General features: G+C 34.9%; 7 protein-coding genes, 1 long non-coding RNA gene and 1 pseudogene across 9 annotated transcripts; 5 read left to right on the top strand and 4 right to left on the bottom strand.

The window, feature by feature from the left end:
• Nucleotides 1-29,015: 29,015 nt before the first annotated feature.
• Nucleotides 29,016-33,212, top strand: LOC127098108 (uncharacterized). Its single transcript, XM_051036612.1, has 10 exons — nucleotides 29,016-29,424; nucleotides 29,506-29,571; nucleotides 29,818-29,998; nucleotides 30,118-30,314; nucleotides 31,298-31,348; nucleotides 31,450-31,541; nucleotides 31,988-32,124; nucleotides 32,400-32,482; nucleotides 32,648-32,752; nucleotides 32,904-33,212. Exons 1-10 carry the CDS (start codon nucleotides 29,116-29,118, stop codon nucleotides 33,039-33,041), a joined length of 1,359 nt encoding a protein of 452 aa, XP_050892569.1. The 5' UTR covers nucleotides 29,016-29,115; the 3' UTR covers nucleotides 33,042-33,212.
• Nucleotides 33,192-33,967, bottom strand: LOC127098112 (dirigent protein 24). Its single transcript, XM_051036615.1, has one exon. The coding sequence runs from the start codon at nucleotides 33,940-33,942 to the stop codon at nucleotides 33,280-33,282; it is 663 nt and encodes a 220-aa protein (XP_050892572.1). The 5' UTR covers nucleotides 33,943-33,967; the 3' UTR covers nucleotides 33,192-33,279.
• Nucleotides 33,968-39,033: 5,066 nt separating this feature from the next.
• On the top strand, nucleotides 39,034-39,982 carry LOC127098114 (uncharacterized). Its single transcript, XR_007793298.1, has 2 exons — nucleotides 39,034-39,354; nucleotides 39,468-39,982. It is a non-coding gene; the product is annotated as an uncharacterized LOC127098114 (long non-coding RNA).
• A 3,348-nt stretch (nucleotides 39,983-43,330) lies between these two features.
• LOC127096484 (uncharacterized) lies at nucleotides 43,331-45,186 on the bottom strand. Its single transcript, XM_051035048.1, has 4 exons — nucleotides 44,996-45,186; nucleotides 44,510-44,894; nucleotides 44,036-44,425; nucleotides 43,331-43,993 (listed from the first exon to the last, which is right to left on the bottom strand). The coding sequence occupies exons 1-4, from the start codon at nucleotides 45,184-45,186 to the stop codon at nucleotides 43,331-43,333; spliced, it is 1,629 nt and encodes a 542-aa protein (XP_050891005.1).
• A 7,545-nt stretch (nucleotides 45,187-52,731) lies between these two features.
• LOC127098107 (spliceosome-associated protein 130 A) lies at nucleotides 52,732-57,513 on the top strand. Its single transcript, XM_051036611.1, has 4 exons — nucleotides 52,732-55,918; nucleotides 56,284-56,775; nucleotides 56,971-57,126; nucleotides 57,268-57,513. Exons 1-3 carry the CDS (start codon nucleotides 52,904-52,906, stop codon nucleotides 57,106-57,108), a joined length of 3,645 nt encoding a protein of 1,214 aa, XP_050892568.1. The 5' UTR covers nucleotides 52,732-52,903; the 3' UTR covers nucleotides 57,109-57,126; nucleotides 57,268-57,513.
• A 1,410-nt stretch (nucleotides 57,514-58,923) lies between these two features.
• Nucleotides 58,924-62,199, bottom strand: LOC127098110 (caffeoylshikimate esterase). Its single transcript, XM_051036613.1, has 6 exons — nucleotides 61,898-62,199; nucleotides 61,659-61,815; nucleotides 61,409-61,555; nucleotides 61,072-61,202; nucleotides 59,445-59,582; nucleotides 58,924-59,352 (listed from the first exon to the last, which is right to left on the bottom strand). Exons 1-6 carry the CDS (start codon nucleotides 61,898-61,900, stop codon nucleotides 58,966-58,968), a joined length of 963 nt encoding a protein of 320 aa, XP_050892570.1. The 5' UTR covers nucleotides 61,901-62,199; the 3' UTR covers nucleotides 58,924-58,965.
• A 2,362-nt stretch (nucleotides 62,200-64,561) lies between these two features.
• Nucleotides 64,562-70,323, top strand: LOC127096486 (uncharacterized; annotated as a pseudogene).
• Nucleotides 70,324-115,216: 44,893 nt separating this feature from the next.
• LOC127098115 (60S ribosomal protein L35) lies at nucleotides 115,217-116,805 on the top strand. Its single transcript, XM_051036620.1, has 4 exons — nucleotides 115,217-115,329; nucleotides 115,416-115,551; nucleotides 115,655-115,811; nucleotides 116,570-116,805. The coding sequence occupies exons 1-4, from the start codon at nucleotides 115,326-115,328 to the stop codon at nucleotides 116,642-116,644; spliced, it is 372 nt and encodes a 123-aa protein (XP_050892577.1). The 5' UTR covers nucleotides 115,217-115,325; the 3' UTR covers nucleotides 116,645-116,805.
• Nucleotides 116,806-118,336: 1,531 nt separating this feature from the next.
• On the bottom strand, nucleotides 118,337-121,388 carry LOC127098116 (probable pectate lyase 4). Of its 2 annotated transcripts, none has more exons than XM_051036621.1 (5): nucleotides 120,927-121,388; nucleotides 119,847-120,198; nucleotides 119,542-119,752; nucleotides 119,358-119,426; nucleotides 118,337-118,682 (listed from the first exon to the last, which is right to left on the bottom strand). In XM_051036621.1, the coding sequence occupies exons 1-5, from the start codon at nucleotides 121,060-121,062 to the stop codon at nucleotides 118,452-118,454; spliced, it is 999 nt and encodes a 332-aa protein (XP_050892578.1). In that variant the 5' UTR covers nucleotides 121,063-121,388; the 3' UTR covers nucleotides 118,337-118,451. The 2 variants fall into 2 exon arrangements, with proteins under 2 accessions (XP_050892578.1, XP_050892579.1); XM_051036622.1 differs by having other exon boundaries at nucleotides 118,337-118,693.
• Between the last annotated feature and the right edge of the window lie 22,791 nt (nucleotides 121,389-144,179).

The following is a 144,179-nucleotide window of genomic DNA, read 5'->3' on the forward strand; positions in this document are numbered from 1 at the left end:
TTCTTAATTTTAATGTTAGAGTTATTTAATCAGAGCTATTATTTAATCAGAGCTAATTATATCAGAACTATTTCTATAATTGTTGCAGAATGCTTAAGGTTTTAGACATAATTTTCATCAGAGCTATTTAATAATTTCTCCCCCTTTTTGGCATAATCAAAAAGGCATAAAACATAAAAAGAATAATAGAGAGAAAAACACTTCATTAAACAAAAGCACAAAGGCAAGCAGCAGTCAAAACATCAGATTCAAGAGAATATCAGAGCTAAAAAAGAAAAGACAGAAGCAAAAACACTAGGCAACAAAAAATAAATCCTAAGTGCCTAAGGGTTTGGAGGAGGAGGAAGTCTCTGTAGTAGCATAGCAAACATATTCTGGAGGTTTTCATTCAGAGCGTCTTGCTTGTCCATCCTTGCCCGGAGCTCACTCTGATCTTGCTTGATCTCTTTCTGATCTTGCTTGATCTCCTTCAGAGTGTTAAGAATCAGAGGGATCGCAGAGGAAGACTCCCCCTGAATCAGAGCCTGCTGAGCTTCAGCTTCAGCAGCAGCTTGGGCTTCTGCATCTGCCTTAGCCTTGGCTTCAGCTTCCTGAATCCTTAGAAGTTCTGCTTCCTTTGCCAGGCGTTCTTCTTCCAACCTCTTAGCTTCTTCTTCAGCTTCCTTAGCCAACCTTTCTTCCTCTAATCTCTTGGCCTCAGCTTCTCTAGCCAGTCTCTCTTCCTCTAATCTTTTGGCCTCAGCTTCTCTAGCCAGTCTTTCTTGGAGTCTTTCCTCAGAGTCTCTGATGTAGCCATTTCTGACTTGTTCAGAGATACTCTTCAGCCTATAAGACTCAGAGGTCATCCAACTAATAACTCTGTTCCAGTGTGTCCTAACAGATTTAGGATCATCACTGACTTCAGAATTTTTAGCCAGAGACTTGATCTTCTGGACTGAGGATTCTGCAACCTGTATAATGGCCTCCTCAAGGGTAGGTATGATAATTTTAGGTTCAGGTTCAGGTGAATGAGGTGGAGAGTTTTGAGGGCTGAGATTTAGAGGTTGAGGTTCAGTTTGATGAGGTTCAGATTCTGCTTGAAGTTCAGAATCTGCGTCTGGTTGAAGACTAGGGGATGAAGCATATAGTGGATTTAGGTCTAAAGGGTCAGAGTCTGATCCAGGTACAGCGGGAATAAATGGTGGAGTGATATAAGGTTCAGATGGTTGAATCACAGGTGGTTGGGTTTCAGAGGGTGTGGTGGTTGTCTGTTGTGGTGGAAGTGAGGTTTGATTTTCAGAGGAGATAGTGGTTGTTTGTTGTGGAAGAGAAGTTCGGAGGGGAGAGGTTACTTCAGATTGTGTTTGAGTTTGTGGGGCGAAATTTTTAGCATAAATTTCAGCTATTGTTGGGGAGTTTGGGTCAGAGTGTTCTTGGTCAGAGGACTCTTGGTCAGAGGACTCTTGGTCAGAGGAAGGTGAATGGTAAGGGGGTGATTCATAATCAGAGGATGAGGAAGAGCTGTGGTGATATAGTTGATTAGGGTCAGAGGTTGTTGTAAAAGTACGAGCAATTTTTAGAACAGGTGGAGGTTGAGAGGTTCTGGTGATTGAAGGTGGTATTTCTGAGGTTGTAATATGGGAGGTGTTGGGAGAGGAGTAGAAGAAGCCATTACAGGTACAGAAGTAACAGGAGGAATGGACTTACCAGAAGAAGAAGTTTGCAGAGGAGCTGGAGATTTGGTTCCAGAGGTTTCTCCAAGTCTGGCTTTCTTTGCCTTCCTTGCTTCCTCAGCTATCTTCTTCTCAGAAAGGCCTCTTTTGTATCTGACCAGATCTTCTACAGAGTCCAGACAGTCTTCAAGGCGGAAATCAGAAATATCAATACCTTCATCCAGACGATCCTGAAGGTAGATAGCAATGGCATCTCTGGGTTCGTTCTTGAAGAACCTTTCAAGGCCATGAGGCATCTTCCTCTGATCCTTCAGAGCTTCCCAGGTCACATTCATAGTGGGCTTGACTCTGATGTCTTTGATGATTCCCATACTCCTCAGATTTTTGGCATTCAGAGGCTTTCCAACGTCAATTGCCAGATCATCCATACATCTGGTCTTCTCCAGAGCATCTACCAGCCCATGCTCAATGAAGATGTCAGAGAGCAATCTACCCAGAGGAATGTAGGATCTGGGCTTCATATTATTCCTTGTTTCTCTGACTGAATCCCTCAGATATCTGAAGAGGAGAACAGGGAGGTTGATAGGGATACCCTTCTGAATACAGTAGAGGATGCATTTCTGATCAGCATTAATATAATCTGAAGAGTTGGAGGCTGGACGATGATGGATTGTTCCCAGGATAATCTTCAGCCAAACTCGGAGGTTCTGATGAAGCTCCTTGTTCTTAGAGGGGTTTCCTTCAACATTTGCTTTGAAGATTGTAGGGTTAATGACTTCTGTGATGCGCTTGGACCTTGGAGGAATGTTGTAAATCCTTTTACCTCCAGCTTTCTCCATATTCAGCAAAGAAGCAATAGACGCTTCTGTGATAATGATCTTCACTCCCAGAACAAAAGAAACAATGAACTCATCATCAGCATCTGCACATCTCCAGAATTCCTTCACCAGAAGAGGATAGATTGGACCATAAAGCCTGTTGAAGTAGGTTTCCCAACCTTGCTTGCGAAGATCTTCAGTTAAATCAACGCCATTTCTTCTCAAATTCTCAAAATCCACCAGCGATTCACACAGTACATCCAAACCTTCAAAGGGAGTTGAAAGATGAATGTGTTGTTCACGTTCCAAAATGTGAGGTTCTTTGTAAACTGGGGTCGTGGTAACGTCTACAACCATGGGTGTTTGAGTGTTTGAGGTTTGGGGGTTAGAAGCGGCTTCCATTTGTTGGGAGAAGTTAAAAACTTCTTGCTCTTGAGGATTCATGACGAAGATTGATGAAGAAGATGAAGAACTGAGAAGGTTGCAGAGAAAACTTCGAGAGAGGGTTTAGGGTTTAAGAGTGAGTGAGAGTGATAAGTGTGTGAAATGTGAGAAAAGTGTTTATATACTAAGGGTAAAAACACATGCAAAACGACACACATACCAGCGTTAGCACAAAAACCAAAATAGCACGTTTGGGGAAAAATGATTACAGCTCATTAATGAATGTCTAATCCCAACAGTAAGCACACTGCTCAAGGAGATTTCAAGCGTTCTGACCTTTGATTTCTTTTGACAGCTGTCTAGAAGTTCTAGGGTTAGACGCATGTTCCCCACGTGTTGATGTTTCTGATCTTCAGGAATACCAAAGGATTTCTGAAGATTTGTAACTCAGATATCTTCTTAACTTGGTAGAAGTATCAGAGTCAGAGGCAGAAGTGTATTTGTTTTTATCAGAGTCTCATTTTACATGTTCAGAGCCAAATTTTACTCAGGACAATTTTTAATGTTCAGATTTTCTAAGATGAAAAGAAATCTATCTTCAGCTAGAGGCTTAGTAAAGATATCTGCCCATTGATGTTCTGTATCAATGAACTTCAGCGTTACTATCCCTTTCTGAACATAGTCTCTAATAAAATGATGTTTTATTTCTATGTGTTTGGCTCTGGAATGTAGAATGGGATTCTTACTTAAACAAATAGCAGCAGTATTATCACAAAGGATAGGAATGTTACTCTCAAAGATTTGTAGATCTTCTAGCTGATGTTTCATCCAGAGCATCTGAGTTGTGCACAGTGACGCTGAGATATATTCTGCTTCTGCAGTTGATAGAGCAATTGTTGACTGTCTTTTGCTAGCCCAGGAGATTAGATTGTTTCCCAGAAGCTGGCAATTTCCAGATGTGCTTTTTCGTTCTATTCTATCTCCTGCATAATCTGCATCACAATAACCAGAAAGCCTATACTCTGATGTTTTCTCATACATCAGGCCCAGGTTAGGAGTTCCTTTCAGATACTTAAGAATTCTCTTAACAGCTGTTAAATGAGATTCTCTAGGATCTGATTGGAATCTGGCACAGAGACAGACACTAAAGAGAATATCAGGACGAGTAGCAGTCAGATAGAGAAGAGAGCCTATCATACCTCGATAGAGCTTCTGACAAACCTTGTTGCTTACCTCTTCCTTCTCCAGAATGCAAGTTGGATGCATGGGAGTCTTTGCAGAATTGCATTCAGTCATGTCAAACTTCTTCAGAACGTCTTTAATGTACTTGCTTTGATGAATGTACGTGACTTCTGGAGTTTGATTGATTTGAATTCCCAGAAAGAACTTTAGTTCTTGCATTAGACTCATTTCAAATTCTGCCTGCATTAACTTAGAAAATTCTTGGCAAACAGAGATATTAGCAGAACCAAAAATAATGTCATCAACATAAATTTGGCATATCATGAGATCATTTTCATGATTTTTACAGAAGAGTGTAGAATCAACTTTCCCTCTGATAAAATTTTGTTCCAGAAGAAAATTACTTAAGCGTTCATACCAAGCTCTGGGAGCTTGTTTTAGTCCATATAAAGATTTTTTAAGTTTGAAAACATGTTCTGGAAAGTTTGAATTTTCAAAACCAGGAGGTTGATTAACATACACTTCTTCTGAAATATAACCATTAAGAAATGCACTCTTGACATCCATTTGGTATAATTTGATAGAATGATTAATAGCAAAAGATACAAGGAGACGAATAGATTCTAACCTCGCGACTGGAGCAAAGGTTTCATTATAATCAATACCTTCTTGTTGACTATAACCTTGAGCTACCAGTCGTGCTTTGTTTCTGACAACTTCTCCTTTCTCGTTCAGTTTGTTTCTGAAAACCCATCTGGTTCCAATGACATGAGTGCCTCTGGGTTTTGGAACAAGATCCCAGACATCATTCTTGGAGAATTGATCTAACTCTTCTTGCATAGCTGCCACCCAATCATTATCTTGAAGAGCTTCATCACAGGACGTAGGCTCAATCAGAGACACTAGTCCCAGAGGAATATCTTCAGAAGTTCTGAAGGTAGATCTGGTTCTAACAGGTTCATCTTTGTTTCCCAAAATCAAATCTTCAGATACGTTGCTACGACTCTTGACTTTCCTTGGAATTTCTGGAGATTTAATTTCTTCAGAGTCTGGAGTGACAGTTGCTTCTGGAGTTTTCTCAGATTCTACCAGAGTGATCTCTAAATCTGCAAACTTTTCAACTAGCTTTGACTTTTCAGGGTCAAGCTTATCATCAAATCTAACATGAATTGATTCCTCCACAATTTTGGTTTCTGTGTTGTATACTCTATAGCCTTTAGAGCGTTCTGAGTATCCTAACATAATACCTTTCTGTGCTTTGGAATCAAACTTGTTCAGATGTTCTTTAGTATTTAATATAAAGCAAATGCATCCAAAAGGATGAAAATATGAAATGTTGGGTTTTCTTCCCTTACACAGTTCATAGGGAGTCTTATCCAGAATAGGTCTAATAGAGATTCTATTCTGAATGTAACACGCTGTATTTACAGCTTCTGCCCAAAAGTGCTTTGCTACATTTGTTTCATTGATCATGGTTCTGGCCATTTCTTGGAGTGTCCTATTCTTCCTCTCTACAACTCCATTTTGTTGTGGAGTTCTAGGGCAGGAGAAATCATGGGATATTCCATTAGAATCAAATAATTCTTCAAAATCTTTATTTTCAAATTCTCCACCATGATCACTTCTGACTTTAACAATTTTAGAGTCAAATTCTTTTTGCACTTTAGAACAGAAACTGGTGAATACAGAGTGAGACTCACTCTTGTGCCTTAGGAATTTTACCCATGTCCAGCGGCTGTAATCATCAACGATTACAAGTCCATACTTCTTTCCATTGACTGATGCTGTTTTCACAGGACCAAATAAGTCAATGTGAAGAAGCTCCAGAGGCTTGGAGGTAGAAACAACATTTTTCTTTTTAAAAGATGTTTTTGAAAACTTTCCTTTCTGACAAGCTTCACAAAGAGCATCTGAAGAAAACTTCAGTTTAGGTAAGCCTCTGACTAACTCAAGTTTAGTTAGCTGAGAAAGTTTCCTCATGCTAATGTGGCCTAAGCGTCTATGCCATACCCATTGCTCTTCGTGAACTGACATTAAACATTTAACATTTTGATCTTTTAAATCAGAAAGATTTATTTTATAAATGTTGTTTTTCCTCTTGCCTGTGAAAAGGACAAAGCCATCGTTCTGACTAATTGCTTTACACGTTTTTTGATTAAAGATTACATCATAACCGTTATCACTTAATTGACTTATGGATAACAAGTTATGCATTAATCCTTCTACATAAAGAACATCAGATATAGAGGGAAGAGTACCATTACCAATAGTTCCGGAGCCTCTGATCCTTCCTTTCTGATCTCCTCCAAAGCCTACGAAGCCAGCGTCTTTAAGTTCCAGGCTTTGGAACATAGACTTTCTTCCCGTCATATGTCGCGAGCATCCAGAGTCCAGGTACCATGACTGGTGTCTGAACTTTGCTGCATAGGATATCTGCAACATAGATAATCTTATCTTTCGGTACCCAGAATCTCTTGGGTCCTTTTAGATTAGTTTTCCCAGAGTTTCTTACAACTTTGGGTCTTCTAGCATTCTTAAATTTTGTTCTTGTGTGTGTGTGTAATGATATGAAAAAGGAGATTTAAGCTGGTTACTGGTAGAAGTTTTATCAGAATCAGAATCATACCCAATTCCCCTTTTATTATTCTGACTTACTCCATAAATCATGGATGCCATAATACTCCTATCTATTCCACTCTTCAGAAACTTCTGAAAGGCTTCTTCATATTTATAAATAATTTCATTTGAAGTTTGTGGTGCTTGAGACAACGCTTCTTCTAATTTTAAGCTTTTTGTTTTAGCTCCATCTCTTTCTAACGTTAAAGATTTGATTGTATCTTCATGTGCTAGAATTGTTGTCTCAAGTTCACTACATTCTTCAGATTTTGCTTTAAGAAGGCCTTTAATGCTTTTAACTTTTTGTTTTAATTTCTGAAGAGAGGTAAGAGTTTCTGATAAACATGATTCTAAGTCAGATCTAGAAAGTTCAGAAAATACCTCTTCAGATTCTTCATCTGAGCTGCTGGATGTGGTAGCCATAAATGCTACGTTGGCTTGTTCATCAGAGTCAGATTCTGATGATCCTGATTCACTATCGTCCCAGGTGGCCATTAATCCCTTCTTTGATCTGAAGGCATTTTTCTTGAAGCTTTCTTTCTTAGAGTTATCTTTCTTCAGCTTGGGGCATTCATTTCTATAATGACCTGTTTCTTTACATTCAAAACAGGTAATATCTTTATTAGGTTTACCTTTTGAAGTTGACTCTGATCTATCCCCTCTGGGTCTTGATCTTCTGAAGTTGTTGTTGTTCCTTCTTTTCCAGAGTTGCTTAACTCTTCTGGTTAGTAAGGACAGTTCTTCTTCATCATCAGAGTCTTCAGGTTCAGAGTCGTCAGTATCTGCAGTTTCTGCCTGGAGAGCTTTGGTTCTGTCTGACTTCCGTCTTTCAGGTCTGGACTTCAGCGCCACTGACTTGTTCCTTTTCTGAGGCTCATCCTCCTCTAGTTCTATCTCATGGCTTCTGAGAGAACTAACAAGTTCTTCAAGGCTGATATTGTTCAGATCCTTTGATAACTTCAGAGCAGTAACCATTGGTCTCCATTTCTTTGGCAGACTTCTGACTATCTTCTTAACATGATCTGCAGTCGTGTATCCTTTGTCTAGCACTTTAAGACCTGCAATAAGAGTTTGGAATCTGGAAAACATAGCTTCTATAGCTTCGTCATCTTCCATCTTGAAGGCTTCATATTTCTGGATCAACGCCAGAGCCTTCGTCTCCTTGACTTGGGAGTTTCCTTCATGGGTCATCTTCAGAGAGTCAAGTATATCTTTAGCCGTCTCTCTGTTGGTGATCTTTTCGTATTCGTTGTATGATATAGCATTTAGAAGTATTGTTCTGGCCTTGTGATGATTTTTGAACTCACGTTTCTGATCTTCTGACATTTTGCTTCTGGGAACTTCAGCTCCATTTAAGGTTGGAGGTTTGTATCCATCTGTGACAATGTCCCAGAGGTCAGCATCATAACCCAGAAAGAAACTTTCGATTCTATCTTTCCAGTAATCAAACTTTTCTCCATCAAAAACAGGAGGCTTGGCATTGTAAGAATCTTTCTCATTTGAGTGGGCCATTGTTTTTCTCGCACTGGATCTCTCTACACGGTTAAGTGTTTGATTTGAAAATCAATAACAGAGCCGGAGCTCTGATACCAATTGAAGGTGAGAAAAACAAGAAAGGGGGGTTTGAATTGTTTGAAAAAAATAAGCGCTTTTTGCAAAATGAAATCACACAATGATTTTATACTGGTTCGCTTATAACACAAAGCTACTCCAGTCCACCCGGCCAAGGTGATTTCGCCTTCAACAAGGACTTAATCCACTAATCTTGAAAGATTACAAACAACCCCTAAGAGAAAAGAAAATCTCTTAGTCCTCTCAAGTCTACAGACTACAAAGAGTCACTTGAGGAAATCAAATAAAAATAGATACAAGATGTGTAATCTAGAGTGCTTCTAAGAAAGCAAATATTACAAACTTAAGAACAAATTTTTCACTTGATAAGCAAAAGCTTAGTGAAAATCTTTGAAGATCAAAGATGTTTTTCTTGAGCGTGATATGATTTCAGTATAGTTTTGGCTAGTGATTTCTTCGTGTATACTGAATGAGATTTCTTCTCTTATTTATAGGAGTTGAAGTAGAGTTGAAGTGGCGTTGAATCTGTTGGATATTGAGATGTAGTTACGCCATTCCATTAATAGCTTCTGCAGTAGACTTTTTTCACTTAGAAGTGACTACTTACCACAATTAGTATCTTTTCTCTTGGAAGTGGAGATTAACGTCTCTTTCTAATTGAGGAAATCCATTTGCAGAACTTTAACTTGGCTTAAACGTTACTTCATCATGATTAACAATTCTGATTAGAGTCTTCGTGTATCTGGAGAAACTTGCTTCTGATGTTATTTCTTGAATGTTCAGATGGCGCTGATAACTTCAGAGTTTGCAGAAGGCATATGTTCAGAGTCAGAGCTTCTAGACTTTACTTCATATTCAGATGCTTCTGATACTTGCAGTTTTGTCCAGAGTCAGAGCTTCTTAAAACGAGATTTCTCTTTAGATGCTTCTGATACTTGAGATTTTGCATCTGATCTTGTTTTGCATCTGATGACATCATCAGATTTATTTCTTCTTTCTTTAGAACCCTGCACACTTAGAAACTTTTCGTTAGGGTGCCATTTTTGGTTTCATCCTTTGTTATCATCAAAATCATGGAATCTGTTGTAGAACAATTTTTGTTCTTACAGTCCGTTGTACTCAACGGGAACCTTTTAGTTCTAATTTGCATTTCGTGTGTTAATTTATGTTTGTTTGTTATCTTTGGGTTATAATTTATTAATAATGGAAATGGATGAGAACCTCAGAAAGGGAAATGGGAGGTTTTTTATTAGTGTGCTCGCGAAGATACAACAATCTCCTGCCTACGTATCCCTAAATAAGGAAATCAGAGCATTCGTAGTTCGGGGAACTACGGTTGGTTGGTGTTTTTTAACGAACGACTGTGTAGCTCGCGTTCTAAAGGCTAAACGTTGGCTTGTCTACTCTTAATGGAGACTTAAGCATTGGTTTGTGATGCGCATTAGAAAGGATTAACAGTGCTCTTTCTGAAAAGAGTTTTGGTCACACGAGGGTGACAGATTGGATTAATATGTTAGATGTTTTGATTGGTTTCGATCGCACGAGGGCGAGAAAAGATAGATTGGTAGGTTAAGATATTTTTGGTTGGACGAGGATTACTCGGATAGTCGAGTAAGACAACTCGTATCCTAATAGTCGAGAAAGGGAATAGGAGACTCTAGACCACTTTCTTTTCCAACCTTAATTATAGGAAAGATTTAATAATAGTTAAGGTGTTTTGAACGGATGACGAAAACTTGGATAATCGAGTAAGACAACTCGTATCCTAATAATCGAGAAAGGGAATAAAAGACTCTAAACCGCTTTCTGTTTCATCTGAATATTTATGAAAATAAGGTTGTATATGGTTGACGTATTTTAGAATAAACGACAAGTGCTTGAATGGCTGAGTAAGACAACTCATATCCAAGCACTTGAGGAGAGGAATCGAAGACTCAAGACCATCTCCTTTTCGTATAGTTTTGATTGATTTATTAATTTGTGAAAAAATGACAATTGTTCGACTGACCGAGTAAGAGAACTCATATTCAAACAATTGAGGAGAGAAGTTGAAAACTCAAAGTCATCTCCCTTTTCATTTTTTATTATGAAAATGTTTTGATTTAATCGGGGTTTGGAAGTTTGTAGAGGAACGACAATTATTTGACTGACCAAGTAAGAGAACTTGTATTCAAATAATCGAGGAGAAAAATTGAAGACTCAAAGTCATCTCCCTTTTTGTTTTGTTATTATGAAATAGTTTGATTTAATATGGATTTAGAAGTTTGTTAAGAAATGACGAGTGTTTAACTGACCGAGTAAGAAAACTCGTATTCAAACAATCGAGAGGAGGAGTTAAAGGCTTAAAACCATCCCCCATTTCATTTTTATTCATTGTAAGAACGTTTGGTTTAATTTACTTAAGTGGATTAGAAATGACGATTATTCGACTAACCGAGTAAGATAACTTGTATTCAAATAATCGAGAAGAGAAATTGAAGACTCAAAGTCATCTCCCTTTTCATTTCTTATTATAAAATGAATTGATTTGAATTTGTAAAAAAAATGGTGTTGGACCAAAATAATTAGATTATTTTTAGGATAATATGATATAGAATGAATCAATTGCTAACATTACTAAATTGTATAGCATGATAACTAAACATGTTTTATATTTGTTTTACAAATTGTGACAATCCCAACTGCACCTATACTGCACCTATACTCCACCATATATCCGCATATTAACAACAATAGAATGATACTTTTATAAATTAAGCTTATCAACTACAATAGATGCAGCATATTTTACTCTTCAAATTCGAAATCAATTAATAATAAAAATGATATTTATCATCAACTAGAGCGCAAAAAATTGAAGGCTTAGAGATTAATAGTTATTACTTAGCACTTTACTTTGTGGATTCAATAGTTAAAACTTTGAGTCAAACTATATTAACTTCTAAAATTATCATCCCATTAAATCCAAAATATTCCAGCATTGTAATATCAACAAAACTCATTACTCCACAGATACATTTCATTAAAATAAATTTCAAGTAGTGTGGAATAAAATTCAACTTTGAAAAAAACTCATAATAATATGTCAAGAAAAATTCATTCAACTCTAAGTTTTCAAGAGTGTATGGATTTATGAACTTAGATGTTGAAGCATAAAAAAAAATGTCAATAATTTTAAGGCTTGTTTTTGTGATATTCAAACAGCAAAATAATAGTAATAATTTATTCAGAAGATATGGAACTTGAATTGTAAATCTAATGTTAATCTGTCATAGGTTGTATATCCATAAAAATTATAACCACAATGCAGTAGCAGCACGAATCGTTATATATTAACGTTGAAATCAATCCGGCACACCGCATAATAAAAAATCTTTCAGGCAACCCAACCCAAACAGTTAGTACTAAAGAGCATAACATAAACCTGATACAAAACAAATATCATTACAATAGAAGTTGATGTCTACCAAAGCACACCAGGATTAACAAACATTCTACCTGAACAAAACACGAAAAATGAATACGAAATCCCAGAGCACACACAATAAAATATAATTTGTATAGGTTCCTTTTTGTTGTGCTTATTGTATGGCTTATGAGGACGTGAAACTGTTGGCCGTAATCTAATGATCTGAATATTGTGTTTCTTATAATTAAAATTATTGTCTCCTTTATTTTACTACTGTATGGAAGAAGGTATTGGTGCAGGCCTTTTTTAGCTAATGATTAAATTGAAAGAACTAAATGGGAAGTAACAAATATAAAGAAGATTCATAAGAAGTTATATAAAGGAGATTGTTAATTATAGTTCATGCCATACTCATTCGCACTTGCAAAATTTCCAAAAAAACATTCATAAAATCTGGATTTTAAAATTTGGACATGCTTGAAATACACAACAAATTTTGAAAAAAGAATAAAGCAAATGTTAAATCCACAGTGGTAGTAATTACCCAACGCAGAACCGAAAAAATTACGAAATCCAATTTGAAATATTTCAGAAATTAAAACTTCAGCACATAGTTTATAATATATAATCTATTCCAAAGCTAACTTAATCAACACAATCAGTATGAACATGGTTGATGAAGGAAATGTACCCATCGATGCACAAGTGAAATCACAATGAGGTGATTAAGCTGAATGGTCCCATTGCCGCTTCAATGTTGTTATTGTCGGAGGAACTCGGCGCCGAGATGTTTGATGACCAAATTCTGCTCAAACCCGACCTCACTGCAAGTGAGTCGCTTACCAACAGATGAGATGTGTGGGTTATGATGTGTGGGGCGGCGAGGTTGTTGATGATGATTTTTGGGGTTGTGATGGAAATGTGTGGTGGTCGGTGACTAGCGGTGGTTTGGTCGGTTTGGAGAGGTGAACGGTGTGATGTTGGAAGAAGGAAGATTGTTGTGATAGGCGGATTCGCCGACGAAGGATTTTGTAGGAGGAGTTGTGTTGTCCGGTGGATTTGAGGTCGGTTCGTCGGCGGTGTGATGGTTGTGGTTAAATTGTGGTGGTGGATCCGCGACGGAGGTGTTCTAAGGTTAACGGCGGATGGAGGCGGATCTTGGATGGAGTATGCGTGGAAGCGACTGTGTGGACATCATCGAAATGGTTGTAGAGGTGCGGTGGTGTTTGTGTTTAGAAGAAGGAGAGGAAGGGAAAATGAAGAAGAACAATGCAGGTGGAGATTGGTTTTTGCGAAGAAGAAGAGGTTTTTTTTTTGCTTTTTCTTCTTTTTTTGTGAATAACAGGGTGGAAAAGAAGAGATGATGTGCCACCTCCTTTTCAACCTTCTGACCACCCTTTTCTTTTCTTTTATTTTTCTTTTCAATGAATGGAGAGAGCAGGGCTGTTAAAAGCAGAGAGACGTTGGTGATGACTCCTCCCACCGTCCCTTTTTTTTTTTTTATAAATTCGTTGGAGGTAGGGTCCTTGAGTGCTAGTTGGCCTTTTGTCTTTGGAAGACACACATTTTTTTAGCTAATTTATTTAATTTCTACCTTTTGATTGGATGAAGAAGGAAAAACATGGATTGCTTAACATGGACCATTGGTTAATTCGAATTGATGGTCCGGATCGAATCAAAGAAGCACACACTATTTAAATAAATTAAAATGCCTATAATGTTGTTTTTAGATGACTTAATCAATTTCAATCAAATAAAATTCACAACTTTTAAAATAATCATGATAAAATTAAAATGATAACATGGGAAATTCTATTTATTTAATCTGACTATTTTGACGAAAGAACAAAATTAAAACGACTAAAAATGAAAAAAAGTCGGGCGAAAATTTGCTCAAAAAATTAAATCGGATGCACTAAAATGGTCAGCACAAAATATACTTATTGAAAAAATACATCGTTTCTTTAAATTTTGAAACGAATTTTCACCGGTTAACAGGCTTAGGCGGGTCAAAACGCAACTGAAACAGCTTCTGGAAATTACAACAAACACATCAGGTTAAACTAATGAACGGTAGATTAATAATACTAGTGTCTGTAATTTTAATTCTGAAACTTTTTACCCGCTGATTTTACATGTTCTTGAGAAATGATTTAACCAATTTGTCTGTATTTTCAATAAATTTATTCTGACTGATATTTCAGGTATTATTAATGATAAAATGCATGTTATGCTGTACATATGATGCAAATTAAAAATGAAATCGATTTTACAAAAATTTAAATATGCTCTGACAAAATTGGGGTATGACAGTTGGTTCAGGTTGGATCCGTACATAATTGAATTTGATAAAAATAAGAGTTGGGTTGGGTTGGGTGAGTGGGTTCATGGGTTGATCCGTACGCATGAACACCCCTAAAAAAACTCATTTTTCTATTTTGTTTTTTTCTTGTCTAAGAGAAGAACTGATAGTTAGGGGAACCTCTAATTATATTTAGTGGCATCCAACCAACATAAGCTTATCAAAAGCATAAGATCTTAGAAAATTCCTTCCCATATTTTATGAAAACAAAATTTTCTTTTGATTTGATCCTTACGAATGTTCATGGTCAGTGATAGAAGCGGTTACCTCTTGTGGGGATTAATACCTTTGATTTTTTTTTCTTTTCAAAATTAGAGTTTTACAAAAAATAATTGTAAACTTTCTCAACTATAATTTTTGTACGAAAAAATTATAAACCCTATCAACTTTAAATTTTGCACAACAAAACTATAAACCCTTTCAACTATAATTTTTACATGAAAAAATTATAAACCTTATTGTGACACACAATTACACAAAACTCATTATACTCACAAGACTATAGTTGTTGTAACGAAAACTTAAACTAATTATTTATATTTATACTAGTACTCCACTCCTTTTTTCTACACACTACTAAATATGAAACTTGAATGAATTAGTTTTTTTCTTCTCAATACTCAATGTGAGATTTAGATGAATACACTTTTTGACCAAAAAGAAAATTTATATAGTACCTAAGATAATGAATTATGTGTGTATAAGATAACCCAACCTGGATCTTATGTAGTTATTTATTTTTATATTTATTCATCTATGCTTGCAACTTTACACTTATCCTTGATAAAAATCTTTGTATTGAACCTTAGATACAAGTAAACCTTTATTGTATACCCATTTTATTGAACTAAGCATATCATGTTTAACACCCAATGGTGCATTAAGTAATTTCATGGAGAATTTTTTAATGCATCTCATCAGTGCATTTTGATACATATTATTCTATTATTATACTTAAATAACTCTATAGTTTATTCTACTATTTTTACTATTTTAGTGTGTTTTCATAGTTAAGTTTATTTTTTACTTTATTTTAATTTCGTACTTTATTTTCAGCATAAATAGTTATTTGATATCTTGTTATTATGCAGGTCATAACTTGAGCTACGAGAATCAGATTGACGCGTTCTAATAGGTGTTGGAAAGATGAGAGGTTGAGCTAAAAGTTTCATGTTAAATTAAGAAGCTTATTCGGAGTGAAGAAGTGTCTAATGATTCGTTTTAGTTCCAGACTTAAGAAACCACTTAGTTTTTGGGCCGATTTTGTATTTTTTTTCGAGTCAGTTGCTATTAGGCCCGAATTCCATTGCTCTATTTAAACAAATTAGTAGTTTCATGAAATAGAGAATAGGACATACGAATACCATAGAAAGCTAATTCCCAAAAAATTGATCAGCTATATTTGAATTCCACTTTGAGGTTTTTTATTAATTTCAGTTAAATTTTGATTTATTTTCAATTCTTCCTATAATCTCGTTTACTTAATTCGATTACTTTCGTTTGCTTAATTCGATTATTTCTAATAGGATAGAGTTGATTAAATTTGATTATTTGTATGATTCTTAACTATAATCACGTTAGTGTAACTTTTTCGTTATCATGTTTGATTAAGTCGTGTTTGCTTCATTCATGTCTGCTTAAATCCGTCTGCTTAATTCGAAAATTAGGAACATACATCATATAATACCAATTGTATTTGTCAGTGGGTATTGTAATCGAATGAGATCGAATCCGCTAGGGAATTGAAATTATAAGAATCGATGATAAGTCGTAAATCGATACAATAGATTAACTTATTTATCAATTTTTCTTTTACCTTTAATCATCTTTGATTTAAGTTTTGAACCTTAAAAATCCCTTTCTTTTCATTTGTTTGGTTACAACATTCAAGAGTCCTTGTGATACGACATTCGGGTGTCGCTTCCGTTTTACTACACTTTTAAACTCGTTTTTGACTCGTGCGCGACAGGAGATCAAACTAACGTCGTTGCCGGATACTCTTGTAGATTTTAAAAAAATTATAATCATAGGTGTTATGTTTCAGCGTTCTTGCGTTATGGCCTTTTCACGTTTTAGCATAAAAAAATATGTTTTTTTTAAGAAAATCGTCTCAGATTGTTATGATTCTTTGTCGATTTATCCTCATCTGCAAGACCATTAAACCTTGACAACAAGTGCACTAAACTAGATTTCAATTCGAAAGGTACAGCAACAATAGGATATTCAATACACAAAAATTATAATTAACATCAGGGGCAAAAAGTTCTCTGAGGGTTCTTTGGTCAGTCATGTTAAACTCAATAAAAAAGAAGAAAAAATCAACAAATAATGAGAAAACACATAACTAATTCAACAGTGCAGCAATAAATAGGAAAATACCGACAATGTCCAGATTAAGTAAAAACAATTGAAATATGGAAAAAACAATTAAAATAAAATTAAAAAATATAAAAACACAAAAATTAATCTAATAAAGTAAATTAAGAATTTTGAGAATTTTTGCGGAATTTTCTAAAATTACCAAAACAGAAAAAAAAAATCATAAAAAATAGAAAAATAGGGAATTTCAGATTTTTAGGGCGGCTTCCTCTATTTAGAGACTAAATAATGGAAGCCGCCATAAAAATCTGAAATTCTTTATTTTTCTATTTTTTATGATTTTTTTTCCTGTTTTGATAGTTTCAGAAAATTCTGCAAAAATTCTTAATTGACTTTATTAGATTAATTTTCGTGTATTTTTATTTTGTATTTTATTTTAGTCGTTTTTTTTCTGTATTTCATCTGTTTTTACTTAATCGAGACATTGTCGATATTTTCCTATTTGTTGTTGCATTGCTGAATTAGTTATGCGTTTTCTCATTATTTTGCTGATTTTTTTTCTTTTCTATTGATTTTAACATGGTTGACCAAAGAACCCTCAGAGAACTTGTTACCCCTGATGTTAATTATAATATTTTGTGTATTGAATATCCTGTTACGAATTGAAATCTGGTTTAATACACTTGTTGCCAAGGTTTAATGGTCTTGCAAGGGAGGAATCGCATAAACATCTAAAAGAATTTCAGGTTGTGTGTTTTACACCATTGAAGCCTCAAGGAATTACCGAAGATCATGTCAAGCTTAGAGAATTTCCATTCTCACTACAAGGTGCTGCAAAAGATTGGTTATATTATCTTGAGCCAAATTCTATTACAAGTTGGAATAATATGAAGAAAATCTTCCTAAAAAGATTTTTCCCTGCTTCAAAAGCTTCTTCAATCAGAAAATAAATATGTGGTATTAGACAGGTTGACATGGAATCATTGGCCGAATACTGGGAGAGATTCAAGTAGTTAGTGTTGAGTTATCCTCACCACCAGATTTATGAACAATTGCTAATACAATACTTTTATGAGGGATTGCTACCAATAACAATAAACATTATTGATGCTGCTAGTGGTAGAGCACTTGTTGATAAGACTCTAGCTGCTTCCAAATCCTTGATTGAGAACAAGTCACTTAACTCCCAACAGTTCACAATAGAGGATAATTTTATGGTCCAAGCAAAAGGTGTGAATGAGATTCAGGTTTCTTCTTCCAACAAAGCTCTAGAAACTAGAATTGATAAACTTACCTCTTTAGTGAAACAGTTGATGCTACCCCTTCCACCACCACCACCATAAACCCTCCACAAGTAACCACCTCTTCACTTTCTGAACCATCACTAGAGGAACTTGTCAAACAAATGGTTGTAAATAGTTTCCAATTCCAGCAGCGAACAAATTCTAGTATTCAGACTTTGCAAACACAAATTGGTGATAAAGTAAAACTATACCGTTTATTTGACTCGATTCGCACGCATTTTAGTATGATTTTTTGTATGTTTTTATTGTATTATACTGGTGTTGTTGTCCTGTTTCGGGTACTTGTCGATGCAAAACTCACGTGCGAGAAAGAAATAAAGAAAAGGGGAAGAAAAGAAGAAAAAGGCTGAAAATGCAAGTTATGGGTCTGTGACGTTCGTCATGGGCTTATGGCGTTCGCCGCGTCCCCCTGCCACGTCACTTCAAGGTTTTAGTACCATGGCGTTTGCCATGGCCCTGTGGCATTTGCCACAGGCACGCAATGCAGTTTTTCAACAACTGCACAAAACGTGGTCAAGAGCTCCCCTATTTTTTTCTCAACCACTTCCACACGAATTTAGGGAAGTTCAGCTCCTTTTTACAAGTATAAAAAGACAGTTCCAAAGAAAAAAGAGGGTCGAGTTTTTTATCGTGTAATTTTGATTCTTAGTTTTAAGCAGAAATACTTGAAAAGTGATAGTTCTTCCACATCGGGAGGCTATTGCACCTTAGTTCTTAAGTTTACTTGTTGCTTGGGTTAAGCGTGCCGACATCGTTATATTTCCAATTTGTTATCTGAACTCGAAGAATTCTCCAAAGTTTAATCCAATTTTATTATTCATCAAGTTTTTTTAATTGCATATTTCTTTAGTTTCCGCTTTCATTTGGCCTAATTGCATAATACTATTTGTATGCTTATAAATTTTGAATTTTGAATTTTGAATTTTGAATTTTGAATTTTGATCATATTATGTTAGTGTTTAATAATTATAACTGCATGATTAAGTTTCAAACCATGTCTAGCTAAACGTTTTGACATCAGTATGTAAGGACCGTCGTCCCGACGGGATTCGATAATAATTAATGTTAATTTTTATAAGTTAATTTTCTGGCTGTGGTCTCCAATTCTAATTTAAAAAGGTTTTTGCATGAGAGTGAAAAGTCATTAAGGTTATAAATCAACAGAGTGAGAGTTTGAGATTTTAACCGGATAGTGGTTTCTAGGCATTAATACTAAATACATCGAGAGCGTCTTAGGATTAATTATGATTTATCAATTTCCAAAAATTACTTTTAATTCAGGTGGGTGAGCAAGAGCAAAACATTTTGGCTTAAGAATATAGCTCGAGTCAATAACACGAGAGTGTGAGGCAAAGTCTTTTAATTTGATATTTCCTACTAAAAAGTGATTTACCTTATTTCATATTAATTATTTACCAAATCCTCGAAGAATGATGTAATTTACATACCGATGCCTCTTTATTGAATATTTTTAATATATTATTATTTCCCATTTAATCTTATTTCTAGCTTCCCTCAGTCTAAAACAAAGAAAACAATCATTAGCCTTAGCTTTACATAGTAACTTTAGATAACGATAGTTTGATTTTTGGTCCTTTGGGTTCAATATCTTTTTAAAACTACGCGATACGACTGTGCACTTGCAGTTAGCCATTTCGATACATATACTAAGTCGCGATCAATTGGACATCTTGCCACTTCAATGAATGCCATGCAACGGGCTCAAGGATCAAACCAACTACTTGCCAAAACAGTAGTTAATCCAAAAGGTCATAATGTGAGTGCAATTTCCTTGAGATCCGAAAAAGTTATAGAATCAGCCCCAGAAAAAAATAATTTGTTTTTAGTGTAACACTTGAAAATAAACTTGAACCTTCTATTTGTTGTTGAGGCTGAAAAAAAGTATGTATCACCAATCCATTTCCCACAAAGAGTACTAAAAAATAAGAAGATTGACGAGGAAGAGCATTCTGTTTTTCAAACAGAGTTGCTTTATGAAGTTGTTGATGAATCTTATTCTGATTTGTTTTTAGTTGATTTTCCAACTTTTTCTAGTTTTGATGACATTTACTCATGTGATGATTGTATTAGCACTAACCTTTATGTTGTTTATGTTGAGATTAATGCTACCGTGCAGGGTGACAATGTAAACGAAGTTGTATATGTAGCTGAAGCTTTTGACATTCCGGGTGCCCCAAACATAGCGTCCATTGAACAACCACTTTCTTTAGAGCTTAAACCACTTCCTGAAGATTTACATTGTTCATCAAAACTTCAACTTGAGCAGGAACATAAGAAGGGAATTGGATGGACATTGGCTGACACTCGTGATATTAGCCCATCCATATGTATGCATAGGATCTCACTTAAAGATGAAACAAAAGTAGTGAGGTAACCCTGTAATCCTTTGATTCTTGATATTGTGAAAAAAGAGATCACTTTCACATGCCCTTTCAACACTTTTACTTATCGAAAATACTTCTTTGCTCTTGGAATACAAGGTGAAGACATTAATCAAAATTTCAAGGTCAGTGGACATTACCCAAAGCTACTCCATGAGAGCCCGCCTTTGGAAGAAGAGACTGTAGAAGAGCTCTCTTTGGGAAATGCTGCTTATGTGATAACTTATCTTCCTTGACTCGACGAGTGTGTTATTTCCTTTCTCTCACTCTTATTTTATATTTATGTTCTTTCATCGAGGATAATGTATGTTTCAAGTGTGGGGGAGGGAACCATTTACTTTGTTTTATTTCATTCAGTTTCTTTGTTTTTGTTTATTTTCTTACATGAAAAAACTGCATGTTTTTTTCATGTGGTTTTTGAGTTACAATTGTGAGTATTTTCTTTGTTCTCTTGATTAAAGAATTATGGTGTGATATGATTGATTCTTTTTGTGCATTTTTAGTATGATATGTAGGACTAAACTCTAACTTGTACATCATTTGTGATAGATCAATTAACCTTGTGAGATTTTGAGCCTTTTAATGGATAACATTCAAAAATCCATATCTTTCTTTCTTGTGTGATTTCACTCATGTCTGCTAGTCTCTAGAACTTGAATTGACTCTTGTTGAAACTTTTTGTTTACTTATGCACATTTATATGATAAAGACAACTTGTTTTTGTTTTGTTTATTTTTTTAGCCATTAGCCAAAAAGCCAACCCTGAATAATATCATCCCTTGTTTGAAAATCCCCTTGAGTCTATTATCCTATTCTTTGTTTAAACTCATTACAAACCTGAAAATGAAAAACAATATTATCACTCATTCATAAGGTTGAAAGAGTCGTGTTTGGAGTTGTGTGGTGTTGAATAACTATAGTTTTGATATTTCATTCAAAAGTTGACAGAAAAAGATATATATATATATATATATATATATATATATATATATATATATATATATATATATATATATATATATATATATATATATATATATATATATATATATAAAGAAGAAGAGGAAATATTTAAAAAAAGTGGAGAAAGCAAAGAAGGATGTCATTACAATTTTCCTTCTGGAAAAAAAAAAGAGAATAAAAAGATAAAAGAGAAGAAAATTAGAGAGAAAATTGTTGTTTAAAAGTGGATGAATGTAGTTCAACTCCCGCAAGTTCTTTTATGTCTCTTTTCTCCCTTTGAATCTTAACCTAGTACCCCTTATGATTTATCTCACCCATACTCTAGTCAAGTTACAACCGAATAAAAGTCATTTTGATCTTTGTGTGCATGTAATTCAATTGTGGATGTTAGAGTCTTTTCAAGCTTATGGTAGTACTTTCTTTCATGATGTGCTTTGAGTGTAAACAGTCTACTTAAACACTTGAGAGTTGAGTGAATTTTTTTGTGAGGATCTTGTTGCTTTTGATGTACTATTTGGTGATTTGTTTTCGTATTTGCTTTAAATGTCACAAAAAAGTTATCTACTAATGTCATTTTCTTGAAACTTAGACTTATAATTTTGCTTGCACTTTGTATCCTGAGAACCTTTGGAATTGCATTTTTTTTCTGTTTTAAGTTTTGAATTTATAATTTTGCTCGAAGTGCAAAAGTGATAACGTGAAACTATACCATTTGTTTTACTCGATTCACATGCATTTTAGTATGATTTTGTGTATGTTTTATCTTATTATGCCGGTGTTGGTGCCATGTTTCAGGTATTTGTTGATGCAAAACTCATGTGTGAGAAAGAAGTAAAGAAAAGAGAAGAAACGAAGAAAAGAAGAAAATACTGAAAATTACAAGTTTTGGGCTTGTGCCGTTCGCCACGCCCCTTGCCACGTCACTTCAGAGTTTAAGTACCATGGCGTTCGCCATGGGCCTGTGGCGTTCGCCACAGACACGCAATGCTGTTTTTCAGCAACTGCACAGAACATGGTCAATAACCCTTCCTATTTTCCCTCCACCACTTCCACATGAATTTAGGGAAGTTCAATCTCCTTTCACCAATATAAAAAGGCAGAATCAAAAGAAAAAGAAGATCAAAGTCTTTATCGTGTAATTTGATTTTTAGTTTTAAGCAGAAACATTGTAAATAGTGATAGTTCTTCCATATCGGGAGGCTATTGCACCATTGTTTTTACTTTTACAAGTTGCTTGGATCAAGTGTGCCGACATCGTTGTAATTTTCCAGTTATTATTTGTACTTGAAGAATCCTCCGAAGTTTAATTCAATTGCTATTATTCATCAGGTTTCGTTTAATTGTTTAATTCTTTACTTTCCGCTTTAACTTCCAATTCTGAATTTTGATTATGTTTATGCTTAATAATTGTATGTGTGTGATTAAGTTTAAAACCATGTCCAGCTAAACCTTCAGACATCGGTATGTAAGGACAGTCGTTCCGATGGGATTCAGTAATAATTAACGAAAAAATTTATGAGTTATTTTTCTGGCTTTGGTTTCCAATTTTAATTTAAAAAAGGTTTTTGCACGAGCGTGAAAAGTCAATAAGGTTATAAATCAATAGAGCGAGAGTTTGAGATTTTAACTGGATAATGGGTCCTAGGCATTAATCATAAACACAAAGAGAGTCCTTTAGGATTAATTAGGATTTATCAATTTTCAAAAATTATTTTTAATCCAGGTGGGTGACCAAGAGCAAAATGTTTTGGCTTAAGAGTATAGCCCGAGTCAAGACCACGAGAGTGTGAGGCGAAGCCTTTTAAATTGATATTTTCTACTGAAAAGTGATTTACTTATTTTAATGTTAATTGTTTACCGAATCCTTGAAGAATGATTGATTTACATACCGATGCCTCTTAATTGAATACTTTAATTATATTATTATTTTTAGTTAAGTTTTATTTCTCAGTCTCTCTTAATCAATCTAAGTAAAACAAAGTAATCATTAGCCTTAACTTTACATAGTAACTTTAGATAACGATAGTTTGATTTTTGGTCCTTTGGGTTCGATATCTTTTTAAAACTATGCGATACGACTGTGCACTTGCAGTTAGCCTTTTCGATAGACATACTAAGTCATGCAATCAAAAAGTCCAAGTGTGGGGGAATTTGATCAGTGCGTTTTGATGCATATTCTTCTACTATTGTACTTAGGCAGCTCTATAGTTTATTATACTATTTTTACTATTTTAGTGTATTTTTATATTTAAATTTATTTTTGGCTTTATTTTAATTTCGTACTTTATTTTCAGCATAAATAGTTATTTGATACCTTGTCATTATGCAGATCATAACTTGAGTTATGATAATCAGATTGACGCGTTCTAATAGGCGTTAGAAAGCTGAGAGGCCAAGATAAAAGTTCTATGTTGAAGTCAGAAGCTTATTCAGAGTGAAGAAGTGTCTAATAATTCATTTTAGTTCCAGACTTAAGAAACTACTTGGTTTTTGGGCCGATTTTATATTTTTTCGGGTCGGTTGCTATTGGGCTCGAATTCCCTTGCTCTATTTAAACAAATTAGTAGTTTTAGAATTAAATTATTCAGCATTCATGAAATAGAGAATATGGCATACGAATACCATGGAGAGCTAATTCATAAAAAGTTGATCAACTCTATTCGAATTCCACTTTGAGGTTTTTTATTAATATCAGTTTAATTTCGATTTCTTTTCAATTCTTCCTATAAATTCGTTTGGTTAATTCGATTACTTTCGTTTGCTTAATTCGATTGTTTCTTATAGGATATAGTTGATTAAATTTGATTGTTTGTATGATTCTTAACTATAATCACGTTAGTGTAGCTTTTTCGTTATCGTGTTTGATTAAGTCGTGTTTGCTTAATTTGCGTCTGCTTAAATCCGTTTGCTTAATTCGGAAATTAGGAACATACATCATATAATACCAATTATTCTTTTCAGTGGGCATTGTAATCAAATGTGATTGAATCCGCTAGGGAATTGAAATTACAAGAATCGATGATAAGTCGGAAATCGTACAATAGATTAACTTATTTACCAATTTTGCTTTTACCTTTAATCATCTTTGATTTAAGTTCTGAATCTTAAAACCCCGTTTCTTTTCATTCGTTTGGTTACAACATTCAAGAGTCCTTGTGATACGACACTCGAGTGTCGCTTCTGTTTTACTACACTTTTTAACCCGTTTTTGACCCGTGTGCGACAGCGGATCAAATCTTTTATTTTTATTAGTCACTATGTGAAATTATTTAAATGCTCCCAGTTTTAGAGATGCATCTCCGGACGCACCAAATGAACTTTGAAATATTCTGGAGATGCATCTCCATAATAATTTAAAACATATCATACATCACACTCATAAACTATTATACACATGAATTGGACCGGGGGCGCATCTCCGTGTATATTCCGGAGATACATCTCTGTAACGTATCAGAACAGAGTTTTTCATGTTATGATGTGTTTATATGTATTTATATGCATATTTAAACCATACCATACAATCGAAAATAAAAAATAGACGTACATAAAACTAGATGGTCCAAATATGTCATACAACCGAGACCAATAAAGTAGTATGATGTCAAAATAAAATATAGACCATATTATTACTATATACTAATATACTACTGTATATGTCTGACTATCTCTCATCTACCTCCTTTGTCTCCTCTACCTCCTCGACCATCAATCCCCCCTCCCCTGTCCTTTGGCGTTGTCTCCGACACATCAATATCCCCCGTGTCTCCGTCATGATGCCATCTAGGACCTGCCTCATATGAGACCCAACAAGGAAGATATTTGTGTCAATGCATGCCTATGTAATCTCCACAATGCAATGACATCTAGGTAAGACATCTTCAACATGATCTAACTATGTCTGTTCCTCCTCTAGTATCTCCTGATGAGCAGGCCTAGGCGGGTCTGCTGAAGCAGTATGCACCATGTACGGATATGACACTTGGAGAACCATTTGATATACCCTTCGACATAACTCCAATCATTCATGGGTATGATACTTTGTGCCTCCTCCGGTACCTGATGACTCTCAAATTCTGCAAATATGTCATCTATTTGTCTACGTGTCATAGCACGGGGAGCATAGACAACAGGGTGTTTGGGAATGGTTTGACTATAGCCAAATTGCCATATAACGCACTCCGGAAGATGAGGAGCAGGGAGACGCGACCCTGATAACGCGAAAATGTATCGTATTTTTGGCTCTATATGCATTGCTTTTTACTCGATTAACACTTATTATTACACAGTATTTTATGTTTATTGCAGGTATTTATCGACTAAAAGGTTTACCGCAAGAAAAATGGAAAATAGCAAATAGGAAAGGAAAAGGCAAGAAAAGAGAAGAAAATGAGGTTTCCAAAGGGATAATGGGCCACAAAAGCAAATGGGCTTGTGGTGCCTATTATCCAAAGAGTGTGGCGCCCACCACATTGGGCCAAGAGGGAGGTGGCGCCCGCCACCAACCCTTGATAAGTGGAAAATGGTTGCTACAAGAGTGGCGTTCGCCATTCATCATGGAACTAGGGTTGTGGCAATTGCCACAACCTAGTCTTCCTATTTTTCCTCCACTTTTTTAGCCACGATTTCCACTACTTTTGCTACAAATAAGGATTATGGAAAGGATATATAAAAGACCTCTCAGACTCGCACGAGAAGGACTCTTCTTCCAGTTTTCAAGTTCACGATTTATTTTTGTTCAGCATTATTTTTCTTTTAGTTTTCTAGGCAGTTTCTTACCTTGTAAAAGTGATAGTTTCTCCACATTGGGGACTATCACGGTTTATTATTTTTTTACGCATTTGGGATTCAATTGTAAGGATTATTCATTGCCAAAGCCTGCCGAAATTATTTAATCAAAGATTCAAGATTCAGTTCCAGTTCTTAAATTGCAATCCAGGTTTATTATTGATTATTGTTTTTTTTATTTGTTTATGCCTTACTTTATGTTTAATTCCCTAATTGCCATGTCTGTCACCGGATCTATGTCAGACTAAACCCTTAGGTATCAGTATGTAAAGACTGTCGAAACGACGAGATTCAATAAATAATTGGTGTTAGTTTTTATAAAACCTATTTTTCCGGTTTTAGTTTCTTATTTTAATCAAACTGTTTTTCGTACGAGAGTACAAAACAAACTAAGGTTATGGTCAACAAGAACGAGAGTTTGAGATTTTAACCAGATAGCTGAAACTAGGCATTGATCCTAAACACAGCGAGAGCGTTTTAGGATTAATTAGACTTTATCTATATTCAAAAAATACTTTTAAATTCAAAATGAGACTGCGAGAGCCAAGCATTATGGTTTAGGAGTATGGTCAGAGTCAATAAAAACGAGAGTGTGAGACTAAGTCCTTTCTATAAATAATTTCTACTGAAGAATATTTTAACCAATCAGATTACACCAACTATCTATTGAATTCCTGAGGTTTGATGTATTACATATCGATATCCCTTATATCTTATATCTTTATCTTTATTCTATTTTATAGTTATTTCTCTTCATCCTTCCAATCTTAGAACAATCATTCGCCTTAGATTTATATAGTAACATTAGACCACGGTACGTTTGATTATTAGTCCTTGTGGGTTCGATAATTTTTAAAACTACCCGATGGGATTGTGCACTTGCAGTCCTGATTCAATAGACTTACCAAAGTCGCGATCAGACCCACATGCCAACCATCCAGAGTATAACACTATCTCGTCAAATGGTCGCGTATGAAGGTGATCGATATAACTATTGAAATGCATGTCCTTGGTAACCAAATGGTCAAGATACACTCTGAAAGGATCAGTTTCCTGGTTGACTGTAGTATAACCGATCATGCACAAGTTCTTCAGGCTAAATAAGGACATAACTACTTGAAACTAATCCTCATTCGGCTGAGGCAAAATAGTAATCTTCCGCCTGTGGTTAATAAACTTATGCGTATCACGCTCCTGAAAAAAAATCAATGTCAAAAATTTGTCAATTAAAATTAATGTAAATAAAAAATAATGGATCCAATTAATGCTACCTCTCCATCCCAGATATGTCTGGCAATATGGTCTAGGTAGAGAGGCAGAAATGACAAATCAACAGGGCATCTTCCAAATGCCTTTAGCTCAGCATCTGCAACATCCTCACCCTCCGGAGGTGGCACTAGATCAACAATAATAGCAGTAGAAGGTGGCACAGACTTAGAAGCATCTATAGTAGGAGGTGACACTGGTGAATCTCCTACCTCATGCGCATGAATAAGGGAAACCTGACACCTTCGGGAGGATGGATGGATTGATGCGTCAGATGATGAATCTCGTCTCCTATGGGAAGAAGAAGATGAAGTGGTCTGAGGAGAAGTACGAGCCCCCGAAGTAGATGACTCTGCATGACCAGAGGGATCAGGAGCCTTTAGATCCTGCTGACTCTTCTCCCGTCGCAATGATGCGTGCTGAGCAACCATCCCATGCCTCAACCTATCGTGTTTATCAACCATTATGCTTGTAAGTTAAAGTAAAACAGAGTATTAGTGCAGGCAAATAACACCACAGGTAAGAGAAAAATAAACAAATACTGAGAAAATTCTGGAAATGCATCTTCGAAATCTGGGAAACTAAAACGCTGAAATTTTTTGGAGATGCATCTCCGGAATTTCTGCAACTCAGCAGTTATGTCAATGGCGTGAATGTACCCCATGAAATAAAAAAAATTCTTTGATCAACCTTTTCAGTCAACAAACGTACAATACACTATATCTAAACTATCTTAATTACTATTTCTACTCATTTATAACTTTAATAATCGATTTCTACTCATTTTACACAAAAACTCTAAAGTTTATCAAAAACTTACAAGAGATTGATGGTTCTGATGTTGTTTCTGATCTTAGAGATGTTGACTTAAGTTCCCTTGAGCCTTGTTGATTAAGTTTTGACTTGGTGTAGAGAAAATATTTGAGAGAGTTTGAAGTTGAGTTTGAGAAAAATGAGATATGAGGAAGGACAAGGGTCTGACATGATTTAACCTCCAAAATACTCCGGAGATGCATGTCTAGAATATTTTAACTTTAACGGAGCTTTTGATGCGCCCAAAGATGTATCTCCCAAAACAATGGACATTTTTGAATTTTCACGTGGTGCGTAAGAAGCATATAAGATACATTAAGAAATCCTCTTTTCATGTGTATAATAAATTCTCCGATCCTTACATTAGTTGGACTAAACATTTTAGAAGGTCAATTTGAAGAAGAAAACCCAATTCAAACACAGAAAAAGAAAAAGAAAGAAAGAAGCAGCTTATGGCTAATGTAGTGGTGGTAGTGTGAACATCTTCTCCCACCTCGCGCCTACGAATAATCGTCATTTATTCAAAATTAGAAATTAAAAAAAAATTATAAACTTTCTCAATTATATATTTTTTTATAGAAAACTTATAAACCTTCTCAACTGTAATGTTTGCTCAACAAAATTATAAACCCTTTCAACTATAATTTTTACATAAAAAAATTATAACTCTATCAATTATAATTTTTGAAAAAAAAATTATAAGCTCTCTTATGACACACTTGTACACAAAACTCATTATATTCACAAGACTATAGTTGTTGTGAAGAAAACTTAAACCAACTCTTTTTATTTATATCATTACTCCACTACTTAATATAAAACTCGGATGAATTCATTTTTTTCTTCTCACTATTCGATGTGAGATTTTGATGAATATAATACATAAAATAATGAATTATGTGTGTGTGAATATGGTAAACCAATTTGGATCTTATATAGTTATTTACTTATATATTTATTCATCTATTCTTACAACTTTACACTCATCCTTGATAAATTTCTTCGTCTGAACCCTAGAGGCCCATTTTATTGAACCAAGCATATCACTTTAGCACCCAATGGTGTATTAAGTAATTTTCATGTGTATCTTAAATTCTCCCACCCTTACATTAGTTGGACTAAACATTTTTGAAGCCCAATTTGAAGAAGAAAACTCAATCCAAACACAAAAAATTCAAACAAAAAAAAAAGCTTTGTGGCTAGTGTAGTGACCGTAGTGTGAACATCTTCTCCCACCTCGCGCCTACGAACAACCGTCATTTTCTATGGCCTGTTTCACTGAGTTTGCTTCAACTTTACTTGGTGTTGCTTATCGCAAACCCAAAACCTTCAATCTTCTATCCAACAACACAAGAATAAGAAAAACTACTCTTTTACATCGCTCAAATTCATCTTCGGTGTCTAAACTATTATGCAACAACATCCATACCAGACAAGTTCGCCGCTTCGCTGTAGCATCATCATCAACTGCATCACCTCCTCAAACTGATGAAGACGAAGAAGTGTCCACCGTTATTCCACCGGATAATCGTATTCCGGCAACAATTATCACCGGTTTTCTCGGTTCCGGCAAGGTATCTTATCTTATCTTATTTCCTCTCATTTTCATATCCGTTTATGAAATTGAAATTTGATTTTGACTTGGAATTGAACAGACAACGCTGCTGAATCATATTCTGACAGCGGAACATGGAAAGAGAATTGCGGTTATTGAGAATGAGGTATGTTGCGTTGTGGAATCTCTACTATGCGTGTGCTCGTACATGAATTGGAATTTGAATTTGAATATGTATATGATTATGACCTATGTAGTACCGACACATGTCAGACGCCATTGACCGATGTGATTAATTATTATCGGTATTGATGTGTTAGTGGCGGTGTCGTGTTTATGTTGGCTGTGATTCATAATTTATGACTATGACTATTACTATGATTATAATTATGGCTTTTTGTATCAATTTTAGTTCGGTGAAATTGATATAGATGGCTCTTTAGTTGCGGCGAAAACGGCTGGTGCTGAAGATATTATGTTGTTGAACAATGGATGTCTTTGTTGTACTGTGAGGGGTGATCTTGTTAGAATGATTTCCGAATTAGTCACTTCGAAGAAAGGGAAATTTGACCATATTGTTATTGAGACTACGGGTAAGTAAATAAGCAACTTCAAAAATTCTGCATTGATGTAGATTACAATTGTGAAATGGAACTGCTTGTTAGGGTTTTAGTGCCTGATGAGATTTTATTCATTGTTTGTGTTTCTACAGGTTTGGCAAATCCGGCACCGATAATCCAGACCTTTTATGCGGAGGAGAATATTTTCAATGAAGTCAAGTTGGATGGTGTTGTCACTTTGGTTGATGCGAAAAATGCTGCTCGTCATCTTGATGAGGTTAAATCAAAAGGTGTGGTCAATGAGGCAGTGGAACAGATTGCTTATGCTGATAGAATAATTGTGAATAAGGTATTATTGAGTAATTTATTCGTAGTGCTGGATGACTTTTAGTTTTTCGATTATAAAAAACATAGATTGTTGAGAAAATAGTGCATTGATTTAGATTTAGTAAATAGTTAACTAAATAATGTATAGTATGGTTATGGTTATATATCCTTCCATATATCGAATTCGGAATTATTCTAAAAGTTCTACATCGGGTTATGGAAGGAAATGAATACTTTCTTTGTACCATTTGGATAAATTTCTAGCAAAGCACTTCGGTGTTGTTAAATAACGGCTATTACGCCGACACTGTTGCGCTATTGCACAACAAAACTTTAACAGTTTGCTAATGTTCCGCTATTTAGTACAAAGTTTTGTGAGGTAGAGTGATAGAAAAGCCCTAACAATGCTTCGTATATTTCAATTGTAAATTTTTAAAAATACCCAACTTCAAAGCCCCAACATTTAAATCTTAAAGGGATTTTTTGGAACTTTTCATCTCATTATGAGGTGCAACACCATCTTGCCGCGACAATTATTGTCTCGGCGGCTATGGCTTCCACTACACCAAACTGCTCTGCTACTATAGGGTGCTATTGACTACAGTATATTGCAGTATGGTCGACCTGGTCCTTCTATGCATCTAATTCAAAATTATTCTTGAACTGAACTATGTAGTGCGCAATGGAATGAAATGAATACTTTCTTCTTTGTACAATATATATATTCTATGAAACTGTTTGGATAAAATTCTTGAGAAACAATTGTGCAATAAGAAATATAAAAAACTTGCAAGAATTATGAGTTTTTTCAAAAACAACTTCTCAGAGTTTAAATTAGTTAATGCATCTGAAAAATATCTTATTTTACTTCCCCATGAACATCTATAAGCTTTTAAGGACTTTCTTGCAAGGAATAGCCATAAACTTATTTTAACTGGGAATTCTCTCTAAGCTATACTTTAATACAAAGTGGTTCTAATAATACTCTTGTCTTTCGTGCACCAGACTGATCTTGTTGGCGAACCAGACATTGCTTCTTTGGTCCAGCGGATTAGGGTCAGTCTTTCTCTCTATTGTATCTAAGCGTTCAGTTCTAATCTTAATTTTAACTCATATTTTGAAACAGATGACTAATGCTATTGCATTATTTATTTCAGAAAATTAACACCTTGGCCAATTTGAAACGGACGGAGTATGGAAAGGTGAACTTGGATTATGTTCTTGGCATTGGAGGCTTTGATTTGGAAAGGTACATTTTTGTTTTGTTTCATTCTTTTTCAACTGTTTAATAAAAAGGTAAATTTTAATGTAGGTTTACTTGTTCTCTGCACAATTAGTTTTGTTTTAATCATGTAGATCCTACTAGCCTGTTCTTATACTTATTTTCATTTTTTAGTTGACCATATACTGAAATCATTCTCATTTTCCTACCATATAACTTTAAGAACTTTTTGGTGTCTTTCTCTTTATGTATCCAAATGTTTTTTAAATTTTTATAACTCATTCTTCTACCTAAGTTTTAGTTTTTATCTAATGCTTTAAATAGTACTCAAATTTTTCTACCCTTGTCAAATGCATTGATTTTTGCCATGTAACTATGTAAGTCATAACCTTATGTTGGTAGGTATTTAGATATTTCTTCAATTAATATCTTCTGACTATATGATTTGTTCATGTCTTCTTGATCTTTTGAAGGATCGAGAGTGCCGTTAATGATGAAGGATCAAAAGAAGAAGATCATGCCCATGACCACGACCACAACCATAACCATGAACACCATCATCATGATCATGACCACCATCACCATGATGAGTCACATGACCACAAGCATGGTACCTATAAATTTGTCTTGCGTGTTAACTGAATTGATGTCATGTTGTTCTTGTTTTTAACACTTTTCAGGTTGCAACGGTGTATTTTCTTTTAATCGTTGTTCCGTCTAATTTTAGTATTTGCATGGTCTCCATCAGTTTTTACCTATTTGCTTTCCAGTTCAATACTTTCTCGATTCATAAAGACAGTATAATGATACAGCATGTAGAAAACTTTTAATTTTACTGCATAGTTTTGCTATGAAGTAAGTATAATTTTTTTGTTTTATATGCAGATCACCATTCTCACGATCATACTCACGATCCTGGAGTTTCATCTGTGAGCATAGTTTGTGAAGGAAACTTAGATCTTGAGAAGGTTAGTGCTTGCAACTTTTCTGCTTAAAACCAAGTTCATTAATTTCTCTTTTCCATTGGACGCTTAGTGGAATATGTTTGTTTTATATGTTAATCCACAATGTAAAAAATCATTGTTGGCTTTTATGTACCGGAAGTGTAACTAACTAACCTATTTTTTCTTCAGGCTAACATGTGGCTTGGTACCTTATTGATGGAACATAGTGAAGACATTTATAGGATGAAAGGTCTTTTATCTGTTGATGGAATGAATGAAAGATTTGTCTTTCAGGTGATTTTAAATTTACATTTATGCTATTGTTTTTTGTTTTCAATCAAGCGGCTACATTATCTCCATCACTTCTCATCATCCGCTGTTGCCCATACCCGACATACTTTCACTGCTATCATACACGAATTAAGCATGGTTTTTTCTGTAACAGGGAGTTCATGACATATTTCAAGGCTCACCGGAAAGGTTGTGGGGGGCAGATGAACCGAGGACAAACAAAATTGTTTTCATAGGGAAGAACTTGGACACTAAGGAATTGGAAAAGGGTTTCAAGGCATGTTTACTGTGATTTCTACATAATTTTATTACAATGTCCGTAATCTTTATTCTTTTGGATTGTGCGAATTGAATAATTTTGTACAATATAGAATTATGGATCTGCTTACTGTATGAATAGGGAAAATGTTCTCCATTTCTAAAATACCTTCTTTTAATGGAGGTTTTAGCTTCTTCTCTTCAACATTTTTCAGTACTATAGAGAATATCAGAAAACACAATTTGCGACTGTTTTTCAAACACAATAAGTACTAACTAAAATACACATCAAACAGAAGGAATTTAGAACTTATAACTTTTCCTTCTACTTTACTAGACCCTACTTTATCAACAACCTTAACAACAGCATAACCATTAGCACCATAGTATTTTCCAGTTCCTCCAATAACAGCAACATGTGACTCGAAAACATCATTCTTATGAACTCCAAAAAGTCTCAATCCATCTTCGAACTCACCTTTCACAAAACTCACTGTCATAGCCACCATATGACTACTTCCATCTTCTTCACTAGCTACATACACCCCTCGTGCTTTTCCAAGTTTCTTTAGTTCATCTCCATCGCCACCTTCAACTAGTAGCTCCTCGTCGATCGGTGTTACCGATCCGAATTCCAGCTCTTGAAATGCTGCTCTTGTAGGAAAAGAGAAACCAATGGTAGAAAGATCAAGTGTTTGTGTTTGAGTTGATTGTGGAATAGGTATCACTTCATTTGGAGGTGAAAATTCTAGAGGTTTTGGATTTGTGACCTTAGTGGTAGGTTTCTCTGAACTATTATTAGGGTGTGTATCATTTAGCATATGTGGCATTAAAAATGTTATTTTATGATGGCCATGATAGTGATTAGGAGTTGGATTAACAAGAGTTCTAGTTGAGGAAGATATGTTAATGGCACTGATTAACAGAAGTAACATGATAGTTGCTAGAAGAGAAGAGAGATTGGCCATTGTTGCATTGATTCTCTTGGCATTAGTTAGTTAGTTTTTATATAATTATTGTTAGGGTTTTGAATATAAGTGTAGTGGTTAGAAGTTAGAATAAACTACGATCCAACATTAAGTGGTTATAAATATAAAATGACTCATTTGATTAGGTTGTGGATGAATGGAACAAACTCAACCAATACATGATTAAGAAAAAATCAGAATGCTTTTGTTGATTAATCAGTAATCATGATTTATTTTTTGAAGATATATTCTAAAAAGAAATAGTTTTTGAAGATATATTCTAAAAAGAAATAGTTTTTGAAGATATACACAATAAAAACCAAAAATAAATAAAATGAAATCGAGTGTAATTTGTGTAAATGGATTACCTTTATCTACTTACTAAAATGTGTGTGAATTTTCTTATTGCGTTTACCAAAAAATTTGAAAAAAATACCAGAAAATTCGAAAAATATACTGGAATCTTATGAAAGTTATGGTAAAAAGTTAATGATTTTAAGAAAAAATTCAAAGAATTACCTGGAAAAAAATTCAAAAATTTTGAATTTTTTTTATACTATTGAAAATTTTGAAATTTTCGATAAACTACCATACTTTTCAAAATTTTCGATAAATTATTACACTTTTCAAAATTTTTAATAAATTAATGGACTTTTCAAAAAATTCGATAAAAAATTCATGCTGTTAGTTTAAAAATGAATTATCCAAATTTTGAATTAACTATTGAAATTTTTGTTTGCACTTTTGACTTAAATTTGTCCATGGACAATTTAGAAATTATGAAAATATATGGGGTGTCGGATTTAATTGGAGTGATGGCAAGTGAAATGCACTCTGTATTGATATTCTCTTTTTTTCTTCCATTAGACCATTTTCCACCATTCAAATACCCTAATATCTTTTCTTTATATCATAAAATCATTTTATCCTTCTACTTTTTAAGAGTTTAAGTTGTGAAGAAGATGTTCATCATCTAACTTAATTTAGTTTTGATATCAAAAATATCAAAGAAGAAAAAGTTTAGAATCAAAAATCAAGATTGCATAAGCTTGTAAGCTTATGGATATTTTAAAAATCAAAGGATTGCATGAAATAAAATACAGTGACAATTCATATGTAAATAAGCTATAGGTGCTCAAAATCTCTTGATCTAAATTATTCTAAGTTTTTCAAACATTTATGATGATTGTCATTCAAGACACATCTTTTAAAAGATAAAAATTTAATTTCTCAAAGGGTACAATCGAATGCTTGTTTGTTACTGACTTTTAAAATTGGAAATATTCGAAGCATCAATTCATTTATGCAAAATTGATTGAAGTAGTTTTTTGCCTTGATTTTTAATCCTGCAATCCATTGATGCAAACCCTACACAATCCATTAAGGGGTTTCTTTTTGTCTTGAAATTTTGATCCCATAATCGATTGATCCTCCGCTACAATCGATTGCACTGTGTAGTTTTTCCAAGTTTTTAAGCGTTGGTTTTAGAATAATTAATTGATCCATATAATCAATCGACTACTTCCTGAAGCTTTGTGAAAAATTTGGCACCGGTATGATGTCTTTACATTGCAATTGTTCATAAAAAAATTTCCTAACCATTGCATTAAATCATGAATATTTTCCAAATATTGTTACTTATTCAAGAGACATCTTGTGATGTATTTAAAATAAGAATATTTCAGATTTTAATACACCTCTTTCGATCATAATTTTCAAACAATTAGTCTGTTTTCAATATATCAGGTCTATATATTCTTGAATTGTTTATTGGAAAGAGAAAGATTAAATTATAGAATATTGAAAAACATTCAAATATTTTTGTGTTCAGTACATCATTCTGTTATAAAATTATTCACCAAGTTTTTGATGACATATTTATAAAAAAAGTATGTGTACTTTTTAAAGGTGTTTACAAATAGGAAATGGTGTTTTTTGTGTTTGTTGGAAAAGATCTTTTGAATTGTGTTGATTCAATGTCTACCATAAATTTGGTATGGATATGTTAGAAGATGGTAAGAGAGTCTTGGTATGAGGTTATACAAAGATCTAACATAATGAAATCCTTTACGAATTGTAAAAGGATTAGACATACCTTTGATTGATAAGGGAAACTAGTATATTTTCTTTTGTTTTTTTTACTTTTTCTTTTTACTTTTATTTTTTTTGCATTATTGTTCTAAGTCCAAATACTTTATTCCAAAAATAATAAAATATATGCAAAATAACATGCAAAATTCATAAAATCTAATTCAACTCTCTTTCTCTGAGATTGTACTCTCTATTTACATAACTTTCATATAACTTTGATTAATATCAATGAAGAGAATTCATTCTTAAAATTTGTTTGGAATAAATCTCTTTAGTTTTAAATTAAATAATATTAAAATTAATTTAATTAATTTAAATTATATTTTTTAAAAGATAACGAAACTTTGATAATTTTAAATAAATGCCAAAGTTCTTCTGTCCAAAAAAATATATAAATAGATTGATTATTTTAATTGTAACAAAATAAAATTTAGACACTAAATAAAAATAAGGCTTAACTTGATATTTATTTTAACTTCGAATAATTTTGTTTCTCTCTCATATTTTTGCATTAAAAAATATTAATATATACATTTTTAAATGATATGTCGCATGTGAAATGTGACAAATAATAATATGTGAATTATTTTTGAAAATTTTAGAGATAAAAATATAAGTTAAAAAATGAATAACTAATTGGTTTTTCAGTGCAAAAAAGTGGAAGGAGAATCATCAATACTACAAAAAACACATTTAACCTCGTTTGAATATCGAGTGTTATATCGATTTTAAACGTGAGATAACGAAAGATGTCATAAAAAGTGTGTTACTTTATCTCTCAGTTTTAGTTCCACCGACAAATAATGTATAAAGAGATCATGAGTTTGATCCTCATGAAGATCCTTTTTTTAATTTTTAAATGACAAAAACACTTTTTCCTCAGTTTTGACATTTAACTGACCGATAAAACACGATTGAATTTATTATATTTAATATGGATTGCTTATTTCACTCATCCCTAACTGAACATATAATTTTTTCAATGTTCTTTAATGCTTATAATCTCATCAATGTTTCAATTTCTTTATTCAATACTTCTTTTTCTACTAATTCATTCTTGAAAGCATAAATTTGATGCTTTGCAAAATGAACAAGTATGGAAGAAGTATTAGAGAGATTTAACCATAAAAAGAATATGAGATCAATGGTGACTTACAAAATGCTAGAAAAACATTAATTAGTGTAAGATGTATTTCAACTACAAAATAATTTTTCATATTATTATTTTCAAATCAATTTAATATGTTACATATTCAAATAGATGTTAGTGAAATAAATAATCAACATTATATATAACAAACTCAACTGTATTTTTTGTCACTATAATGTCTTCTTGACATGTTTGACAAAATAAGATGAAAAATGCATAAAGAATCACAAAAATATAATTTCAATATCAATTTCAAACTCAAACTCAATAACAAGAACTAAATTACAACATATAGCTTTTCATAACTTAGGGAAGTAGAACAATTGAACAACAACAACATGTTCGACGAAACAAGATGAAAGCTGCACAAAGAATCACAAAAACATAATCACAATATTAATCTCAATCTCAAACTCAATAACAACAATTAAACTACAACATATAGATTTTCATAACTTTGACAAGTAGAACATCTAAAGAACAACAACAACGATAACATCAACAACTCAAAAACAATAATTAATATTAAACAACAAATCAAAAAATAATCTATAAACAAAAGTACAACTACATAAATAATAAACCTATAACATCAGTCTCAGTTTAAACAACAACAATAAAATAAAACCTTCAGGATTTCAGGTCTCAACAACAACAACAACAAAAAACAACGAAAACAACAACAATGTTAATGTAACACAAATAGTGATGTTTGACATACCATATCTATGAATAGGTGAAATAAATTATTTGAATCTTTCATTCTGCCATATATCAAACGAGATCCATAAACTCATATCATCTTCGTATTGAGGATAATATTTGTTTATGCCTCTTGTTGTTTAAGTTTATTCGTTGGGGTTCTGCATGTGTTGTTTTTAGGCAAGTGAAATTGAAAGCTACAAACTAATATATATATATATATATATATCAAATAAACAATTTCACCTAGGTTGGAAAACATAACTGATGTGAAAAGTGACTTATTTTTTTATTTAAAATAAGATATGCAGGAAGACGTCAATTTAAATGAAATAAATCTATAAAGTGAAGTTGTTGGGATACAAAACATGTACTCTAAATTAGTTTATCCCTCGATTTTCAACTAAAATCAACATAATATATTTTTTGAGTTTGGTTTCTTTGAGGGCATCAATAGTTTGTTTTTTCCATGTGAGAAAATTGTCATATTCAAGTTTGGTGGAAAGTGGACGAGATAATGATGGGGAGTTTGATTGTTTCATAAAGATAAAATCTGGATATTTATTTAAGATAATACATATTTATTACGTATCAGAGCTTTATCTCACGAGTATTTATTAGTTGTGATATTTATTCAATAATCTTTTAAAAGGCACCAAATAGAAGAGACGGACTCCTTATTAGGACTTTAAGTTAAAAAAAGTACAAATGAGTTATATGTATAAGTTGGATTCACTTAAATAGTCGACTGCAAGTTGTTAGATTAGAGATGACCTTAGTCTCTTAAATTTAAAAAGTTGTAAATCAATTTTTAAATTGAAAGTTGTTTATTATTAGTCTCTCTATGAAATTCATAATCACAATTATCAACAATATTAAATGATAATAAGAATAAATAAGAAGTCATTATTACTTTTGATTGTTGATGGGTAAGTTATCCACTTGGGTCCAAAGAAAAGAGGGGGCGGTGCCCCTGGGCCCAACAGTTGCCCAGTCCCTTGGCCCCTATACTAGAAAGGAGTGTAGGAAGCAACCAAGGGAGGTTATTTCTAGTAAAACTAATGGGCCTAGGTTATTAACCCAACTGAAACTTCAACTAAAACATAACGAAAAAAGAAAAAGAACTAAAAGAGAAACATGCATGGTTGTTTAATCAAAAACCAATGGCCATGATTTAATCATCAAACAACAAATCTGGAAATGTTATATGATATCTAAGTTTAATAAGCGAGGGACTACCATCAGACTCATATACAAGAGTTCCTTGATCCAAGATCCAAGGGCACAGAAGGTGCCACGTGGCCATTAGAGGCGTAATATGTGTTGGGTCAAAAGAGGTGAATTGTGTTCCCTCTCTCAAGGTAGCGAAGATACCAAATCGGAGTTGGTGGTTTTCCGGTGAGCTCTGATACCTTCTAACAAGACCCAAATCCCAGGTAAAATACTCCTTGACTCCACTTTTCTTCTTTTACTTCTTCTATTGCCTCTATTTCTCCCGTATACTTCTTACTTCCTTGTGTTTGATTGTCTATGATGATGATGAATTTAGCAATGGAGGTAGGGGTTATGTTCAACTCAATACACCAATCAAAGATTCTTCATGAACAAGAAGAAGCTCTTGATTATGCATAACCAAAAAAAATTGTGTAGGTTTTGGATTCAATGGATGCTGCATTTTTTGGTACTCTCAAAGTATGATTGGTAGCTGTTGAATATGTGATTGCTGCTAGAATTTATAGGCTCATATTAGGTTAAATGTGAGTGTGTGAGGGCCTAAATTGTGTGAGATTTGGATAAGGATTGTGGGTGATTCATGTGAGTTTGTTGTTGAATCTCTGCGAGGTTATTAGTGAGATTTTGTGAGAGTTTTGTGTGAGGCATTTTGCTGATTTTGTTATATAATCAGTGATGTTTAAGAGGTGAGTAATTGGTGATCATGTGCGAGTCAAATTCAAGCTTATTTTGTGGGATTTTTTTGGGTAGAAACTGTGTGATTCAAAACTGCAAATTCCATGTGATGATGTATGCTACATGATGATATGTAATGAACATGAATTTCAATTTTGTCTCTTGTGTAATTCAAATTTTTGTTTACTTAGTTTTTGGTTTTTGTACATGATTTATGACAATGAATGATATGCATATGATGTAGTTATGATTATGGAATGAAAATTGAATGGAAATGGACTTTGTCTTTTGTGTAATTCTCACATTTTGTTGACTTTTTAATTTAGCTTTTAATTATATGCGATGATGAACGACACATGTATATGATAATGAAAACATGGAATGTAATTAGAAAAATTAGTCTTATGCCAAATGTTGATTTTTTTTTTGCTTTTTGTTGACTTTTTTTTTGACCTCTAAGCACAATGCACATAATGTACAAATGAATGAAATGGATGAAGAAGAATGCATGGCTATGGCATGAAAATTGAATGAAAAAGCACAAAAGTGAACATTTAGAGCAAATTGGAATTGGAATTATCAAAAGGTTGACTTTTGTGGACATAAATGGAATGTTTACTCTTATGTTGAATGCATGAATAATTGAACAAGATACAAATGCTTTAAAAACATGGACATAATTTAGGATATAATACTAGGTTTTCGATTTAATCCAACCTTTTTTGATCTAGCATTCTCTTCCTTCAGGTATTCGACTTGTCTAACCCTATATGCTAATTGGTTCATATCCCTTAGGTATTGGGTATCTAACTTCTTCCCAACATAATAGTTTAAATCACATGCATCCATTTCAACTAAATCGTGTTTAGGAACTTGAGTAAAGCACCTTGACTTCATTAATTTGAACCTATTGAGATAATCATCTATTGGTTCAGACGATTTTTGTTTCACGTTGGCTAACTCATTCAGGCTAATTTTTTACTGACCCATATAAAACTACTCATGGAACACTCTCTCTAGTTGATTCCAATTATGTATGAAATTTATAGGGAGTGTTGTGAACCATATGGAAACATTCTTGGTCAAAGAATCAGGGAAGTATTTCATCTTTAGATTTTCATTATTAGCCCGAGCATCGACTTCTGCCTAGTATCGAGCAATGTGCTCGACAGTTGAGTCACTAATGTCCCCTACAAATTTAGTAAGCTCAGGGGTTTTCCAACCCATGGGGAGTTCATTTTGCAAGCCATATTTAGTTAATGCATAAACAAAATGTGGCATATGAAAACTAACATCAAGACCATTTTGGGTTAGAATTTGTTCAGCCATATTAGCTGTGTTATCCCCCCCCCCCCCCCAAAAAAAAGTTTGTTATGTTGGACTCTCATAACTACTTGATATGCATCTTCATTCTTGTTTACCAGCACCACATCTTCGACTAGCATGCGTATAGGTTTTTGACTAGCTGGGGCGCAACTTGTTGTTGCACTTGGTTATTAGGGACTGGCTAAATGGGCGTATGAGGAGCACCAAATAAATCATCAATTTAACCCATTTTATGTGCTAATTATTGATAACTATGATTGGTATTTGGATCAAAGGATTGAACATTATACCAATTTGTTAGGTAAGCATGTTAGCCATGTCATGGTTACGGTCATCCATTGGTTGCCTTACAACCAAGAGATCATTCTTAGTTAAATGTAGCATAACCTCAAAGATGTATCACAATATTTCTTGGGATTGACCCTTCGACCAGGATTGTTTATAGAATATCCTGATACCATATAAGAACAGAAAGGAGAGACAACAACCATGAGATTATTTGAATACATTGATGCGTTAGTCTGTAGGTCTGCCATCATTGCAGTTGGCATTCCATACAGATACTCCCTACCATCAGAAGGGAGTGTAAAAATTGGAAGGAATGAAGGCCTTGTACCTTATATAATGGTTTGTGTAACCACGAGATTAACAGGAAAACTAGTTGGTTGTGGTGGTGGTATCATCATTCCTGGTGTTGTAGTCAAAACTAACATCTAACTCACGACATGAGTTGTTACTCCAATGATTATTAAAGTGCTTGCACCACCAACCATCATTCTGATTGCTTATTCTTAAGCATTTTGAGCGTTGCTCTGAGGAAGAGAGGGTGAATTCCATGATGGTCTAGACATACTAACAGATTTTCCACTCATCAGACACATAAACACTCAACAATTGACAATATTTAAATGCGAATAATGAAAACAAACATAAAACATATACACTCTCTGTAACAGTTTAATTTTTCCACAAAAGAGTCCCACCAGATGTGCCAATTCGCTTACTGTTGTTTTTAGTAAACAATCATGAGTTTTAATTCACTTGCAGGATCAAACTCGAAAAAAAATCCTAAATGACAATTGGTGTTAAACATTTGAGAAAATGTATTAGTGATAAAATGTTTTTTAACATAAATATTCAGAAAAGTAAATGAAGAAATGCTTAAATGGACAAAGCAAATAAATACCTAAATAATGATAAAGCAATTGGATAAAAATGTTGTAATTAAGAGTGAGACGTAGGTTCATACATTTCTCACAAATTCTTTATCTATGTGACTCGGATGTGTGAATTTTAAATAAAACAAAATGAAATGCAAACCTCCATTATAAAGTCAAAATTTACTTATATTCAAGGTACATCAACAATTGTCGACAACGATTATCTCTCCATTATTTGACATGTATCTTGCTACATCGAATTTTGTCATCTGAGGTATTTCCACATGTCTTTGGTTTTTGAACAACTTCAAATCGTTACTGTTGTCGAAAACGTCTTCAAGGTACCTAATCGTATCTATCTTGTCGAATTTGTGAAAAGTCTACTTGGTGTCAAAAACATAACTTAGTTATTTGCACTTAATATATATATATATATATATATATATATATATATATATATATATATATATATATATATATATATATCTCTCATATTCATGTTGAAATATTGAGCAGAAAATCTCAGGCTAACACTTATTCAATGTTGTATTCTGAATGATATGATTCAAATATATGCCTTTACAAATGACAACACTGATTCTTACCTAGTGGTTGGTTTAAGTGGGGCTTTGCTAAAAAAAATAGTGTTCCCTTAGTGAGCTTGCTTTCTTAGATCTATGTAGATGTTTTTGATTGGCTGCATTTTATGTTAAAACACTTACTGTACTTAGATGTCTTGACTGATGTCATGACATGCTTAAGTAGTATGCTGCAAAATTAGCTAATACACTTAGCAAACATAGAAGTTAAACTTCAAACAGCAGCAACACAAGAGAAGATCAAGCAGAGAGCAAACAGCAACATAACCTCTTGTTTAGAGGACCTTCAACTTCAAAGAAATCTGTTGTCCTGGGGTACAAGTGTTACTCCCCCTTTTTGTCAAAAATGTTGCCAAAGCAACACTTAATATTACAGACAAAAAAAAATACAAGCAATTATCAGAAACACAATAAATGTTCTAGTCATCTGACTCAGAGTCAGCATCATCATCTGTGCCATCATCAGGACTGGCATCTGCTTCTCCCTCTTCACCTTGTCTTTCATCTTCTTCTGCAACAGCAGCAGCTTCACCAAATTCTCCACCATCAGCTAGCACATCACCTTCAGTAATCTCCAAAGAGCTAATCAATTTTTCCAAGTTTAGCTTCCTTGCCTCTAATTCCCTGCAGGTTTCTTTGAGCATTGCAATGACAGCAACTTTACCTGGCTGATTGCTTACACGTGATGTCTCACCTGATGTCATGACAATGTCAAGGACATGGGTACCTAGGAACAACTTATGATTGAAAGACATATGGCTGTCTCTTTTCTTCACAGAATCATTCTCAGTTAAGATGTTTGGAAACTGATTCAAAACAATACCACAGATGAGAGAAGGAAAGGCTATAGGACCCTTCACACTGAAGCTTCCTGCATGCTTCAAAGTTTGATCAAAAATATAGGAGCCATAGTCAAATTTGGCTTTGGTTCCAACAACATATATAAACTTTCCAAGTATTACAGCAACTGTAGATTTATGATTGGTGGGCACCCAGTTAGCAGCTCCAATCTTGTGCAGCATTGCATACTTGACACTCAGTTTATTTGCCACCAATTTTCCTTTGAGAGGCCATTTCCTTACCTGATTAGCAGTGATGACTTGACAGATTTTGTTGTCAGTCACCTCAAGCTCAGGTTGAGCTTCATCAGTCCTTCCCAAATACTTGTTGATCACTGAAGGAGAGAAATTTACACACTTGCCTCTCACATACACTTTCCTGAATTCCTTAGACTTGCCATCAACACATTCTTCAGAAAAATTAACAATAAATTCCTTTACCAACATCTCATAGCACTTTGAAAACTGAGTCACAGTCTTCATTAAACCAGCCTCTTGAATAAGATCCATAATATCCTTACAGTCTAGGACATTCTGAGCTAATTCCCTTTCCAAAGCCAACCTCTTCTGATAAACATATTTCCACCTATTTACACTTGAAGCAAAATGAAAAGATATGTTGTCAATTGGTACCTCAAGGACACTAGCTACAAGCTTGCTAGTGGTTGGCTTCTTCTTTGACAGAATGTCAGAGACATTACAAGGAACATCTGAGTCAGACTCAACAACAACAAACTTGGTCTTCTTTTTCTTGGGCACCACTTTGCTCCAAGATTTGGTTGGACCATGAACTTTCCTCTTGAGGGAACTCTCGACTGCCACCGTTGTCTTGGAAGAGGTTGGAACATCAATCTTCTTTCTGGGGGACCTTTGAGCCACAGTTTTCTTTTCTCTCCTAGTCCTAACCCTTTTGGCTATGCTAGGGAGGACAGAGGACAACAACTCATTATCAGAAAATTCCTCCAGGTCTACTGTTTCAGCCTCACAGTTAGGGTTGTCACTGACATCATGAGTGACATGAACTTCCTCACCGGCCACATTATCTAAGGGTTTGTCAACATTTGACTCCTTATGGGCATCAGTTTGCTCAACATCATCAGAGATATTCTTTCCTAAAGACTCAGTATTTTCTTGATCAGTAACACTATCAGGTTCAATAGTGTTTAAGGAATGGAAACCCCAGGGACCTCATGATTTCCAGACAGTATTTCAGTCACTATAGTGGCAATGGCATTGTGAACATACCTGGAACCTTCTTTTGTTCGTTCCTCAAGAATGATGGATGAGGAGAAGCCTGATACAGTTTCTTTAGGTATTCTTGCATGTGGGGTATTCACAGAGTCATCAACAGGATCTTCTCTGTTAGGGTTGCTTGGTTCAGCGCTAGGAGAACAAGGCATGTTCTTGGAAGGAGAAGAGTTGGATTGTTGAGACATGATGAGTATCTTAAAGACGAAATGAAAAATTTCTCTGAGAGGATGCTTGTGTGAATGGAAGTTGAAAGAGTGGAAGAAGTAACGCTTGTTGCAAGTGAAATAACTAATATTTGTTAACCAATCAGAGCACACTTTCAATTGTTTAATAATTTGAAATATTAAACAGTAAATTCCTAACATCCTTAGTTGCTATAATTCCTCAGAAAGACATATTCCCAACTTGCCCCTTAAATTTTCAAACTGAGTAGCATCCAAAGCCTTTGTAAATATGTCAGCAAGTTGTAGTTCAGTTGCCACATGTTCCAAGGTAATCACTTTGTCTTCTACCGGATCTCTTATGAAGTGATGTCTAATGTCAATATGTTTGGTCCCGCTGTGTTGGATAGGATTCTTTGAAATGTTGATGGCACTGAGATTGTCACAGAACAATGTCATGACATTCTGAGTGACATTGTACTCAGTCAGCATCTGTTTCATCCATACCAGTTGGGAACAACTGCTTCCAGCTGCTATGTACTCAGCTTCTGCATTGGATAATGATACACAGTTCTGTTTCTTGCTGAACCAGGATATGAGATTGTTTCCCAAGAAGAAACATCCTCCTGATGTGCTTTTTCTGTCATCAGCACTCCCAGCCCAATCAGCATCACAATACCCAGATAAGATAGGTTCAGAGCCATGAGAGTAGAGCACACCATAATCACAAGTCCCATTAATATACTTGAGAATCCTCTTGACTTGATTTAAGTGACTCACTTTGGGTTCTGCTTGGTATCTAGCACACACACCAACTGCATAGGCAATATCAGGTCTACTAGCAGTTAAATATAGTAGGCTATCTATCATGCTTCTATACAAGCATTGATCAATACTAGAACCTCCTTCATCTTTAGTTAACTTTAAATGAGTAGGTGCAAGAGTTCTTTTGTGACTAGCATTATCCATACCAAACTTCTTAACTATGTTCTTTACATATTTGCTTTGGGAGAGAAACATAGAATCTTCCACCTGTTTAACTTGTAGTCCAAGAAAATAAGTCAATTCCCCAACCAAACTCATTTCAAATTCAGATTGCATCTGGTTAACAAAATGTTTCACCGTTCTATCTGACATTCCACCAAAGACAATATCATCCACATATATTTGGGCAATCATGATTTTTCCATCTTCATCCTTCACAAATAAAGTCTTATCTATCCCTCCTTTTCTGTAACCATTAGTAGTCAGAAATTCAGTCAGCCTCTCATACCAAGCTCTAGGAGCTTGCTTCAATCCATACAGAGCTTTCCTCAACTTGTACACATGTTTTGGTAGATTAGGATCACTGAACCCTTTAGGTTATTCCACATAGACTTCTTTATTCAAGTAGCCATTTAAAAAGGCACTCTTCACATCCATTTGGAACAATTTGAACTTCAGAATGCAGGCAACACCTAACAACAACCTTATTGACTCAAGTCTTGCAACAGGTGCAAAAGTCTCATCAAAATCAACCCCTTCAACTTGAGTATACCTTTGTGCCACTAGTCTTGCTTTATTCCTAGTGATTACTCCTTTCTCATCAGACTTGTTCTTGTAAATCCACTTGGTACCAATGATGTTAGTCCCTTCAGGTCTTGGAACTAACTCCCATACTTCATTCCTTTTAAACTGCTCCAGTTCATCTTGCATAGCATTGATCCAATATTCATCAGTCAGAGTTTCTTTCACATTTTTAGGTTCAACCTTGGATACAAAGCAGGAATTTGAGCTATTCTCCCTTGATCTGGTAATCACACCACTATTGGGATCTCCTATGATAAGATCCTTAGGATGGTCTTTCTGAATCCTGATAGAAGGCACCTTGTTAGATGTTTCTAACTCAAGTCCAGGAGGAGTATCCTGTACATTTTCTATTGAAGTCTCAAGGAATGTTCCAACATCCTCTATGACATTGTATTCTTCATCTTTATCATCAACAATAACATTTATGGATTCCATCAGGACATTAGTTCTGGAGTTGAAAACTCTGTATGCTCTATTGTTAGTAGAGTATCCCAGGAATATACCCTCATCACTTTTGGGGTCCATTTTTCTTCTCTGTTCACGATCTGTAAGAATGTAACATTTGCTTCCAAAGATATGAAAGTAATTCACAGTAGGTTTTCTGCCTTTCCATATTTTACACAGAGTGGAAGAGGTTCCCTTTCTCAAGGTAACTCTGTTGTGAACATAGCAAGTTGTATTCATAGCTTCAGCCCAAAAATGCATAGGAAGCTTCTTTGCATGAATCATAGCTCTAGCAGATTCTTAAATAGTTCTGTTCTTCCTTTCAACTACTCCATTTTGCTAAGGAGTAATAGGTGAGGAAAACTCATGACTTATTCCTTCAGATGAGCAGAAATCATCAAACTTGGAATTTTTAAACTCCTTTCCATGGTCACTTCTTATTCTGATAACACAACTATCCTTTTCTCTTTGGAGTCTTATGCATAGATCTTTGAAGACATCAAATGAATCTGATTTTTCTCTAATGAAGCTTATCCATGTGTATCTGGAATGGTCATCAACAACCACATAAGCATATCTCTTCCCACCAAGACTTTCAACCTGCATAGGTCCCATTAAGTCCATGTGCAAAAGTTCCAGAGTTTTGGATGTTGTAGGAAGTCCAAGCTTAGGATGTGACATCTTGGTTTGCTTGGCAACCTGACATTCTCCACAGACTTTTCCTTCATCAATAAGCAGCTTTGGGATTCCTCTAACTACTTCCTTGGATATGATCTTCTTCATTCCTCTTAAATGAAGATGTCCAAGTCTTCTATGCCATAGCTTCACTTCCTTTTCTTTTTTGGCTAAGAAGCACATTGAGGAGTAGTTTGAGACTTTAGGTTCCCATAGATAGCAGTTATCTTTGGATCTGGATCCTCTCATAACTTCCTTATTTTCTCCATTTGTCACAACACATTCTTCCTTAGTGAACTGTACATTGAAGCCTTGATTACATAGCTGGCTTATGCTGATGAGATTAGCAGTTAGTCCTTTTACTAACAACACATTATTCAGTTCTGGAACTCCAGGACTGTCCAGCTTACCAACACCTTTGATTTTTCCTTTAGCTCCATCACCAAAGGTCACATAACTGGTAATATGAGGTTGTATATCTACCAATAAGTTATTCATCCCAGTCATATGTCTTGAGCAACCACTATCAAAATACCAGTCTTCTTTGGTAGATGCCCTTAGAGATGTGTGAGCTATTCTAGCAACCCATTGTTGTTTCTTGATAGGGGCATTATGCTTATGTGCCTTCTGCTTAGGTATGACTTGAGGGGTCTGGTTAGGATAACCATGCAACCTGTAACAGAAGGGTTTTATGTGACCAAATCTTCCATAGTAGTGGCATCTCCATTGTTGAAATTTCTTCTTTTGATGGTTAATCCTCCTGTTTCCATGATGTTGTCACATTGGTTGTGACTTCTGCTTGATTTTCTGATCTTCAGCCTTTGAGCTTTTGAATTCAGATGAGGATTCCTTAACAAAGCCTAAACCAGACATGGTTCCTGATTTCTGTCCCACCTTTAGAATTTCTTCCAACGTGTCAGTTCCTTTATTCAGCATTCTGATGGATTTTGTCATTTGATCTAGCTTAGAGGTCAACAAGGTTATCTCACCATTTAGATCATTTATGACTGTCAGATGCTTCTTCTTCTCAACTTCCAGCACCTTGATAAGTTTCTTCTGCTTTTCTCCTTGTAAACACACTTCTGCACTTTTGACACATAACTCTTTATATGAAGTATCAAGTTCATCAAATGTAAGTTCATCTCCACTTGAGTCATCATCAGAGGCACAAACACTAGTTAGTGCAGTGACATGTTTTGCAGATTCTCCTTCTGATTCACTCTCAGAGTCTCCATCAGACCAGGTGACAGATAGTCCCTTCTTTTGCTTCTTGAGGAAGGTAGGACATTCAACTCTAATGTGTCCAAAACCTTCACATCCATGACATTGGATTCCCTTGCCTTGGTTGGACTTTTCTTCAGATTTTGATCTTCTACTGTTGTCAAATGAAGTGTTCTTGACATTTGGTCTACCTTTTTGATCATTCTTCTTTATGAACTTGTGGAACTGTCTTCCAAGCATGGCTATAGCTTCTCATATACTTTCATCACCTCCAATATTTCCTTCTTCTGAATCCTCTTCAGTATTTGATACAAAAGCTATGCTTTTGTTTTTCTTTTCAACATTCTCACACAAGCCCATTTCAAAAGTTTGGAGAGAACCAATAAGCTCATCAACCTTCATATTGCAGATATCTTGAGCCTCTTCTATAGCAGTAACCTTCATGGCAAATCTCTTGGGCAATGATCTGAGAATCTTTCTTACAAGTTTTTCTTCAGACATTTTCTCTCTTAAGCCTCCAGAAGTGTTGGCAATTTCAAGAATATTCATGTGGAAGTCATGAATAATCTCATCCTCTTTCATCCTCAGATTTTCAAACTTAGTAGTCAGCATATGGAGTTTAGCCATCCTTACCTTGGAGGTACCTTCATGAGTTGTTTTGAGAGTATCCCAAACTTCTTTAGCCAGTTCACAATGATACACCAGTCTGAAAATGTTCTTATTTATCCCATTGAACAGTGCATTCAAAGCCTTAGAGTTTCCAAGGGCTAATGCCTCTTGCTCTTTGTCCCACTCTTCTTCAGGAATTTGCATAATGATTCCATCTTTACCTGTCTTCGTTGGATGTTCCCATCCTTTGTTGACAGCTATCCAGACCTTGCTATCCAGAGACCTCAAGAAGGCTATCATACGAGGTTTCCAGTCATCATAGTTAGAACCATCCAACATGGGTGGTCTATTTGAGAATCCTACATCCTTGTCCATGGTACTAGAAAGTAACGTCCCTAGATCTCACCCAGAAACTAACAGGCAGGGTGCCTGCTCTGATACCAATTGAAATTCTAGTAACAGACTATCGATGTCACACTGGATGTTATGACATCCAATTTTGCGCAGACAGGTAATGTATGCAGAAAGTAAATGTAAAAAGCAGTAAATGACACAGAGAATTGTTTACCCAGTTCGGTGACAAACACACCTACTCTGGGGGCTACCAAGCCAGGAAAGAAATCCACTATAAGAGGTATTAATTCAGGACTTAAACCACCAGTTTAATCCTATCACTTAAGACCTACCCAATGCAATTTCAATCTAAAAATATGTTCTAACTGTACACAAATATCCTCGTGCCTCCTTAAATTCTCTAAGCAAAGTTGATACTCGTTTAGCAAATTTTGCCTTGCACAACTAGAAGCTATCAGAATTGCATTTCACTTAGAAATCATATACTCACTTAGTGAGCTTACTTATGAAAAATCCATATCTTCATGACTTTTATCCAACCTTCTAATAGCTTAACAAATCTAAAATTCTTTATTTCCTTCGAGTCTCGACTCACAGACCTCGACAACTTTCTCTCTTTTGATTCCTAACTCTCTTTACCTATATAAATCACAAGAAAATATGTAATTAAGATAGTTCTAAGTATCAAACTCTAATTCTAAATAAATACAATAACTAGAGAAATGTCAAAAGTTTACTTGTAAATCAAGTTAATGAGTGTGTTACTATATTCTAAATGAGATAAATTGGGCATTTATCAAATTCTTTAATTGACTGACTTTGACTCATGCTCATGTTTGAAAGGTGAAGTAGACTTCAAGATTATTCCAAATTTGGTATTCATGTTTGCATTTCACACAAGTGTGTAAAGAAATGGACATTGAATCTAGCTACCATGTGAGAACAAACTAGTCAGTCTTGTTGCTCTCAGGTCTCAAATGCTACATTGATTTTCTTTTCTCATGATTGTGATTAATAAGATAATATGTTCTCTTTTTTTCTTATTGTTTCTATGTCAATATATTTTTTGAGTTTGGTTCCTTTGAGGGCATTAATCATTTGTTTCAAATATGTGAGAAAGTTGTAATCATCAAGTTTGGTGGACGAGATAATGGTGGGAATTTTAGTTGTTTCATAGAGATCAAATAATCGACTTCATCTCAAGTGGTTAATATTTAAGTCTTGATACCTATTTAAGATAATACATATTTGTTACCTACTAGGGCTTTATCTAATGGATATCTATTTAATACTGGTAAATTTTAATTAGATGTTGACTTGTTTGTGATATCTATTCAATATTGTTTAAGAGACGCTAGATCAAAGGGATAAATGGTGAGCTCTTTATTACGATTTTAAGCTAAAAAAAGTAAAAATGAGTTATATGTATAAGTTGGACTCACTTAAATAGTCAACTCAAAGTTGTTAGATTGGAGATGACTATAATCTTATAGATTTATAAAGTTGCAAATCATTTTTTAAATTGAAAATTGTTAACTATTAATATCTATAAGAAATTTGTCATTTGAATTAGAACAATGTTAAATGATAATAAGACTAAATCGTTATGAATTTTGATTGTTGATGGGTAAGTTATCCACTTAACCAATAAGCAATTATTTATAAATCATTTATTATTGTTGGATACTATAATAAAACTTAACACTTAGTTTGCTTTCACCACATTGTCTTGCAATTATTACTTTCTGCTTTTAATTGATTTATATTTTTCTTAACACAATTATTGCCAATAAACGATATAATTGTTTGATTAAAACTTTTTTCGACCATCGTTAAAGAGAAGCTCCTTATTTGTCTCGTTGAATTATTTAGAGAATTCAAAATAATGTTGTATTTTAAAGTGGTTCTTAAAATGATTGGAGTATGCTTAATTCCATCTCTTCTCGCTTGGTTGACATCTTTAAATTCTTGAGTGACGACTTAAAAGTTAAACCTCCCTATAATGTCTCTCGGCAGCATCTCCCTTCAAATATTTGTAAATTGAATGTTGATGGTGGTTCATTTGACAACCCATAAACTTCTGACTACGGTGTCATCATCCCCAATTCTAACGACGATTGACTCATTAGATACTTTGACTATTATGGTCACAGTCGTCGTAGACTTACGCACGTCGAACAATTGACGATAATAGATAAAACACTTGTTTTCATTCTATTATATCTGAATATGACTCAAATCAACATTACTTCTTCAGACATTGTTTCTCTCAAAGGTAGATCAATCTTTCATCCACGTTTATACATCGTATACATGTAATATAAAAAATACTTATCTTATAATTAGAATCTTAATTTCACTCATTTTTTTAGAAAAAATACTTATTAAATTATTAAATAAGATGCTTCTTTTATGTGATTGGTGTCATTTTTCATTCATGCCCCTCCTCATCTCTCTTTTTCTCTTCTCTCTTCATGTAAACGAGAGTTGGGCTTCTTTAAAAAAACTTAATTTCTTTTATTTTTGTTTGTTTCTTTTCTATTCTCATTCATAAAAAAAATTTCTTATATACTTACTATTTTGAAGAGAGATATTTTCTCTATCTTATTTCACTTGCTTTAGATTTTATGGGTGATTTTTCTATTTTGTGAATTTAAATGATGAATTGAATTATTTTATAAAAATAATTAAATTACTCACTCTTAAAACTCTAGAACTAAAAATACTAGCATAGCAAAATAGGGTTTATGTTCAAGGTTCCCGCTCCGCTCACATAGTTAAGAACAATAGAATGTTTATCTCAAATCGAAACACAAAACTCTAAACCCTAACCCCCATTTCCGGCTCCGCCTCACCTAACTCGGTAGCCATGTATCTCTACAATCTCACTCTCCAACGGCCCACCGGCATCATCTGCGCCATCAACGGCAACTTCTCCGGCGGCAAGGGCCAAGAAATCGTCGTCGCCAGAGGCAAAGTCCTAGATCTCCTCCGCCCCGACGACAACGGTCGAATCCAAACCATTCTCTCCGTCGAAGTCTTCGGCGCCATTAGGTCGTTAGCTCAGTTCCGTCTCACCGGTGCTCAGAAGGATTTTATTGTTGTTGGTTCCGATTCCGGTCGAATCGTTATTCTTGATTATAACAAGGAGAAAAATGTTTTTGATAAAATTCATCAAGAAACATTTGGTAAATCTGGTTGCCGGAGAATTGTTCCAGGTCAGTATATCGCTGTAGATCCCAAAGGTAGAGCTGTTATGATTGGTGCTTGTGAGAAGCAGAAGCTTGTTTATGTGTTGAATAGAGATACTGCTGCTAGGTTAACTATTTCTTCTCCTTTAGAAGCTCATAAATCGCATACTCTTGTTTTTTCAATTTGTGGTGTTGATTGTGGATTTGAGAATCCTATTTTTGCTGCTATAGAGTTGGATTACTCTGAGGCTGACCAGGATTCAACTGGTATGGCTGCTTCTGAAGCTCAGAAGACTTTGACCTTTTATGAGCTTGATTTAGGTCTTAACCATGTTTCTAGAAAGTGGTCTGATCAGGTTGATAATGGTGCCAATTTGCTTGTTACTGTTCCTGGTGGTGCTGATGGTCCAAGTGGGGTTCTTGTTTGTGCTGAAAATTTTGTTATTTATAAGAACCAGGGGCATCCGGATGTTAGGGCTGTGATTCCTAGACGGGCTGATTTACCTTCCGAGCGGGGTGTTCTCATTGTCTCTGCTGCTATGCATAAACTGAAGAACATGTTCTTCTTCCTTCTGCAGACTGAGTATGGGGATATCTTTAAGGTAACATTGGAACACGAGGGAGACCGTATCTCTGAATTGAAGATTAAGTATTTTGATACAATTCCTGTTACTTCTTCCATGTGTGTGCTCAAGTCGGGGTTCTTGTTTGCGGCCTCCGAGTTTGGAAATCATGCCCTGTATCAGTTTAAGGCAATAGGGGATGATGATGATGTGGAGGCTTCGTCTGCTACGTTGATGGAAACTGAAGAGGGTTTTCAGCCTGTATTTTTCCAGCCCAGGAGACTTAAAAATCTTGTTAGAATTGACCAGGTTGAGAGTTTGATGTCAATTATGGATATGAAGGTCAGTAATCTTTTTGAAGAGGAGACTCCTCAAATTTTTACTCTTTGTGGGCGTGGACCACGATCTTCTCTAAGGATCTTGAGAACAGGTTTGGCTGTCAGTGAGATGGCAGTTTCGAAGCTTCCTGGTATACCTAGTGCTGTTTGGACTGTGAAGAAGAATGTTATTGATGAGTTTGATGCTTATATTGTCGTGTCATTCACCAATGCCACACTTGTGCTTTCCATTGGTGAGACAGTCGAAGAAGTCAGTGACAGTGGGTTTTTGGACACTACCCCTTCCCTTTCCGTATCTTTGATAGGCGACGATTCTCTCATGCAAGTCCATCCAAATGGTATTAGGCATATTAGGGAGGATGGTCGTATTAATGAATGGAGGACACCAGGGAAGAGGACTATTGCAAAAGTTGGGTCAAATAGGCTTCAGGTGGTTATTGCTCTGAATGGAGGGGAGCTTATATATTTTGAAGTGGATGTAACTGGTCAGTTGATGGAGGTAGAGAAGCATGAAATGTCTGGCGATGTTGCTTGTTTGGACATTGCTCCAGTGCCCGAAGGCAGACAAAGATCCCGTTTTCTTGCAGTTGGCTCATATGACAAGACAATCCGAATTTTATCACTGGATCCTGATGATTGTATGCAGACTCTAGGTATACAGAGTCTTTCTTCAGCTCCAGAATCTCTTCTTTTTCTCGAAGTTCAAGCTTCTATCGGTGGTGAGGATGGTGCAGATCATCCTGCTAGTCTTTTCCTGAATGCTGGTTTGCAGAATGGTGTCTTGTCTAGAACTGTGGTGGACATGGTCACAGGTCTGCTTTCTGATACCCGCTCCCGATTCTTAGGATTGAGAGCACCAAAACTATTTCCCATTATCGTAAGAGGCAAGCGTGCTATGCTCTGCCTTTCAAGTCGCCCTTGGCTTGGTTATATTCACCAAGGACACTTTCTCTTAACACCCCTTTCATACGAAACCCTTGAATTTGCTGCCTCATTTTCATCTGATCAATGTGTGGAAGGCGTAGTTGCTGTTGCTGGTGAGGCATTGAGAATTTTTACCATTGAAAGATTAGGAGAAACCTTTAATGAGACAGTTATCCCACTTAGATACACACCTAGAAAATTTGTGCTGCAACCCAAAAGGAAACTTTTGGTGGTGATTGAGAGTGATCAGGGAGCATTTACTGCAGAAGTGCGCGAAGCTGCAAGGAAAGAGTGTTTTGAGGCTGCTCAAGCTGGGGAAAATGGGACAGGAAGTGCAGACCAAATGGAGAATGGTGGGGAGGATGAGGATAAAGATGACCCCCTCTCTGACGAGCATTATGGTTATCCAAAAGCTGAATCAGATAAGTGGGCATCCTGCATCAGAGTTCTTGATCCCAGGACAGGAAATACAACCTGTCTTTTGGAACTCCAGGATAATGAGGCTGCATTCAGTGTATGCACAGTAAATTTCCATGATAAAGAATATGGAACCCTTTTAGCTGTTGGCACAGCAAAGGGGCTGCAGTTTACGCCCAAAAGGAGTTTAGCTGCTGGATTTATTCACATATATAGGTTTCTAGAGGATGGAAGGTCTCTCGAACTACTTCACAAAACTCAAGTTGAAGGCGTTCCGCTTGCTCTAAGTCAGTTTCAGGGAAGATTACTTGCAGGAATAGGACCTGTTCTCAGGTTGTATGATTTGGGAAAAAGAAGATTATTAAGAAAGTGTGAGAATAAACTATTCCCCAACACAATTGTCTCTATTCAAACCTACCGTGATCGAATTTATGTTGGTGACATCCAAGAGGTATGTTTCTATTCAATGTTTGTCTCTATTTGTTAAATATCTGTATATTTTGAGTCAGACATTCTAACAAACAACCACTTTCCGTTATGATTTCTGGTATTTTCTGTTAGAATCTGATATTGCATTAGTTTCTGACATTAACTTGTCTTTGGCCGAAGTGTTAATATTTGAAATTTACTAAACTGGTTTTATATTAGAGCTCCAAAGGGATTTTTTGTTCTATATTTCAAAACTTGATTAAGGCAGAGATAAAACTTTCTTAATTTTGGACAGCATGCCTATTCACAGATTCAATGTACTGCTGCTTTCTGATTTCTGTTTCACTTGTAAGATACTCATCTAATTGTGTTGTGTACTCTCCCCAGTCTTTTCATTACTGCAAGTATAGACGGGATGAAAACCAACTTTACATATTCGCTGATGATTGTGTTCCGAGATGGCTTACGGCATCATACCACATAGATTTTGACACCATGGCTGGTGCGGACAAGTTTGGAAATATCTATTTCGTGCGGTTGCCGCAAGACGTATCTGATGAGATAGAAGAAGATCCTACTGGCGGGAGGATCAAGTGGGAGCAGGGGAAGTTGAATGGAGCTCCCAATAAGGTGGAAGAAATTGTACAATTTCATGTTGGCGATGTGATCTCATGCCTGCAAAAGGCCTCTCTTATACCAGGTGGCGGAGAATGCATTTTATATGGAACTGTTATGGGGAGTATTGGGGCATTACATGCTTTTACTTCACGAGATGATGTTGATTTCTTTTCTCATTTGGAGATGCATATGAGGCAAGATAATCCACCTTTGTGTGGAAGAGACCACATGGCGTATAGATCTGCCTATTTTCCTGTTAAGGTATACCTAATCTATATTATGCCGTAGATTCTTTCTGTTATTATTACAATTACTGTTTGCCATCCATATTTTCATGGTTGGGTTTGCCTAGGATTTATTATACTATACTTCCGGCAAAAATCTTGACACTGACAAATGTTTAATTTTATTCATTTAGTGTATATTTTAACCATTAGTATGAATGTATCCGTGTAGGATGTTATTGATGGGGACCTATGTGAGCAATACCCAACATTGCCAATGGATTTGCAGCGAAAAATTGCGGATGAATTGGACAGGACCCCTGGAGAAATTCTGAAGAAACTTGAGGAAGTACGAAATAAGATTATTTAAGAAATGATGATTAGAGAGGTATGATCCCCTATTTCTGTTGAGATACTCTATATAGTACTAGTATGATTTATAGGGTCCTAAGCAATACTTATAGATGCAAGAAGCCAAATAATTTTGATTTAACGAATACTTTATACTGGGATTTTGTATTTTGAGCAGGTGCAGGGGTTGGCGGAATCATGTTATTTGAGTATGTTACGAGTCACTAACAAAATGAAGAAAGCATGTGTTTTTCATCATACGGGAAGGTGGAAGCTGTGATTTATTTGTCATATTATGACTCATTGTACTCTGCATTTGTAGTGTGTCTTGTGGAAGGGAAACACATAAGCCGCAGTTGGCAATTTATGTTGTAATTAATGATAATTAACTGTTAATTTCATGCTTCGTGGATGTGATAAGCAACCCATCTCTCTCAATCTAACCTCTCACTGAGATGTTTAGATTCTTTTAACAGTTTTTCATACTTGCACGCAATATTTACTTAGGCAATTAAATAATAAGTTGAAAGCTTCAACTAGTCGCTTTTAGTCATTTTTATCACCAACTTCGTGAATGAAATGGATGTGTGGAAATTTTCTTCTTTTATCCGTTAATAAGTGAAGTCGATTAGGGATTGGTTTCTGACATTGATTGATAGCGATGTATATGTTTGATCATAAGAGTAGCTAGTTGTTACCACTGTTCATAATACTTTGATTAGCTTTTTTAATTACTATCATTTGCTTTAATTTAAGATCAGCAAAAATAATTGACATACACAAGTGGTGTCTTGGAATGGTTTTTAATACTTAATATTATAGTACTCTCAAAATGATAAACACCCATTTCTGATTCATTACAAAAACACTTACAAAAAATGTGAAATATTTCTCAATTTTTTTCTCTACTCCTATTCTTTTTCTTCCAAAACTGATGAGAAATATAAAATAATTTTATATTCTCAATCAATAACCATTATATATTCTACCATAGACTATAATGAAAAATAAAAAATAATTTTATATTATCAATCAATAACCATAATATATTTTCCCATAGATTATAATAAAAAATATAAAATAATTTTGTATTGTCAATCAATAACGATTATATATTTTGTCATAGACTATAATTATTTTACACTTACCAATTAAACTCCATGCAAGTAATATAGTATTTCAAAAATTGAAAATTTGAAACCACAAATTCAAATCACTAACATATCATTATATTTTTCTTTTTCTTTCTATAAAAATAAATTCTTTAATACCCATAAATTTAAATTAGGTATTGATAGTATAAATAATTCTTAAAATTTATTTTTTATTTTGAAATAAAACAAAAATATGACATTAAATTATAGTGTTTGATTGGTTGAAAATACTGAATCTCCAACTTAATTCAAGGATACCAAAAGTATTTTTACCTTTTTATAAATTATCTAACATATTGATTCATGATCTATTTTTTATTTTTCTTTAAATAATACATGATCCATTTTATTCAAATTTATTATAGTTGGTATCAAATATATTGGTTCATGCAAAACAGATAATAATATAACTTTAACAAATAAATAGACTCAGGATCAAAAGTTGAATCAGGAATATGACCAAGAGTAAGTGATATTAGAGGAGCTGGAACAAATCAAAATTTTGAATTCAAAATCAACTTCGTTATCCTCAGAGTCTTATAACTAGTAAAGTAGAAGACATTTTCATGAAAACATAGATTCAACTATATGAAAAGGAAGGTTCCTTAAAAGCATATGTTGAGTAGCAGAAGATGAAAAAACATGCCGAAGACGAGAAGAAAGCACATTCACAAGCCATGTTCACATTTCAATAAAAGATTTTATTTAAATAGATAAAGAATCTAACAACAAGAGTAAGTTCCTCTTGTAGAATCTTCATTTTCATTTTTCAATTCCCTCTCAATTCTTGTATTACCATACTTAGTTCTCTTCTCTATCCAACTAAAAATATCTGAAAAAACAATCTCCAAATTTTCTGGTGGCTCTCCATACAACAAACCATGCCACATTTTAGGGTACAATTTCAATGTCTTATCAGAGCTTGAAGCCACTTCATATAACTGTTTACTCACTGATACATCAGTAACTCTATCTGCTTCCCCATGCAATATCAAAAATGGCAATGAAACTTCATCCAATCTTTTTTCAATTTCTGTAGCAACTCTATTCAGTTCATAACCTGTTCTCAAACGTGGTTTTCCCTTGAAGCAATATTTATTACCTTTTATCTACAAAATCATAAATAATTATTATTTTATTTCAATATATATATATTTTTTTTTTGCATGTATAAATATATCAACATTTATTATAATTATACCTGTTTTCTGACTTCAGGAACTTTAAAAGCAATATCAATAATATCTTCCGTTGGGATTATTTGCCAAGTTGGAGTGAGTTTGCTTAGTGCACTGAATATAGTAACCATCCATGCATTCGGTTTTATATCATCTGCAATCTGTACAAATTATACTCTCATTAACTTCTAATATTTATTTATATTTATATATAAATGGAAATAAATTGTTGATATTTATAAATTAATAAAATTTTAAAAAACATTTGATTAATATTAATACAACTTGTAAAGACTTTTTTACATGACATGTGAATGCAAGAATTAGTATGCTTAATGATGCTAACAAAAATTTCTAATATAAGCAAACCATGCATAAATGAATAAGTCACTTTCATGGAAAAGTAAAAGTCTTTGTATTTGTGATGTGAATGTGATTTGGGGGCAGCTATAGCAATAGTTTAGACTTTAGGGTAATAAAAATAAAAATGTGATTAATAAGATAACTAAATTAAGGAGCACTCTAGACCTAAAAGTTAGAGGACTTATTATTATTTGGATTTATCATAGATTAGTATAGTTTATAGGTAGGCCCAAAAATGATATATTCTAATGGGTCAGTCATCATTCATTTATTTTGCTTTAACGAATCAACAAAAATTAATATTAAAATATATGTATCATTGTCACATTCATCTGACTTTGTATTTGCTTGTTTTTCAATAAAAATAATTACACAAGTTTGAAATTTTAATATCAATGTTTCTAGATTCAACACTGGAATTCTAATTCAAAGTTTTATAGTAATTGTGTATTAATTTCTAATAGTTTAGAATTTCGTCTATCAATAGAAAATAAAGTAAAATAATAATAATAATATTTTTTCCTAATATATATGTAATATATATTTTTCATAATTTAATGGATTGCATGATAAGTGGAAAAATAAAACAATATATATAATCTAATAAGGAATGGTAGTTTTTTATTTAAAAAATGGTTAAACTTATTTAAATCAGATGAAAATAGTAATAATAATTGAATTACAAAATATTATTTCTTTTTTTAAAAGTAATTATTTATTTATTTATTTATATTTAATTTTTTATATAAAGAAAATTTACTAAAAAGTAAATATATATTAATTAAGAGATATTTTGGTTATTATATTAATATGCAAAATCAATCCATAACAATAATTATATTGCCAACCCTATTTGATTACAAATAATCATGTTTCTAATAACCACTTAACTAAAAAGTATATGACAAATATTTATCATAAAATATTATATTCTCCTAAAAAGGTGTTTATATCTAAACTATTTTATACTAAAATAAAGTAAAATAATTTTTTATAAAATATAAAAATTATTTTTACTAAGTTATTAAAAAAATAAGCTCAAAATATGTGAATAATTAAGATGTTTATAATTCTAATGAGATAATTGACTTAGTATTTGAGAGGTGCTGTATTATTCATATGCATACAAGGAACAAGAAACATGTGATGGACAAATAAATACAAACTTGCAGACACGGTTGCAGAAATTATGTTTTTTCTAATCAAAATGAAAAAATAAATTAGTATGTATCACATTATACTATTACAGTACTATATAGAATTTAATCATATAAAGTAAAAACAAACCTTGCACATGGGTGCTGACAAAATAGCACCATCCCAATAATCTGGCTTTTTCCAGTGCAAAAGCATAGCCACAGCTCCTCCCATGGATTCTCCTAACAAATATCTCATCTTATTTTTATTTTCACCCTTTTCTGTTATATAGATCAAATAATTAAATAAATAAATTATCTTTTATAACAAAATAAAAATAAAAATACTCATATCAACCGAAAATATGCAGAAGTCCTAAGCAAAGTTTAAATACATTGTTTGATTCTGAATATGATTCAAACTCTGATATTCAGAGTTATGCAGATTAAAAAAAATTGAATTTAATTGGAGACAGCATTTATCTAACCACATATTTTGCTGAAATGATTGAAACAATCATCAATGACATCATCAAAATTCATAACAAGACCCGCTAATCCGTCTGATTTGCCATGTCCTTCATAATCTATACCATATACTGCATATCCACTTTTTACAAATCTTCTTGCTGTGCCTGTTAATTTTCATAATCACAACCATAATCATAATTAATTAATTTAAACATCCTGTCATATATAGTATAATAAAAGAAAAAAAAATGAAAAATAGTAAATTACTGTTCATGGTGATGCTGCATTCCATGGCATATCCATGACACATGAAGATTAAAGCTTTTGGATTTTCATTTGCAGGAATCCATTTCGTTGCTAATAGTTTCATTCCTCGAGAATTCAATACATATTCTTCTTCATATTTGATTTCAATTTCTTTCGCCTGCAAATATTAAATCAAACAAAAAATTAAGATAATTAATTACGGAAAAATAACAAAATGAAAGAGAAGAAGAGAAAAATACCATGAAAAAGAATAATTCAGGATGAGGTTTTGAAGCTTTTTTATGATTTATTTATGGTTTTAGAATATAGAAATAATTGGTTGTAACAATAATAAAAAAAAGAGAGTTTGGAATGATAAAGGTGAAGAAGAGAGAGTCTTTATATGAGTATGAGAAATAATTGCATGAAAAAGAGGGATAAGAATTAAAAAAATGGTGTGTTGTTGGATAAGAATTGGAATGGTTTTGGGTTCACTATTTATAGAAAAATAATAACAAAGAGATAAGAGAAAAATCATTTTTAGAGAAAACGTGTGGGATTTTATTCGATTCGATTCTTTCATTTGATTTTGTTTAATCAAATCTCAAAACTTTCTCCAACTTGCTTAGTGGTGTGTTTATTTAATTCCTGATTAAATTGTTTAAGTACTTAAGTGTAACTTAAACTATGGTCAAAATAAGTTGCTTCAATAACATAGCAAAGTCAACGTTTCATTAAAAAAATCTCATTAACCATATTGAATTTTTTAATTTCACACCATTCAAAAGTTATTTGATATTTTGCATTATTTTGTTTTAAGTTTAATTAAATATTAAAATGTAGTAAGTAAATAGTTTTTATATGGACAGTGACAATTAATTATCTGAGCCAAAAAAGTTAATTATGTTTTGCCTTTAAGTATAATGAAGTGAAAATTAAATATTTTTATTAATATGAAATATGTTATTAAAATACATTTAAACTATTTTAAGTATGAATTAAATGTATATAAAACCTATACATTTAAAGTACTTATTAAATTACATTTTTGTACATATATATAGTATTAAATATTTATAATTATTAAAAAATATTTGAATGAGATTATAGAAGTTCTGAATCTAAATTCAATTATGTAGTTGAGAATAGAGGATAAATAATATTTTTAAGAAAAATATAATTATAATTAGATTTATATTATATAGTAATGTGTATTTTTTATATAAAATTATTAATATATATATATATATAAATATATATATATATATATATATATATATATATATATATATTATATATATATATATATATATATATATATATATATATATATATATATATATATATATATATATATATATATATATATATATATATATATATATATTATAAATTGAATTGTAAAACAACTATTTACACTATATTTATGTGTATTCAATAAAATTATATCAAATACTACATACTCTTAAATATAAACTCTATTGAAAATCTATTTTTAATATATAAAAGTTACTTACTATCAAATTTACGTCATAACCTAATTAAAATTAATAAAACATGGTTATTCAAGTCTCTAATTGTCTTTTTGTATTATTGGTATTTGTTAATCCAATGTTAATATTTATTACATTGTATCTCTATTTTAAAGGAAAATATATTAATTATTATGAACCCAACTTTAGTAGGTGTGGAGACACAATTTCATATACCAATAAACTCTTTCATATTCGTTAGCAAACACATTGTATCCCTTTCAATTATAAATACCAATAAACACAATTTCATCTTTCCAAAGACATTTTTTACGGTTTCTTTTACTCTTTCAATGTATTTCACTATTTCCATTAACCCTAAATCTCTTTGATTCTCCCATAATAATCAATTTTCATCTGCCAATGCATTGGTGTGGCGGAGTTTCAAATTCAAAAGGAGAAAATGTATGTGTTTTATTTTCTTCATCCACTTATCTCATCATCTTTTACAAAATCAAAAATTGAATAGTATATAGTTTTACAAATCATTTTAGGTTGATTACAATCCTTTCGTTTCAATTTCAATTTCAGTTGATTTGTTCATCCATCAGCGCATTTGTGTGTCAGAGTTGCAAAGGAGAAAAGGTAAGATTTTTTATTTTTTTTGTCTATCAATCTCATCTTTTTTACAAAGTCGAAAATTAAATGATATATATATATATATATGCGAATGGATTTTGATTAACGTGTTGCTTTTAGTTTCTATTGATTAAGATTATAGGAATTTCTTCCTTTTCAATTCCAATTATTTTGTTCGTACATGAATACCTTCCTTTTTTAGAAGATATATATTTTTTACAAATATAATTTATGTAACATTACAATATTTCTATTTGATTTAAGGTCTCATTCTATTCTCATGGGTGCTTTGAGTCAACTCAATTTAGTTTCTCGACTTTCTTCCCTTCACAGTTATGCCAATTCTGTTTGAATAACGGAAAACAAACAAATCATTATTGATTTATCCAAAAAAAACTATTTTCATAAATACTATACATTCTCTATATCTTCTTAAACAAATCCAGAAAATCCATTTTCAAAAATATTGTGCATTCTCTATTTTACTCCAAAATCCATCTCAAATAACCAAATCAATTTTATTCAATTCTTTTTCCTTCTTTATTTACACTATTTTCATCCCCGAATTTTGGTTCTAACCCATTATTTTTCCTCTATCTCAATTTAAAATTTCAATTTAAAGTGAGCATGGTGACAATGGCAAGTTATAATGTTCCTGATTTTGAAAATATTTTTATATATCTTTTGTTTTATTTATAATGATGAAGATATATAATATCTGTTATATATGTGTAATTTTTTCAGATGTATGATCAAGTATGATCATTTTGAATTATAGAGCCTGAGTGAGTACTATAATAGAAAATATTCAAAATGGTAGATGAAAAATTACATTTTAAAACTATTTTGAGGAGGAAGAATGCTGCAAAAGCCAGAATTTATAGAAAGAGTGTTATTGATGACAAGAAATCTAAGAGGTTGAAAACTGCTCTAAAAGAAAACGGTACATTTGATAAAAGACGCGGCAATGACTCAACAGCTTTGAGGATACCACTATCAGAACTTTCGCCAAACATACTAAATGACGGTCGTGGTATAGCCAACGTTGAAGTAAGTCGTCAACTTCATTCGTCCTTAAAGACTAAGCCAAGTACCAATAATAATATCAGATCAAAAAGGATATCAAGCAGAAACATTACCAAATTAGGAGTTAACTTATCTAAGAGGTTTGACAATACATTTGCTGCAACAACATCAAACCAAGATCCAATACCAGAATTGCAACTCAATGAGCTTTTTGCATCTGATAGTGGAGACGATAATATGAATGATGAATCTGACGGTATATTCTTAATTATTTTTCATTTGAGTTAATTTGTTTATGGTATGTCATAGAATATTACAATATTCTTAACACAATAAATGTTATGTCAAAAGGTTACAGTTCAGCAACAAATTCAAGTTTTGATGAAGATGAAATGTCTAATGGAACAGATGCTATGGAAACTTTTGAAATTACATCAGGTATTTTAAAATGATTTACTATAAATAATATTTTATTATTATGAAATACAACTCATTTAACATATGAATTAAATACTATTGATGATCAGGAGGGTATTATGATATTGGGGATCCTGTCATTGAATGTCAATATTGTGGTGCAAATATGTGGTATTCGGAAAGGAAAAACAAATGTCGTCATGCGTCCAATCCTAAATTTTCCATGTGTTGTGGATCAGGAAAAGTTCAGTTACCTTTGTTATAACCCGCTCCTAAAGTTCTATAACATCTGCTGTTTGACAACGAATCATGTGAATCAAAAAAATTTCAACAACAAATTCGAATGTATAACGTTATGTTTGCATTTACATCTCCCAGTGCGAAAGTGGACAATCGATTTAACAACGGTAGATGCCCTCCCAATTTTCGTATCCAAGGTCAATCATGTCACCGAATAGGAAGCATGTTACCGATGCCAGGTCAAAATCCACGATTTGCACAACTATATGTTTATGACACTGAGAATGAAATTGAAAACAGAATGCATCAGGTTAGATATCTATTATTTTCCAAACTTTAAATTTATTTATTTAAGAAACTTGCAATAAACTGTTTCAACTCTTTTCATTATAGGTTAAAAAGTGGAGTTGATGTTAATATTGTGAGAAAACTATCTGAAATGTTATATGAACATAATGTTCATGCACAATCATTTCGCATGGCAAGGGGCAGACTTTGTGAAGAAGGTGTTTCTGATTTAAAACTTCGTTTAATATCTGAACGAAGAAATGATGGAAGGATATATAATCAACCAACTGTATCCGAAGTAGCTGCTTTAATTGTTGGAGATGTCGACACTGCAGAAAAAAGAGACATTATAGTGCAAAAACAATGTGGCGAACTTCAAAGGATAGATGAGTATCATACCAGTTATTTAGGATATCAGTACCCATTATTATTTCCATATGGTGAGGATGGATATAGACCTAATGTGAGGCACCGTGATAAAGGGACAAATATTCGCCACTTCACAGACATAACACAGTCAGAACAGAACAATAAAGATATTCCTTGGGAAGAAGCAACAAAGCGAAATCGACTTACAATAAGAGAGTGGTTGGCCTTTAGAATTCAATCAAGATCTAATGAAGCACAAACATTGTTGCGATCAAGGAGACTTTATCAACAATTTTTGTTAGATGGTTTTACAATGATGGAATCAGAAAGACTTAGGTGGCTTCGAAAGAATCAGTCAAAACTGAGGGTTGGCAAGTATCACAATTTGAATGAATATAAATCAAATGGAGAAACGCACGGGTCAAACACAGGTAAGAGGGTTCTGCTACCTTCTTCATACATTGGTAGTCGTAGATATATGGATCAACTATACTTTGACGGAATGGCAATATGCAGCTATGTCGGATTTCCAGATCTTTTCATTACATTCACATGTAACCCCAACTGGCCTGAAATTCAGCGTTTGCTTGGTTTTGTTCATCTAAAAGCATCAGATCGTCCTGACATCATTTCAAGAGTCTTTAAAATGAAATTTGATGAGCTTTTGTCTGATCTCACAAAGAAAAGTCTATTGGGGAAAGTTCTTGCATGTGAGTAACTTATTCCATATTCAATTAATCGTATTGTTATTTTCAAATTTATCATTCGTGTGCTGACTATTGTATATATTTTATATATTTATTTTTATAGATATGTATACAATTGAGTTTCAAAAGAGAGGATTACCACATGCTCACATCTTAATTTTCCTCCATCCATCTAACAAATATCCAACTCCAAGTGATATTGATCGCATTATTTCAGCTGAAATACCTGACCAAGATACCAATGAAGAGTTGTATAATTTGGTTAAAACTCACATGATTCATGGCCCGTGTGGATTTGCAAATTGATCTTCACCGTGCATGAAAGATGGAAAATGTTCTAAATATTTTCCAAAACAGTTTCAGCCCGAAACAATTGTTGATCAAGATGGGTTTCTGGTATATAGAAGAAGGGACAATGGACATACAGTTCTTAAGAATGGAATTCAAGTCGATAACCGGAATGTTATTCCATATAATGCAAAGTTGTTGACAAAGTACCAAGCTCACATAAACATGGAATGGTGCAATCAAAGTACATCGATTAAGTACTTATTCAAGTACATCAACAAAGGTTACGACAGAATCACCGCTGCCATTGTACCGAATGATGATGGAACTTCCAACCAGCCGCAGAATATTGATGAGATCAAACAGTATATTGATTGTAGGTACGTTTCTAATATATCACTTGAAATATGATGTCATGCAATTTATCTATTTCAACTAAAAGTGTGCAATTTTTCTTTACATGCATGGTGTAGAAAATTTTATATGTACACTGTTTTGACTATATATGTTATAATAAAATTTATATATTCTGTCTACAATAATCATTCTATTAATTTTAAATCCATTGTCTTTCATTATATTATTTGTAGGTACGTTTCTCCGAGTGAAGCATCTTGGAGGATATTCTCCTTTCCAATCCATGGTAGAAAACCAGCGGTTGAGAGACTGTATTTTCATTGTGAAGGTCAAAATTCGGTATATTACACTGATTTTGATCGTATCAATACAGTTCTGGAAAAACCAAGTGTAACTTAATTGATGTTTACATCATGGTTCGAAGCAAATTGCAAGTATCCTGAAGCACAAAATTTAACTTACAGCAAATTTGTTTCAAAATTTGTTTATGTTAAGAAAAAAGAGAATGGAAACCCCGTCAAAAAGGTTACAAAATTGGTAGGCTTATATGGGTTCCTCCAACAACTGGCGAATTGTACTATCTTAGATTGATGCTCACACATGTCAAAGGCCCCCGCAGTTATAATGATATAAAAACAGTGAATAACGTAAAATATGATACTTTCCGGGATGCCTGCTTTGCTATGGGTTTTATCGGCGATGATAGAGATTTCATTGCAGCTATTAAAGAGGCAAATCATTGGGGTTCAGGTCAATATTTGAGATTACTATTTGTTCACATGTTATTATCAGGCAGCATTGACAGGCCAAGACATGTATGGAGTAAAACATGTCATCTCTTAGCTGATGGAATACTATATGCTCAACAGCGAATTGCAAACAATAGAGGTATTATTTTTCCTATATTGTGATTTTTTATTATATTTATTTGTTTGATTCTTAAAAGTAAATTTGTTTCATAGTTTACACTTATAATTACTATTGTATAAAGGTTTGAGGTTGTCAGATGAAGAGATAATGAATTTAACATTAATTGAGATTGAACGAAATCTTCAAAGGAAGAGCCGAAGTCTAAAGGAATTTGGTGGAATGCCTTATCCAAGTGGATATGTGGTTGAGCAGTTGGGAAATAAGCTCATATACGAAGAGCGGAGTTACAATCCAGCCGAACAATTGCAAGAATACAATAATTTGTTCTTAAATCTTACAGGTAAATATGTTAAATGTTTGTAAGTTTTGTCATAATTTTATAAAGTTAACTTTTAAAGTATGATTTTATCTTACAATTTTTTTAATGTATAATTAATTTATTCACTGCATGTTTGTTATGTATTTTTTTTAAATTAGATGAGCAAAGAGGTGTATTCAAGCGAATAATGGAAGCAGTAAACAATCAACAAGGAGGCGTATTTTTTTTGTATGGATACGGTGGCACAGGGAAAACCTACATGTGGAGAACTCTAGCTTCCTACATAAGATCAAAGAAACAAATTTGTTTAACTGTTGCTTCATCGGGCATAGCTTCACTACTACTTCCAGGAGGTCGAACGGCTCATTCAATGTTCAAGATTCCAATACCTACAATGGAGTCTTCTACATGTAATATCGACAAAGGTAGTGATCGTGCAAAGCTACTAAAAATGACAAAGTTGATAATTTGGGATGAAGCTCCAATGGCACACAGATTTTGTTTTGAAGCGTTTGATAAAACCCTTAAAGACATAATGGGGCGTTCCAATTGTTCTGACAAATTATTCGGAGGGAAAGTAATTGTATTTGGTAGAGATTTTCGGCAAATATTACCAGTTGTACCAAGGGGCAACCGTTCAGATATAATACATTCTACAATAAATTTATCATACATCTGGGATCATTGTGTTGTGCTGAAGCTTACAAAGAACATGCGACTCCAACAAGCCTGCAATACTTCAAGTACATCTGAATTAGAATTGTTTTCTAATTGGATATTAAAAGTTGGCGATGGGAAATTGGAAGAACCTAACGATGGTTACACGGATATTCCTATTCCAAATGATTTCTTAATTTCTAACTATGATAATCCACTAGAAGCCATTGTTAGTGAAACATATCCGAATTTTCTTAACAATTACAAGAATCCAGAATTTTTGCAATCAAGAGCTATATTGGCCGAAACAATTGAAACGGTTGACATCATAAATCAATACGTTTTGGGATTCATACCAGGTATATGTTATCCATTGTAAACATATTTATAGATACATTCATATATTTATATGTACTAACATAGATTTATAATAATAAAATTTCAAAAAATTTCCCAAAGGTGAAGAAAAGGAATATTTAAGTTCAGATTCTGTAGACACTTTTAACGGTGAAGGAAATGAAGCTTTTGATGTTTTGACCCCGGAATTTTTGAATACACTTACAACTTCCGGTCTACCTAACCACAAGATTAAATTGAAGATTGGGATCCCTATTATGTTGCTTCGAAACATTGATCAACCTGAAGGTCTCTGCAATGGAACAAGGCTTATAGTTACAAGATTGGCAAACCACGTTATCGAGGCAAAGATTATATCTGGAAAGAATATTGGAGGGGTTATCTATATTCCAAGAATGGATATGACTCCAACACAATCTCCGTGGCCATTCAAAATGACTAGAAGGCAATTTCCCATAACTATATGTTATGCTATGACAATTAACAAATCTCAAGGTCAGTCATTGGATTATGTTGGATTGTATTTGCCTAGAAGTGTATTTAGTCATGGTCAACTATATGTTGCAATATCAAGGGTCAAGAGCAAAAAAGGGCTTAAGATATTAATCCATGACAAGGATAATCATCCATTGAATTCTACAACAAACGTCGTGTTCAAAGAAGATTTTGAAAACTTATAGAACGTAAGTTTTTCATTAGTTATATTATATCAACGAATGTCGTTGTTTATTATTAGAATTTTATTGAATGAGTTGTATAAAATATACATTATGTTTTAACATTTGTTTATATGGATGTAATTGTTTTTTACAGGGTAATATATCATCACTTTCTAAAAGGTTGCGGACAGGTTTTGTATAAACCCAATTTTTTAAGGACCAAAGAATTGTACGAAGTTAAATCATTTTTGTTGCTGGACTTATTTCTCACAATTTTAACTGTGAACCTTTTGTTTCAATATCTTTTGTTGCATTAAACCTTACTGTATCAATTGCAATTAATTTCAACATTTGGTAGTATTCATTACTATATTTTAAAACAAATGAGGTTCTGATATTTCTTTTACATGGTTTATGTATTTTGGTTAAATAATCATTTATTATGAAGGTTAATATTTGCGCTTTTATACCTCAAATTAGTAACAGATTGGAAAATTTCATCCATTACTAAATAAATATATTTTTATTTCTTATGTCCAAAATCTCAATGATAAATGGAATGTTTATTCATAACATTAACAATGGAATGTTTATTATATATCAATATACCAATAAATTGTAAAAATATTTTTGTATTATATTTTTTGATTATTTCCTTAATATAGTATACAAAAAAATTAAGCAAATTATATTACTATAAATTAATAATGTTTTACTTTATTATGTCCCAAACTGGAAAAAGTTATTTGTGGAAATTTTTTGAATCCATTTATTGATCATTTAACATCCATTACATTAAAAAAAACTCTTATGCAATAAATTTGTGTACGTTGATCCAACTATATATATATATATATATATATATATATATATATATATATATATATATATATATATATATATAAACAAAAAAATATATTATATTTTAATTTTTTTAAAATAAATTATTGCACTTGCGCGACCCGTGCGAACGCACGGGTCCTTTACTAGTTTACACATATATTAAAAACACTTTTGGAAATAGTTGTAAATCTATATATTTTTTATGTTAAAATATTTTCATAAATATGTATGAAATTTCATTTGATAAACTTCAAGACCAAAAACAATTCGTGCAACTTGACTTTTTTTCCTTCTCATTCTGATGGAGCGTGTGAGCTTCTTTTAACCGGATTTTGAGAACTTGGTGGACCACATGACAGTGAATAATTATTTAGAAAATTTTGAAAATTTAGCTTTATTTTCATTTTAGAAAAATATGTTTATTTATTATAAATTTTTATAGTACACTCTATTTTCCACAATTCTGGCTCACTGCCACATTTTAAAAAAACATATTTGTTTATTTTATATGTAGAAACATATTTGTTTTTAAAAACCTGTTATTTTTTGTTTTTATATATCTCTACTTTATTTTTATTAAAATAGAAAGATATTAAAATTCAATAAAAATAAAGTAATACTTTTTTTTAAATATTTATTTAACCCGTATTTCGGACACTCTTTAACATTTTTTTAAAATACATTATTGAATACGTGAAATGAGTTGATAAGAATGAAGAAAAAGTAAAAATAAAAAATAATATACCTGATTTAGAGGTTTTAAAAAATATATTATATAAATAACTTGAAAATATCTTATTCAAAGCAAAAAAAAATATGAGTTGGAAATAAATGTATTTAATTTAATATAATTAATAACAAAACAAAAACAAAAATAACAATAAACTATTTTTTAAAAATGAATTATATTGATTAAAACAAACCAAATAATATCACTTTTAAAACAAAACAAATAATGTCCACCTTTATATATTCTTTTTCACTATAAACAACCTAATTAGTTCACCATTTCACACAAAATAAAAAATAAACTACTTTTTAAAATTGATTTTATTGATTAAAATAAAACAAATAATACCACTTTTAAAAACAATAATATCATTTTAGATATTCTCTTCATTCTAAAATAACATATTCACTTAATATATTTTTTCAAAAAGATCTTCCCCATATTTTGTTTTAGAGAAATCAACTATCTTTGCTTTGATTATCTTTAATGTGTATTCTATTTCTTATCACCACTTTTGCTTTGATTCCTTTCTCTCTATTCCTTCTTATCTAATTATAGTTATTTTTTAAAAAAGTTCATTTAGTTCTATTTATTAATATTTTTATGCCTTAGTCAACAATACAATGACATCAAACATTTTAGGTTCGTTCCCATGATTTGTTGAATGTAAAGGGATAATGAAGAATATTGGAATAATTTGTTAGTCAAGTTAGCTCAATTATGATTGAAACTATCATTAGTAATTAACTTTTTTTTTAGCTTTACTATTTTCAGTTAGATTGTTAGAAGTTATTTGTTCAGCTCTAACCAATTGTAATTGATATAAGTAGTGGCTTACACTCATCACTTTATAGATTTTGTGTAACCTTTTCAATGATTGTTCTTTCTTTTTTCAATGGAATTTTTTGTTCTCCTTTCACATGGTATCATCGATCTATGAATAATCCATCATCTCTTTCTGCTCCTTTCACATGGAATTCTAGTTCTTCTATGAATTTCATCTTCAACCTTCCTTTTTTTTCTTCAACAATGTCAGTTGAAAGCCCTTCTAGCTCCAATGGAGTTCACACGCATGTGTCAACTATCAACAAAAGATATCAGAATGATACTCTCAATCTATATTTCATGCATCCAAATGAAAATCCTGCATTGGTGTTAGTTATTCCACTCTTGAATGTAGGAAATTATCATTTTTGGTCGAGGTATATGACTATGGCACTCATATCCAAGACCACCGGATGAAGATCGAGATTCGATTGCTTGAGATCATTGCAACACCATGATCATGTCATGACTCAACAATTCTGTTGAGTCTGAGATTCACAGATCATTTTATGGATGGAAATCGAATCGAGCATTTGCAAAGAACTCAAGGATCGGTTCTATCATGGCAATGTGTTCAGAATCTCAGATATACAAGAAGAGATATGCACGCTCAAACAAGGTGATTCCTCAATTTCATCTTATTATACCAAGTTGAAAATGCTATGACAAGAGTTCAATAATTTCAAACCTATTCCTACATGTAACTATACTAGTTCTTGCATAGCAACTGATAAGATTAGAAGTTATAAAGATTCTGATAAAGTTATGAGATTCTTATAAGGATTAAATGATCAATATGCAGTTGTTAGATCTCAGATAATGTTAATGGATCATCTCCCCAACATATGCAAAGCATATTCATTGTCTGTTCAGCAAGAAAGACAAATTATTTTGCCCCTTGATGAATCAAAATTGTTAGTTTTTCCCAATAATCAGTCCCAAGGCAGAGGAATTTCTATGTTTCATGGAAAGAATACTATATGAGGCTGATCTTTCAATGATAGAGGTACCCGAATATGTACTCACTGTGGTATGACAAATCACACCATTGACACTTGTTTCAAGAAGCATGAGTATCCCCCTTATTGTCAATCACAACAAGGTCACAACAATAATGTCAACAATCCATCTTGTGATAATCCTTGAGACCCTGATGCTCAATCTGAATTACATGAAAACCAGAATCAGGAACAATCCCCATCTTCAATAAGTTCTCATAGTGTTAATCACATTACTACTCAACCTAAATTCACCTCATGTATTATCTGCACTTTACCTCCTCTAGTCACATCTGCAAAATTTATCTTTTACAATAGTGCTACTGATCATGTATGCTTTACTAGCCATTTATTTACATGTTTGAAGAAGATATCATCCATTATAGTCAAACTTTCCAATGGTTCTCTAGTTACTACTGAATTTGCAAGAACCATTCTTTTTAATTCAGATTTTGTGTTGACAATTATTCTCTACATGCCAAAAATTTCATATAATCCCATATCAGTTCCAATATTGACTCAAAACCTTGAATGCCAACTCATTTTTAATCATTCTACTTGCGTCATACATAAATATCACTCTAAGGAGATGATTGATACAATTGATTTAAGAGGAGTGCTCTATATTCTCAATCAACCTCAAGTTGCAATTCCTCCCAAACCACCTATTTCAATAGTACTCTTGTGAATTTATTCATTTGTTAGTTGTAATGACTATGTTAATGAGCATACTACTTTACATGATACTAATTGTAATATTTGGAATTTGAGGCTTGGGCACTCTTCACATGAAAAATTGCTTGAAATACAAAAATCTTTTCCTTTTGTCCAAACTTCACTAAGTACTTCCCCTTGTGGTGTGTGTTTTTATACCAAGCAAAAGAGACTGTCTTTACCCAATAACAATCATAAATCAGTTGATATATTTGATTTGGTCTATATAGACGTATGGGGCCCCTTGTCTATACCCTCCATACATGGCCACAAACATTTTCTTACAGTTGTAGATGATAAGAGTACACATACATGGATTTTTCTCATAAAGAACAAATCTTAAACTGCCACTCTTGTTAAAACCTTTGTGTCTCTAGTTAAAACCCAGTTTACCAAAAATAACAAGTGCATCAGATATGATAATGGCAAGTTCCCGCTGACGGGGCAGCGAACCCCCGGCTAACTCTGCCTAGTGTGATCGATCACCGAAATTTAATTTGGTTTTAATTAATTAAAAGAATTAAAATTAATAATAATAATGTGTTTATTATTATTGTCTTGTGGTGATCGGTTATGGCCTTAGTTTTCCTTTATTTTGTTTTGGGTTTTAAAATACGACCTGCGTGTCGTGCCTCTCTTTTAATCTCTTAATGTAACTTCTTTTCTCATCTCACTCCCTCGTATGCAAAACGAGTTTCTTTTATGTAATGTAAAGTTATGAAGAAAGAGAAGAATTCAATATCAAAGAAGGACAACCTTGAAGATCTTGCTTGGAGAAGCTTAGATCGTTATTAGGTTAGCTTAGGTTCTCTCATTGGCTTGGGAGAACAATTGCGCTAGGGGCCATAACTGTTTCATTATGTATGCATGTTGATGCATGTGAATGTATATTGATGCATGTGAGAGACGATTTATATGATAAATAAGCCGGTGAGATCAGAATAATTGCAAATTCTCTCAAATTAAATATTAAGTTTATGCTTTCCAAGTTTTAACACTCATCAAGACTAGTATCGGATAATGTAGGTTTCGCCTACGCGAGGTGCATGTTCTATATTAGTAAGGTGCGATGGGATAATTGTAATATCCAATTGTTAAAACAATGGGTCAAACTTAACTAAACAAATTATAATAATATTATATATGCTTAGAAGCAAGAGTTGGAAATGATCCATGTGATGGATTGGAATAAGGAGTTATTCACCCAACTAAAATATTCGAGAGTTGTATTAGATACAATTGGAAGGAGTTCCTACCTAAATAACCTAGTTTTGTGTAATCCGCCTACGCAGACTTAAAACGAAGTGAAATATGGATCTCGACTCACTAGAAAATCTTCCAACGGGACACTGGAAGACAAGGCACTTGCTTCCATTGCGGTAAGACCGGACACTGGAAGAGAAACTGCCCAAAGTACCTGGAAGATAAGAAGAATGGAGTAGAGACTTCAACTTCAGGTATTTTTGTTATTGAAATTAATTTATCTACTTCTGTATCATGGGTATTAGATACTGGATGCGGTTCTCACATTTGTACCAATGTGCAGGGACTAAAAAAGAATAGAGATTTGGCAAAAGGTGAAGTTGACCTACGAGTTGGCAATGGAGCAAAGGTTGCTGCCTTAGCCGTAGGAACTTATGTATTGACTTTACCTAGTGGTTTAATAATTCAGTTAGAGAACTGTTATTATGTACCTGCAATTAGCAGGAATATTATTTCTGTTTCTTGTTTGGACAAGTTTGGTTTTTCATTTATAATAAAGAACAATCGTTGCTCAATTTATTTGAATGATATATTCTATGCTAGTGCACAAATGAACAATGGACTATATGTCCTTGATCTTGAAATGCCTATTTATAACATTAATACTAAAAGGATGAAACCTAATGAGTTAAATCCAACTTACCTTTGGCATTGTCGATTAGGCCACATAAATGAGAAACGCATTTCCAAACTCCATAAAGATGGAATGTTGGACTCTTTTGATTATGAATCATATGAGACATGCAAATCTTGTTTAATTGGAAAGATGACAAAGTCTCCATTCACATGAAAAGGTGTAAGAGCTAATGATCTTTTGGCCCTCATACATACTGATGTATGTGGACCACTGAACATACTAGCCAGAGGAGGTTTTCAGTACTTCATCACATTTACTGATGATTTCAGTAGATATGATTATGTGTATTTAATGAAAGACAAATCAGAGTCCTTTGAAAAGTTCAAGGAATTCAAGAATGAAGTACAAAACCAACTAGGAAAGAATATTAAAACTCTTCTATCAGATCGAGGTGGTGAGTATTTAAGCCTAGAGTTTGATGACCATCTGAAAGAGTGTGGGATCCTATCCCAACTTACTCCTCCTGGAACACCCCAATGGAATGGTGTATCTGAGAGAAGAAATCGAACCCCGTTAGACATGGTCTGATCCATGATGAGTCACGCCGATCTTCCAAACTCCTTTTGGGGACATGCACTATTGACAGCAGCTTACACACTTAACCGTGTTCCATCCAAAAAGGTTGAGAAGACACCATATGAGATATGGAGTGGTAAGAAATCAGACGTTCCAAATGGAGTTCAGTGTTACAATCTGGGCAGTTGTTTAGTGATGCTTCAATGAAATTCATTAGACACAAAGCTGCCAAAGCTAACACAGGTATGGTCACGGTGTTTGACCGTACTAAAGGTTGATATAGTGTTGTTGAGTTCATGGATCATAATGAAGGCATGCCGAGGGGGCAATATAGAGTGGAACTAAATATAGGTTGGTGTGACTGCGGAAAGTTCCAAGCCTTTCGTATGCCCTGCTCCCATGTCATAGCGGCATGTTTAAAGGTTTGACGGGATCCATCCTACTTACTATCCGACGTTTACAAAGTCATAAGCCTATCAAATGTTTACAAAATTAACTTTTCAGTGGTAGTAAAAGAGGATTACTGACCTGAATATCAAGGGGACATTCTCTGACACAATGAAGTAATGCGAAGAAAGAAAAAGGGATGCCCAGACAACACCCGTATTCAAACCGAAATGGACACGGCGAACAAAATGGTTCGATCATGTAGTTCATGTCGTCAACCCGATCACAATCGTACTAACTTCCCAGTGTTGGAACAAGCACAACAAGATAACTTTAATTGTACCTCTTTTGCTTTATATTAAAAACTACATTTATTTCATATGATAACTTTGTGAGGAAATCACAAACAAATACAACACATTCAACACACAAACAACACATAAACAACAACACAACAGACTACAACAAATAAAATATCAGTACTATAACTATACGATTACAACCATCAAAACAATTTTGAACATATTATACATAATCATGTGAACGTCTCTGTCAGTCTTAATATCCACTCATACATGCAATTCTCCATTTTGGTTGAACGTGGACTCAAGCCATTGAATTCGTCTAATCCTTTCACCCTCTGCAATTTCTCCATCTAACCAACGGTTCAACGTCCGATTAAGACGTTTGAATGATTCTATATTCCAAAGTCGAATCTTTATCGGAGGCTGCACTGTTGAAAAGATTAAATCGGCATTTATCTTGTGAATGTATTCAGACATGGTTAAAGAACACAAAATTGAAGGAGATTAAAGGAAAATGAAGGAAAATGGAAGGAGGGTAAGAAGTTGTCTGAAAAAATATAGGAGATACGCATGGTATTTATAGATGAACCCATGCATGCATGCGTCAATGTCCTAGGCGCTACACACACATGACACAAGCACACATGCATGCGCCAGATGCATGGACGCACACACTCAACCACACATGCGTGCGTCAGCTCCAATGGCGCATAAGTGAAATGGCATTGCAAGCATGCACCAATTCCAGTGGCACCTCTTTTGAATGGTTATTTAGCGCGTCAGTTCAACTAGTGCATCTGTAGGGAAAATGGTTATTTTGATAATTAATTTGAAAAATTGGTTATTTTGATATTTAAATTGAAAAAAGTGGTTATTTAAAAAAAAAAATCAGAGTCTGATGACATATATCAATAAAGTAATAAAAAAGTTCGACCGTTTTTCATGTCAAGTAAATACTTTAAAAATATCTTCGTGATTTATTTAAATACGCGTCGTTGATTGAATGTTAATGTAAAATGCATTTTCTATTTTAATGGTAAATATAAAACAATTTTAAAATATAAAATGCATTTTTACACTGACAACCAATGAGATTCATGTATCCCGCCACATCACATTTTTATTTTTAAAATACTTATGATTTGACAATATAAAATATTTGGATTGAATGTCACTGTAATATTTCTTTATATTGACAGTGCACTATCTTTAACCTCTTTCTATTTTAATAGTAAATATAAAACAATTTTAAAATATAAAGACAAGGAGATCAATAATTATGATACGTACATGATGAGTTTTTAATTTTTAAATGAGATTAATTGTTATGCACTGTCAGTGTAAAAATTTTTACACTGTCAATATATCACAATCATCTGTTTGGGTTACTTTACATGTGATTATAGAAAAAGTCAAACTTCTCTAAAAAATCAATGGTTGTGATTAACTGACAGTGTAAAATATATTTACATTGTCAGTGCATTTCAATTAAACTCTTTTTAAATATGTATATTATTTTCCCATTAATAAAATTTTTTTTATCTATATTGAAAATGTTTCGTTCACATTAGACATCTAGAACAACTATAGTCACACTTTGTTGAATTCACGTGGCTTCTATATTTGAAATTAAATGGAAGAATAATTAATGATTGGAGAAGAATTTCATCAACCAAAAGAAAAATGATTTGAATAGATTTCAAGGACTATTGCTTTTGCAGTTTAGTGTATACCCACTAGTTGATTATTTGAAATATAAATTTCACTATACAAGACCCATATGTAATTCATATTTTTTTTTGGATTTAAATGTTTTTGAAATTCGACTCACTTAAATATTTTATTATAAAAAACTTTAAATAAGATATTTTTTAATTTCTTTTTAATATTAATATATATATATAATTAAAATAATACAACTTTGTGCAATGCCGTCCACTTCAAAAGAACAATAATTTCCCTTATCCATATGTCATGTAAACTAAACGTCTAAGTAACACATGAAGAGAAAAATCTCACAAGTTGCTATATGAGGACAGTTATAACAAAGAGAAAATGCCAAAAATAAAATCCACAAAAGACATTTAATAATATTACCACACAAAATAAAATTCATAATATTAACTAATAGTTTGAACATCTTGTAAAAAAAAGTGTCAACACAATTTATTATTATTATGAAAATGAAGATCCAAAATTTATTTACAACTAATATGTTCATTCCTGACTGTATGCAACTCAGCATATATATATGTCTATATCACATTTAGTTGACTAAAGCCTGCTTCTTAATACATTGTTTATTTGAAAGCTTTTTTTGTCAAAACATAATTAAGTACTGTTTTTTTTACAGCAACTAATTCTTAATTAGCTATTCAAGTGAATGAAAAAGTTATGTATGTTTGGAAGGATAATCAATGGATGAATAAAACAAAATAACGTGAAGATTAAATTAGCTGTACTAATTTGATGATTACAATGATTACTAGCTGTATTTCATGCCTGTTATTTGATTCACTATATAATTATCAAATGTTTATACTTTTTAACTAGCCAAATGATTTTTGATTATTAGATCAAAATTAAAATCTATTAATGTTCTATTAAATAAATTCAGTTGATAGTTCTATAACGACATTCAACTTTGTACGTTCGAATCTACTCTATTTAATATTTTTATATGCAAGAAATAAGTTTTTAGCTATTAAACTATTTAATTAACAAAAATAAAAAACAAAACTATTAGTACTTTGAATTCCACCTAATTAGTTGTGTGGAAAATGATACATACCCTATGTTTTTTTTTTTATATATATATAATGTACTTATTAAAGGTGGGTTTAAAAGTTGAATTCGAAAAGGAAGAATTAGGCCCAATAAAAAATGTTGATTCACCCAACTTCACTACATGAATTTAAGAGTTGTTTAATTCACCTTATATTTTTCTCGTAAATCCTGCGACGTTTTTTTTCTCCATATTTTACTTCATAGTTTTTTTGTGGATTTGTATTTTGTAGTAAATTTGCATAACTATCTGAAGTTTACCTTTTCGTGTAGATATAACTGCAATTTTTCCATCGATAATAGTATCCGAATTTTAACTCAAGGAGATACTCATTTAGTTATTTTTTTTAATGAAATCATATGAACAACATAATACATAGCATATCTAGAATTACTTCTGAACAAAGGCATTTTCAAACAGTTATAAAATTTGAAGAAAAAAAATTATAGTACAATGATCATCTAAAAAAAAATATTGAATATGTAACATTCTTTTATTCCTTCATTAGTTACCTTGCAATCACATCTTATTTTATTGTTTCTCACACATATACTCTATAAATATAACTACTAGTAAAAAATAAAAATAACTTCAATTGAATATTTAATTTTATATTTAATTAATTGATATGGATTTAACTATTTTTTTAATAAATATTATATATTGAAAAAGAAAAAATGATACATAAAAAGAGAGGGAGATTAGGCCCAAACTCTCTCAAAAGGAAAGAAACTTATATCAAGGCAAACATAACCTAAGAGGGAGATTAGGCACAAACTCTCTCAAAAGGAAAGAAACTTATATCAAGGCAAACATAACCTATTCTTTACAAAAGTCACTTCTAATTGAACATTGCGGCCCAAGTTAGTAAAAAAATTACGCACATGTTTCCTTTCCTGTAAATGTGAGTGATAGCAAAAGACTTATTCACAATTATATTTTTACAATGGAACCATGTACTTCTAAATGGCCAAGGAGCTAAGAAATCCTTTGAGAAAGCTTGAACTACTAAAATGGAGTCACCCTCGATCCAAAACTTAACCATGTTTGATCTCTCGCTATTTCAATTGCTCTAAATAAACACAGAAGAAAACACGGTATGTAAGGCATGTGCAAAAAATGTTAGTTCAACAAAATCAAGGATAAAATTACATTTGAAATCTCTAAACAGACCCCACAACCACTCGTTTGAGAGGCAAATGAACCACCACAGTTACAGTTACACTTCAACCAAGAGACAACATGAGGTTTCCAAAGAACTTCTTTCACGATGTGAGCTTTATGAGGATGAAAATTGACATTAATGTTGGAGGAGTTTTTCACTAGGGAGCATTGAATATTGTGGGACTTCTTCTTTTAGAGCAACACCTTTTGTGAGAGACACACCACATATTCATCAAAAATCTTAAGGTGATAAATGAGTGGGTTATGTCACTTATAAATGTTCAAGTCTCCATATTTCCAACCAATGTAGGACTATTGCCCTCACTACTCGCACTTACTACATTTTTAACAATCCTCCTTAAGTGTGAGTCCACAATGCTCCATCTCAAGTGAAAGTTCTTCTTACTTCCACAAACTCTTGTACCACACAGAACGTTTCTTACTCACCACCTTTGTGGCACCTGTGAAATCAAACTTCTCTATGATGAATGTATTTTGATGAAGACAAAACTCCAAGCAACAAGAAGGCAAAATTTTTACTCAATGATAAAGCATCTTGATTCAAGAAGTTAAGCTTTTCGTTTCAAGAAGGTATAATGAGAATACTTACCTTCACTAAAGTCTTAGATGCTCAAATATTCATATGGTTATTGTATAACTTTTCATAGTGCATGGAAAATGTCTTAGAATCATATTTCTCATTTTCAAACTGGGTAAATCGATTTACCTATAAGGGAAATCGATTTACCACTAAAGCTTTCATATTTTTTAAATGCAAAGAATAATTTTTTCACTTAGGTAAATCGATTTACCATTTAGGGAAATTGATTTACCACTGTAGCATTACTTTTCCAGAAGCAAAATTTTAAGTTTTTTAACTAGGTAAATTGATTTACCTCTTAGGGAAATCGATTTACTACTGAAAGTTTTTGAAAAATTTTAAACGTTGCAACAGGGAAATCGATTTGCCCATTATGTAAATCGATTTACCACTGTGCGTTTTGTCGCTACCGGGATTTCACGATAACGAAACCGGGACTAAAGAGATGCTAAAGAGAGGCAAAGTCAGAAGAGTCGCCACCGAATTTTATTTAGTTTACCTCTATCGGAGAGGAGAGGGGAAATAGTTGATAAAACCCTCGGAAAAGAGACGCGCATGGGAAGCGCTAAAAGAGAATAAGGAATCGGTCTCGCAACCGAGATTTGGGTTCGGAAGTCGGTTACATAAGGGGAAGGTATTAGCACCCCTTACGTCCATGGTACTCCATGGGAACCATTTGGGTTGTTTTACATACAAGGGATTTATCTACTATTGTTTTATTTTCAAAAGAATGTGTGAAAAGAAGGGGGTGTTTTTGTTATTATAGTGCTCGTCAAGGATTGAGGCCCTTGTGCCTACGTATCACTCATTCGAGGATGAGGAATCAGAGCTCCGTAGTTCGGAGTAGAAAATGTTTATGTGTTGGTTGATTTTACCTTTGAGAAAAGGGTTTTCGGGATGATGCCCTAAGGCACAAAAAATGGGTTTGATGAGTTGTATTGTTTTTACCTTGAATAAGGGTTTTATGAAATGAATGTTTGTGGTTATATTGCACTAAAGTCTATGAGCGGAGGTGATTATTCTAGACAACAATCAAAGTAAGGGTAGGAATTCTCCATTCTCACTCATTCTCCACCACTTAAGGCTCGTGGCGCACAATAACAATCGTAATTATTAAGTATTTTAAATTTGACTATGAAAATGCCACTTGACGTTGAATCAAGGGTTTGTTTTATTTAATTATGAAATTTGGCTTATGCAACATGAATGCAAAATAACCAACAAGAAATTAAAGAGTCTCATTGTAAGGTAGCCCAAGAGAAAGCCTTTTGTGTGCAAAAGTGACCTAAGCTAAACAAAGGATAATGGTCTTACAAACATGTCCCCCTAAGGTGGTGCCATGATGCCATTCTTACAACATGCATGTAAGTTACGAATGAAAATCCAAGTGTTTACAAAGTATCACAAAGAGTAAAGGAATGCCTCCAAGCAAAGGTCCTAAGATGAAATCCTCTAAGTCCAAGTTGATTAAGAGTGGAGTGAATATTTTTGGTCATACCATTTTATCATGTTTTTGTTATTTTAATGTATGATGACAATAAAATAAATAACAACTAAATAAACATGCATGATGAGTTTGTACAATGATGATGATAATGAGTACTTGAATGTAAATCACAAGGTAATGATATGAAAGTAAAATCACAAGATAAAGAATGATAATATCATAATAATAATGGTTAGTGACAATAAAATAAATTGCAAGGAATTAAAGTGCAATAACATAAATGTCAGTAGTTAGTAGTTAGTGGTTAGTGGTTAGTAGGATGACAATAAACAAATAGAATAACAAGTTAATGTAAAGAAAATGGTTTCATCTATGTATCAAATGACCCAAACATGGTTGAAATAGAGGCAACCTATCAATGCCTCAAAGTATCATGAAGGATCTATTGATCAATCATTAATAGGTTTGAAACATTGAAGGTTTTATCAACTCTAAACAACCATAACTATGATATAATAGATCTCATCAACCAAATAAATGTGAACAACAAGTCAACAATAAATATTAAATGATAACAAGAAACAAGGTTTGATTGAAAATGGTGGATAAAAAGTAGTAAGAGCAAAAAAATTCCCCAAAAGGGTGTAAACCCAACAAAAACCACTTGTCTCAAAGTTGACTCAAATCTCTCTCAAAACACAACCCAAGAGTAAAAACCCATTTCCAAACACAAAACAAAACCAAAAAAAAATGTCAAGGAGTTTGAGTCCAAAATATTACCAAGATTGTGGTGTCAAAACTAGGTTGTTGTTGTGTTTGGGTTTGAAAATGAAGCAAAAAGCTTGGAAGAGGGTGGCTATGGTTGTTGTGGTAGGAAAATGGAAGAGAAGGAAGTTGTATGTTTATGTGGTGGTGGTGAATGATTATGTAAGTGAAAGTCACAAGTTTGCTACTGTTTTTGTTGTGTAGAGATTGTGGATTTTTACATGGTGGTTGGGTGGTTTCAAAGAAGAAAATAGGGTTTGGGTGAGTTAGGGTTTAGGTTGAAAAGAGGGAGATTGAATGTGATTTGGACAGAGGTTTTGTGGCTTTCAAGCTTGAAAAATGAGTGGGGATATGACTCTATTTATAGAGGAAGCAAAGGGGTTGAAGTGGGTGAACCAAAAGATCCTCTGTGTAAAAAATAGAGCCATTACTGCTGCCTGCTGTCGCATCCTGCGAAAAATCAACCGGCGAGACTCAAATAAAAACACACACAGAGCCGCCACTGCGCGTTATTTATCCCAAAATAGGGAAAGGAAACGCTCAGAGAAACCTGGAAAGGAAATGGTCTTGCGACCAAAGAGAAAGGGTAAGGGAGTCGGTTACGCAAGGGGAAGGTATTAGCACCCCTCACGTCCGTCGTACTCGACGGGATCCACGTTCTAAAATAAAGAATAGGTTGCTAAACATCACACACACACACAAGGGAACGCAGGTGGGGTTAGGAGAAGGGAGCTCGATAGGACGTCGCATCCTATGCCTACATATCTTGTCTGGAACAAGAATCAGAGCCACTGTAGTTCGGCTTACGCACGCCAAACAACACAAAACATACAAACAAGCAAGGGTGGCAAACATGGAGCCCGACAACCACTGGATGGAATTACGTCGGCATCCGAACCAAAACACACTCAAAAGGGCAAACGTGGAGCCCGACAGCCAATCAATGGACTTACGTCGGCATCCGAACCAAAACACACAATCAAATAACAAACAAACACACGCAAAAAAAGAAAAAGGTTGCCCGGAGTGGTCTCGCACGACCACCTGCCTACATACCTCGTCTGGAACGAGGATCAGGGCGATGTAGTTCCCCCTCAAGGGACTGAATCACTAGCCAGAAACCAGGGGAAGACACACTACCAGGGAGCTGGACTCGAGCCTAGTGTTGTCATGCATCGTTACCCTAAGTTCAGTTTTCTATCCTACTTGCATAAGCAAACTACTCCTATCCAGGAAAGAAGCAAGCATACAAGCATACAAAATAATTCAAGCATACATCAAATGAGAACAAGCATCTCAAACAGATATCCACATAGCACGCACTATAACCAAACAAGTGGGCTCACACAATAGGTTTGACTGCCTCAGCAAGTCATCTGTACGGGTTGTGTTTGCTCTTAACCTTGCCATTACGAGGCTAAGGTGAAGCAGATGAAAGGTGAAGTGAGGATCAGACCTCACAGCTCTTATCCCTGACCAGGGAGAGCTTCTGACAAATGAGCATGGGTCCAGAATGGGGGAACCCTTCTATACTCAGAGACTCTGACACAATGTGCACTGCACGGATCTTGGGCTTGTAATCTCAATGCTACAACCATGTAATGGGAGCAAGGAGAAGACTCAACTGAATAGTGGGGGATAGACTGCATATCCCTACCTTCCACCAATTGCCTTGATTAAGGACTTTACCTGCTTAGGCACAATATTAAACAATCACAAACATCGCCTCTTAAGGAGGACTTCAGACAGTTTGCCCGGTCAAATAACAGACCGGGTCTCCAGACTACATGAAGTTAGGAAGTTATACCTCAATGCAAGTTGCTTAAGCAAAGCAAAGCAAAAGTTCACAAGGAACTGAGCAACTAAAAGTACCTGGAAACAGTCAAACACAGTTAGTACTCAGACAGACAAAAATAAACAGCAAGTATTAATCAGTCAAACTATACAAACTAATGCACAACAAAGGCAAGCTATGAGCTCAAGCCCAAACTTCACAACCTACAAAACAAAGTTATGTTAGTGTACAAACATCAAACAACATCAATTGAATTGACTTGGATCATTCTCCATAAACATTGCACCTTTTCATCCTGAAAACTCAATCAAATGTTAGAAACTAGACCACTAGGCCAAGCCTAGGGTCCAAAGGCAAGAAAAATTCCTAAACAGCAAGGGATATCCAACCAAAGTCAAATTAATGTCAAACAAAAGCCAACACAATTAGTCCCATGTCCATATCATTCATTATATTTATTTCATGCACAAAACAATTCAAACTAGTTCAAATGGAGCACCAAACATGCAAACAGAACTATTGCATTCAATTCCATATCAAAACAATTCTAAAAATTCTCAAATAATTTACACCTAAACAGGGGATACTCAAGGTCTAGCATGTCAAATTTTAGCTCAATTGGGCAAAGGGAACCATGTCAATGAAAATCAACAAAAACAGACACAATTATATGAGCCAAATCACAACATCAACACATGCATTCACTTCAAAAATTCATAAGTTCATGAAAACAAAAAAGAAATGAATGGGACCAAAACAGGGATGTTCTATCATGTGTCTATTACAAGCATACCAAATTTCATGATCATTCAATACCATATGAGTATTTCACATTAAATCTACCAACCTATGTCACACAAGCTTGCACATTTGACCAACAGAGATGAAAAATAGCAATCAATTTGAAAATGCCACATAAAATTCCACAAAAATTCACATAGCATCTTAACATGTTAATGAAACATCATGCAAAATTTCATATTATTCTAACAAGTATAGGTCACTCAAAAAAATCCAGCAAGTTGACATAATGAGGTGTGACACAAATTGTCACACCTAAGTTCCAAAATTCACATCTCAATGACCAGGTATCAAAAATTCATGAAATGCACATGTAAATCTCCATTGATGTGTCTGGAATCACCACAAAAATTTCCAGACATTTATTTGTAAGCATGAGAATTTCACATTGAATTTGGCACAAGGTATCAAAAATGAGTACATGTTAAAGATCCCTAGAGCAAACAAAATGATTACCATGCACAACTTTCACCAATAGGTCAAAAATAATCTACAGTCAACAAGGAAGTCAAAGAAAAATTCTCATATTTTTCTGAATTTTCTATGATTTTTTATGAATTTTTAAAGGTCATTGTGATTTTTTTAGAATTTTTAATGAATTAAATTAATTAATTAGATTTAGTAATGGCAAAGTGGTAATTAGTTGGCGCGGGGGAGGGAAACAGCATATTCAAATTTTTAAACGGAAAAGTGGATCAAACTCATCAAATTTCCAGAAAACTCATCTTCTTCATCCAGCCATGCCAAGAACACGCAATCATCAAATCATCACCAAAATGAGCAAATGAATAACCGTTGAACTCGTCTAAGCACAAGGATCACAAATATCAACTTAATTTTTCCTAACAGTTCCTAAATCATCTGAATCGATCATGTTAGGGTTTGGTTACAAAACTTCCAATCCAGATTTCTTAGCCTACAGTGCATCATTTCACAAACCAAGCACATCACCATAACCTACGTTCTATGCTCTACAAAACGCACCTAAGCACTTGAAGAATCGTGACACTCGAAAAAATCACATACCTGGAATGGCAGTGGTGTTCTAGCTGTTCTTCGCGTGTGTTGACCTTAAACAGATGAGCCAAAAGCTTCAAGAAGTTGAAGGATGCGATTAGGTTCAATTATGGTAGCTCCTAGGGCTTGCAATCTTGATTTGCCATAGATGCATTCAAACTGGACAGTCGAGTTTCACCACTCCTTTCCTTCCAATCTTCCAAAACAGATGGATATGATGATGAGAGGAGATCAAATCAAAAAGAAATTCGAAGATTGATCAAAAATTGATGAAGATTTTTGGATTTGAAGGTTTTGTGTTCTTGAAGGAATTTGAGAGAATGAAGAGTTTTTTTGATCTGATTTTGGGAAGTGTGAGTTTCTGTTATGATTAGATGATGATTAGGAATATATATGATTGCTTAATCACCACTTAACCATGTTTAATTAACCAAATGGAATGATTAGTGAAATTGGTTAATTTCAAGTAAGGGCAAAATTGGAACTTCCCATGCCAGCTCATTGCCACCTCATGGACAGCTCACACACTCTCAAAATGACATGTGTGAGCTGTTGCAACTTGGTTCACTCTCATTGGATGAGTATTTTGGAAATTCACTATGTGGTGGCACTTTGTCCATTTTTGCAATTTCATTTTACAAGTCAAATTCCAAACCACAAGGCCTAGGCATATTATGATGATTCCAACAAGTTTCAAATACCATTTATGAGGTGTTGCAAAAATCCCCACTCAAAAATTCCAATTATTTCACAAGTTGGACAATTTTGCCCCTGGTTCATTTAACTGTCCAGTTGAAATTTGACTTTTTGCATTGACCACTTTTGAAAAAATCCAATTATGCACCATGAAAGTACATGTCAAGTGGAGTTTGTGCATATAAAGAACTTCCAATTTGGACAATCCATGTGGAAGTTATGGCCTCCTGATTATGGGTCATTTCTGAAATTCACTGAGCCATAATTTTCCAACCATACATGGGATTTTCAAGTTCTTGGACTTTTTGGAAAGGTGAGAACAAGATATACAACTTTCATGTTGAACAAATTTTCATTTGAAGCTTCCTTGGACACGTGGTCTTGAGGTCAAAAACTTTCCATTTTTGGAAACTTCTATTACAAGTCACTTTCTATTTTTGGCAGTTTTTGTCCTGACTTGATCTTCTTCATTCTTAAGCCTTGCAATGTCAAATAGCACTTGTTCTAACATGAATGAATTGTATCCAACTCATTTCCACCTCCCCATTCATCAGATCATGTACAGTTGACCACAGTTGACTTTTTATCTGATAGATGAATCTGGCAATGCATAGATCAAATTGAGCCCTAATCCTCTGATGAAATGGCTCAAGGGTGAAACCCCAGCCTCAATAATCTCAATACAATCATAAAATGAACCCCATATCCATCATAAACCTCATCTCCTGATCATGCCCTGATTGACCCAATGCAACTGATTAGGGTTGACCAGTGGTCAAAACCCTAATCTCAAGAAATCTGATCAATCTTCTGATGATGACAAACCATGATGATGATGTTGTATCATTGCAATCAAGATGAAGGCCAATCTCCATTGAGAATCATAAAACCCTAATTCACAGCCCAATCCTCAGATGGCCAATGATCAGTCAATAAAACCCTAACTTGCACTTTGATTTCCTCATCTTCTGAACAAAACTTGTGAGGATGACTTGCACAATGTAACCACATGATATTCAATATGCAATGCCTAATGACCTAAAAATGATATGTAATATGTTAATGCTAGTCCCAAGAGAGGAGGGCAAATTTTGAGGTGTTACAGCTGCCCCTATTCAATCCACTGTGAACCTGTCGATATGAATAGCCTCGGCTTTCAGATGATCAGGATGAAGAGTGATTGAATACCAAGAACAAACGAACAATTTGCACTCTGATGGGATATAATTAACAACACCTGTCAGAATCGGCGAAGAAACAATCTTGAAACAAAAATCCGTCTGGTACGGAAGGAGAGTCGGCCTGATCACCGAAACAAAACGTTGACCTGGATACCAAAATAAATGGTAACACAGGGATAACCATGGCTTGACCACCACATCCGCTGGGGATTATTATATCTCTTCTTTTTATGCTTTTCTTGAACCCCGAATTTTTCTTTCGCGCAAATGATCCCAGATCACTGCATATGAACCCCGAAATCTTCTTTCCTTGTGATAACTCCGCTAGCAATCGTCGGAAATAACACCAATCACCACTCTGATGGCGACATATCAGAGGGTGCATCTTCAACCAGACACTGACTGATGACCGGGAAGAAACTCGATGTTTACTGGACATCGAACGATGATGTTCTACAGGACACCAAAGAAAACTCGACCAAACATTAAACAATGACTGGGAGAAAACTCGATGTTTACAGGCATCGGATAACGATGTTTACAGGCATCAAACAATGATGTTGACAGGACATCGAACAATGATGTTGACAGGACATCGAACTATGATGTTTACAGGCATCAATCAATGGTGTTGACAGGACATCGAACAATGATGTTTACAGGCATCACACAATGATGTTTACAGGCATCAAACAATGATGTTTACAGGCATCACACAATGATGTTTACAGGCATCACACAATGATGTGGACAGGCATCAAATAAGGATGTGGACAGGACATCGAACAATGATGTTTACAGGCATTAAACAATGATCGACCAGACATTAAACAATGACTGGGAAATAACTTGACGTTGACTGAACACCGAATGATGATGTTGACTGACACCAAAGAAAGCTCGACCAGGCACTTACTGATGACTGGGAAATACGACTGCTTCAAAATCCCGCTGCCGAACTCCTCGGAGTATCGTCTTCACTGTCCAGCAAAACCCCTCCTCAAGCGGTAACCACGGCTCGAATCGCGCTGATCGCGTAACGTCCTCTGATTTTATTTCCATCTCTGTCCGACGGAAACATTTCCTCCAATATCGCACTACTGGGGAACATTGCTGATCGAATCCTGAGGCTAAAACTCCTCTGAATAACACCTTCGCTGTCTGGCAAAAACCACTCCTCAAACGGTAACCACGGCTTGAGACTAGCTCTATGCTTGCAACAATGATGCATGATCTTTTTCTGCGTAATGCTCCATAATTATGGAAATGCTACGCGATTTATTATTTTTTCTATGCAATATGCTATGCTATTCTACATGATGAATGCATAAAAAGTATCCCCCTCAAGGGATTCTTCTGGGGAGCACGAGACACTCCGTTGAGGAACTCGACATTGCTCCAACTCCACCCTGCTGGGGAATAGCACTGCTGCTGGGAATAAGGCAACCCTTGCTGGGAAAGAACCTCCTTTGCACCCAATCCGCTCGGGAAACTGCTGGGGATAAGCACCACCAACACTCTGTGGGGATACAACAGTTTTCGACTTGCTGAGGATATAAATCTCGACTCTGCTTCGAGAAAACCTTACAGATACCTGACGACTTCACTGGGGAAATGCTCCCAGATACTCTGCTGGGGATAATAGCAATCTCCAGACTCAACTGGGGACACGTCACTCCATCACCTGCTGGGGATAACCATCCTGACCCTGCTAGGGAACCGCATGCTACTCCGCTGGGGAAGACCCATCCAATCCACACGTAGGATACACTCAACTGGGGATGCAAATGTCCGTCTGCTACGGGAACTTGTCCAATCCACTGGTAGGATGAACACTGCTGGAGATATATTTCATTGAAACCCGCTCCACTCGGGGAATAACAACCTTCTGACCTGGCTGCTGAGGAAACACCATTAAAACCTGCCGAGATAACCATCCTGACTCGGCTGGGAAGTCCACAGACCTTGATCTACTAGGGATTTGGTCCTATAACTCTGCTTGGGGACCACGCTGGGGAAATGAGAAAAGTTGGTACAGAACACCCGTCGACTCGTCGAACCATGGTATCCACCTCCCAATCTCGCATCAGCTTTCCACTTTTGAGAACTTCCAGACTCGTCTGGACCTTTTCTGCTCCATCATCTTGTATTCCCAATCGCTCCGTGCTCGACGGAAACGTACTCCTGGGATTTATACATACTTTTCAATCTTCTGACTTTGAAGAGTCTTCTTGATTAATTTCAAGGGTCGTCGGACGTCTCGACGTCGTCTATTCACCGTTCTCCAACTCGACTGTCCCTGATCGGACTCTGCGGGGAATTTCCATAGACTTTCCAATCTTCCAATTTTGAAGAGTCTTCTTGATTATCATCAAGGATCGTCGTACGTCTCAACGTTTTTGCCATTTTCGTTCCTGAGCGAACTCTCTGGGGATCTGTTACAAAGCTTCCACATCACAACCTGCAAGTGAGTGAAGATATCTAACAGTTCCTGCAAAACAGATCGTTAGATAAAACCGTGCCCCAGGCGTGTCAAGATTTCAACACTTGGGTCACTCAACCTTCCAAATAAGATTTCTAGCTTTCAATCTTATAAACACGCATTGGAAGGGACCTGTATGTCTTAAAATGCAAAATTCTTTATCAAAATAATCGGATGTTTTTGCAATCAAAGCGGTAATGAAAACAAAAACAAAATTATTTGACTGAATATGCATTTTATTGATTGAAAAAGTGTGGCTCAAATTGAACAATACAAAGGAAGCAATTCCTGAAAAGAGGTAATTGCGCACAAAAGGAAAAAATCTATCCTAATGGCAATGTGAAACTCGTGATCTCATCGAGTTCCAACTCGGTTACACCCCATATGTCCTCAGACTCTCCGTTCTTTCTGCCTTCTGAACAAGACGCTTCTGATCGATCCCTGTCGGGTATTATCCATGATGCTTTAACCAAAGCGCAAACGATCATGCGGGACGCAGTTGTTCGTTTCAATCCCTCTTTTGCCTGGACCGCCCTTTCAGGTTTTCAGTCCACCGGGATACCCCTTTTTACCCAAGTCGCCTTTTCAGGTTTTCGACTTGCCGGGTGTACATTTTCATTTTTATCCCTAATTTTTGCCCGAACCTTTCTTTCTGTTTTTGGTTCGCCGGGATGCCCATTTTTGCCTGGACTATTTTATTCTTTTCGTCCAGCGGGTCTCTTTACACGAAGTATTTTTTAACTGCGTCCGCATTCACAGGGGATGGAAAATCCTCGCCATCCATGGTCGTTAACAACAAGGTTCCACCAGAGAAAACCTTCTTGACCACGAATGGACCTTCATAATTCGGTGTCCATTTGCCCCTTCGATCATTTGAGGAGGAAGGATCCTTTTCAGCACCATATCACCTACGTGATATACCCGAGGTCGCACCTTCTTGTCAAAAGCACGCTTCATCCTTTGCTGGTACAACTGCCCATGACAGATGGCTGCTAGCCTCTTTTCTTCGATCAGGCTCAATTCTTCGTACCGGGTCCTTACCCATTCAGCCTCTTGCACCTTTACGTCCATCAGGACTCTCAAAGAGGGAATCTGAACCTCAACAGGTAATACCGCTTCCATCCCACACCAATGAGTTGCCCCAGTAGATGTACATACCGACGTTCGATACCCAGGATACCAGTTTCCTACTCAACCATCATCGTCGGTGCATTCAAACGTTATCCGGGCAACCAAAACTTGTTCACCTTCCTCCCCATCAGACATCAGAATCCGTTCGGATTCAGGGTCAGGCCCCTCCTCCGGGATCGGTCACTCTCAATCTTTCGATTGGAGCACCTCGAGATGTCCTCATCAGGGCATTCAAACTTCATCGGTTGATAACCCTCAATGGGTTGCGGAGCGACGTAATCAGACAGTACACCCCTTGATCTCCTTCTGAGAGTGTCACAACTCAATCAACATTCTTTTGCTCTTTCCGCAACCCGTTCGGTCAACGCTGGCTCCTCATGTACATACCTGATCGGATCCGTCTTGGAAATCCACAAAGTGGTATGAACCAGCATATACTGTCTCAGTCGGCGAGCAGCCTATGCCAAAGTACATCAAGTTTTTTCGAACAGTGAATGTACTGTTTCACAGTCGATAAACTTTTTGCTAAGGTAAATTGCATGCTCTTTTCGACAAGACGCGTCATGCTGACCCAATACACCTCGTAGACCCCTCGAAGGCCGTCAAGTACAGAATTGATGGTTGTTCCTTCCATAGGAGACATCGGAATCAGAGGCTCCTGCAACTTTTTCTTTTATTCTTTCAATGCCCCTTGACAATCATTATTTCACCTGACCGTTTGATCTCTTTTTTCTTAAATGGGTTCCCACGTGGCTGTTAGGTGAGATGTGAACCATGACAGGTAGTTCAATCTTTCTAAGAAACCACGAACCTCTTTCTTTACTTGTCCTCGGTTCAGGCATTTTTTTTTGTTGTTTTTTTTTTTAGCAGGATCAACCTCAGTTTGAATTGTCTCCACCAGTTTACTCAGCTTGCGTATGGGACTTTGCTATCATGTCATCAACATAGCAATTGATTCCACGCTGAATCATATCATGAAACAAAGTCACCATGGCTCTCTGATACAGGCACTGGCGTTCTGCTTCTTTAGAGGACAATCTTCTCTCCATGGTAGCTTGTGCACAACGACATCGGTATCCGACCCTGGCATATCCTGGCACGACCAGGTGAAGGTATCCACATGTCCCTTCAACCGGACTACCATTCTGCTCTCGACTTGCCTCTGAAGCGGCTCTAATTTTCACTTCCTTCCTGACCTCGGCGGTGCTTGGAATAACAACCTCAATCCGCTCCTCATGCGGCTGAATCACCTTCTCCTCTTGTTTCAACAACCTGGCTAATTCCAGCAGATCACAATCTTCTTCGCCTTCTTCTTCGGCAAGATAGATCGGTTTGTCGAAGTCATATGAGGTGTAACCAAATTGTTATCAACGAGATCCGGAGAATTATTTTTGAATTCGGAACGAGACAAATCAAAAAGGTGAAATGAAAACAAACATTGCCATTTTTATTTGTTTTTAAACTGCAAAAAATAAAGGAAAAACAAGGAACACCGCTTTTTTGACTGAAAAACATCCATTTATTAATGATGCAGAAAATGCAAATTTATGACATGAGGTGGCCCTTACAATGAACCATTACGTGTCGGGCAACACATATGGCTTCCATGCATATAAAACTGAAAACAAGAAATATTACTCTTCCGGACGAGTGTCAGTGATGATCTGTTAGGCCTTCCAGCTTCCTGGTACGCACGATTTTATCCACGATCAATCTCCCAGTCACTGTCAGTTTCTTTACCCACTATATAGGCATGATCTGAATCTAGCATTCTGGCACTGACAAAGGTGAACGACGGACGACGTCCTCTGTTCTGCTCAGACGAGTCTTGACCTGGATGATAACCAATCCCAAACATATTCGCCTTTACCATAATGCCTACGATCTGTCCCCAGCCTGGGATCCCTCCATTTCTCACCACTTCCAATGCCTGCTTGTAAGAAGACACAGACGGTTTTTTCTCTTTTCCAACACCCATGTCATTTTCCACCTTGACGGTTTCAGCTACCAGACTGGGTGTTTCAAATTTTCCACCGTCCATTTCCTTCACCTTCTGGATCATATCCCCCATCGGTACACCACCCTCTGTGGCGATGGCCATACAACAAGTATCAACACTAGGGAAAGTTCCCTCTTTCCTCCGAGGTTTTGGGACCACAGGCCTCGGCATTTTTAACTGATCCTTCTCAGCCACCTCTATCCCTTTCGTCTTCCTATCCTCAGAAATTGCATTCATCTCCACCTCACCATGCGCGGGCATATGATTAGCATTAACATTGGGAAATTGTGCAAAATTAATGACCTTGGAATCCACCAGGTCTTGGACAGCATGCTTAAAAGCTCTACAACCCTCAATGTTATGCCCAAACGCCGCCGAATGGAATTCGCACTTAGCATTCTCATCGTAGTTGGTTGGCCTCTGATCAGGTTCTAATGGAGCTAATGTCCTCAATTGTACCATTCCGAGATCTTTCAACTTCCTCAACAGAAGAGCATACGGTATGGGTGGCCTATCAAATTGACGATCAACCCCCTTTCCTCTTACCTGGTTCCCAGCTCTCTATGCTCCCGGGCGAGGTGACGGATGTCTCGGTGGTACAGATGAACCACCAACAGGAATGGTTGCAGTGGCAGCATAAGGGTGATAACGATCCTTACCGCATTCTCTTTTAGTCTGCGCACCACCTGATTCAACCTTCTTCTTGGGCTGACCACTGTCAAGGGATTTCTTCACCACAGAGCCAGAGGGATTTGTTACTTCAGATGACGGAGCCTTTCCCTGAACTTTCTCTTTGATCATCCAGCCCTCAATCCTTTCTAATCTCTCGGCCATGGCTTTCTGCCCCAAGGCAAGCCCTTGCACAACCCTGAACAAATCCCTCACCATCTCTTTCAGTTCGAGGATGTCGGCGTTGGGAGGATCCATCAGTTTGGATTTGTTGCCCCTAGCAGGATATCCGAACAAACGAGCTATGCGCACCGGTCGACACCTACAAAATAGCAAATGGGTTAGTATGCATGAATGCAACGTCTGTCCATATGAGGAAGATTCTGTCCTTTGATTCTGGTTTCATCGAGACAGATAATTTTTGACTATAACATTCTGACATCAAGATGTCTCTCAACCAGATTCTCAATCCATAATACTCCCCATATGGCTAGACGTAGGTTTGGTGCAGATGAATGCAAAATGAGAATGATGCAGATGTATGCATGCACTGGGCCATCCTCCAAGTCATCTGATCATTTGTTGCTCTGAGTCACAGCCTTGATTTCTGAACTGATCATAACCATCTGAGGGAATATGTAACCACCAATCTGACCCACGGGTTCCGAAATAAACGGAAGACAGATACATCATCATCATCATCATCACCAATCTCTGAGCAGATACCCATCATCACCTGAATCGGCCCGGGGAATCCTGAAATAAACGGATCCCCACTGATAAATAACACGGCCCGGGGAATCCTGAAATAAACGGATCCCCACTGATAAATACCACAGACAGCACTCCGGCGTCTCAGAAATAAACGGCCATAAATCTGACTCATAAATAGGACCCACGGAACAAATAGTCACCATCTGAATCACCATTTGTAAGAATTACCCTCCCCTCACAGGTAAATTCTAAACAGGTCATCCTAAGGCGGATAATAGTCTCGACAATCGAGCAGAGATACTCAATGGGTTTGCCCTTTCGGGTGTGCCATTGTAGCTCCCTTAAGACCGTCTAAACCAAAGATCCGGGAAATGATCGGTCACCAGAGTCAACAGCTCAGATGAAGTAACTAAGCCAAAGTGGATACTCCACAGAGGAAAGCACTATCAACTGAACCTCGTCCGGTTTGTGGTACATCACGCCGCCAGGCACGTGTTAACCTAACACGAAAGAGGCGACATGAGACCACACTAGTCCTAGGTGTATACTCGGGCCTGGGTTTTAGCCCCACTCAGAACACCCACCCCACACAGAGGAACCACCTGCACAGAGGATGGCAACATGATAGTATGATGCATGCAGACATTTATGCAAATACAGATACACACTGGTTAGAATAATAAATGCAATAAATCAAACATCACAAGCAACCTAAACTATCCTAGAACGCTAGGAAGGACTCGCTTAGGGAAGATGGACCAGCATAGGTCTACATCAATGTGTCCCCAGCAGAGTCGCCAGCTGTCGCATCCTGCGAAAAATCAACCGGCGAGACTCAAATAAAAACACACACAGAGCCGCCACTGCGCGTTATTTATCCCAAAATAGGGAAAGGAAACGCTCAGAGAAATCTGGAAAGGAAATGGTCTTGCGACCAAAGAGAAAGGGTAAGGGAGTCGGTTACGCAAGGGGAAGGTATTAGCACCCCTCACGTCCGTCGTACTCGACGGGATCCACGTTCTAAAATAAAGAATAGGTTGCTAAACATCACACACACACACAAGGGAACGCAGGTGGGGTTAGGAGAAGGGAGCTCGATAGGACGTCGCATCCTATGCCTACATATCTTGTCTGGAACAAGAATCAGAGCCACTGTAGTTCGGCTTACGCACGCCAAACAACACAAAACATACAAACAAGCAAGGGTGGCAAACATGGAGCCCGACAACCACTGGATGGAATTACGTCGGCATCCGAACCAAAACACACTCAAAAGGGCAAACGTGGAGCCCGACAGCCAATCAATGGACTTACGTCGGCATCCGAACCAAAACACACAATCAAATAACAAACAAACACACGCAAAAAAAGAAAAAGGTTGCCCGGAGTGGTCTCGCACGACCACCTGCCTACATACCTCGTCTGGAACGAGGATCAGGGCGATGTAGTTCCCCCTCAAGGGACTGAATCACTAGCCAGAAACCAGGGGAAGACACACTACCAGGGAGCTGGACTCGAGCCTAGTGTTGTCATGCATCGTTACCCTAAGTTCAGTTTTCTATCCTACTTGCATAAGCAAACTACTCCTATCCAGGAAAGAAGCAAGCATACAAGCATACAAAATAATTCAAGCATACATCAAATGAGAACAAGCATCTCAAACAGATATCCACATAGCACGCACTATAACCAAACAAGTGGGCTCACACAATAGGTTTGACTGCCTCAGCAAGTCATCTGTACGGGTTGTGTTTGCTCTTAACCTTGCCATTACGAGGCTAAGGTGAAGCAGATGAAAGGTGAAGTGAGGATCAGACCTCACAGCTCTTATCCCTGACCAGGGAGAGCTTCTGACAAATGAGCATGGGTCCAGAATGGGGGAACCCTTCTATACTCAAAGACTCTGACACAATGTGCACTGCACGGATCTTGGGCTTGTAATCTCAATGCTACAACCATGTAATGGGAGCAAGGAGAAGACTCAACTGAATAGTGGGGGATAGACTGCATATCCCTACCTTCCACCAATTGCCTTGATTAAGGACTTTACCTGCTTAGGCACAATATTAAACAATCACAAACATCGCCTCTTAAGGAGGACTTCAGACAGTTTGCCCGGTCAAATAACAGACCGGGTCTCCAGACTACATGAAGTTAGGAAGTTATACCTCAATGCAAGTTGCTTAAGCAAAGCAAAGCAAAAGTTCACAAGGAACTGAGCAACTAAAAGTACCTGGAAACAGTCAAACACAGTTAGTACTCAGACAGACAAAAATAAACAGCAAGTATTAATCAGTCAAACTATACAAACTAATGCACAACAAAGGCAAGCTATGAGCTCAAGCCCAAACTTCACAACCTACAAAACAAAGTTATGTTAGTGTACAAACATCAAACAACATCAATTGAATTGACTTGGATCATTCTCCATAAACATTGCACCTTTTCATCCTGAAAACTCAATCAAATGTTAGAAACTAGACCACTAGGCCAAGCCTAGGGTCCAAAGGCAAGAAAAATTCCTAAACAGCAAGGGATATCCAACCAAAGTCAAATTAATGTCAAACAAAAGCCAACACAATTAGTCCCATGTCCATATCATTCATTATATTTATTTCATGCACAAAACAATTCAAACTAGTTCAAATGGAGCACCAAACATGCAAACAGAACTATTGCATTCAATTCCATATCAAAACAATTCTAAAAATTCTCAAATAATTTACACCTAAACAGGGGATACTCAAGGTCTAGCATGTCAAATTTTAGCTCAATTGGGCAAAGGGAACCATGTCAATGAAAATCAACAAAAACAGACACAATTATATGAGCCAAATCACAACATCAACACATGCATTCACTTCAAAAATTCATAAGTTCATGAAAACAAAAAAGAAATGAATGGGACCAAAACAGGGATGTTCTATCATGCGTCTATTACAAGCATACCAAATTTCATGATCATTCAATACCATATGAGTATTTCACATTAAATCTACCAACCTATGTCACACAAGCTTGCACATTTGACCAACAGAGATGAAAAATAGCAATCAATTTGAAAATGCCACATAAAATTCCACAAAAATTCACATAGCATCTTAACATGTTAATGAAACATCATGCAAAATTTCATATTATTCTAACAAGTATAGGTCACTCAAAAAAATCCAGCAAGTTGACATAATGAGGTGTGACACAAATTGTCACACCTAAGTTCCAAAATTCACATCTCAATGACCAGGTATCAAAAATTCATGAAATGCACATGTAAATCTCCATTGATGTGTCTGGAATCACCACAAAAATTTCCAGACATTTATTTGTAAGCATGAGAATTTCACATTGAATTTGGCACAAGGTATCAAAAATGAGTACATGTTAAAGATCCCTAGAGCAAACAAAATGATTACCATGCACAACTTTCACCAATAGGTCAAAAATAATCTACAGTCAACAAGGAAGTCAAAGAAAAATTCTCATATTTTTCTGAATTTTCTATGATTTTTTATGAATTTTTAAAGGTCATTGTGATTTTTTTAGAATTTTTAATGAATTAAATTAATTAATTAGATTTAGTAATGGCAAAGTGGTAATTAGTTGGCGCGGGGGAGGGAAACAGCATATTCAAATTTTTAAACGGAAAAGTGGATCAAACTCATCAAATTTCCAGAAAACTCATCTTCTTCATCCAGCCATGCCAAGAACACGCAATCATCAAATCATCACCAAAATGAGCAAATGAATAACCGTTGAACTCGTCTAAGCACAAGGATCACAAATATCAACTTAATTTTTCCTAACAGTTCCTAAATCATCTGAATCGATCATGTTAGGGTTTGGTTACAAAACTTCCAATCCAGATTTCTTAGCCTACAGTGCATCATTTCACAAACCAAGCACATCACCATAACCTACGTTCTATGCTCTACAAAACGCACCTAAGCACTTGAAGAATCGTGACACTCGAAAAAATCACATACCTGGAATGGCAGTGGTGTTCTAGCTGTTCTTCGCGTGTGTTGACCTTAAACAGATGAGCCAAAAGCTTCAAGAAGTTGAAGGATGCGATTAGGTTCAATTATGGTAGCTCCTAGGGCTTGCAATCTTGATTTGCCATAGATGCATTCAAACTGGACAGTCGAGTTTCACCACTCCTTTCCTTCCAATCTTCCAAAACAGATGGATATGATGATGAGAGGAGATCAAATCAAAAAGAAATTCGAAGATTGATCAAAAATTGATGAAGATTTTTGGATTTGAAGGTTTTGTGTTCTTGAAGGAATTTGAGAGAATGAAGAGTTTTTTTGATCTGATTTTGGGAAGTGTGAGTTTCTGTTATGATTAGATGATGATTAGGAATATATATGATTGCTTAATCACCACTTAACCATGTTTAATTAACCAAATGGAATGATTAGTGAAATTGGTTAATTTCAAGTAAGGGCAAAATTGGAACTTCCCATGCCAGCTCATTGCCACCTCATGGACAGCTCACACACTCTCAAAATGACATGTGTGAGCTGTTGCAACTTGGTTCACTCTCATTGGATGAGTATTTTGGAAATTCACTATGTGGTGGCACTTTGTCCATTTTTGCAATTTCATTTTACAAGTCAAATTCCAAACCACAAGGCCTAGGCATATTATGATGATTCCAACAAGTTTCAAATACCATTTATGAGGTGTTGCAAAAATCCCCACTCAAAAATTCCAATTATTTCACAAGTTGGACAATTTTGCCCCTGGTTCATTTAACTGTCCAGTTGAAATTTGACTTTTTGCATTGACCACTTTTGAAAAAATCCAATTATGCACCATGAAAGTACATGTCAAGTGGAGTTTGTGCATATAAAGAACTTCCAATTTGGACAATCCATGTGGAAGTTATGGCCTCCTGATTATGGGTCATTTCTGAAATTCACTGAGCCATAATTTTCCAACCATACATGGGATTTTCAAGTTCTTGGACTTTTTGGAAAGGTGAGAACAAGATATACAACTTTCATGTTGAACAAATTTTCATTTGAAGCTTCCTTGGACACGTGGTCTTGAGGTCAAAAACTTTCCATTTTTGGAAACTTCTATTACAAGTCACTTTCTATTTTTGGCAGTTTTTGTCCTGACTTGATCTTCTTCATTCTTAAGCCTTGCAATGTCAAATAGCACTTGTTCTAACATGAATGAATTGTATCCAACTCATTTCCACCTCCCCATTCATCAGATCATGTACAGTTGACCACAGTTGACTTTTTATCTGATAGATGAATCTGGCAATGCATAGATCAAATTGAGCCCTAATCCTCTGATGAAATGGCTCAAGGGTGAAACCCCAGCCTCAATAATCTCAATACAATCATAAAATGAACCCCATATCCATCATAAACCTCATCTCCTGATCATGCCCTGATTGACCCAATGCAACTGATTAGGGTTGACCAGTGGTCAAAACCCTAATCTCAAGAAATCTGATCAATCTTCTGATGATGACAAACCATGATGATGATGTTGTATCATTGCAATCAAGATGAAGGCCAATCTCCATTGAGAATCATAAAACCCTAATTCACAGCCCAATCCTCAGATGGCCAATGATCAGTCAATAAAACCCTAACTTGCACTTTGACTTCCTCATCTTCTGAACAAAACTTGTGAGGATGACTTGCACAATGTAACCACATGATATGCAATATGCAATGCCTAATGACCTAAAAATGATATGTAATATGTTAATGCTAGTCCCAAGAGAGGAGGGCAAATTTTGAGGTGTTACACCTGCGCAGGTGTAATCGATTACCATGATTAGGGTAATCGATTACACAGTCCAAAATGGCAAAAAAATCAATTTTTTGTCTGTGTAATCGATTACCATGATTAGGGTAATCGATTACATAGTCCAAAATGGCCAAAAAATTAATTTTTTGTCTGGATAATCGATTACCATGATTAGGGTAATCGATTACCCAATCCAATTTATTTTTTTTATTATTTTTTTTAGAACTTTAACAGGATAACCCCCAGTTTTTCCCGGGTGTAAACATCATGCCTTGAGTCCGTGTAGTATGTATTTGGTTATGAAAGTTCAATGAATTATGACAATGAAATAATGAAAGCATGCATGTGCAGTAGGGTCATGGATCAGATGAAAGTTGTATCGGGGTAGGGTGAATTTTGAGGTATGACACGTTTCTGAAAAATCAGTGGCTTTTCAAACACCTCTTCATGCACCACTTCATGGAATATTTTCAATTCATCTTTGACAATTGTTCATGATTCTTTCAGAACATTACCATGTTTCATTTAAGGTGTTATGTGCATATAAATTCATGATCTTTCAAATTCAAACTTCATCTCTTTCAATCAATCTCTTAGAATTTTTATAATTCACACTTATTATTTTAAACCTTCATTCAAGATATTTTCTGCATATTTTCATATCATTCAAAATAGAAAATACTTGAGCAATCTAATATCTTTGTGTTTGTGAATTATTATCATTGGAAGAGAAGATCAAGTAAATTGATATATCACTTAGTGTGATCATTATACTACAAACTTTACATTCAAACCATTGTTGTAATCCATATCTTATTTTTTTAGAATTGTTGAAAAATAAGATTGTGTGTTTTGTAAACACCTTGCTGTCCAAGATTGTTGGAAGTAAGAAAGTTGAGTTTGAGAGGATTGTTCTCATATCAACTTGGTGAATTACAAGAGGTTGTTCTTGGTGATTGTGTATGTCTTGTACAAGTCATAACAGATAGTGAAATCTCTTTCATGTTGAAAGGGGACTGGAGTACTCTCGATCTGTGAGGGGAACCAGGATATCTCTTCATGTCCTTTACCTTTCTTCACTTTACCGTTCATCACTTAACATAACCAGGAAAGAAAGAACAAAGTTTTTCATAAACCGAAAAAAGTTTTCAAAGATCCTAATCCCCCCCCCTTAGGCGCTACTCAACTAACGATTGGCATCGGTGCAGGTTTTGGTAACTTGCTCCACAGATCCAGACGATGGCTTCCGCAAGCGTAAACCCGGTTTTTAAAGATGGAGGTAGTAGCAACAAACCACCTCTATTTTCTAGAGAATATTTTGAATTTTGGAAAATCGGCATGAAAGCACACTTAGAAGCACAAGGAGATGGTATATGGGAAACATTTGAAAATGGTCTACATAATCCTCTGAGTATGGTCATTGGTGTTGACACTTTGAAGGTTAAAAATTCATATGATGAAGACGATAAGAAAAGAATACTTAATGAAAAGAAAGCGATAAATATTCTTCAAAGTGCATTAAGTATGGATGAGTTCTTCCGCATATTTCAATATAAATCGTCAAAAGAAATTTGGGACACTTTGGTGGAGACTCACGAAGGAACCGCTGAAGTTAAAAGATCCAGATTAAACATATTGAGTCAAGAATATGAAATGTTCAGAATGCAGCCCGGAGAATCCATTGTTGCATTACAGAAAAGATTTGTTCACTTGACGAACCATTTAATTGCTCTCGGAAAAACATTTATAAATGATGATCTCAACCTTAAAGTGCTAAGATCCTTGACTAAAGAATGACAACCAAAAGTAACAGCCATATCGGAGAAGAAAAGTCTTTCCACTATGACATCCGCATCATTATTCGGAAAACTCCAAGAACATGAACTTGAACTTGGTAGACTCGAAAAGCATGAAAGTCAAGAGAAGAAATCCAAAGGAATTGCTTTAAAAGTATATTCAAAGGAAGATAAAAATGATGGCGTAACGGAGGAAGATGAAAATTTCATGCTCCTTGTTAAAAGGCTTGGTAAGTTCTTTAGTAAAAATGACAAACCCTTTAATGCAAAAAGAAATAAACATTTCAGGAAAAGGGGGGCTTCCACATCTACGTAAGAAGCCACCTGTTATGAATGTGGAAAGCAAGGTCATATAAAGCCGGATTATCCGCAACTCTCAAAGAAAGGTGGCTTTAAAGGCAAGAAGGATTTCAAGAATAAAAGGGCATATGTTACATGGGAAGATAATGAGACAAGTTCTTCATCCGAATCAGAAAGCGACGAATGTGCAAATCTAGCATTAATGGCCTCACACCATTCCGACGATGAAGAAGATGAGGTTAGTAATGATTTTTCTCTTTTCGCTAGTGATGCGCAAGGTGCTATAAATGAACTTCTTGAAGAATTCAAAATTCTGTATAAAACTATATCATCTCAAAAGAAAACAATTTTATCTTTAGAAGAAAAAATCGCGACAATTGAAAAAGATGTCAACGATGAAAAATAAAAGATGATTAGTGAAAAACAGAATTGTGTATGTAAAAATTGTGAATCACTTTCTTTCTAAATTGTCCAATTAAAAAATAGTTCTTGAAAGGTATGAAAAAGGACAAATTGGGTTGGAAGGTGTCCTTAGCCAACAAAGATATTCCAATGACAAAAGTGGACTTGGTTATTCAAAATTTTCCAAGCCAAGTTCAAGCAAAATTGTCTTTGTTAAAGCTAATGACCAACCAACTAAAGAGAAAGTGAACAAGGCAAAAAATGTTCATCACTATCCTAAAATAAAAATATTTTCTAAAAAGAAATCTTATGTTCCTAGATATAGAAGCAATTGTGAACCTACTTGTTTTTATTGCGAAATAATTGGTCATACACCTAATGCATGATATGTTAGAAATTTGAGTCTAGCAAGTGGGCATTACGTATGGGTAAAGAAAGGCATTAATTATGAAGGACTCAAAGCAATTTGGGTATCTAACAAAACGTAATTTTGTTTTGTAGGTATGCTTGAAAACCACATCAAATCTTTCGTATCTTGATAGTGGGTGTTCTAAGCATATGACGGGAGACATTAACAAATTTTCAAATCTAGTATGGAAGGCCAAGGGTTATGCCACATATGGTGATAGCAAGAAAAGGAGAATTCTTGGCATAGGAAAAGTTGGAGCACCACCTTTCACATCCATTGAAGATGTCCTTTATGTCGAAGGACTAAAGCACAATCTACTAAGTATTAGCCAACTTTGCGACAAGGGCTTCAAAATCAAGTTCACCAAGGATGAATGCTTGATTGAAGATGAAGTCTCTCATGAGGTAAAACTCAAAGGTACAAGAATTAATAACATATTTATGATTTCCCTTGATGATGTTCCTTTGAAGGTAAAATGTCTTATGGTGAGCAATAATGAGTCATGGTTGTGGCATAAAAGATTCACACATATTCACATGGAACATTTGAATAAACTTATAAAGCATGACCTTGTCATTGGTTTGCCTAAGATAAAATTCGTCAAAGATAGACTTTGTCATGCACGTCAAAAGGGAAAACAAACCAATCAACTTTCACATTAAAGAATGTCGTGTCCACTACAAGGCCACTACAATTGTTATATATGGACTTATTTGGTCCATCAAGAACAAGAAACTTCGGAGGTAATGTATATGCTTTAGTTATTGTTGATGATTTCTCTAGATACACTTGGACTTTTTTCTTAGTGCAGAAAAGTGATGCATTCAAGGCGTTCAAGAGATATGCAAAGCAAATTCAAAACGAGAAATCTCTATCTATTGCCTCCATAAGAAGCGACCATGGTGGAGAATTTCAAAATGCCTCCTTCGAAGAGTTTTGCGAAGAAAATGGAATATTTCATAATTTCTCGGAACCAAGGACTCCTCAACAAAATGGAGTGGTAGAAAGAAAGAATAGGTCACTTGTGGAACTTGCAAGAATAATGCTTAGCGACTCAAATCTTCCAAAGTATTTTTGGGCGGATGCGGTAAGCACGACATGCTATGTAAGTAATAGAATTATTATTATACCTATCTTGAAAAAGACCCCTTATGAACTCTTCAAAGGAAGGAACCCAAACATCTCTTACTTTCACATTTTTGGATGCAAATGCTTTGTCCTCAACAATGACAAAGACAATCTAGGTAAGTTCGACGAGAAGTCCGACGAAGGTATATTTCTTGGATATTCTCTTACTAGTAAAGCATATAGAATATATAATAAAAGAAATTTAAAAATTGAAGAATCTATGCATGTTACTTTCGATAAATCTAACCCCTCCAATGAGGATATTATTTTGTGTGATGATGATGATGATATTGTAGAAGTTTCTCAAAAAGATACTTCAAGTGGAAACAATGGTGATCAACTAAAACATCAAGATGAGCAAGATCAATAAAAAACAAATGATAATGATCTACCTAAGGAATGGAGAACTCATCGGGATCATCCAATTGATAAAGTCATTGGTGATATTAGTCAAGGCGTTGCAACAAGATTAAATCTCAAAGATGCATGCTTAAATATGGCTTTTGTTTCACAAATTGAACCTTCCAAAGTTGATGAAGCTTTAGGTGACGACCAATGGATAATTGATATGCAAGAAGAGTTAAACCAATTCGAAAGGAATAGAGTTTGGGAACTTATCCCTAGGCCAAGTGATAAACACATCATAGGTACCAGATGGGTGTTTAAGAACAAGCTTGATGAGAATGGTATAATTGTTCGAAACAAAGCAAGGTTGGTGGCCCAAGGATACAATTAAGAGGAAGGCATTGATTTTGAAGAAACATTCGCTCCAGTTGGAAGGTTAGAAGCTATCCGTTTATTTATGCATGTTCATTAAATTTTCAATTATTTCAAATGGATGTCAAGAGCGCATTCTTGAATGGCTACATCAATAAAGAAGTGTATGTCAAGCAACCCCCCCGACTTTGAAGACTGAAAATCCTTCACATGTTTTCAAGTTGAGGAAAGCTCTTTATGGTCTAAAGCAAGCACCTAGAGCATGGTATGATCGTCTCAGCAACTTTCTTTGTGAAAAGGGATTTGAAAAAGGTAAAATTGACAAAACCTTGTTTATTAAGAAAATAAAAGGTAACACTTTATTGGTTCAAGTCTACGTTGACGACATCATTTTCGGCTCAACAAACAAAGAAATGTGTAAAGAATTTTCATCAATGATGCAAGGAGAATTCGAGATGTCCATGATGAGTAAGATGAACTATTTTCTTGGACTTCAAATTAAGCAACTGAAGGATGACATCTTCATCAACCAATCAAAGTACTGCAAAGAGTTATTAAAAAGGTTTGACTTGGATAGTTGCAAGGCAATGTCTACTCCAATGGGATCCGAATCTTATGTTGATCAAGATGAATAAGGTGTTTCGATTGACATAACAAACTATCGAGGTATGATTGGTTCCTTACTCTATTTGACGGCAAGCCGTCCTGATATTATATTTAGTGTGTGTCTTTGTGCTCGCTTTCAAGCCAATCCAAAAGAATCACATCTCACCGTTGTTAAGAGAATCATGAAGTATCTCAAGGGAACAACAAATGTCGACATATGGTATCCTAAAGGTAGTATTTGAAATTTAGTTTGTTATTCTGACGCTGATTATGCAGGAAGTAAAACTGATCGAAAAAGTACTAGTGGTACATGTCACATCCTTGGAAATGCATTAGTATCACGGGCTTGCAAGAAACAAGCGTGTGTTGCTTTTAGCACTGCCGAAGTGAACTACATAACAACAGGTAGTTGTTGCGCTCAAATACTTTGGCTTAAGCAACAACTTCGTGACTACAGACTCGACCTTGGATGCATTCCTCTCCGTTGTGACAACACAAGTGCGATAAACATTACAAAGAATCCGGTCATGCACTCAAGAACCAAACATATTGACATTCGACATCACTTTCTTCGTGACCACATGCTTCAAGGAGATGTCAAAGTCACATTTATGGATACTCATAATCAACTTACCGACACAAAATCTTTGCCACGAGAACCGTTTTACAAAATTCGAAGGGAACTTGGGATTCTAGATGAGTGTGACATATAATTCATAAAAAACACATCAATAATCAAAGGTGCACGTACGTTTCCAACTTATCTATTTACTTTTGCAATTTATTTCATGGCTCTCTACTTCTACTCCATTCTTTTACATGATTCATTGGGTGTATTTTGCATGAATCTTTGTTAAAAATATGTGTGTTTTAGCTCTTTTCACTGGGTAAATCGATTTACCCATAATGTTAATCGATTTCCCCATAAAATAGTAGCACTGGTTTTTCGTTTTTGGCACATCTGGTACTGAGTAAATCGATTTACCCATGATGTAAATCGATTTACCCATAAAATAGTGGCATTGTTTTTTTCGTGTTTGACATATTTTGAACTGGGTAAATCGATTTACCCATGATGTAAATCGATTTACCCCTGAAACTTTTCTCTTTTTGTGCTTTCTGGCCGTATGGTAATCGATTTACCTATGGGGTAAATCGATTTACCCTTACGTGTTCAAATTTTTTTCCTTTTCTTTTACTTTGGTTGGTCCAATCACATCCATTCTCTCTCCCATTTAAAAGCAAATTTTTTTCTCTCAAAACCTCACTTTAACCTAGCATCCAGAATCTGCCTCCTCGGTGCTCTCACCTCAAAAATTTCATCTTCTCCAAATCACCCAAAACCTTCATTTAAGTTTATCTCCATCATCTCCTAACCTTTACTCATGGCATCAAAACTTAAGAGGAAAGCTGGAACTGCTGGAAAAGGGAAATAAAAAGCTTCATCATCATCCATGGATGTTCACCATTACTTCAAAAGATCACACCCTAGAGGAATTGGAGAGGTATCAAAAGTATTATCAAAAGAAGATAGTCCAAACTCTAAAATACGGTGATCTCTCTTCCTTTCCTGAAGAATGCTTTAATTTTCAAGATAAATTAATTTCCCTAGGTTTAGGGGCTTTTATCACTTCTTTTGGACCTTATTATCCAGATTTAGTGAGAATGTTTTATTGCAACATGTGCATTGAGAATGGAAAATTTGTTTCACATGTTAGAGGGAAAAAGATTGCCTTGACCCCTAAGAGACTTGGTCAAATTTTGGACATTCCCTCGGGTGGTCACATGTTATATGATCCCGAGGATGAAGTATGGGATGATTATAATAAAAGAGAATTTTATTTCGGCTCGAGTAGGATATCGGGAGGCGAATATCATGAAAAGAGGGTTGAATCTCATGGTGGGGAAGAACCACCAAAGGATTTTTAGAGTGCTGGAAGTTTTTTCATCAATGATAGATTGCTTCATTATTTTTTGGCTTATGTTATACTTCCTAGAAATTCAAATCATTGCACTGTTACCGATACGGAAATGCAAACATTGTATGTTATTAAGAATGACATTTCGCTTAATTGGTCACGTCTCATTCTTCACCATATGATGACTCGCACCAACAAGCTTAACTCTCTTCCTTATGCTTGGTTCATCACTCGTATTATGGAGTATTTTAATGTTGATTTTGGTGATGTTGAGTATTGTCTTATGGATACAAGAAGTCACAAAATCTCTATCAAGAATGTGGACAAGCGGATGGGCTATCAGTATAATCTGGAAACTAAGTTGGTTATGTTTATTGGTGGCAATAATGAAGAAAATGAATAGATTCCTCAAGAAGGAAATGGTGGTGAAGATGTTCCTCCTCCAAATGTTCCTCCTCCAAGTGGTTTGAGTAATCAAGACCTCTTTAACTTCATGACAACTCATAAATTACGCTAAATCATGAAGCCACCACCAACCGCATAAACCTTCTTCAAACCGACATGAATCAACACTTATCTTATCTCTACTCGCATCTCAATATCCCTCCATATGATCCAAATAACCCGACTACTCCTGCTCCTATTTTTATGCCCATTTAACAATAATTTCCATACCAAGGCAACAACTACAACAACACTAACACTGACATGAACCAACCTTAGTGTTTTTCTGTTTGTGTGTATTGTTCTTGTTATAGGTTGCTAATAGCACATTTGGTTTCATTATGTTTTAATTATGTCTAATATTTGAACTATTTTAGTGTAAGGTACTTGGTACCACAACTTTGTATGTTTGCATTATTTATGACTTCAATTTTGGAATGCATTTGAGGTTGTTTTACAAGTTATGCTGTATATTCTATTTTATATTTGTCATGTTATTATCTTTCACCCATCTTTCCCTTCTTTTTGATAATGTCAAAGGGGGGAGAAAGGTGTTATGAATTATGTTTGTATGCTTATGAATTTCCTAAGGTACAAATGATACAAATCTCCTTCAAGATGATCAAGTCAACATGATCATATGCTTCTCAAATTTAGGGGGAGTTATACATCTTAGGGGGAGAAATTTTCGTTTCCGGAAATTGCAACGCATCAAAGAGGATTATTTGTCATCATCAAAAAGGGGGAGAATGTAGAGTCAAACTTCTTTACGATGAATGTATTTTGATGAAGACAAAACTCCAAGCAACAAGAAGACAAAGATTTTACTCAATGATAAAACATCTTGATTTAGGAAGTTAAGCTTTTCATTTCAAGAAGGTATAATGAGAATACCTACCTTCACTAAAGTCTTAGATGCTCAAATATTCATATGGTTATTGCATAACTTTTCATAGTGCATGGAAAATGTCTTAGAATCATATTTCTCATTTTCAAACTGGGTAAATCGATTTACCTATAAGGGAAATCGATTTACCATTGAAGCATTCATATTTTTTAAATGCAAAGAATAATTTTTTCACTTAGGTAAATCGATTTACCACTAAGGGAAACCGATTTACCACTGGAGCATTACTTTTCCAGAAGCAAAATTTTAAGTTTTTTAACTAGGTAAATCGATTTACCTCTTAGGGAAATCGATTTACCTCTTAGGGAAATCGATTTACCACTGAAAGTTTTTGAATTTTTTTAAATGTTGCAACAGGGAAATCAATTTACCTATTATGTAAATCGATTTACCACTGTGCGTTTCTGAAAAATCAGTGGCTTTTCAAACACCTCTTCATGCACCACTTCATGGAATCTTTTCAATTCATCTTTGACAATTGCTCACGATTCTTTCAGAACATTACCATGTTTCATTTAAGGTGTTATGTGCATATAAATTCATGATCTTTCAAATTCAAACTTCACCTCTTCCAATCAATCTCTTAGAATTTTCAGAATTCACACTTATTGTTTTAAACCTTCATTCAAGATATTTTCTGCATATTTCCATATTATTCAAAATAGAAAATACTTGAGCAATCTAATATCTTTGTGTTTGTGAATTATTGTCATTGGAAGAGAAGATTAAGTAAATTGATATATCACTTAGTGTGATCATTATACTACAAACTGTATATTCAAACCATTGTTGTAATACATATCTTATTTTTTTAGAATTGTTGAAAAATAAGATTGTGTGTTTTGTAAACACCTTGCTGTCCAGGATTGTTGGAAGCAAGAGGGTTGAGTTTGAGAGGATTATTCTCATATCAACTTGATGAATCACAAGAGGTTGTTCTTGGTGATTGTGTATGTCTTGTACAAGTCATAATAGATAGTGAAATCTCTTTCATGTTGAAAGGGGACTGAAGTACTCTCGATCTGTGAGGGGAACCAGGACATCTCTTTGTGTTCTTTACCTTTTCGCACTTTACCGTTCATCACTTAACATAACCAGAAAAAAAGAACAAAGTTTTTCATAAACCGGAAAAAGTTTTCAAAGATCCTAATTCACCCCCTCTCTTAGGCGCTACTTAACTAACAACACCGTTGACACTCTTCAACAAAATGTTTCTTACTCACCACCCTTGTGGCACCATTGACTTTCGATACAAGTAAGTAAGTCCCTTTCTCGAAATAGACTCTGATACCATGCATTGAGGGAGTTTTTTACTAGGGAGCATTGGATATTGTGAGACTTCTTCTTTTAGAGAAAAACCTTTTGTGAGAGACATACCACATATTCACCCAAAATCTTAAGGTGGTATGTGAGTGAGTTTTCTCACTTATAAATGCTCAAGTCTCCATATTTGCAATCAATATGGGACTATTACTCACACTTGCTATATTCTCAACAATTAAAAGACTTTAGCAGCATAATCTAACAGTTTATGCACTCTCCCGAGCAATAACAAATCAGTTATTCAAGTTGTTACTCAGTCTCTTGGAGGAACGATGTTCTTAATATAACATATTTGATTGCTTCCAAGACAAAGCCTTTCTTTCCATCTGAGTCGTTTCAATGTTTGTCTCGGTTAAGACTGAGGTAGGAGTTGAAGTATGGGATGTAACCACCTCACAGGTAGCTATGGCCTTCCTCCTCATGAATAGATTCTTAAGGGGTCTCATGTTATTTATAAAAGAAAATAAGGGATAGTCAGCATAATATTATTAGAATGGAAAAAAATAAACGTAACAATAATTTCTCTCTGCACCAAACAATTTCCCCCCCAAGAGCGACAACCACATCCATAATCACACACATATTAATAAAGCTCATCTTCTTCTTGGTAGGTGGTATGTCCGAAGGACCGACTCCCTCTTTCAAAATAATAATAATAATAATAATAGTAATAATAATAATAATAATACATAATGTAATGTAAGGAAAGAAAAATAATGTTGGTAATAGTCCTTACTAATGAGAAATTAAGATACAATAACATGCCAATACACAACGTATATAAATTTTCTCAAACCCAACAAATCTCCCCCTCATAACTATATGGAGGAAATCGTTAAACCGGTGATATCACAACAAACTTCAAATTTCCCTCTTGGTAATATTTTAGTAATCATATCAGAAACATTATCATATGTATTAACTTTAGTTAACTCCAACATCTTAGCATTGAAAATATCACATATCCAATGATATATCACATCAATGTGTTTGGACCTATTATGAAAAGTTGGATTCTTACCAAGATGAATACCGCTTTGATTATCAACAAATAACACATATTTTTCTTGAAAAAACCAAACTCTTACGAAATTTTCTTCAATCATGGTAACTCATTGCATGCTTCGGTAATTGTAATGAACTCAGCTTCTGTAGTAGACATTGTTATAACAAAATTTGGTTATGCATCTATACCTTGAGTTTTGATGATAACAATGTTATATTTGTGTGTGAATAATTTTGGTACCGTAATGATTTGTTATTGTGAATCTTTAACGGTCAGTTCTGATTATAAGTTTCTGACGTGCAACGTCATTAGTTTCTGAACATTTTGTTCCGAATTCCGCTTTTGCGCTAGTCATAAGAAGTTCTGAAACATGCAAAGTTGTTGTTGTAATGTTCATTTAGTGAATGTGCATTACCTTTTGAGTCCAAAATGTAGAATAAAACTATAACATCATTTAAAAAATGTAGAATAACGATTGTGCTTTATCCATTTCGACGCGAAACAATAGAATATTACAAAAAATTAATAATGACTTATCTTCTCTCCCCTTAGGGGAGAAGTATTTATATAGGATTTAGGAAATGGTATCCGTCCCCCCTTTAACCAAGGGAGACTACTAACCACCTATTATCAATGGAGTCGTGACATGAATCGTTCTGGTATGACAAAAAATTAAATGGTATCCGTCCCCCCTTTAACCAAGGGAGACTACTAACCACCTATTATCAATGGAGTCGTGACATGAATCGTTCTGGTATGACTTAGTAAGGAGACACCAATATTATACACGTCATATGTTCCAAGAACGAGACCTCATACTCCACAAAGATAGCGTCCAGACCATGTCTTACAGGGTGAGGACCTCAGCGTCAACACTACAATTTCTTTTATAAAAAAAGTGAGTAGTTGTATTTTTGTATTTTTTATTTCTATGAAAATATAAGTTGTTGACAATAAATTTTAAAATTGTATGAATATTAAGAAATAATAATTATAATTTATTAAATGCGGAAGTCTCAATCTCTCATTAATAGGAATACTAATTGTATTCACCTAACAAACTCTCGTTTATTAAAAATATCAACATTCATATTACAAAGTATATACTAATATAAAATTCGGAGAGTTGATAGAAAATTATAAAATCTTATAAATACAGACTAACCAATACCACCTGATTCAACTTCTTTTAATAATAATTTAATTTATTAGTTTATTATCTACTTAATTATAATAAATAAACATAATATAAAATTTGTTGACTTTTTAATATTTTATTATAAGATATTTATTTTAATTTTCGGTGCATGGGATAAAATAAAAATAAAAATTATTATGCATTATTAATATAAAATGTTTTACACTATTATATGAGTTTAATTGATATGCAAGTATAAATAATTTTATACAATCTTCCAATATAAATTCATCGACAGAATACATAATAACATTGAAAGTGCATATACGATTTTCTCTTATTTTATAATGTGACAGCATATCTCAATTAACTTCATAAAATAATGGGTTAAAATAAAATAATTAATTCACAAAACTTGGCTACATTAATATTAAAAAATAATACTAGTATAATTGAATTAAGAACACTAATTATAATTAACATTAACATTTAGTTTGAGGCCCATTCAGTATCCATTTATCAAAGCCCAATTAAAAAAATAAAGCCCATTTAAAAACAAAATATGGGCTCAGAACCCAAAATAAACTCGATATTTATAATATCCAAAGGCTTTCTTTGCCTCTCTCATTTTCAGGTTAGCTAGGGTTTGTAGCAACGAGAGGAAGGAGCAGCCGTCGTGAATTTAACAATGGGTAATTTTTCTTAAACCCTAATTTCTCAATTCCAATCCTCAATCACTCGTTTTTCTCATGATTCTGATTTGTGTTTGATTCTTCAGCCAGAATCAAGGTTCACGAATTGAGGCAGAAAGCCAAAGCTGATCTCTTGAGTCAGCTCAAGGACCTCAAGGCCGAACTCGCCTTGCTCCGTGTTGCTAAGGTCACCGGTGGTGCACCCAACAAGCTCTCCAAGATGTAAAAATCATTTTTTTGTGGTTTCTAGTTCTAATTGGTTGATGCGCGTTAGGTGTTTGTGTTAATGATTGATGTTTTTTTTTTGGATCGTTGTGTTTTTCAGCAAGGTGGTGAGGCTGTCGATTGCTCAGGTTTTGACAGTGATTTCTCAGAAGCAGAAGGCTGCATTGAGGGAAGTTTACAAGAACAAGAAGTATTTGCCACTTGATCTCCGCCCTAAGAAGACCAGGGCTATTCGCCGAAGGCTCACCAAGCACCAGGTAGTACTTCATTTTGTTTTCAACTTTCATTTGTGTTTATTATGTTTAATTAGGTTTACTATTAGATTTAACCAGATCTCTAATTAGGTTCAGAACAATTTCAATAAATCTTGTGCTGATATTGTATTAGTGGCCTGCTATTTTTCAAAGGGTTCATTGTTTATTCTTGTTTCCAAACAGTATGTACATTCTTCAGTAATTGTACTGTATATAACATTATTTACTCATGTAATAACTGTATGAGAAAATTGCTGCAAATGTGTAATAGGAGCCTTATAAGAACCAGTTGTTAAGGAATATGGATTACTAGTTTGATAATATAGTTCAGTCGTTTGATACTAGTGACATTCAGAGCTTTATTAATTGATATGTGTATTGCATCATCTTCTTCTAGTAAGGCTTACTTTGAATCAAGCTAATTTTAAAACTCTATCAATTCTTTTATTTATTTCAAACAGTAACCAATGACAATGTAATTTTGGTTTGATATAGGATTATTAGAGAAATGTGATTTACTTGAATTTGGTCTTTCTATCTAAACCTAATCCCCAACTGATGATGGTATACAAGTTGCATAAGAGCAATAGACATTTGACAGTGTAGTTTTTTATGCTTATGTTTTTCATCTATTCATGCATTTTCTGTTTGAGTGGGTGTGTATATATCTTGTATGATCTTATTGCAGCCTATAAATTTTCATGTATAGAACTAGACATTATGTTGGATTTTTGGCTAACTTTCACTTCTTGTTCATGCAGGCTTCTCTTAAGACCGAGAGGGAGAAGAAGAAAGAGACATACTTCCCATTGAGGAAGTATGCCATCAAAGCATAAAACTGTAGAACAACCATATCTATCTATTGGAGATTTACATCTTTCATAGTTGACAAGTTTTGATATTTCTACTTTTGTATTTGCATGCTTGTGTTATCTAGTTTTTCTTCATCAGACATGTTACCTTTTCATGAAGTTATTAGAATTTCTCGATTTTGTTAGTTTCTGCCTTCAAGGAACTAGGATTATGACGGATTGTTTAAAATTGATGAATACTCTGTTTTGTTCTTTTATTTATCAACATTTTCCATATATATTGTTTTATAACATAGTTGATTTACTGGGAGGTGATGGTCAGAAACTTTTTAACAACACAGCTTTAGACAAAGGAAGTTAAAGATTCATATTTTCTTTGGTGTCTGTTCCTCCCTTTAAACTGAATCTTAGTTTAGAAACAGTAAAAAAATAACACTTGAAAAATGAGTATTTGATATTTCATCTAGTTTTCTTGAGTAGGTGGTCTAGTGCTTAAATTATACGTGGAATCCATTTGTAGTTTACATCAATTGTTCTAGTGTGTATGTTATGCTTTCTTGTTTTTACAATGATGGATTCCTTTAGATGTTCTTGATATTTTCAATCCAAGTAAATAAGTCTTTTGTTAGAGGATGAGGATAAAATATTTGAAGTTTTTAAGAGCTTTAGACAACATGTTGGACAAAAGATTTATTTGATCCAATTGTTCTAAAAGGTAATAAATATATTCCTTACGGCAATGGAAAGCATGTTCATAAAATAATTCATGGCTTGTTCTGTTTATTACCATTTACAAATTGTGTTGCATTGTGGCTTTGCAAGTCATCGAGTAGGTTTTGGAGTAATTGTCCATTTCTCGTTGGTATCAAGTGCGTCTATGTTCTTCTTTCTTGGTAGCTATGATTGCTTGCTGGTTGAGCTCAGTTTCTTACGCAGTTATGATGAAATGAAATATTTGTAGTTTTAGGAAAGTATTGAGTATAAGATATATTATGTTTGAATGGAGAGTATTGCAAACAATTTTTTTATTTAACTGGGTGTTCAAAGGGAGAACGTGTGCCAAGGTAGGGATAGGTTCATTGAGAAGGATTTGACCACAAATGTGGCCGAATGAACCGTTTAAATCCCAAAAGAAAATTGAGTACATATTCTTTAAGTAGAAAATAAATTAAGGGCTGCAGAACTCCACACTTATAAGTGTGAGTTGAGCAAAATTCATTCAATTTCTCCCACGGGGACCTGAATTTCGTAAAATACATACTAATAAAGATCTATGTTTGTAAGAAATTTTTTAATTTTTCGAGTTGTAAAGTAAGAGGCCCATTGTTCTGATAAAATTTAGTTTGAAAATCAATTTCACTCTATATAACAGAGGTTAAATGAATTTCTGAAGCTTGAATTTCTTTTTACACAAAATGAAGGATTCAAGAAGCAATTATGTTATCTGAAATTAATTTTTTAACTAAATCGTTATCAAGCTTTCATGATTTATGCATTGCGCCAGGAAGTATACATGTTGTTAAAAGTTTAAGCTTGTTGGTTATTCAGATAAATACAACAAATTATTGTCTCAACTTTGGATTATGGGTGTTCTCTTGGTGTTTAAAGGAACAAGAAGTTATAAGTCAAAGTATAGTTGAGACAATTTCTAAGTGCACCAAATGACACCGTTAATCACGCAATATGAATTAGAAAAAAACTTTGTAGATTTGCATATGAAGCAAAATGAACCAACTTAATCACTCTTTTAATTTCTGTGATATGATCAATGAGATCTTATATATGGTGATGGAGCTAAGAACAATGTAGTGTGAACATTTTACAGACAACTTCATAACATATTGTCTACTGGCCTACAAATGGACTGCCAACCTGTACATAACTGGATAACCTCCCTGAGAGAATCTGTAGCTGCTTCCATTGTCCAAGTTGGGTAATATTCACTAGGATGAAACATGGTTTCTTCTTTAGATTCCGGTGGCATGCATGGCTGGACACCATTCAGAAGCATGTCTCCTTCGGATATTATGAAGCCGGACTCCTGATCTTCTTTGTCTTCCGCCTAAACAACCACTTGTATGTATCACACCAATTAGTAACTATAATAAGTCCAATATGGTTGTTGGACTAGAGAATAGAAATGTATCAAGCTTTTTCAAAGTTAATAACAAATGATTGTTTCTATTTGTCTCATCCAATGAAGCACGAACAATACGGGTATCGGATACGATACTGATCTGGTGATAGGTCAGTCATTGAAAATATAGGATATGAAGATTCAGATCTAAAGAATTAAAATTAACCATTAGCTAAATCTTTGTTTAATTAAGGAGGGGGAAGTTTGATTCTTATCATAGAAAAATGTACAGTCGTGAGAGGTAATTAAAGCCAAGAGAAAAATAGAAAGTTTGATTCATGTTCTAGAAATTTAAACAGTCATGAGATTTACTGGCTGTATCCGTGACGTATCAAAGACGAGTCGACGGCATATCGAGATGTATTGTAATTTTTTGTTTTAAATAAAAAATTTCAGAGACTCCTTTGATATGGAGCGTATCGTACATATCACGATACGGCAAAGATTTTAGAGCATCTGTGCTTCATTGGTCTCATCCTAAGGCCAGTCTTGATTTTAGATGTGAAAATGGGCTACAATGAAGTCAATCTGAGAATATAACAGAATCCTGACTAACGATAATAAAACTGCAAACATGAAGTGAATAGCAATGTATTTTACCTTTTCGGTATAAAATTCAAAAGCTTTTTTCTTAGTTCCTGCTTCATATATGTTGCATTGCGAGTATATCTGTAAAATGATTTTAGAGAAATTAGTTATGTCCACAACTGGTAAACATAAGTTGGAATGCAAAATAAGTAACTGAAATGCAGGGCATGATGATAAATCATAGCAGCACAATCACCTGGGCCTCGACACTAGCACAAATTGCATAGACTTCCCAGTTTCTGATGTAATTGTTGTACAGATGAACTTTTCCAAATCTCACACGAGGGTGTCTCTGCCGTGTTCCATCAAAGAAACAATGATGAATCGTCACCCGAATGCATCTATCGCCAACATGTGACGGGTTAGCTCCAATTAGCATGGTCTTGTCATGCTGTGCAAAGTAGCATCTGGTGCCATTAACAAACAATCTCATTACGAAACAGAACATTTGATCAAATCATTGACGCAGTTCAATTTAAATAATGGAGAAAATGAACCTACCTAGATATAGTGATATCCGTGCTTTGTCTTGTGATGTCTATAAGTCCGTCATCGTAATCTCGAAGACTACAACGGTCTATCCAAATATTCCTAGAATTTGGTTTTATCTGAATCCCATCTACATCATGACCCCGTCCCCCCTCAAACTCAAGATTGCATATAATTATATTCTCACATTCTTTCAGTCTTAAGCCTTTCCCAGTCAATTTAATCCTCTGGCCTCTTCCATCTATTGTCTTATGAGAGGACACACTCAGGTATGACGAAAGATTAATTGTACCTGAAATTTCAAAAACAATCCACAGCGGCTCCTTTCTACGACATCCTTCGCGTAGCGAGCCAGGACCATCATCTGAAATGCAAACACACACAATCGATATGATAGAAATACACTATCAAGACTAGGAAAAATCGACAACACTACAAAATCTCAAAACAAAAACAACAACTAGACCCATTTTCCAATTGTTGTATGGATGAAAAAGAATGTCATATAATGTTGTAAAGTTCTCTATCAAAATAAGACTAATGATCTATGCCGCACCGACACCGCTGACTGAAAGTGTGTCTGATGTCTGACACATGTCAGTGTTCAACACACATATGGTTATATTCAATTAATTTATTTTAAGTGCCCGTGTTTGTTCTGTGGCTTTATAAGTACTTCATAACTAATGATCTCCCGGCACCTCTAAAAAAAGATGTATCTGTGTCGGTGTCCGAAAACTACACTTATACTTGTTATCAAGTTTAATTTATTCAAATTTTCAATAATCTCTCCCGGCACCTCTAAAAAAGATGTATCGTGCTTCCAGTGTCCGTGCTACATAACTAATAGATCATTTGAATACAAACCTAGTTTTTCATTATCAAAAGATCGAATTTGCAAGTATCCAACAAAATGATTCAAACATACTTATATAGTAAAATAAATGCATCCGGATTTCAAGTTCCAATATTTGAGATTAGATTAACTGGTTCATACATGCAAAGTAAATTGAATGAAATGCAAATTGAGCTGTAACATATAGGGAAAAGCAAAGGATAAATTGAGGGAAAGGAATGGAAAGAAGAAGAAACCTGAAAGGGAGGTAACCAAATAGAGAGGACCGTGGAGGCCACCAATGGCGAGGCGGCCGAAGCCCTCAGCGCGGCCTGCCATGGCCCTCAGAGTGGAGTCCAAATCTCCGTACGGTTGAATCGGCGTCGACGCCATATTCGCCTTCTCTTCGGAGCTTTTTCTTTTTCTTGGGACGAAATATTTTGGATACTATGCACGCAATGATAAAATAATAAATAATAATGAGTAGATGTATCTTAAATCTTTTTAATTTTAATATAATTAGTGAAAATTAACTTCAAATAATTTCTAAAAAACTTAACATTTTTTTCTCCATAATTATTAATGATTTGATAATGATGTGATTCGAGTTGAAGATCTTAAAATATACTCCATTTGTAAATTGAACTTCTCATTATCCACATCTACTGCATTTGTAAATTGAACTTATCATGATTCACATTTATTAGATCTTAGAGCTTTTTAGAAAATAGGATTAGATTTTTTATTACTCTTTTTGTAATCCCTTAGTTGTTTCTCCTTTTTCTTTAATATAACCAGGCTGTATTAAAAAGAAAACTTCTTATCATTTTTATTAATCTAAATAAAGTTTTGTTGAATGAACGGGGATTAGAGAGTTGTCTCACATTTCAGTCTCATCGGTGATAATGCCACGTCATAAAAATGGTGGGAAATAAAAAAAACTCAAATATTTTAAAACATAAGACCAAACTTTTGATTTTAGAAGTGGAAACTAACATCTTGTTTGATTTAATTTTATAAAATTATTCTTTAGTTTTTAAAATTTGAAAATAGTAAAACTTCTTTGATAGTCTAATTTTACAAAACAAAATTTAAAAATTACTCTATTTAAGAGATTTAAAAACAAAAAATCAAAATGAATTTTAGAGATTTTGGTTTTTAATTTTGAAAATTAAAAAAAGAAAAGTTAGATAAAAATGACATTTTTTACATTAGTGGTAAATCTGTAATATTGTAAAACTTCAAAACAAATTTTAAAAGTAAGATTATCCAACACATTTTTCTTCTTCAAAATAGTTTTTTAAAATTGATTTACAAATTACTTTTTAAGAATTAAAAATTAAAACTCATTCAAACGAGTCCTAAAAGTTACTATCATTGTCCCTGAATATAAGATTTTCAACTTTGTCTTTTTCATATGATTTGTTTTGAAATTTTAACTGAATTAATTATTTTTTACAACACATTCCTATTTATGTTACATTATTTTACAATCAACCATCAATATTATCGCAAGAACATAAACTAACTTTCTCTTAAAAAATATATTCGTAAAAACAACATCAATTGTTCCTCAAAAGCTTCTCCTTAAAGATGGCCAAGTTTTGGTTGTGACCGGCCTGAAGATCAGTCTCTTCCTGGTTGCACATACTCTGACACACAAGTCAGTGACTATAAAATATGAGACTTATAAAACTTTAAGGATTTTTGTGTGTATCTTTATTTGAAGTTTGTCGTCCTTTTTATTTAGGTCTTGCTAGAGTTATTGCCGACCATTGTCTCTTAACTCTAAACAAAAACCTTTATGTTAACATGTGGCAAAATATATTTTGTTTTACTATTTGACGTCTTTACCCCTGTTTCATGCTTGGATCAAGTGTTTTTTAGGGGAGTTCTATGCTTGGTCTCCATGTCGTAGAACCTTCTGCTCGATTAGTAGATATTTATTTTTCACCGTGAATCTAAAGTCGTTCCCCTTATAAATATTTTTACATTTGGTATTTAAGAATATTATGAACTTTTTCTCATTGGATCACCTTTTGGGCCGATACCGGGTAGGAACAGATGCCCCTAAGCCTACTTTGGTATAGTCGAGATAAGACTTTTGACTTCATATTTTCTTTGTCCGTCTTTAGAGCCTAGGGTTCTTCAATCCTCGTCGATCTGTGATTTCCTTTTCTCGTCCTTTAGGGTCGAGTTTCTTTTTCTATGACATATTTTTACGATGCAGTCTTAACTTTTGTGCTCTCCCTTGGATTTCGACCGGGTTTCCTTTGGTTGTGATCATGTATTTTATTTTGTCATATATTTTAACTCACTTTAATCATTTCCTTAGTGGGCGTAGGGATGAGGCTTCTCCTTCTGGCCAAAGGTCTAGAGACCCACTACTTTACGCCGACCAAGGACCTAACAATACAAGTCCCACTTATTTTACTCGCTCCATCGAGCCCAAGGTGTATAAACCTTCATAAATGGTTTTCATGTACACAATATCTGATGTCTACTTCCATTACGGTTGTCTCAAATCCTAAACTTACTTGGGTGTTGGAGTGCTAACCATGCATATACCCCATATAAACCGTCATATCGGAGATTACCAACGCAAATTCAATGTTGACACCGATCAACGATGTTGATTCAAGATTAACACTTCCAATCCAAGAAGCACCGTGATCCCAACCTTCAATCCATGAAGTCGCATCGCAAAATCACTGAGAAGCTTCGTTCCGTTGTGGCTTTCGCGATTTCTTCCATTTCTGGATCCACAATAGAATTGTGGCGCCGTCTATGGGAAAGGACTTCTGATTCCCGCGATTTCTAGGATTTTGGATCCAGATCTCGACGTCAAGTAGCAACATCTATAGAACGTCGAATCAGAGCCATATTCAATCTTTTGATCCAAACAATTTCTATGAATCTGCTCAAGTCATTGTATTTCTTCATTCGCACCTTTTCAGATCTTAAAAGAGGTGTTGTTAAAAAATTAGCGCATGGATTTTCCGTATTCGATCAGGTTGTTACCGCCCCATCCATATCTCTGTTATGAAGATATACAACCTCCTCAACAACTTCAAAAATCGATGGAGGAAATGATCTCCGATCTAGATCCAGAGTCATATCGGCCTTTGAAGGAATGTTTTTGGGAAGAACAAACATAAACCTTGCCGGACACCGACCAGACGGAGACATCAACACTTTCTACCACGACCGAGATATCTTCAAGGGCAACATTAAACAGGTGTCACAGTTCGTAGTTAAAGGCGCCAGAGTGTCATAAGTTTGTAGTTAACATTTGGTGCCAAACGGATATCGAGTTGCATCCTGAGAATATCGTAGGATTTCCACCGAATAGATAGTGAAGCAGAAGACTGCTGGAGATGCCTAGTAAGGAATATCCCAAGTGCAAACCGTTAGAAAATCTGTCGGTATCCACATCCGTCCTCTGTCCAGTGATATAGTTGGGTGAATTTGGGTTCTATTTGAGAAGGGAGTGAACAAGATGGAATGCGTCATCCCTAGTCTCCCAAATCAACCAGGCACCCCGAAAGCATTGAAAAGGATTTGAGCCCAAACATGTTGATCCACCTCAATCCTAAGATATAGAGCTGAACACACTCGACAAGGGCCGAACATCTCACCAACCGGGGACCCGGTTCTCCAAGTCAGCCAACCATCGAGCTACCTGGAGAACACATTCGAGGACGAACGGTCGGTATACACTTGCAGATGACAACAAGATTTAATTAATGTATTTGTAAATTAATTATATAATAGTGATATATATATATATATATATATATATATATATATATATATATATATATATATATATATATATATATATATATATATATATATATATATATATATATATATATATATATATATATATATATATATATATATATATGCATTGTCCTTTCTTCAGGGAACTAAAACGCGAATGCACGTCACAATAAACCGGGGTACAATCAATGCAGTTGATATCTGACTCTGGATTCTAGGGCAGATGTCGGAGATGCTCTGTACATCCGACTAAAGCAATAAAACCCCACCAAAACCAAGCGCACCTTAAAATACCAGGGAGCTGTTGGAGATTTTTTCCACGTCCGACTAAAGCAATCAAATCCACTCAACGCCAAAAACGCATTCGAAGTACAAGGGTGCTGTCGGAGATGCTTTGTACGTTCGAATATAACATTCAATTCTCCTCAGCGCCATTGCGTGTCTTTAGAATCTAAGGGAGTTGTCGGAGATGCTTTGTATGTCCGACTACAACAACCAATTCCCCCTGGGGTTTTATCGAAGACACTTTGTACGTCAGGATACAACATTCAAATACCCCATGTCAAATAAATACACATATTTACACGTAGTTGACACACCCCTCTTTCAGATATATCCAATCCAATGGTGAGAGTGTTAGAGTCTAGAGACGTCTACCTCAAATTGATCTTTTACCTCAGTGGCAAGGACGAAGATCCTCTATCTTTGGATGGTTAATGATTCTTTATGACGTGGATCGTAGTTCAAAAAAGCATGACTGCATCTAGCCGGTTCCATGTCCCTTGTAACACCCTAAAATCTCAGCTCAAAATGATAAGAAATGAAATAATTATAAACAAATAATTCATATAGGGTGTCACATACACTCCATAAACAATATGCTCTACATCACTTATGAATATAAAGAATTTAATTTAAAACACCTGTTATCACATGCTCACCTTTACTTAGGCTCATCGCATCGGAATTAATCATTAAAAATTACTACTTAAACATAACTTTTATTTGAAATTAAATTCAATCAGGGCAATGTATCTTTAACATCAAAGCAGCTAAAAAACAAGAGTTATAACAATGAATCTCTCAACAATAAAATCAAACATATTAAAATAATTAGAATAAAAACGAAATGAAACTACAACTAATTCTATTTAGTTATTTTGAACATTTTGACAAAAATACAAAACTAAAAGGACTCAAAATGAATAAAAGTCGAACGTGAAAATGCTCGAAAACTTAAAATGAATGCACTAAAATGATCAACACGAAATAAACATCTGGAAAACAAACAGGTTTTAATCAAATTTTGAAGTAAAAAATTCTCGGTTGAAAAGACTCAGGATGATCAAAATGCGACAGCAAAAGGAGTCGAAAAAATAAAATGAGCACGTAAGGTTAAACTATGTGAACCATAGATTAATAAAACAGACGTCTGCAAGTTAGATTTTGAAATTTTTTCGCCCGCTAATTTTACGTACATTTGAGAAATGCTTCAACCGGTCTATCTGTAGAACCACAAATTTATTCGGTTTGACATTTTAAGAATTGTGCGGGATACAATGCATGCTATGTTATGCAAGTGACGCAAATGTCATGATGAATGTGTCAATTTATTGAATGAGTGGAAAAATTGGGGTATGACAGTTTTCAACCAGGAGGCAAGGCTACTAAATTCCAGGTCCTGTTAGATTCTAGATAATCTATCTCATCGTTGATAGGTTCTTCCCATAAATCTGCATCAAGAGATGACAAGGCTTCTTGAAGATTTGCTGGATCTTCCTATATTATATAAGACGCATAATCGGGCACATAGTCTTTAACAACTCTTACTCGTTTACTTCGTCGAAGTTATGTTTCTACTTCGTTGTTGCTTTTTGTGCTTCTTATCGCAGGAATGTGATTCGATTCAGTGGCCCCACTATTTCTCGATTTGAAAGGAAATTTGTCTTCATAGAATTCAATCCGGGGTCTGCATTATGGGCGCGGAGATCAATGCTTGTTTAAGTGTTTGAAATGCTTCTAAACATTTATTGTCGAAGATGAATTCAGCGTCTTTCATTAATAATTCGGTTAAAGGTTTAGTTATTTTAGAGAAATCTTTAATGAATCGTCGGTAAAAACCGGCATGTCCTAAGAAGCTTCGTATTTCCCTCACAGTTTTCGGAGGTTGAAGGTTTTCGATTACTTCTATTTTGGCTTTGTCTACTTCGATTCCTCTATTTGATATGATGTGTCCTAAAACAATTCCTTCTTGTACCATAAAGTGACATTTTTCCAATTAAGTACTAGGTTTACTTTTACACATCGTTCTAGAACTCTTTCGAGGTTCTCAAGACATTCTTCGAAACTTTGCCCGCATACGGAAAAGTCATCCATGAAGACTTCCATGATGCTTTCGAGAAAATCGGCGAATATTGCCATCATGCACCTTTGGAAAGTTGCAGGAGCATTGCACAAGCCAAACGACATTCGTCGATAAGCGAAGGTACCAAAAGGACATGTGAACGTTGTCTTTTCTTGGTCATCAGGATGAATTGGTATTTGAAAGAAACCTGAGTAACCGTCCAGATAGCAGAAATGAGAATGCTTGGCTAGTCGTTCTAACATCTGGTCTATGAATGGTAAAGGAAAATGATATTTTCGGGTTGCTTTGTTTAGCTTTCTATAATCAATGCACATTCTCCATCCCGATTCAATTCGTTTGGTTATAGTTTCTCCTTTTTCATTTTCGATCACGGTTATACCTCCTTTCTTTGGTACTACGTGTACAGGACTAACCCATTTGCTATCGGATATAGGATATATGATACCTGCCTCTAATAACTTTGTTACTTCCTTCTTCACTACCTCACTCATGATCGGGTTTAGTCTCCTCTGATGTTCCCTAGAAGTTTTACAGTCTTCTTCTAGCATGATGCGGTGCATACAAATAGAAGGACTTATCCCTTTAAGATCGGTGATGTTGTATCCTAATGCGGTTGGATATTTTCTTAAGATATGTAGGAGTTTTTCGGTTTCAAGTTTTCCTAGGTCTGCATTGACTATTACTGGTCGTTCAAGTTCTAGGTCTAGGAATTCATATCTCATATTTTTGGGAAGTGTTTTCAGGTCGAGGGTTGGTTTCTTAAGGCAATGCGTAGGGTCTGATGTTATTGCTAAACATTGGTTCAGTTTGTCTTCTACACGATAGTCGGATAAATCGTCATTTTCGAATTCTATTTCTTTTATGCATTCATCGATGATATCCATGAAGTAACATGTGTCTTCTATTGTAGGTGCTTTCAAAAATTTGGAAAGAATAAACTCAATTTTCTCTTCTCCTACTTCGAAAGTGAGTCGTCCTCGTTTTACGTCTATGATAGCACCGACAGTTGCTAAGAAGGGTCTTCCCAATATAATGGGGGTAACTTCATCTTCTCTTATGTCCATAATTATAAAATCGGTGGGAATGTAGAATTGACCTATGCGCACGGGAACGTTTTCAAGAATTCCTACGGGATATCTAACGGAACGATCTGCTAATTGCACAGACATTTTAGTTGGTCTTAATTCCCCCATTTCAAGTTTCTTGCATATGGACAAGGGCATAACACTGATACCGGCTCCTAAATCGCATAAAGCTTTATCTATGACAAATTTTCCTATATGACAGGGTATAGAAAAACTACCAGGATCTTTGAGTTTAGGAGGCATATTCTGGATTATTGCGCTACACTCAGCAGTGAGTGTAACGGTTTCGTTATCTTCAAGTTTCCTTTTATTAGATAAAATTTCTTTTAAGAACTTAGCATATGAGGGCATTTGTGTAATAGCTTATGTAAAAGGGATTGTGACGTTTAATTGTTTCAGTAGGTCAACAAATTTTTTAAATTGGCCCGCGTCTTTGGTTTTAATTAGCCTTTGAGGATAAGGGATAGGTGGTTTGTAAGGCGGTGGAGGTACATAAGGTTCTTTTTTTCTACGGTTTCCTTATTACACTCTTCCTTTTCCTTAGGTTTACCTTCTTCCTTAGTTGACTTTTTAGAGTTTTGGTTCTCAATCATTGGGTCAGATGGTCCTTCTACCTCTGTACCACTTCGTAATATAATTGCATGAGCGTGGCCTTTCGGATTAGGTTGGGGCTGTCCAGGAAATGTACCAGTTGGGGCAGCAGTAGGCGCTTGTTGTTGAGCTACTTGCGAGATTTGTGTTTCCAGCATTTTGTTATGGGTAGCCAGGGCATCTACTTTACTTGCTAGTTGTTTAATCTGTTCGCTAGTGTGTACATTCTGGTTTAAGAACTCTTTATTGGTTTGCTGTTGAGAAACTATGAAGTTCTCCATCATGATTTCCAAGTTGGACTTCCTAGGAACGTTATTGTTAGGTGTAGATGGGGTCGACTTTTGATATCCAGGTGGTACAACTGGAGCTTGACTGGGAGCTTGACCTGGTGCGTATAAAGCATTGTTACTTTTATATGAAAAATTAGGATGGTTCTTCCTGTTTGAGTTATAAGTATTCGAGTAAGGATTTCCTTGAACATAGTTCACCTGATCTGTTTGAATTCCTGTTAGGAGTTGACAATATGTAGGAGTGTGACCTTGAATTCCACAGACTTCACAATTTTGAGTTACGGCAACCACGGTGGCTGGAGGTGATACGTTTAAACTTTCAATTTTCTGGGCAAGAGCATCCACTTTTGCATTAACATGATCAAGGCTACTTATCTCGTACATGCCACCAGGAGGCAAGTCTACTAAATTCCAGGCCCTATTAGATTCTAGATAATCTATCTCATCGTTGATAGGTTCTTCCCATAAATCTGCATCAAGAGATGACAAGGCTTCTTGAAGATTTGCTGGATCTTCCTATATTATATAAGACGCATAATCGGGCACATAGTCTTTAACAACTCTTACTCGTTTACTTCGTCGAAGTTTGGTTTCTACTTCGTTGTTGCTTTTTGTGCTTCTTATCGCAGGGATGTGATTCGATTCAGTGGCCCCACTATTTCTCGATTTGAAAGGAAATTTGTCTTCATAGAATTCAACATCATTCAATTATATGATCACTTTAGCATTTAAGTCATAATACTTATATGCTTTACTGTTTGGTGCATACCCAATGAAGACACATTCATAGGCTCTACTAATGACTTTGACTAGCGTCAGATTCAGAATTCTGACATAAGTCAGACAACCCCAAGTTCTTAAATAAGACAAGTTTGATTGTTTTTCTTTAATATCTCATAAGGAGAGATCTTACTTTTTGACTTGGGAACTCTATTCAGGACATAACAAACAGTCAATAAAATTTCCCCCAACTAGTGAGGAGCAACAACAGAATTCAACATAATTGCAACAATAAGTTCAGTAAGAGTTTTATTCTTTATTTCTGCTTTACCATTCATTTTAGGAGAGTATGGTGCAGTCGTTTCATGTACAATTCCTAGTTGTTTATAAAATTTATTAAATAACCCAGAATCATACTTAGTTCCCCTATCACTACGAAGTCTCTTAATCTTTTTACTAAATTGATTTTCAATCTCATTCACATACATCTTAAACATGTCAAGCATTTCACTTTTATTCTTCATTAAGTACACATAAGTATAATTAGAACAATCGTCAATAAAAGTGATAAAATAACGTTTATTATTTCTAGTTAAAGTTCAATCTAATTCACATATATCATAGTGTATAAGATCTAGGGGATCAAATTCTTTACTTACTGATTTATGTGAAGTCTTAGTTATTTTATCTTGACTACAATATTCATATTTGTCTAAATCATTGACAATCAATTTCGGGATTAAGTCTAAGTTGCTTAAATTAGAAATAATTTGTTTATTAACGTGATAGAGTCTAACATGTCAAATATTAAAATCACACAAAGAGTAAACAAAAGGAGCAATTTTATTCAAATCAACATTCAATTTAAACATGTAATCAGTCGCGTACCATTTTCCAACAAAAATACCATTCTTAGGGATGGTGTACAAATCTACCCCAATAGACTGACTAAACCCTGCCTTATTTAAAATAAAACCAGAAATAAGGTTCATCCTAATTTCCATTAACATACATGAATTCCTTCAAGATTAAAGTCTTTCTTGATGTGATGTTCAGCTCAACGTCTCCAATTCCAACAACATTAGTGGTGTGAGCATCTCCTAACAACATTTTCTTATCTTCAACATTCACGTATGTCTTAAACATAACACGATCATAACAGACATGACGAGAGGCGCCAATGTCTATCCACCATCCACCACTTCCACCAACCATGTTGATTTCGGTGATCATAGCTACAAATTGCTCATTAGTCAGGTTAACCTGTGCATTAGAGCTAACATGTTTAGGCATGCTCTTACATCTCTTAGCCATATGATCCGATTTTCTATAATTAAAGCAAGTGAAAATTGGAGCGTCATTTCTTTGAGGTGGTGGTTGTTCTCTAGAAATTGGAGTATATGGGACCCTTAAGGGATTCCCATTCTTAATTTGGTTCACAACATTGTAGTTCTGATTCTTTAATGGTTTCCCCGTAGGCTTCAGAACTGCACCGAATATCTTTTTGTTGTTAGAAACAACTAAGACTTCATCTTTCTGATCTTGTCTCCTAGCTTTCTTTTTAATTCGTAGGAAAGTAATCGGACTCTCGATTGAAAATTATTTTGTTTTGTGCCTAAGAATTTCTTTGAAATCTTTCCAACCAGGGGGCAGTTTGTCAACGATAACAATAATTTGAAATTGTTCGTCGAGGGACATACCTTATGTAATTATTTCATGAACAATTTTCTGAAGTTTGTGGCATTGTGCTTCCACATACCTTTCATCAACCATTTGATACTTTAAGTAGCGACTTGCATCATACTTCTTTGTTCCAGCTTCCTCGGTGTCATACTTCTTTTGCAGAGCTTCCCATACCTCTTTAACGATCTTGCAACTACTACAATAACCATATAGATCACCAGCAAGACCTTTCAAAATGTGATTTTTGCAAAGATAATCATTCTCACGCCATAGTCCTGAGCTATAAATTACTCGCATCAGATTCATCAACTTAAGCATTTCCATATGAATCCACAGAGTTCTTAACATTATTTTGTTCGGTTGATCCGAAAGGAGAAAAATGAATATCCTCAGTCATAACATTGACAACCTTCTTTAAGGTTAAATTTTTTTTTCATTTTAGCTTGCCAATGTTTGAAGTGAATACCCTAAAACTTGAACAATTTGTCAGAGACAATAGCCGCAATGTTACCAATAACTTCTTTGGTAGCCATGACAGTTTTTGAAAACGTCTTAAAATTGTTGTTTCACGATTTTGAAAATCAGTCACTGAAGAAATTACCAGGTCGAGTTGCGAACTAGGTCGCTCTCTTTAAGACGTTTCACGACACTACCCCAAATTATGCGATAATGGTGTTGAACCACTCGATGATGGTGTGAAAACCACTCGTAATATCTGGATAAACCAACTGCATATGATGCAAGCAAGCTACTAAAAAACATAAAAGAAAAATATAGATGAAGCGAATATGAGAGAGAATAGAGAGATTTTAGACTGTGAAATCTAGTGTGAGTTGCAATTGATGGGAAGTTCGCTATTTATAGTCAAGGATCTGACCCGAATGGAGAGAAGTCATGAGAGGAAAACGTGGGAGAGTGGAACCAACTCAATCAAAAATAGTCATTATTCACTTGGTCAACAAGGAAGTGAGGAGACTTGGTCAGCAAGGCAAAAACGTCATCATTTCGAGTACCAAAAGAGATATTGGATCAACGTCCAAGCCCAAAATCGGGCCGAGCTGAGTAGAGTCAAGCCGCCCGTCCGAAAGGCGGCTACAAATGCGTGTGTGTTATGTTTCCCTTAGGGTCCAACCCAATTTTTCCACTTGAAATATATAAATACTACTAAAGTGTGCTCTCAGTCCTATATGTGATTTTAATGAATCCTTTCAAATTCACTAACACATTCTAGATGATACCTATGTTCATTTGTTGCCAACTTAATACCATTAACTTCTTCCAAATCTCCTCTCTAAATTATCTATCATTCCAAGTATTCCAAGAGTTATCTACCCTAACAAACCATTGATGTGAAATAACAACAACAAACATTAAAATAATAATAAAATTAATTTTGACCCAATATATGAGTTTACAGCTGTATTATTAGAGTTAAAATTGAATGAATAGTTTTAAGATTACGTGCCTTAACATGTCACAATAAAATACTCAAAGATGGGTGCCTTCATATTTTACCACTATCTCATTTTATTATGTTGGTTCTAAGTGTTGGCAGCAATTTTGGTAAAACAAAGAGTGTTCACAAGATGTTGCATGTGATGTCTTAACTTAAGATATCTATGTACCTGCTGGAGTTTAAAAACATAATTATGCAGGATTGTTTCAGGATGTTATACACGATGTCATAACATCTGATATTATGTACCTGCTAGAAATTATAAATGGAATTATGCAGGATTTGTTCCAGGATGTCAGACCCGATGTCATGACATCCTGTACACAGAACATTCAGGGAGAATGTTATGTGTTTTGTGATTGCGCATTTAATGGCAATCTATGTATGATTGAAGATCTGATTTGCAGGCGTATTCAATCATTAATTACAACCTGATTTACTTATTTTCCAAGGAGATCTAACCAGTTGTCATGAGAAGATTTAATTGGAAAATAGTTTTAGGGTTTTCAAGATGTCCAAGCCCAACTGAATGCTTGTATAAGTAGGACATGGAAAACCTGATTTGATACACAACCAATACAGAGCGAAATACTGAGAGAGAGCAAGGGTTTGTGTCTTGTTTAGTCGTGAGACTTGTAAGCCATTCAATTCATCCATAGATGATTGAATTGGTCTGATTTGTGAGTTGTAATTTGTCACTCTAAGCTTTTAAGCATGAGTGTGTGTCTACTTGATTGAAGCTATTAAGTAAGATCAAGTGTGTGTCTACTTGGTTGAAGATAAAGTGTGTGTCTACTTGGTTGAAGATCAAGTGTGTGTCTACTTGATTGAAGATCAAGTGTGTGTAATTGAAGAGTGTCTTCTTTTCAGAGTAATTGTTGTTTAAAATCACAGGTGTGATTGAGGGGGAGTGAGTGGGTTCTCATATCTAAGAGTTCTTAGGTAGAATTCACACGGGTAAAGATTAGGTGAGAAAGACTGTAACTTGTTGAAGTGTACTGAGAGTCTTTGAACTGATTCTATTTAGTGGATTTCCTTCATGGCTTGGTAGCCCCTAGATGTAGGTGAGTTGGACCGAACTGGGTTAACAATTGCTTGTGTCTCTTGCATTACTATTCTTTATCTTTATCTTGTTTGTTTTACTCAGATATTAGTGTCGTGACATTACCTTCGACATCTCATATCTGATACCAGAATTTCAATTGGTATCAGAGCAGGCATCCTGCTCTGGTTTTGGGTGAGATCTAGGGTCAATACTTTCTGGTACTATGGAGAGAGATGGAGGATCTGTTCACAGGCCATCAAATTTGGATGGATCTAACTATGACTATTGGAAACCTCGAATGGTAGCTTTCCTAAAATCTCTTGATAATAAGGCTTGGAAGGCTGTGCTAAAAGACTGGGAACATCCAGTAATTACTAAGGAAGGAGAAGCCATTACTGATAAGAAGCCTGAAGAACAATGGTCCAAGGAGGAGGATGATCTACCCCTTGGAAATTCTAAAGCATTGAATGCCATCTTCAATGGAGTAGACAAGAACATCTTCAGATTGATAAACAACTGTGAAATGGCTAAAGATGCTTGGGACATTCTCAAAACCACTCATGAAGGTACCTCTAGAGTGAAAATGTCTAGACTACAGCTGCTCACCACCAAGTTTGAAAACTTGAGGATGAAAGAAGATGAAAATATTCATGAATTTCATATGAGTATCCTTGAAATTGCCAATGCCTCTGGAGCTTTGGGAGAGAAGATGACAGATGAAAAGTTAGTAAGGAAAATACTCAGGTCACTCCCTAAGAGATTTGCTATGAAGGTGACAGCCATAAAAGAATCTCAAGACATCTCAAATATGAGAGTTGATGAGCTAATTGGATCCCTCCAAACATTTGAGATGGGAATATATGATGAATCTGAAAAGAAAGCCAAGAGCATAACATTCATGTCAAACATTGAAGGGGAAGATGAGGAATGTGGTTAAGATATTGATGAAGATCTGGAAAATGAGGTAGCAATGCTGGGAAGACAGTTCAACAGACTTATGAAAAAGATAGATGTAAGATCTAAGGCCAATGTCAAGAACATCGCATCTGACATCAACAAATCCAATAATTTTGGAAGAAGAACTAGGTCTGAAGAAAAGCCCAAAGAAGGAAAAGAAGTTCAGTGCTATGAATGTGATGGGTATGGTCACATTAAAACTGAATGTGGGACCTACCTCAAGAAACAAAAGAGGAGTCTTGCTGCCTCTTGGTCTGATGGAAGTGAAACAGAAGAAACTGCAAATAATGTAACTGCATTGACAGGAAGATGAGGTTCTGATGAAGAGTCAAGTGACGATGAAGTAACCTTTGAAGAGCTGGCCACTACCTACAAAGAGTTGTGTCACAGAAGTGCAGAAGTGTGCAGACAAGTTGAAAGCCAGAAGAAAGTCATAGCTCAGCTAGATAATGAAAAGGGAGAATATGTGGAGACCATCTCCAAGTTGAAGACTGAAGTTGTACTCTTGAATTCCAAACTAGATGAGATGACCAAGTATGTAAGAATGCTTAACAATGGATCTGACATCTTAGACAAGATTCTCCAGATTGGTCAAATAACAAGAGACAAATCTAGCATTGGATTCAATAAATCTAAGGCTGAGTGCAGTTACACTGGTTGCAAACCAAAATCCAAACCTAAGTGCAGCCATATTAAAAGCAAACCTGAGATGTCACATCATATATCACAACATCAGACGGGAAGACAGTAGAAAGGGAAACATCAAAGATGGAGATGCCATTACTATGGAAAATTTGGCCACCTGAAGCCCTTCTGCTATAAGTTGTATGGTTATCCTAGCCCTGTTCATCATCAGACTCAATATCAATAAAGACCCAAACATCACAGGCCCGTCAACAAGAAGCAATGGGTTCCTAAGACAAATGTTACAAGTCTAATAGCTCACACTTCCTTCAGAGTTTCAGCCAAAGAAGATTGGTATTTTGACAGTGGTTGTTCCAGACACATGACTGGAAACAAAAACCTGCTAACTAACCTTCATCCCCATGCCACAAGTTATGTTACCTTTGGTGATGGAGCAAAGGGTGAAATCAAGGGAATTGGTAAGCTGGATTGCCTTGGAGTTCCTGACCTTGACAATGTCCTACTTGTTAAGGGATTAACTGCTAATCTAATAAGCATCAGTCAACTGTGTGATCAAGGTCTGATTGTAAACTTCACTAGAACTAAATGTCTGATTACTAACAAGGAAAATGAAGTGATCATGAAAGAAGTTAGGTTTAAAGGCAACTGCTACATGTGGAGTTCTCAAGAAACTGGTTACTCTTTGATCGCGACTTTATGAGTCTATCGGGGTACTAACTGCAAGTGCACAGTCTAATCGCGTAGTTTTAAAAGATATCGATCCCACAGGGACTTAATGAATCGATCTACCGTTTTTCTAGGGTTACTGCGTAAAGCTAAGGCGGATGATACTTTAATGATTAGGGGGAAAAGTAAAACTAAATTTGGATCTAGATAAACTATCAAATAATATGGATATCAGTATGTAGTTTGTCATAATTAGGGAATCAAATCTTCGTTGGTTTTTTTCTTAATTTTAAAATAAGTCTTTTCAGTAGACAATATTAATTAAAAGTCTTTTCCTCAAACTCTCGCTCTGTCGAATTAGACTATGACTTTATATTTTAACATACGCTCTCACTATTTCGTTAAATCTAAAATCACTTTTTGAAAATAATAGAATCTATAGAAACTCCTTTTGAGAAAATACTAACCGTTTAAACACCCCCGTCTTAAACTCTCGCTCTGTTGACTTAGATTATATGATTAAACTTAAATGCTTAACTCTCGTCCTCACATTTAACTTTTAAAAATAATTTTTGAAAATAATTAGAATTTAATTAACCTTAAAAATTGCTTTCGCCCTGATTTAAAGTTAATGTTCAATTTACACTGTCCAGTTAAAAACTCAAACCGTCGTTCTATTGATTTTAACTTCTTTATGTCTTTTACTCTCGTACAAAGACCTTGATATTAACTTTGTAAATTGAGACCAGAAAAAGAGTGACTATATTTTGAAATAAATTTAAACCAACTCAATTTAGATTCCTTTATTCCGCTTGCTTTACATACCGATATCTAAATAAATTAGCCAGACATGGTAAACATGCACAAACAACAATCATGCATAAATACGGCCATATCAAACAAACAATATATATAAATAGCGGAACAAAGCATATGTAAATTAAAACAATAAATCAATTAATTAATGAACCTGTAAAAATACTAGAAATCTGGATTTTATCTCCTAGCTTCGATGCTCGAACGCTCCACCACAAGCCGGTTGGATTTGTTCTTCACAGTTCTCGATTAGACAGGAAAGTAAAAACAAGGAAATAAAATACTATGATCTGACGTAAGGTTAGATCCAGTAAAAATTACACAATAATTTCCGATGTAGAAACTATCGTGAGAAAATAGATTGTATGCTTCGGAAATTTAACTAGAAAAGAAAAGAAAATAAATTGCTTGAAAATTAGAATGTTGGAAAATTATAATGCTGGAAAAATATTGCACGGCGAAGAGAGAGGTTCAATTGGCTTTTGTGAGTTCTATTTATATTCACCTCTCCAAATAACCGTTTCCTAGAAAGTGTCTTCAGTATGGTTCCAAACGTCAACGAGTGCAGGAGGAGATTTAGGGGAAACCGTCCACTCCGTTACGCACGTAAAGCCTAAAATGTAGGATGGAATGTGTGACGTCCGTCACACTATGTGTTACGGTCGTAACACTAGGTTTTGGGACGTGACGCTCGGCACGTGCTTGTGGCGGTCGTGACAGCCATTCTCTTTGTTCCAAACGTGGGCTGGGCTTTGGTGCTTCAGCTTGCTGCTTTTCCTAGAAAACCCTCTTTTTGCACCCCTCTTCTTTCTTTTTCACACGTGCTTTAAATAATGATACCTGGAATAAATAATAAGAAAATACCGAGTAATATCGAATAATATAAAATAAATTGAATCAGATAACGATATAATTTAATTAAATTAAGTCTAAAAATGTGATATAGTTTCATGTTATCAAACTCCCCCACACTTAGACTTTTGCTTGTCCTCAAGCAAGAAACAATGTAGAAATCGATTTAAAATATTAGCCAGATGAAATTTCCAAACACACATCAATTCGTAATAGGTTGCAAGTAAATCTCGTTAGAAATAACCTGAGTTTAATCTTAACATCGAAAACTACCGTAACAACACTAGATAACCCCACCTTATGCAAACCAGTTCGAGTCATGCTATTATAGCTCAACCTAGTTCTTTTACTCTTATTTCACCCGTTTTCATTCGAGCGAAATCACATTAAGCCCTTTATCTTTTCGCGCACATGGTGGAGTAACCGGTTAGCGATTCTGATCCCCTTTTAGTTAGAAGTTCTGGTACATAAGTTGGATAACCTCTTTATTTAGTCTATTGCAAATTACGGGGGATCGGACCGTAGTCCGCCCTACCAAGTTCAGCACCAGAAACCGCTGAACCAACTCACAATGGATCGTTCATACTATGTTTTTGTAGGGTCCGCAACCTTTGGATTAAATGATCGGGTAAGGATCACCTAACTTAATTAGTGCATTTCCTGATTTTTAATATGTTGTTTTGGGAATCATTCACTTGTATTCATCGGCTCTCCACGTAGTTTGCGATTAAGATGGTGTCGACTTCTCGTATAAACTACTCGGGGTTACTACAGAACTAAAAGTTCGAGGAATTGGTATAATAGGTACTTAGCCTGATCTAACATGCTGAGGTTTTTAGAGTGTTGGGGCGGTAATAATTTTGTCTTAATTTCACTCAAGTTTTATAAAATAGGCAACCTTTATACTTATTGAGTGTGTTGAGTTTTGTTATGACTCAAGAAAATTGAGGAGAATAGATAATAAAAATTTCACACTAGGGACTTGACTTAAGAATTTTTTTTTTAATTTTTTTATTGAAAGGGAAATAATATACTCGAAAGGGAAATAACATACTTGAAAGGGAAATAAACATAACTGAAACAAAGTTTTCCCCCCTACACTTAAATGAAACATTGTCCCCAATGTTTCAAAAAAAGCGAAAAAAGGAAAAAATGGAACCCAAACTCAATTCTGCTTGCGTCCTCTTGTTCTCGGACTTGGTGATCGTTCACGTACTGCCAAGTCATCAAACCTGTTAAGGAAGTCAGTGAACCTCTGGTCGGTTATTGCATTCCTCTCTTGTTGTTGTTGTTGCATCTGGCGCATCTGTTGCATGACTTCGTTATTCTGCGCATGCATGGCATCAAGCCGTTGGGCTTGATGTTCAATAGCATCCATGATGTCATCATTTGTTGCAGGCCTTCTTCTTTGACGACGTCGGGAGGATGGACCAGCTACACTATCGGAAGGATTATGTGGGACCAAATGTTGTTTAGGACCTTGATCACCTTGCTCCATTTCATCAAACTCGTCTGGGGGTGGGTTTGCTTGTGTAGGCATGGTAGGTTCGGGAGCATTCAAATCGTAGATGAATCTGTTGGGGTTAGTAACATCGGTGAGTGCAATGTTGGGCATAACGACGCTTAGGATTTCTTGGTTATTCACCATAAGATAATAATTCCCGCCTACCCTATTTTTGATTAAGCGGCAGGAGCGACAATAGCTGATATCCATAAACAGGGGTGGCAAAGATTGCAAATTTTGAAGTCGGTCCCCTAAATTTAAACCGAGTGCGATGGTGGTTATTAATCCTCCAATCACAAAAGTTTGATTGCCTCGAGCACAAAGGGTACGGATATGGTGAAGTAAGAAAGAGGCGGCGTTTACCTTTGTATCTGCTGAAAAGATGCAGTGTAGGAAGAATAATTCTTTCGCGTTGACTTTGCTGTTGTTGGCTCTTCCAAAGATGGTGTTTTGCAAAATACGGACAAAATACCGGATAGTGGGGTTGTGTATGTGTGAAGCAAGTAATGCATCCCAATTGGTGGTTACCACACCGAATATTTTTCCAAAAAGTTCAAATGCGACCGTGTTCCACTCTGAGTTTGGAGGGATTCTTGGGTGGATGTGGTCTCCTTCAGGAAAATGTAGCATGGCACTCAACTGTTCTTGAGATAGTGCGTACTCAGTGTTGAACATACAGAATTTTGCGACACCGGTTAAGTACTCATCCTCACCGGTTGGAGTGGTGTATGAATAAGAGCTTAAAAAATCCAAGGTGAGTGATGGGTATGTTGGGTGATTTTGTATGCACAGAAAAGTTAAATCGGATAACCTAATCAGCCATTCTACACCTTGAAGTAATCCTAATTCTTGTAAGCAATTGAAATCTGGGTACCTGGTAGATATGACACCGCGTTGTTGAAACCGAACGAACTACTCCCGTTGATAGTTACTATCTTCAGATCGGAAGATAATATTTCTGAATTGCACTTCTTGATGTTGGTTCTCCGCCATTTTGATTGGTAGGTAGAAAGAAGGAGAAAGGAAAAAAAAGGATGAAATTGTTTTGTATAGAATAGTTTTTTTTTTGGAATGATGTGGTGTGGGAAGAAATGTAGAGAAGGTATTTATAGGAAGAGTTTTGAAATTGGGAAGAGGAGTGGGTGAGAAAAAATTAATGTGGATGAAGGTGAGTGGAATGGAGTAAAGAGGTGAGTTGAATGGGGATAAAGATGAATTGAAATGGGGAGTAACGGTCATGACATAACGGTCAACAACATTTACGAGAAAGCAAGTTGTCACGTTCGTGACAGCATGCGTTACGGGCGTCATGGGGTGCGTGGCGACCGTGACAGCAAGTGTGACGCTCGTCACACTTCTGAGTTTGCAACGGTCGTGACATCATGGTGGCAGCATGCATTGGCTAAATTTTGTGACAAGTTTTGTTTTATTATATTTGTTATTTTTATTATTTTGTTTATTATATTTGCTACTTTACTACACCATAGAATATATATTTTATTCTCTAATAAGCCATGTAAGTAGTAGGATACAATATATATCATCATTGGTAATTTTAGACAGTGCATAAATCAAAATGAAATTTAATTTAACCAATAATGCAAGTAGCTTCATAAAAATAAACATAATGTAATATTTGACTGAAGATAAAATAAAACACGCGAAAAATAAATCCTAAGATTAAAAATATTGTCAAACGAAACTATAAATTTCCTAAGACTAAAACTAGTTAACTGCAATTCTTCTAGCCACTTGTAGAATCTCTCGTCGGAGGAGGAAAGGAATTGACACGGTGTAGCAACTCGTGAAATTGATTTGTCATTCTACTCATGTACTCCATAAATTCATGTCCCATCATAGTTAACTCTTCTCTAATGGCATCTTGTTCTGACATCAAAGCTTGAATAATGGTATTATAATCAGTTCCGGGCATATGATGTCTAAGATCAGGTACTGCCGATTCTGCGGACGGGATAGGATGAGGTGGAGAGGCAGCATCGTGGTAACCAGTTGGCGTCTGCGGATCAGACTCAACATTAGGAATCTGGTTGTCAAGAATCTCATAATCTCTGATGGTTTCAACAGATCTAACAGGAGAAGGCATTCCATCCAGGTTGTAGAGCCAATTGTTTCGGTTATGGACACTAGTCATCGGGCTAGGCATGGTGAATAGGTAAAAAGCTTGGTTGTTAATTAATAGTTCAAACTCTTCAGGTCCAAGGTTTCCTATAAACATAGTGTTGAAAAGGAAAAGTATATTCATAGGCTGAATACCACAAAATGGGTTCAAATCAAGCATGGGTTGGCGCAATCCAATAGCATTAGCAATCATAGTTATCAATCCTCCTATTTGAATCGGTGCACGGTCATCTTGAATAAGGAGGTCAAAACTCGCCAACATATAAGTGGCACCATTCACTGGACGATTCTGGGAAGCACAAAATATTATGAAAAGTTCATCACGTGATACTGTGGTAATGTTTGATCTTTTCCCAAAAAGAGTGTGTGCTAGGATCTTGTGGAAATAACGAAAAGCTAGGTTATGTATGTTTCCAGAAAGAAACTCATGTTCCTCAGGTTCGTCATTTCCTGTCAAACTTCCCCAAAAATTCTCAAGCTCTCGATATTCAAAGAGGTCCTCTTGGTTCATGGTGAATGTGTTAAAATAAGTAGGGAACCCTAAGAGGTTAGTAAATTCTCTAATGTTATACTGATACTCCATATTGAACATCCTGAATTGAATGAAACCTCAGTTTATTCCTTTTCCATGGTTCGGTAAATAAATCAGGGAGCTAAGGAATTCTAGAGTTAGCCTCCGGTAGGTAACAAATTGTCTCCGAATAGGAGTGGTTTCCCACCCTATTTGAATCAACAGATATAGGACACTATCTCTTAGCCCAAGTACGGCCATTGCACCATCATCAGCATAAAAATTTGGGTGCATCTCTCTCTCAGCAAGTTCTTCAAATTTTTGTCTCTGAGCTCTCCCTCGGAACTTGATACCCATGCGACCAATATGTGCCATCAGGTTAGTGTTAACTAAAGAAAAGAAAAACAAGAATTTTGGTCAGGATTTGGCCAGATGCCGAAAGAAGAAAAGAAGAAAAATTTAATAAAATAAAGAAAATGAAGAATGAAAACTGAATAAAATCAAAAGAATAATCAAAGAAAAATAAAAATTTTGTGGGTTGTCTCCCACGAAGCGCTTTGTTTAATGTCGCGAGCTCGACATAAAACTATTAAATGTTAATCTATTAATTTTGGAGACAATACGTCTAAGTGCAGGACTTGCGAGTCTTTATTGTTTTCAGCATAATGATAATGTTTTAGACGCTGCCCGTTTACGATAAATGACTCAATAGATTTTCCTTTAATTTCTACAGCCCCACTAGTAAAGACATTAGTGACTTGGAAAGGGCCAGACCACCTAGAGCGTAGTTTTCCTGGGAATAACTTAAGTCTAGAGTTAAACAATAGGACTACATCGCCTTGTTTGAAAGTTTTCCTTGATATACGTTTATCATGCCATTTTTTCGTTCTTTCCTTGTAGATTTTGGCATTTTCGTACGCATCTTGTCTAAGTTCCTCTAATTCATTTATATCTAGAATTCGCTTTTCACCGGCGGCCTTATAGTTTAAATTTAAGTTTTTTAATAGCCCAATAGGCCTTATGTTCTAACTCCACTGGGAGGTGACACGATTTACCATAAATAAGCTTAAATGGGGTTGTTCCTATGGGAGTTTTGTAGGCGGTTCGATATGCCCATAAAGCTTCGGGTAATTTTGATGACCAGTCTTTCCTCGATGTAGCGACAGTTTTTTCCAATATCTGTTTAATTTCTCTATTAGACACTTCCACTTGTCCACTAGTTTGAGGATGGTAAGGTGTTGCTACTCGATGTTTTACACCATACTTAAACAATAATTTTTCGAGTATTTTAGATATGAAATGAGATCCGCCGTCACTGATGACTATTCTTGGGACACCAAATCTTGGAAAGATTATATTCTTAAAGAGTTTAATTACTACTCGTGTGTCGTTTGTTGGAGAAGCTATAGCCTCAATCCATTTTGATACGTAGTCAACCGCTACGAGTATGTACTTGTTACCAAAAGAGGGTGGAAAAGGTCCCATGAAATCTATTCCCCACACATCGAAAATTTCTACTTCCAAAATGCCTTTTTGTGGCATTTCGTCACGTCTAGATATGTTTCCTGTGCGTTGACACCTATCGCATTTCTTGACAGCGGTATGTACATTCTTCCATATGTTTGGCCAATAAAGACCGGCTTGTAGGATTTTAGAGCAGGTTTTGGATGTACTTGCATGTCCACCATAAGGAGCGGAATGACAATGTTGGATTATACTTTCTACCTCTTCTTCAGGTATACAGCGACGGAAAATACCATCGGGGCCTCTTTTGAAAAGTAAAGGGTCGTCCCAGTAATAATGTTTTATGTCATGGAAGAATCGTTTCTTTTGTTGGTAGGATAAATCAAATGGAACCACTCCGGCGGCTAAATAATTGACAAAATCAGCGTACCATGGTGTAACGCATACAACCAAGGTGGTTTCTACCTGTTTGTCAGCTCTATTTTCTTCCAAATTAGCTATAAGTTTATCGTACGAGAAATCATCGTTGATCGATGTTCTTTCCGGTTCCAGGTTTTCGAGTCTAGAGAGGTGATCTGCTACTACATTTTATGTTCCTTTTTTATCTTTGATTTCCAAATCAAATTCTTGTAGCAACAAGATCCACCTTAGGAGTCTAGGTTTAGCGTCTTTTTTTGTTAAGAGGTACTTAATGGCAGCGTGATCAGTGTAAACGATTATTTTAGCTCCGACCAAGTAGGAACGAAATTTATCTAGTGCAAATACTACTGCTAAAAGTTCTTTCTCGGTCGTGGCGTAATTCATTTGCGCTTCATCTAGAGTTCTACTCGCATAATATATGACGTGAAATTTTTTATCCTTTCGTTGTCCTAAAACAGCGCCTACGGCGTAGTCACTTGCGTCACACATTATTTCGAAAGGTTCATTCCAATCCG

This window comes from Lathyrus oleraceus, chromosome 6 (assembly GCF_024323335.1).
Source record: "Lathyrus oleraceus cultivar Zhongwan6 chromosome 6, CAAS_Psat_ZW6_1.0, whole genome shotgun sequence".
Taxonomy (NCBI): Eukaryota; Viridiplantae; Streptophyta; class Magnoliopsida; order Fabales; family Fabaceae; genus Lathyrus; species Lathyrus oleraceus.

Excerpts from the sequence above, each read along its gene's own strand:
- LOC127098108 (XM_051036612.1), top strand. The coding sequence starts at position 29,116 with ATGGCCTGTTTCACTGAGTTTGCTTCAACTTTACTTGGTGTTGCTTAT. Across the intron at positions 29,999-30,117 it reads TATTGTTATTGAGACTACGG|GTTTGGCAAATCCGGCACCG; the intron begins GTAAGTAAATAA and ends GTGTTTCTACAG. Across the intron at positions 31,542-31,987 it reads GGAGGCTTTGATTTGGAAAG|GATCGAGAGTGCCGTTAATG; the intron begins GTACATTTTTGT and ends GATCTTTTGAAG.
- LOC127098112 (XM_051036615.1), bottom strand. The coding sequence starts at position 33,942 with ATGTTACTTCTGTTAATCAGTGCCATTAACATATCTTCCTCAACTAGA.
- LOC127096484 (XM_051035048.1), bottom strand. The coding sequence starts at position 45,186 with ATGTCTCAACAATCCAACTCTTCTCCTTCCAAGAACATGCCTTGTTCT. Across the intron at positions 44,895-44,995 it reads CGAACAAAAGAAGGTTCCAG|TGTTACTGATCAAGAAAATA; the intron begins GTATGTTCACAA and ends TGAACCTGATAG. Across the intron at positions 43,994-44,035 it reads AAGCTCAACCTGAGCTTGAG|GTAAGGAAATGGCCTCTCAA; the intron begins GTGACTGACAAC and ends ACTGCTAATCAG.
- LOC127098107 (XM_051036611.1), top strand. The coding sequence starts at position 52,904 with ATGTATCTCTACAATCTCACTCTCCAACGGCCCACCGGCATCATCTGC. Across the intron at positions 55,919-56,283 it reads ATGTTGGTGACATCCAAGAG|TCTTTTCATTACTGCAAGTA; the intron begins GTATGTTTCTAT and ends TACTCTCCCCAG. Across the intron at positions 56,776-56,970 it reads CTGCCTATTTTCCTGTTAAG|GATGTTATTGATGGGGACCT; the intron begins GTATACCTAATC and ends GTATCCGTGTAG.
- LOC127098110 (XM_051036613.1), bottom strand. Across the intron at positions 61,556-61,658 it reads ATGCAGCATCACCATGAACA|GCACAGCAAGAAGATTTGTA; the intron begins GTAATTTACTAT and ends GAAAATTAACAG. Across the intron at positions 59,583-61,071 it reads TGTCAGCACCCATGTGCAAG|ATTGCAGATGATATAAAACC; the intron begins GTTTGTTTTTAC and ends TAATTTGTACAG.
- LOC127098115 (XM_051036620.1), top strand. Across the intron at positions 115,552-115,654 it reads CCCAACAAGCTCTCCAAGAT|CAAGGTGGTGAGGCTGTCGA; the intron begins GTAAAAATCATT and ends TGTGTTTTTCAG. Across the intron at positions 115,812-116,569 it reads GAAGGCTCACCAAGCACCAG|GCTTCTCTTAAGACCGAGAG; the intron begins GTAGTACTTCAT and ends TTGTTCATGCAG.
- LOC127098116 (XM_051036621.1), bottom strand. The coding sequence starts at position 121,062 with ATGGCGTCGACGCCGATTCAACCGTACGGAGATTTGGACTCCACTCTG. Across the intron at positions 119,753-119,846 it reads ACGGATATCACTATATCTAG|ATGCTACTTTGCACAGCATG; the intron begins GTAGGTTCATTT and ends TAATGGCACCAG. Across the intron at positions 119,427-119,541 it reads GTGCTAGTGTCGAGGCCCAG|ATATACTCGCAATGCAACAT; the intron begins GTGATTGTGCTG and ends ATCATTTTACAG.